General features: G+C 41.7%; 2 protein-coding genes and 1 non-coding gene across 4 annotated transcripts; all 3 read left to right on the top strand.

Annotated features, from left to right (window-relative positions):
• The first annotated feature begins 42388 nt into the window (after nt 1–42388).
• On the top strand, nt 42389–94765 carry Dsp (desmoplakin). 2 transcript variants are annotated; one of them, XM_070024611.1, is made up of 24 exons: nt 42389–42859; nt 57100–57202; nt 60035–60183; nt 60532–60706; nt 66400–66528; nt 67407–67457; nt 68948–69109; nt 71288–71392; nt 72490–72585; nt 73225–73350; nt 73866–74018; nt 74943–75097; nt 76825–76951; nt 77792–77993; nt 79384–79610; nt 80509–80675; nt 81350–81488; nt 82496–82689; nt 84052–84214; nt 85354–85437; nt 85884–85991; nt 86524–86622; nt 87246–89540; nt 90874–94765. In XM_070024611.1, the coding sequence occupies exons 1-24, from the start codon at nt 42660–42662 to the stop codon at nt 94108–94110; spliced, it is 8646 nt and encodes a 2881-aa protein (XP_069880712.1). In that variant the 5' UTR covers nt 42389–42659; the 3' UTR covers nt 94111–94765. The 2 variants fall into 2 exon arrangements, with proteins under 2 accessions (XP_069880712.1, XP_069880713.1); XM_070024612.1 differs by having other exon boundaries at nt 42392–42859; nt 87246–87743.
• A 4348-nt stretch (nt 94766–99113) lies between these two features.
• On the top strand, nt 99114–116825 carry Snrnp48 (small nuclear ribonucleoprotein U11/U12 subunit 48). The gene is made up of 9 exons (XM_070024610.1): nt 99114–99304; nt 103042–103155; nt 103409–103469; nt 104790–104864; nt 110485–110673; nt 111601–111722; nt 112270–112358; nt 113653–113817; nt 116644–116825. Exons 1-9 carry the CDS (start codon nt 99146–99148, stop codon nt 116690–116692), a joined length of 1023 nt encoding a protein of 340 aa, XP_069880711.1. The 5' UTR covers nt 99114–99145; the 3' UTR covers nt 116693–116825.
• Nucleotides 116826–123364: 6539 nt separating this feature from the next.
• Nucleotides 123365–123480, top strand: LOC138828509 (U5 spliceosomal RNA). The gene has a single exon (XR_011372264.1). It is a non-coding gene; the product is annotated as a U5 spliceosomal RNA (small nuclear RNA).
• The last annotated feature ends 20699 nt before the right edge of the window (nt 123481–144179 follow it).

The following is a 144179-nucleotide window of genomic DNA, read 5'->3' as shown; positions in this document are numbered from 1 at the left end:
TATAGGAGACCTGGCTGTGGTAGCACACGCTGGCAGTCCCAGCACTCAGGTGGGCTAGGGCTGGAGGATAGTGGGAGCTGAGAGTTTTGGTTTTGTTGTCTGTTTTAATTTTTTTTTGTTTGTTTTAATTTTTGAGACAGTCTCTTACTATGTAACTCAGGCTGGCCTTGAACTTGCTGTGTAGACCAGATTGACCTCAAAGGGCCTGGAGTGTAAGAGAAGATTAGGCAACATTGCAAGTCCTGTCTCAAGAAAAATATAACAGAAGACTTCTATGGAAAGATGTGTGTAGATTCTATGCAAATACTCTGTGTGTGTATGTCTGTGCGTATGTGTCTGTGTGTTTGTATGTGTGTCTGTGTGTGTGCATGTGTGTATGTGCATGTGTGTGTATGTGTGTGTGTGTGTGTGTGTGTGTGTGTGTGTGTGTGTGTGTGTGTGTGTGTGTGTGTGTGTGTGTACTGTGGCTTGAGTTCCAGACCCAGAACTCTCACTTTCATGTCTGGCTTTGTGCTAGTTTAATTAAAGATAAGAGTCTCTCAGATCTGTCTGCCCAGACTGGCTACAAACTTCAGTCCTCAGATCTCAACTCACTAAGTATCTAGGATTACAGGTGTGAGCCAGCTCTATACCTTTTTTTTTTTTTTTAAGACTAGAGATTCATGGATTTTGGTATCCTAGTAAGTCTTGGGACCACTCTCTATTGGATAACTACATATTACTTTCTCTTGTCCCCTGTCAATAGAAAGAAAGAAGAAGGAAGGAAGGAAAGGAAAGAAAGAAGGAAGGAAGGAAGGAAGGAAGGAAGGAAGGAAGGAAGGAAGGAAGGAAGGAAGGAAGGAAGGGAGGGAGGGAGGGAGGGAGGGAGGAAGGAAGGAAGGAAGGAAGGAAGGAAGGAAGGAAGGAAGGAAGGAAGGAAGGAAGGAGGGAGGGAGAGAGGAAAGGAGGAAGGGAGGAAGGGAGGAAGAGAGAAGGAAGGGAGAAAGGGAGGGAAGGAAGAGAGAGAAAGGGAGAGAGGGAAGGAGGGAAGAGAGAGAAAAGAAAAGAAAAGAAAGAACAAGAAAGAAAGAAAGAAGGAAAGAAACAAAAGAAAGAAAGACTGGGAGATTTAGTCTTTTTGTTATTCAATACACAAGTATCTACCTATGTATTTTGATTCCTGAGTGAGGCACTAGAAACACAAAGTCTAGCAGACAAGAATCTCAGGTCCAACAGAGACCAGCCATGTAAACTTGTGGTAAAGATAACACACTGGAAGTGCTGGGGATGACTGAAACATAGAAAAGTCCTCATATATATATATTCTCCTGGGAAGGTCAGCAAAGCCCTCAAAGGAGGTGACATGTCAGAGTGACAGAAATTGTGACCAGAGACAGCTGGCCTACAGCATCAATGGTCTTAGAGGCTGAGCTAAAAATACCTCCACCAGCACCATCCGTTTATTCTATGTATATTCCTATTCCTGTATAATTGCAGCCAGGTAAATTAGGAAGTATTTTAAATAGACTCAAACAAAAACATCATTAATGTATAATCATATGAGTATGTACAATGTGTGTGTGTGTGTGTGTGTGTGTGTGTGTGTGTGTGTGTGTGTGTGTGAATTTCACCTTCCCTGTGTCTTTTTCTCTGCATCTGTCTATCTATGTACAGGTTGAATATTTCTAATCTAAAAATATTGAAATCTGAGCTGGCTATGGTAGCATAAGGCTGTTATCTTAGCTACTCAGTAGGTGGAGATAGGAGGATAGTGAGTTTGAGACTCTCCTGGGAAAACTTAGCAAGAACCCTCATCTCAGAAATAAAAGGGCTAGAGTCATGGCTTAAGTGGGTGTTGTACTTGACTAGCATGCCGAGGTCTCTGGGTTCAATCCCTAGTACTGAGAGAAAAAGAAAATAAAATAGGAATCTGAAATGTCTCAAAGTCTGAAACTTTTTGCATATTGATACATTGACACAGTGGAAAATTCAGCCCATGATCTCATGTGACTATTATAATACAGGGACACTAAAAATACTTTATAAAATTGTCTTCAGGCAGCCAGGACTCTGTAGCTCCCACCTGTAATCCTAGCCACTCAGAAGGCTGACATCTGAGGATTGTTTTTGAAGCTAGACTGGGCAAGAAAGTCTGTGAGACTCTTATTTCCAATTAACCATCAAAAAGGTGGAACTAGAAATATAGTTGAAGTGGCAGAGCCCTAGTCTTGAGTACAAAAGCTCAGAGACAGAGCCATGGTCCTAGTTCAAGGTCCAAGATGGGCACACACACACACACACACACACACACACACACACACACACACACACACACACACACACACAAAACCCAAAATTGCCTCCAGGCTATGGGTGTGAGATGCATATGAAACACAAATTGATTTCATGTTTAGACCTGGGCCACATTCCCAAGATGTCATTATGTTTGTGCAAATACTCCAAAATCAGAACAAAATCTGGAGCACTTTGGTTAAGGAATATGTACATTTGTATGTATGTGGGGGGGGGGGGGCGGGTTGGAAATCTTTAACTCAGGACCTGGGTGCTGTCCCTGAGCTTTTTTGCTCAAGGCTAGCACTCTACCACTTGAGCTACGCCTCCACTTCTACCTTTTTGGTGGTCAATTGGAGAAAAGAGTCTAATAGACTTTTCTGCCCTGCATGGCTTCAAACCTCAATTCTCATATCTCAACCTTCTGAGAAGGTAGGATTACAGGCATAAGTTATTGCCATTGGACAGTCAACCTATATATATATATATATATATATATATATATATATATATATATATATATACACACATGTATATATGTACATGTATATGTATATATAGGTATATATACATACATGTTGAGAGTGTTGTGTTTGTTTGTAAATCTTCTTTTCCAGGTGAGCAAAAAACTCAGCAGCTTTCTGAGGTACATGGATAATGAGCAGGGTAGAGACGCAAGGCTGCCTTCCTGTTCCTCAGCCTGTATGGCACATCCTGCCTGCCCTTGCTCTCTGAGTGAGGATGGCTTGAGCTATAGTAGTGAAAGGGAGGATGCAGAGAAGGGGTTAGAGAGGAGTCAGATCTTCAGAGGCAGACCTGAGAACACTTGGATGCCAGGTAAAAGGGCAGGAGGAATCTGGAACAAGGCTGGTCTTTCTGGCACAGAAGGCTGGTATAAAGTGGCATTCCCTGAGGTGGAGCACAGAAGGAAGAAGGAACAGATGGAAAGCAACAAGCTCTGGTGTTGCTGTGATACAAGGCAAAAGAGGGGGAGCGGCCCAGACCACGACAGCAAGGCAAAGCACCTGGTTGAGGGTATCCGGAGGGATGCAGAAGAAACAGACTGGGGAGGTATCAGCCAGCTTTTTACCACTGTAACAAATAGGCAAGAGAAATGAACTTTGCAAAGGTTTTGTCTTGGCTCCGTTTTGGAGGTTTCAGTCCGTGATCGATTGGTTCTACTGCTTTGGGCTTCTGGTGAAATCGCACATGAGAATGGAAACAGGGTGAAGAGAAATGCAAAAAGAGCCAAAAAGAGAAAAAAAAAAGGAGGAGCTGGGGTCCTTCAATCCCCTTCAAGAGCCTGGACCCAATGCCTTAAGGACTTCCTAACCAGCCTCGCCTCCTAGTGCCCCACCTCCTTTCAGTGGCACCAGAGGCAAGCTTGCTACCCCTTAACACGTGGGCACTGGGGGCCACCACATACTCTAATTACAGCGAGAAGCATAAAGCTGTGTTTAGAGAACATATGTGGTTAACATGCACCACCCATAGCCTTGAATGGCAGCCAGAGCAAGGTGTTACAGGTGGAGCAGAAATCTCAACTGAGGTTGCTGATGGAAATCTGTCAGGGTTGATATAGGTTGATTTAGAATGCAGAGACTGAAAGTGGGGAGACCAGTTAGAGGATTCTGCAATAATGCCAGGAAGTAGTAATGGCACCTTGGGTTGGTTGGGGACACAGGGGTTGGAAAGAAGAAGATGGTATAAAGAGACTGGACCTGGAGCCAGAAAATAGACTTTGATAATTAGATGCGAGGCTAATGGTCAGGATGCAATCCAAGGCCACCCTGAAAGTTTGGAGTTACAAAAGAACTCAGTTCAGGGGCGGAGAAGGTGGCTCAGTGGTAGAGTGCTTGCCTTGCATGGATGAGGCCCTGGGTTCAATTCCTCAGCACCACATAAGCAGAAAAAGCCAGAAGTGGTGCTGTGGCTCAAGTGGTAGGGTGTGAGCCTTAAGCCTTGTGCCTTGAGCTGAAGGATGTGTTCAGGCCCCACGACTGGCGAAGAAGAAGAAGGAGGAGGAGGAGGAGGAGGAGGAGGAGAAGGGGAAGAGGAGGAGAGGGGGAAGGGGAGGAGGAGGAGGAATTATTCAATTCAATTTGGGTTGAATATAACTGCCATTTATCTAGGCAGTGTAGTCTAGAAGAAAGTTGACAATTTGTATGGAGAAAGGTCAGGACTAAGATTTAGGATAATCTCCTAAAATCACAGCTGAAATCTTGACATGAGGCAGTGCTGAGGCGGGGGAAGGAAGAGAAAGGACCGCAGAAGAGGACACAGCCTTGCACAACAGTCCACTTATGGGTAGGAGGCACCAACGGTGACAGGCAGTATGTGGGCGGACAATGGGGACAGAGGAGAGGTTCACAAGTCAGGAAGAGCAAGCCAGGTCCCAGTGCTCACGCCTATAATCCTAGCTACTCAGGAGGCTGAGATCTGAGGAAAGTCCATAAAACTCTTATCTCCAATTAACCACCATAAATTCAGAAGTGGCGCTGTGGCTCAAGTGGTAGAGCACTCGCCTTGAGCTGAAGAGCTGAGGGACAGCACCCAGGCCCAGAGTTCAAGCCCCATGACCAGCAAACAAAAACCTAAAACAAACAAACAAAAAACCCCAAACCAAGATGACAACAACAACAAAAAACATGAACATTTAGCATGCTGCCTTCTTTAGTATTTTCACCAAAGACATAGCCCTTTCCCTTTACTGCCACTGTGATTTGCCTGGGAGATTTTTTTTTAAGTGTGTGTGTGTGTGTGTGTGTGTGTGTGTGTGTGTGTGTGTGTGTGTGTGTGTGTGAATAATGGGGCTTGAACTCAGAGCATCATGCTCTCTTAGCTTTTTTACTCAAGCTTGTGTTTCTAGTATTTGAACCATATCTCCACTTCTGGCCTTTTTGCTGCTTCATTGGAAATAAGTCTCTCAAATTTGTCTTTCCAAGCTGGCTTCAAGTGTCCATCCTCAGATCTTAGCCTCCTGAGTAGCTAGGATTACAGGTGTGAGCTCCTGGCTTGGTTACTTGCTTTTACACCTATGCTTGGGTTGGACAAGGTGGTGGCCAGTCCAGGGCCTGGTTTTTATGTTCTTTTACCCAGCATGAATGACCTCTTGTCCTGGTCAGACTCGTTGGAAATCATCATGCTATAGATGAGATAACCAGAGATAGGGCCAAGACCTTAAAAGTCTGTTTTAGGAGACAGCGCCTACTATGCAGCTGGAGAGAGCAGTTGTGATGGGTAGGGTAAAGGTGTTCCAGAGAAGGAAGCAGCGTTTGGTTTCAAGAGTTGAATGTGGTGAGCATTGTGGTGGAGGAGGCAGAGGTCGATCACCAGCCTCCAGGGCAGGAGACTGGGCTGGTGACTGCTGACAGACACACCAAGTATGTTGTTGAGCACATTGTCTCAGGCAGGACGGTCCAGACCAAGTGCACGGGGTCACAGAGGAGAACAAATGGATTCAATACTCACTAGACACATTTTTAGACACATTTGACTTATTCCTCCTTTCTCCTTCATCCTGTGCAACATGGATGCTGGCTCTGATCTCATCAGTCTAGGGGATTGGAGTGCCTAGAAGCAGAGACTTCACTGTCCTCCCAGCCTTGCTCCCCTAAACCAGAGCTTTTTGGGGGGAGGGGTGAAAGGAATGTGCTAGAGCTCTCTTGCTTAGCTTGTTAACTGAAGGATGGCTCCCATCACTTGAGCCACAGCTCCACGTCTAACTTTTTGGAGATTAATTAGAGTTGAAATGGATTTTTCTATCCTGGCTGGCTTCAAACCTCAATTCTTAGATCTCAGCCTTCTGAGTAGCTAGGATTACAGGCATGAGCCACAGATGCTAGGCTAAGCCAGAACTTGGAGTTCATCTATCTGAATATTTAAGAAACATCACACTGTGAAGGGAAAAAAACCCAACAGCGCAAACATCAAAGTTTATTTGCTTTGGCCTATCACAAATGTGCAAGTCTAATAATTTAGCATGAATGCTGAATTTTCAGGCAACATGTCTTAGTTTTTTCCCTGAGGTCAACCAACTTATTTTTGGCCTGGGCCTTGAACTTCAGGCTGGGCTTTGAAACTGAGCTTCTTTTGCTCAGGGCACTCTACTATTTGGGCCATAGAGCCATTTCCAACATTTTTTTGAATAGTTTGTTGGAAATAAGAATCTCAAGGACTTTTCTGCCAACCTGTGTTTGAGCCATGATCCTCAGATCTCAGCAGCCTGAGTAGCTAGGATTATAGTGTGAGCCACCAGCTCCTAGCAGAACCAACTTCTTTACTGTTGGTGATATTGAAAATACATGATTTTATCCTTATCTCCCTGATGTGTTCCATATAATACTTGATTCTCTGACTAAACTACATGAAGCAGCTCCTGGATGGATCTGACAGGCGGTCATCTCTGTCCCCTGAGAGTCTATTTTCAGCACATATATTTACCTCTCACTCCCCACAGATATTGCAATAACATCCTCATGATTCTATTTTTGGATAGAATGCTGGGTTGTTTTGTTTTGTTTAGTTTTTTGTTTTTGGTGGTACTGAAGTTTGAACTCAGGGCCTTGTTCTTGCTAGGAAGAAGCCCTACCAACTGGGCTCCATTTCTAGCCCCAGCATGCAAGATCTTGAGCACTAATATGGGATACAAAGAGTTTTGGATTTTAAATTCTGTCACTAATTAATAATATGACCGTGAGTATGTCATCCCCCCCTCTTTGGGCCCTGATTTTCTCATCTATAAATGAAGGTTTGCATAAGATCAACAATGTTATTTAACTTCTTCAGAATCAGCTCCAGGTAGAGTAGGAAAAGGGAAGAAACACTGATTTGGGGTGCTTGTCAATTTCTGTGATGTAAATCCTTCATCTAAATGCCTACTTCAAACTACTGGCTTGAGAGCTGGGCACAAGTGGCTTATATCTATAATCCTAGCTACTTGGGAGGCAAACATCTGAGTATTATGGTTCAAAGCCAGCCCAGGCAGCCAAGTCCCCAAGTCTCTTACCTCCAACTAACCACCCAAAAGCTAGAAGTAGAGCTGTGGCTCAAGTGGTAGAATGCTAGTCTTGAGCAAAAAAAAAATCTCAAAGACAGCACTCCATCCCTGAGTTCAAGTCCTAGGACCAGCATAAAATAAAACAAAAAAACCTATTGGCTTGAACTCAATAGGCTGTCAAATTTCCTGAAAAGTTTAACAATGACTTCTGGTGCCAGGGTAACACCAGATAGGATTCATAACCATACATTATTTCCATCCTAAAGTTCTGTGATAATATATATCTAAAGTCCTCTTCAGGGGAGGGGGGGTCTAAGAAAGAATAATAGAGGAGGTAAATTTGATCAGAGTACATGTTATGCATGTAGAAAAATATCTCAATGAGACTCCTTTGTACAATTACTATACACTAATTTAAAATTCCAATAAAATAAAGTAAAATCTCCTTCAGGGCTATCACACAGCAGTCCTCTGATGCTGACATCAGTGAGTTTTCCAATTGTCTGGCTACACCCAGACCTAATTAACAGCACTGGATTGCTGGCATCAGTGCATTGGCATCCTGGCTTATGTCCAAATGTGGAGTGATCCTCCCTGAACGCAGCGGCTCTGGCCAGCTCCATTGCCTTTGAACTGGGATTGGTTCTGAAGGGATTGTAGCTGTAACTCGGGGAACTTGAGCCTTGAAACTCCAAGAGTCATGGGAGAGCTGCTGGGTCTTCCCTGCTGGTCCGATGGGTGATGACTCATGGCTGTGTCATTTCGGCCCCTGGTTCCCAGGGTGTCTGGAAGGAACAAAGGCCTGAGAGCCCTTAGCAGACTGGGAGGAAAAACAAGGAGGAGGAGAAAGGGCCCCACCTTGGGCAGGGCTCTGCAGCGTTGTAGGCCAGGTGACTCATTCCTCACTGCCTAGGCAGCCACACCTTTTTGCCTGACTTCTGAATGTCAGGTGGAGAGTTTACCTAGACCAAGCGCCCTGGATCAAGTTGAAACAGGTCTCCTGAAAGATCATTCAACTTAAAATTAATGGAATCAGAATGGGCTGATCTCTACTGAAACAGTGGCTTTCTTTCTTTCTTTCTTTCTTTTTTTCTTTCTTTCTTTCTTTCTTTCTTTCTTTCTTTCTTTCTTTCTTTCTTCCTTCCTTCCTTCCTTCTCTTTCTTTCTTTTCTTTTCTTTCTATGTTTGTTTGTTTCTTTCTTTCTCTTCCTTCCTTCCTTCCCTCCCTTCCTCCCACCCTCCCTCCATCCCTCCTTCCTCACTTCCTCCCTCCTTCCTCCCTTCCTCCCTCCCTCCCTCCCTTCCTCCCTCCCTCCCTCACTCCCTTCTTCCCTCCTTCCCTCCTTCCTTCCCTCCTTCCTTCCTTCCTTCCTTCCTTCCTTCCTCCCTTCCTTCCTTCCTCCCTTCCTTCCTTCCTCCCTCCCTTCCTTCCTCCCTTCCTTCCTTCCTTCCTTCCTTCCTTCCTTCCTTCCTTCCTTCCTTCCTTCCTTCCTTCCTTCCTTCCTTCCTTCCTTCTTTTTGAGAGGGGATTCCTAAATGCTTACAAAGACACTGGAAGTATAAAAGAAAGAGAAGAAGCCTCCGTTGCTTACATCCGGAAAGCCAAGGGTTACCAGGGAAAGTGGTGGTTTGATATGATCTATTCCTGCCTTTCTTGCCACCCATCTCACCAACTTGCCAAAGAACCAGTCTGAGAACAGGGAGGATATGGCAGTACCATACAATGATCAGGATCTTCCTATGATATGTGTGTGCGTACGCACATGCATGAGTGTGCACACAAGCATAAAATGCTATTAAGAAGGAAAGGTCTAAGCTCTAGAAGGGGGAAATATGGGATATAACAAAGTTTCAAAATCCGAAGGACACATTTCACACTCATCAGAATGGACATTATCAAATAAATAAATGGGAAAAAACAAGTGTAGGTGAGAATGTGCAGGAATCAGAATCCTTGTACACTATTGATGTTTCGGGGAAGGTAAAATTGTGCAGTCATGATGGAAAATAGTATGGCAGTCTTCAAAAAATTAAACTGAGGTAACACCAGGGGCTCATATCTGTAATCCTAGCTACTCAGAAGACTGAGATCTGAGGATAAAAGTTCAAAACAACTCAGGCTGAAAAGTCCATGAGTCTTTTTTTTTGGGGGGGGGGGTCCGGTCGTGGGGTCTGTACTCTGGGCCTGGGCACTGTCCCTCAGCTCTTCAGCTCAAGGCTAGCGCTCTACCACTTGAGCCACAGCGCCACTTCCGGCTTTTTTCTTTTTGCTTATGTGGTGCTGATGAATCGAACCCAGGGCCTCAGGCATGCAAGGCAAGCGCTCTACCACTGAGCCACCTTCCCAGCCCCATCCATGAGTCTTTTTATCACCAACTTATCACCTAAAAGCCAGAAGTGGAGGCATGATTCAAGTGGTAGGATACCCACTTTGAGCAAAAATAGCCCAAGGATAGCACTCAAACCCTAAATCCAAGGTTCAGCACAGGCACAAAACAAAACAAGACAAAATAAAACAAGCAAAACAAAAAAACCCTAAGTTGAACTACTACATGATCCAACAATTCCACCCATGGGTACATGTCTAAAAGACTTCAAAGCAGGGTCCCAAGAAGGACTCAAATTTGAAGAGATAGAAAGGAGAATAGGGGAAGCCAAGGACACAGGGATGGGGAGTAGAGCATTCGTGTTTAAGTATTAGAGTTTCAATTGGCAAGGTGAGAATTCTTTGGAAGGATGGCAGTATTGGTTTCACAATATTGTGCGTATATTTGATATCACTGGACTGTGCGTTGAAAAAATAATTAGGGCAGCAATTTTATTTAAGACAATGTCTTGATATATATCTCAGGATGGCCCAGAAGTCTCAGTCCTCTTGCCTTAACCTCTCAAATACTGGAATTACAAGGCAGTAACACTATACCCTGTTTAAGATGATAAATTTTATGTTTTGTATATTTCATCACAATTTGAAAAGAATTTACACATGTGTATGCGCACGTATGCAACACACACACACACACACACACACACACACACACACACACACCAAGCAGAAACTTCTGGTAACAAACCAGTTTGGTTTGACGCTCCATGTTTTATACCTTGGCAAGGAATGCGATCTTGGTCAAGTTAACTTGACTAATCTGAGCTGTTTGTCCTGTAAGATATAGTAATGAGATGTACAAGTCATTATGTCCAAAACGAACTTTGCAACTTTGGTGCAGGGCGGGGGGGGGGGGAGTGGGGAGGATTGGGGGGGGGATCGGAAGGGATGGGAAGGGGAAACAAAGGAGGAGGTTACAATGCTTGATAAGAAATGTACTCATTATCTTGCTCATGTAATTGTAACACCTCTGTACAGTATTTTCACAATAAAAATAGATATAGTAATATTAAACACTTCTTAAGACTATTGTAAGGATTTGGATAGCACAGGTAAAGCCCTTGGGACACAGCATTGGACTTTATAGTTGAGGGTCAATAGAAGCTAACTATGGACAGTCTTATCTAATTAGATTCCAAAAATATGGAAAAAAATAAAGCCAGGCCCTAGTGGCTCATACCTGTAATCCTACTCAGGAGGCTGAAATCTGAGGGTTATTGTTTAAAGCCAGCCCAGGCAAGAAAGTCTTACCTCCAATTAATCACCACTCTCCCCCAAAGCTGTGACACAAGTGGTAAAGCTCTAGCTGTGAGCAAAAAAGCTCAGGGATACCACCCAGGCCCTAAGTTCAAGCCCCAGGACTGGCACTCACACACACATATGCGCATTAAAAAAATATATGTGTGTGTGTGTGGATCTAGAAATGCCCTGGGAAGTTCATCTTCAATTAGAGAAGGCTGAGAAACAAGCAGGGAAACAAAGGCAGAAAGTCTTTTATGAGCTCTCAAAGAACTGAAGCATTTGAATATTAGAGAAGAAAGTGAAAGTGAGGTACTGCCATGAGCTTTGCCAAAAACTGGGGATGGCTTGCCCCTCCACTGCTGGGGAGACATGTGGCAAGGTATTTCTAATTGTCACAGATTCTGACAACCAATGCGTCTAGTGAGTATAATTCTGAAAAAGTTCCTTTAATCCATGGAATACTCCTTCAAAACAAAATTATCTTACCCAAAATGTCAATAGCACCAAGGTTAAGAAATCTTCATGAAGAATATCTAGAGAAATTGGAATAAATCTTTTCTTCCTTGAAAGAAGCATGATTTTAAAGGCTATTGAGATGAGATGGTTAGAGAAAAGAGGCCCTAGAGGAAGGAAAATTCTTTATACAAGTTGACTTGTATGTGTATGTGCGTGTGCGTGTGCGTGTGCGTGTGCGTGTGTGTGTGTGTGTGTGTGTGTGTGTGTGTGTGTGTGTGTGCGTGCGTGCGCGCTAGTACTGGGGCTTGAACTCAGGACCTGGGCGCTCTCCCTGAGACTTTTTTTTTTGGTCAGCCGTGGGGCTTGAACTCTGGGCCTGGGCGTTGTCCTTCAGCTCTTCAGCTCAAGGCAAGTACTCTACCACTTGAGCCACAGCACCACTTCTGATTTTCTGGTGGTTTATTGGATTTAAGAGTCTCATGGACATATCTGCCCGGGCTGGCTTTAAACAGCGATCCTCAGATCTCAGCCTCCTGAGTAGCTAGGATTACAGGCGTGAGCCACCAGTGCCCAGCAACCTGAGCTTTTTTGTTCAAGGCTCGCACTCTACCACATGAGCCACAGCTCCACTTGAACCTTGATCCTGAGATCTTGGCCTCCTGACTAGCTAGGATCACAGATCTATATTTGCTTATTATTTTGGAACATCTTCCTTTTTGAAACATTGAGAACTACTTTTAAATAAATAAAGGGGAGGGCATTCCTTTGTAGAATACCAAGATGTCTTTGTTTAGACCTCCCCAGGATTTGTCAGAACTTGTTTCCTATCTTGCTCCACAACCAGGAGGAGTTTGCCCAAACATGCAACCTGTTAAGATTCACAGTGGGTTAGACCTGGGAAACAGCTTTATGAGGTGCAGATTAAAGTGGGAAAAGGGTTTGGCAAAGCTGCACCAAGTGATCTGTACAGAACTATGAAAGAACAGGAGACTTCACTACACCTGAAGCCGGAAACCTCATACCGAGTTCCATTCTTGAGGCTCAAATGGCAAAACAGCCCAAGCATGTCCTGAGCATATCTGCCTGCCTGGTTTTGGGTCCTGTCCTCAGGAGACAAGTGACACTGTGTTCTCTTCCTCAAAATGAAGGGTAACAATAGAATGTCTCTTCTAGGGTTGTGGTTGAATTAAATGAGGTGACAGCTGCCTAGACATTGTAAATGTGCTAGAAGTGTTGGTTATTAACAGTTAGGATATAAAAGTAGTGTGTTTATTTTAAGAGCTGAGATTAAACCCAGGAGTTGGTGTTCACTAAATCAGAGATGTATTATGCCTGTAGCATGGGATAAAGGGTATTTATAAAGCTTAAAGTACAGGACCTATTTACTTTTAAATATAACCATCAATTGCAACTTTGTGATTCAATCTGTAGGTTGTTTTTGTTTGTTTGTTTTGACTGTACTGGGATTTGAACTCAGGGTCTGATACCTGCCCAGCAAACATGTAGGTTATCCTAAAATACTATAAAACACAATTTTCCCTAATCCGGAAATAATAAGCTATCATTATACCATCACTAAAGAATGCTCACCAGGAGGCTGGGAATGTGACTTAGTGGTAGATTATTGCTTGCCTAGTATGCATGAAACCTTGGGTTCAATTCCTCAGTACCACATAAACAGAAAAAGCCAGAAGTGTCACTGTGGCTCAATTGGTAGAGTGCTAGCCTTGAGCAAAAAAAAGAAGCTCAAAGACAGTGCCCAGGCCCTAAGTTCAAGCCCCAGGACTAGCAAAACAAAACAAAACAAGAATGTTCACCAAAGTAGGAAATAGGAATAGAGAAATAAAGAGCCCAAGAAATAGAATTTCCATGCTTGTCTGTGAAAGAAAACTTAAGAACAGGAGTTGTTTATGTGAATTACAGGCGTTTCAAAACATCAGGTGATAAATGAAGCTGAGTAGAATTCTTATGGAAGACAAGGTACACTACAAGGGGTGTAACTCAAGGCTAGAATACTCACCTCGCACATCCAAGGACCTGGATTCATTTCAACACTGCAGAAACAAACACAAAAAAGATGTGAGCCAGACTCTGGTGATTCATACCTGTAATTTTAGCTCTTCAGAGGTTGAGATCTGAAGATCGCAGTTTAAAGCCAGGCTAGGCAGGAAAGTCCATGAGACTCTTAGCTCCAATTAAACCAGGAAAAGCTTAAGAGGCTCAAGTTGTAGAGCTCCAGCCATGTAGGAACAAGCTAAGGGACAGTGCTCAGGCTCTGAGTTCAAGCCCCAGTGCTGACACAATAAAGAACAGAAAGAGATAGCGAGAAATAGAGAGAGAAAGAGAGAGAAGTGATACAATCTAAGAAAGAGTTGCACAATTAGGACAAATCAGTCCAGCGGTAAGATACCAGGCTTATGAAATATTGTGGAGATCTAGAACTCCAATGGAGACCATGGAGTGGTTCCATCTCCCACAGTACACTGGGGCATCTTTAAGGACCTCTATTGCTCAGATTCTGTTGGGACTGGTTAAATCAGGAGACAACAAGGGAGATGGAACCCAGGAACTTCCATTTCTGAAGTCTCTGTATGGTTCCAATGTGCAGCCATGTTGATGTTGATATTGAACACTGTGATGTTGGGATTGGGGATGAAGCTCTATGGTCGAGTTCTTGCTTAGCAGATTCGAAGCCCTAGGTTTTATCTCTGCACTGTGAAAACTAACAACTATGAAAAATTCTAGTCTATTTGAGCTGAAGAGCTCAGGAACAGCACCCAGGTCCAGAGTTCAAGCCCCACAACCAGCAATAAATAAATAAATAAATAATAAAATTCTAGTCTAGAGCAGTGATTCTAAACTTGAAAGACATTAGATTTGACTGCAGGTTTTATTCAAATGCTAATTCTGCTTGTGTGGATTTATCTAGGAGGAGGGAAGGAAGGGTGAGAGGGAGGGAATCAGAGGCTCTAACACCTTAATTCTTTTTTTTTTTTTTGGTCCGGTCGTGGGACCTGAACTCTGGGCCTGGGCGCTGTCCTTCAGCTCTTCAGCTCAAGGCTAGCGCTCTACCACTTGAGCCACAGCGCCACTTCCCGCTTTTTTTTTTTCTGCTTATGTGGTGCTGAGGAATCAAACTCAGGGCCTCATGGATGCAAGGCAAGCGCTCTACCACTGAGCCACCTTCCCAGCCCTAACACCTTAATTCTAAGAAACTCCCAGGGATATGAATTCTATAGTCTTGAGGATCCCTACGGAGCTACAAGCTCATATGTTTTGAAAATGGCTATATAAACAAGCACCTAATAATATTATAAAGTGCTATGGTTATTCTTTGACAGAAAATTCACTTCTTGATGGACATATGCAATAATGACCTACCTTGGCTACATGCTCTGGGAGGAAGACACAGTTGAACTCATTGATTCCAAATCTCCAAGTTGTTTACATTTCAGTTTATAGAGATGGCATTTAAGTTAAGCAGAAAATACTGGCGGGGCTCTAGTGCCTCACACCTATAATTCTAGCTACTCAGAAGACTGGTTCAAAGGCACTCTAGGCAGGAAAGTTCCTGAGACTATCTCCAATTAACCATCTGTGGCTCAAGCCATAGAGCATCAGCCTCGAGCAAAAAAGTTAAGGAAGAGCATGCAGGCTCTGAATTCAAGCACCTGTAAGGGTGTATGGACCACACACACAAAACAATAATAATAGTTATTATTATTATTATTATAAATACAACTTCTTGCTGCTAGGGTTTTTAATGAGGTTTGAGCGTCGAAGAGTGTTGGGTTGGGGAGAATAGAATTGATTAATACTATTATTCTTATTAATTACCTTTGAGTAGTTTTACTAAGGAGTTTAATTAAGTTCAGCGTGACAATTTGTAAGTACAATGCATCTTAGCCAATGTCACTCCTTTCAACATTCTTCCCATCTCTCCCAACCTCACCCATCCCTGCAAGCCTCCTGGTTCCATTTTTCACATATATATGGGAAAGTTTTGCTCCAGAAAAGTACTAAAGGAAAGATATCTATGTGAAGAAAGCAACAGGGAAGGTGGAAATTCAAGCAAGAGGAGGAAGAATTTCAGAAGAGGAAGTTGAACAACAGGGTTTTAGAAAGGACTTGGTAGATGGTTATGCATATCTGAAAGTTTCTGGGGAAAGGCAGCTTTGTTACTGAATGTTAAAAGACCTCATTGCTGAATGTGGAGTTTTATCTGGGAGCTGCCACATGTCCATTTTATTTTATTTTACTTTACATTTTTCTATCTGTCTGTCTATTTAGTTATTTATTTTTTCTGGGGCTTGAACTCATGACCTAGGCTTTCTTACTCAAGGCTAGTGCTCTACTACTTGGCCACAGCTCCACTTCTGAATTTTTGATGGTTAATTGGAGATAAGAGTCTCACAGACTTACCTGCCTGAGCTGTCTTCAAACTTCAATTCTCAGATCTCAGCCTTCTTAGTAGCCAGGATTACAGGTGTGAACCACCAGCTCCAGCATCCATTTTATATACAACAGTGCATTTTATATACCAGGTCTCAGATGAGCCAAGCACATAGAGCTTAGCCAGACTTTCTCCCAAAGGCTCATCCACTTGCATTTTTACCTGACCTTCAATCCAAATAGATTCACCAACATGGAGACCAACTGAATTGTTTCAGTACCTGAGTGTTTGAAACACAATGCTTCTGAATATTTTGTCTTCTTATCTTCTCCATGTACTTCATATTATCAGTCAGCAATGACAACTCAATATTAGGAAGATTTAGGTTCATTTCTATCTCATCAGCATCAGCAACAGGTGAAGAGACCCAGGTTACTTGGGACCTCATCTGCCTCAGACCCCTGTCTGCTTACTAACTTTGCAGAGCCTGACCCAGACTTACAACATCTCTCTATCTGCTTATGCAAGCACAAATGAGCCTCCTGAGCATTCAGACCACAGGACAAACCTGCTCCTCCTCATCTTTGTACCAGCAGATACAGAAATGCCTTTGACAATCATTCCACATGCTGAAAGGAATTACAGGTTCTTTTTATTTTAATCATAATTAATTGTTTAAAAGTAGCATTTTTTAAATTAAAATTTTATAACAAAGCCAGGAGTGGTGGCTAACACCTATAATCCAAGCTATGTGGGAGACTGAGATTTGGTAGATCACAGTTCAAGGCCCAGCTGGGGCAAAAAGTTAGCAAGACCCCACTTCAACCAGCAAGCTGGGTATGGTGGTAAATATCTATAACCCCAGCTGTGAGGCATAGGTAGGAGATGGGGATCACAGGCCAGCCTGGGGGAAAAGTGACCTAAAGCAAAAATAACTAAAGGTCTGACTCATACCTTCAGTTGCCTAGTAAATGCAAGACCTTGAGTTCAAACCCAATACCATTACAAAACAAAGAAAGAAAAAAAATAAAGATAGCTGTACTTGATAGAAAAACTTAGAAAACATAGAAAAGCATCCCCAATACCATTACAAAACAAAGAAAGAAAAAAAATAAAGATAGCTGTACTTGATAGAAAAACTTAGAAAACATAGAAAAGCATCAGGAAGAAAATAAAAAGCATTATAGCTCCACTACTCAAAAATAGGCCCTCTTCATACTTAAATAGATTTCTTCTTATTGTTTGGAGAGGAAATTCAGTTGTTGGACAACTGGGAAATAAATAACCCTGGTGAGTTCATACTGTTGCATACATGGGTTCCTTTATAGTTTTTACATGATGGGATGATGTAGCACACACACACACACACAACTTGGTTATTCTACTTTCTTATGTAACTAAATGGTGCTGAACGGGAAATTCTCTCCTAGTCTTTTAGATATTGAGGAAAACAGCTCTGCTGGAGCTTGAATGCCCACAGCTGGGTCATAGCCTTCGTTATAACCTCAGCGCAGAGTTGGGTAAGGGAAGTATCCTGTGTCTTGAAGATCTTGTGCTGAGATAATTAGTCTCAGTAAAACATGGTTTCATTTGTGGTAAGAATTAGCTAAAGCAGGTCTGTTTGTTGATTGTCTTATCACAGTATTACCTTCTTTCCTTCCTCCCTCTCTTCCTCCCTCCCTCCCTTCTTCCCTCTCTTCTTCCCTTTTTCCCACTCCTCCCTCTGGATTTTCAAGACCAGCTCTACTATATAGCCCAGGCTGGCCGTGAACTTGTGATCTTCTTCCTTCATCCTCTCTATTACACCACCATACCTGGCACTATTGCCATATCCTTGAGAATAAGAATTTCCCTGCATCAGGATGGTAGCCTACCTGTCTAAGAAGTTCACTTGAATTTTTGTAAATAATCAACATATTGTCATAGTGTTTGAGTAATTGACTATAAAACCCACCCCAGGACATTTTCACATGACATATCGGTTATTCTGGAAGCTCACTCCTTCCTCTCACCTGTCTAACCACAGTGCTGCTCATCACACAGTTCTCTGAGTGATATTTACTGAACACAGGCCATTAAGAATGGTGGTCCAGCCAGGCGCTGATGGCTCACGCCTGTAATCCTAGCTACTCAGGAGGCTAAGATCTGAGGATGGTGAGTCAAAGCCAGCCCAGGCAGGAAAGTCCGAGAAATTCTTATCTTCAATAAACCACCAGAAAACTGGAAGTGACACTGTGGCTCAAGTGGTAGAGCACTTGCCTTGAACTGAAGAGCTGAGGGACAGAGCCCAGGTGCAGAGTTCAAGCCCCAGGACCAACAAAAAAAAAAAAAAAAAAAGAAAGAAAGAAAGAAAAAAAGAAAAAGAAAAAAGAATGGTGGTCCAGTTATGCCCCAGTGGCTAACACCTATAATCATAGCTACTCAGGAGGCTGAGATCTGAGGATCATAATTGGGATATGATGATCATAGCTCAAAGCCAGCCTAAGCAGCTTCAGTTTGTGAGACTCTTATCCCCAATTAATCACCAAAACAAAAAGAAAACAACCAAAGCGCACACACACACACACACACACACACACACACACACACACACACACACACACACACACACACACACACACGAAGAAGAGCTCCAGTGATAAGAGTGTATTCATAAGCACAAAAATGCAAGTGTAGTGCCCAGACCCCAAGTTCAAGCCCTAAGACTGTATACACACACACACACACACACACACACACATACACAAATACATACATACATAAAAAAAGAGCTGGCTCAGGAGGTTGAGGTCTGAGGAATGCGGTTCAAAGCCAGCCTGGGCAGGAAAAGCCCATGAGACTCTTATCTCCAATAAACCACTCAGGAACCATTAGAAGTGGTACTGTGGCTCAAGTGGTAGAGTGCTAGCCTTGAGCTAAAGAGCTGAAGGACAGCTTCCAGGTCCAGAGTTCAAGCCCCATGACTGACAAAAGAAAAGAAAAGAAAAGAAAAGAAAAGAATGGCCATCCAAGCCCTTTTGTAGATGATGGGTTTGGGCTTGGAATTGCTGGTATGAGGAGCCTGTTGGTGGTGGTTCTCATTCCTGTTACATTTTAGTCTCCTGGAGAGTGTTGGCAAAGGCTAATGAACTCCAGGCGGTACCAGACCAGGCCAATGAACATTACTGAGGATGCAACTCAGATGTGTAACTTTTGAAAACTTCATGTGAGCAATTCTAATGTACAGCCAGGATCAAGAATCAGGGCCACACAGCAATGAGTCTCATCAATTTGGCTGCAACCAAACCATCAGATGTTTTCAAATGGTTAAACTGTCTGGACCTCACCCCAGGACAGACAAATGGTCAGAATCTCTGGAAAAAGGGTCTGTCACCTATACTTTTCCAGAACTCCACTGGATGATCTGACACACAGCCAATAATGAGAAAACCTAGAGTTGAAGCCATGACTAGCTCTTTGGCCCTACTTGGCTGCAGGATGTGGGAGTTACTTGAAACCATGTCAGAAAAACAGAAGGAGCATGGCTAAGACCTGCAGGCATGTATTAAGTCTTAGCTTTGCCATCTAACATTTGTGGTGCAATTTTAGGTAAGACACATGGCCATACCACAATCCAGTACTTTTTTTTTTAACCACACCTAGTGTTTCTAAGCTTTTCCTTTTCCTTTAATTGCTGTTTTGCTATTTCTGTTTGAGACTGAAAGCTGGATATAATGGTACAAGAGGATCATATCAAATGTGTGAATGTACATGTATATATATATATATATATATATATACACACACACACACACACACACACACACATAAACAGACAAATAAGTAGGGCATTTTGAGATTTTTTTTTTGGTGTGGTCTTGAACTCAAGGCCTCATACTCTCACTTCATTTTTTGCTCAATGTGGCTGGCACTCTAGCACTTGAGCCATACTATATGTACAAATTTGGGGGACAATTATTTTTCACCCTGGTACTAGGGTTCAAGCAGCATCTTGAGCATGCCAGGCAAGAGCTATCCCACTGTTTATGCAATCCTGGGACTTGAACTCAGGGCCTGGGTACTGTCCCTCAGTTTCTTTTTGCTCAAGGTTAGCTCTTTACCACTTAAGTCACAGCGCCACTTCCAGCTTTTTTTGTTTTGTTTTAAAAAAAATAAAAACAAAAACAAAAAAACTCCTGGAAGCTGGGAATGGGGCTTAGTAGTAGAGTGCTTGCCTAGCATGAATGAAGCCCTGGGTTCAGTTCCTCAGTGCCACTTAAACAGAAAAGGCCAGAAATGGTGCTGTGGCTCAAGTGGTAGAGCAAAAGAAGCTCTGGGATGGTGCTCAGGCTCTGAGTTCAAGACCCAGAATTGGCAACAAATAAATAAAAAATAAAAAGACTCTCAGGAAACTATGGTAGAGAGTGAAGGAAGGGGGTGACATTAGATTAATTGCCTGATTTTTGAAATGACTCATCTATATATCATATTAATAATAACGATAAAGTGCTGAAATAAGGATACAGGTTGACCCATCCTAACAATGAGATGTACAAGACAAAGTTGACAAGTTTGGGGCAGGGGAGGGAAGAATGGGAGAGGTGGGGAGGGAAGGGATGATAGGGGAAAAGCAAAGGTGTGGGTAACAATGCTCGATAGGAAATGTACTCGTTACCTTACTCATATAACTGTAACCCCTCTGTGCAGTATCTTTAAAATAAAAATATATATTGAAAATAATAACAAGCTGGGCACCGGTGGCTCACACTTGTAATCCTAGCTACTCAGGAGGCTGAGATCTGAGGATTGCAGTTCAAAGCCAGCCTGGGCAGGAAAGTCTGTGAGACTCTTATCTCCAATGAACCACTAGAAAAACTAGAAGTGGCGCTGTGGCTCAAGTGGTAGAGCACTAGCCTTGAGCTGAAGAGCACAGGGACAGCGCCCAAGCCCAGAGTTCAAGCCCCACAACCGACCAACAACAATAACAACAAAAAATAATAACAATAATTTTTTTAAAGATTCTCAGGTGCTATTATTTTAAAACACTGATAATTTGCCAAGTCTAAAATTTTACTAACTCATGACTTTGTATCAAATGAAGTTATTAGGGAAAATCAGACTCCTACAAACAGTTGGGTAATGGGAGATTCCCACTTCTGTCTGATTGGGGATCTGTTTTTTAATCAATTCAACTGAAAGACAGCAGGGACTGAAGTTAAGCAATATACAATCTACATTGTACATTGAGGTAAATATGAGGTATATGCATGCCTATGGCTCCAAATTGCCATTTGATAGTGGCTCTTGTTATATTGAGAACATATTGTAGCAGACCTGATCATCCCCAGAGATCAGTTGAGTATTGTGTTTGTCAGTGTTCCATCATTGTAACAAAGTACCTGAGATAATCAACTTATACAGACTTAAGTTCACACTTTCAGAGGTTTCAATCCACAGTTACTTGACCCTATTGTTTCAGGGCAAGTGCCTACAAAGTACAGCATGGCTGGAATGCTCACCTCTCATGGGGGTGAGGAGAGGTTTGTTCACTTTCTAGAAGCTAGCAGTCAAGGAGAACAAAAAAGGAAAAGAAAGAAAGAGGAAGGACTAGGGTCACTCCATCCCTTCCAAGCCTCTCCTCACCCAAAGGCCTAACTCCCTCCCACTAGACACCTAAAGGTTCCACCACCTTCCAATAAGTGCTAAAGATTGGAAAGTAATCCTTTAACAAATGGACATTTGGAGAACACTCAAGATGTAACCTACAGCAAGTATAAAGTTAATCCAATAACTATTGAGTCCACTGAGCCATCTCTATTTGATGACCCATGACCTTGGTTAATGGTCACTAATCTGTATTCATTGTTTACCAGCAGATTAATAAGGCCTCCCAGGGAAGGAAATAATTAGGAAAGTATAGCCCAGATGACCATATGACCTGCAGAGAGCGCAGACTTCTATCTGGATGATTGGTGTGGGTTCTGAACTGAGCATAGCCCCATATTTTCTTTAATTATGGAGGACTAATTTCTCACGTCCATGGGAAGTCCCCAACACTTGACTCATGAACAGAAACTCTTTATTGATGAAACTAGAGCCTCTTGTGTGCTAAGTACAGGCGCTACCACAGAGATGCATCCATAGCACTCAGCCTGAGATTTCTGATTGAGAGTGAAGTGCCTGCATTTTCATATTTGTTTCAGAAATGGATAGGTATCCAGTTAACTGACTTTTCATTCACCCAACTGAGTCCTCTTGTGTGCCAGCCTTTGTGTTAGTTATCTGGGGGCTCTATCTTATCCCATTCTCCACCCCTCTGCTTCCTACCATGACAGACTCAAGTACCTGAAACCATGAACTATTTAAAAATAGATCCTTCCTTTTTTTTTTTTTTTTGGTCGGTCCTGGGCCTAAACTCTGGGCCTGGGCACTATCCCTTAGCTCTTCAGCTCAAGGCTAGTGCTCTGCCATTTGACCACAGTGCCACTTTTGGCTATTTCTGCTTATGTGATGCTAAGGAATTGAACCCAGGGCCTCATACATCCAAGGCAAGCACTCTACCACTGAGCTACCTTCCCAGCCCAAAATAGATCCTTCTTACCTTCAGTTATTTCTCACAGGTATTTATCACAAAGGTGGAAAATCTGATTAACATAGAAGATTAAACCTGAGTATGGGATCATTGTGACTATGCCTAATCATTTAGTTCTTAAACCTTCAGAGGTGATTTGTGGTAGAAATTCCCAAGAGTTTGGGGAAGTAGGCTACTGCAGCCCAGAAATGTTGTAAATTCAGGTTAATGCTGATTCTGGTGGGAACTCAATACCAGAATGCCAATAGAAATACACATAATAAAGACTGTGCTCAAGGAATCGAATATGAACAAGGACTCTATTACCAACTAGTCTAGGGGCTATTTGTGTTACATTGTAGCAAAGAATTTTCTACATTTTGTCCATGTCAGGAGGCTTTGTGGAAGAGTGAGTTTAAAGGTGATCTACTAATTAATCTGGTGAAGGAAATTTCAAGGCAAACTTTATAGAGGTAATAGTATAATTATTTCTAGGTGCATTTAGCCAGGCTCTCAGTAAAAATCAGAAGCAAAATGTAGAACAAAAGGACTGTAAAAACTAATAGTTTGGGCCAGGCACCCATGTCTCACACCTGTAATCCTAGCTACTCAGGAGGCTGAGATGTAGTGATGACAGTTCAAAGCCAGCTTAGGCGGAAAGGCCATAAGACTATTTTTGTTTGTTTTTTGGGGGTCAGTCATAGTACCTGAACTCTGGGCCTGGGTGCTGTCCTCAGCTCTTCAGCTCAAGGCTAACACTCTACCAGTTGAGCTACAGCACCACTTTTGGCTTTTACTGGTTATGTGGTGCTGAGGAATTGAACCCAGAGCCTCATGCATGCTAGGCAAACACTCTACCACTGAGCCACCTTCCTAGCCCCTCCATGAGACTCTGATCTCCAATTAACCACCAAAAAAGTGGAAGTGGTGTTGTGGCTCAAGTGGTAGAGCTCTAGCCTTGAGCTGAAGAGCTGTGGGACAGCACCCAGGCCCAGAGTTGAAGCCTCATTACTGAAAAACACAGAAACAAAAACAAAAACAAAAAACTTAGAGTTTGGCCAGAAAAGCTTGTATAAAGTTGAAGCTAAGGAAGTCATGGAGAGATGAGCATTATTAAAAAACCAAACAAAAAACCCAAAAAGCAAAAAGTAGGGCACTGGTGTCTTCAGCCTGTAATCCTGGCTAGTCAGAAGACTGAGATTTGAGGACAGAAGTTTGCAGACAGTCAGGGCAGGAAAGTCTGTGAGACTCTTATCGCCAATGAATTACCAAAAAAGCTGGAAGTGGAGCTGTGGCTCCAGTGGTAGAACACTAGCTTTGAGCCAAAGAAGCTCAGGGATAGCACCCAGGCCTGGACTTCAAGCCCCAGGACTAGCAATACTACTATTACTACTACTACTACTACTACTACTACTACTACTACTACTACTACTAATAATAATATAATAAAAGAAAACAAATATTTTTTAGTGAGCCCATTAGAAAGATACTTTAAGAGCATCTCAGGAATTAGTAAGAACTTAAGACTATAAATGATAAATTTGTTTAAGATTTAGCTTTAGCTTTGCCTGGTTAGTGCTGGTGGCTCATGCCTGTGATCCTAGGTATTTAGGAGGTCCAGATCTGAGGATCACCATTTGAAACCATTCTGGATAGGAATATCCGTGAAACTCTTGAGCCATAGCTCCACTTCCAATTTTTTAGTGACTAAGAGGAGATAACTTTGAGCAAAATTGTTCAGGCACAGCAAACAGTCCCTGAGTTCAAGCCCCAGGACCAGCACAAAGCAAAACCAAAAACAACCCCCCCAAAACAAACAAAAAATAAACTTGCTTTGGAAAGGGAGAACTGTAAGCTGACACAAGGTCACCTACAAAGTTGATTTCTGGGATTCAACTGCCTAGACATTCAGAGAACACAGGGCTAAAACTGATGGCAAATCTTGGTATTATCCATTGCATTGCTGGTTTTCGGGCTTTCAAGAGTAGTAAGAGTTATGGAGGCTTCCACATGGACTTCACAAGAAAGCCTGGGAGGCCAGATGATGTGTGGGCCATCAGGGTCCTGGCAGACACACCTGAATGGTAATGTGTGAAGCTTCAGCTGCAACAGAGACCCCAGGATGTTGGAGATGCCAGGAATGTGGGACCTCTGTCGAGGAAATCAGCAGGCAATGACTGGAGGCAGTCCAAGAAATAGCCTATGTGGGCTGCACACAGCGTACATATGGGTGGGGCTGCCACGTCTGGTGGAGCTCACATCATGGTACTACATGCTGTGGATGCTAGAAGTGGAGCTATAGAATCTAACATTTGCCTTGCTGTGTTTTGGTCTTGCATTTCTCCTATTCTTACTAAGCTCTTTTTTTTCCCTTTGAGAATGGGTCATGGGACTTGAACTCTGGGCCTGGGCACTGTCCTTCAGCTTTTCAGCTCAAGGCTAGTGCTCTACCACTGGAGCTACAGTACCACTTCCACTTTTCTGGTGGTTAATTGGAGATAAGAGTCTCATGGACTTTCCTGCCTGGGCTGGTTTTAAACTGTGATCCTCAGATCTCAGCCTCCTGAATAGCTAGAATTACAGGCATGAGCCACCAGCACCTGGTCTACTTTGTGTCGTTTTTATGTTAGAAGTATGTGACTTGTTTTTTATGTTCCAGGGGCTCACAGCTTATAGTTCATCTTGAGTCTCAGAAGAGACTTTGGCCTTGGATTTTGGACCATGTTGGAACTGTTATGACTTTGGGGACTCTCAGAGATGGAGTAAACACATTTTGTACTATGAGATTGTCATGAGCCCTTGGAAGCTAGAGGTGGAATGTTATGGTTTAAGTGTTTTGATATTTGGAGAAGTTCTGGAATATTTAGGAGGGAACATTAGCTGGAAGAAATAGGTCACGGGGAGTAAATTCTTGAGTGTTGTATCTTCCTTTGGCCCTTCTCTGTATTGCTCTTTGCCTCCTTTTCTGCTATGAAATGAATGGCATCTGCCACAGGCTCCCATGGCCATGCTATTCTGCTTCACCATAGGCCCGGCCTCAACAGAGCCAAGGATGATGGACAGAAACCTCCAAAACTGTGGGCCAAACTAAGTTTTGGCATAATTGACTATACTAAGTGTCATGGGCTCAAGTGGTAAAACACCTACTACCTGAATGCAAGCCCCCACACCGACATACACACACACACACACACACACACACACACACACACACACACACACACAGGTGTGCATGCACACATGCACGCACACACACATAATAATACACGATTAGTATTTTTTCATTAATTTCTGTCAGAGTGCAATTTTATTAGGTACATATTTGCAATTTTTTTGTATGTTTGTGTGTACCAGTTTGGGGGTTTGATCTCAGGGGCTGGGGCCTGCCCCTGAATATTTGCTCAAGGTTAGCACTCTATCACTGGAGCCATACCTCTACTTCAAGTTTTTGTGGTTTATTGGAGATAAAAGTCTCACAGACATTTCTGTCCAGGCTGGCTCTGAACTGCAATCCTCAGATCTGAGCCTCCTGAGTAGCTAGGATTATAGGCATGAGCCACTGGTGGCCAGCTCAGATATGCAATTGTTTTTTTTTTGGGGGGGGGGAGGTCCGGTCGTGGGGCCTGAACTCTGGGCCTGAACACTGTCCCTCAGCTCTTCAGCCCAAGGCTAGTGCTCTACCACTTGAACCACAGCACCACTTCCGTTTTTTTTCTGCTTATGTGGTGCTGAGGAATCGAACCCAGGGCTTCAGGCATGCAAGGCAAGTGCTCTACCATTGAGCCACCTTCCCAGCCCACATCCCACTTTTTCTGTTGAGATAAGGGGGTCTCCTGAAATGTTTACTCAGGATGGCAATAGCCACCCTCCTAATGTCCTCCTGAGTCGCTAAGATTACAGATGTAAGTTTGGCCTAAGGCACACTCTTGATTGTATCCTTTCTTAACTTCCTCTGTCTCATGGTGTTTACAAATCTAATTGAGAATAGGATACGAGTACATACAGTTAAATAACAGGTTAAGAAAATGCAAGGAGAAAACATCCTATATGATTGTTTGCCAAATGCTGTGAACTCAGAGGAAAGGTCAAGGAGAGAAGGAGAAGGAAGGAAGAGGTCAACTTTGTGGCTCTGCTAATTAACACTTATTGACCATGAATAGATAAAGCTGACCCCTTGAACTGCTGCTTTACCATCAATAAAATCAAGCTTTTATTACCTCCCTCATGATGTTATTATGAAGATAATGTATGAAAAAGCATTTTAAATGCTTTCTATTATACCTGCATAAACTAAATGGTAGTTATTACTTATTCTATTGGATTGTGAATCCCTAGATTCACAATTGGATTGTGAACCCCTATTGGATTGTGTTTCCCTAGAATCTAGCATGATGTCTGGTTCATAATAGGTTCTCAAAAAATAAAGTTTGCTGAATGAATGGATGGAAGGATGGAGCTAAAGCTAGGAAGAGCTCATCAATGATTAAAATGATCACCAACACTTTCAGACAATGAGCTTCCCCTCTAACTTTCCCCCCATATATTTGTTGTTGTTGGTGGTGGTGGTTGTGGGGCCTGAACTCTGGGCTGGGAGCTCCCTCAGCTCTTCAGCTCAAGACTAACGCTCTACCACTTGAGCCACAGTGCCACTTCTGGCTTTTTCTGCTTATGTGGTGCTGAGGAATCAAACCTAAGGCCTCATGTATACAAGGCAAGTACTCTACCACTGAGCCACATTCCCAGCCCCGCCCCCTGCCCCCCAATATTAAGGCTTGAATTCGGCCCTTCACCTCTCATTTAATCTTTTTGGTCAAGGCTGCCACTTGACCATTTGAGCCACCATTCCATTTCTGGCTTTTTGCTGGTTAATTGGAAGTAAGAGTTTTATGGACTTTTCTGCCCAAGCTGCCTTTTGAACCTCAATCCTCAGATCTCAGCTTCCTGAATAGCTAGGATTGCAGGAGTGAACTACCAGCACCTGTTTTCCCCTTTAATTAATTGATTAATTAATTAATTAATTATTGTCAGTTGTGGGGTCTGAACTCTGGGTGCTGTCCCTCAGCTCTTCAGCTCAAGGCTAGTGCTCTACCACTTGAGCCACAGCACAATTTCTGGCTTTTTCTGCTTATGTGGTGCTGAGTTATCGAACCCAGGGCCTCATGCATGCCACTGAGCCACCTTCCCAGCTCCATTTTTTTTTTTTTTTGGCCAGTCCTGGGGCTTGAACTCAGGGCCTAAGCACTGTCCCTGAGCCTCTCTGTGCTCAAGCTTAGCACTCTACCACTTGAGCCACAGCTTCACTTGCAGCTTTTTCTGTTCATATTCAACTGTGAGACTTCTGCCTTATATTTAGCTTGCCAAATTGGGGGATGTGGATTTTTTTGGGGGGTGGGGCAGTCATTGGGGAGTGAACTCAAGGTATGGGTGCTGTCTATGAGATTTCTGCATGCGAGCATTCTACCACTTGAGGCACAGCACCACTTCCAGCCTTTTCTGTTTATGTGGTACTAAGGAATCAAACCCAGGGCTTTATGCATGCTTGGCAAGCATTCTACCACTAAGCCACTTTCCCAGCCCAGGATGTATATCTTATCGCTGTCAGGGAGTCAGTGAGGAATTTTGAGGAGAGTGACATAAGGAGACAACTTTTCAGAAGTTTGCTGTAGTGCTGGGCCATGGTGTAGAGTGTGGAAAGAAAGGAAGTGGGCAATTTCATGTGGCCAAGTTCCTGACCAGGGCAACAACAATGGAAACTAGGAGAATTAAAGAGTGGACAAAGGAAGGCAGCCATCTCTAGTATTCTCTGTATTCTATGAGTTCTTCCTGTGGTAATTTGAACATTTACCAGTGTACATGCCCTTGATACACAAGGTAGCATTTATAAAAACCTGTAGGTAAACACTTGGTTGGAAGAATGGATTGAGGAATATTGGAGCATGAATCAGATGTGAATTTTGGGGGATTTGAGGGTCGACCTTCTTTTTGTTTTCCCTTAGAGACTAAGGAAGATAAATAGTAGTGAGAGATAGCATGGGCCACAGGAATAATCTAGAAAATATGGACCAGAGCTCATATGGTTAAACTGTGGGCAGATCCACTTACACAGACAATAGTAAACTTGAGGTACCAGGCACTGGGTTTAACCTGGGCATCAGGGGAACCCTAAAGAAACTCAAAATGCAAACTTGGAATCAGTCCAACAGTAGGATCAAGGTTAGCTGACAGGAGACAGGAAGCAGGCTCCGCCTGCAGTGGAGGTGAGAGAGGCAGGTGAGGGAATGGAGGCCAGAAGTGGCACACCTTTCCCTGCAGGAAGACAATGCCTCCTCTCCCTCTCCCTCCCTCCCCTGCACCTGTTCCTTTCCCTCTACTTCCCATACACATCCCTCTTCTCCCTTCGCTTCTGCTGGGCACTTCCTCTGGACACCTCCCTTTCCCCCTCCACAGTCATTGACCTGGCCACAATGGAGAATGGGCCATGGATCCAGCATTAGCAGGCCACCTGCTTGTGCAACATTTCCCAGGATGGGGGTGGGGGGGCTGTGGGACACTCACATACTAGTGCTTGTGAGTTCAAGCCTCAATTCTTTCTTGGCTTTTCTTCTCATGGCTGGTGCTCTACCACTTGAAGCATAGCTCTGCAAAGTCCATCTCTCTGAAGAGAATTTTCTGTAGATAAAATTACTATCTTTAGGGAAGGGGAGAGAGGAAAGAATGAAGGAAAGAAAGAAGGAAGGACTTCCTTTGCAGCTGAGGCTGTAGCTCAGTGGTGGTACAGGTGCTATTTAAGATCTATCTCCAGCAGCACAGAAGAAAACCTCCCATCCACTAAGGATTTTCCTGTGGCACTACCGAATGCTATAAAGACTGGATCTTCTCTAAAGCTTCATAAATTCTTTATTCAATTAGATAAACCCAAGAAGATTGGAGGAAATTACATGTAGCCATTTCTTTAAAATGTCTACAGAGGGCAAGAAACATGACCCTACACCTAGAATTTTGGCATGAATCAGATTCCACAAACTTTGTCAAACAGGATACAGATGCGTTGTGGAATCTATATGCAAATTGTAGAAGCAAGTAGTCTCAGATTTCTTATACACAGGGGGTTTGGATGCTGTTTTTTGTTTGTTTGTTTGTTTTTCCTTGAGAGTTTAAAACTTCATATACCTAGGACCTAGCCTTGTAGGACCCACAAGAGAAAATCCAGGAGGCACATCTCAGAATGTCTAAAGGAAGATTTGTTTATAAGAGCCAAAATTTAGCCAGGTGCTGGTGGCTCACACCTGTAATACTAGCTACTCAGAAGACTCAGATCTGTGGATCATGGTTCTAAGCCAGTTCGGGAAGGAAAGTCTATAAGACTCTTATCTCCAATAAACTACTCAGAAAAAGCTGGAAGTAGCTCTGTGGCTCAAGTGGTAGAGAGGTAGCCTTGAGTACAGAAAGGCTCAGGGACAGAGCCTAGGCCCTGATTTCAAACTCCAGGACAGAGGAAAAGGAGGAGAAGGAGGAGGAGGAGGAGGAGGGAGCCAAAGTTTGTAAATTAACTGAATGCCTCATTATCAACAGAGTTCAGATTCATTGTAAATAAGTTTTCACAATAAAAGTTATGTTATGAGCATTCTTTTAAGCTTATGTATGTGAGTCAGGAAATCCTAGAGCAGAGGCCATTACTAATTTCTCTCTCATTTTGTCAAAGGGCTCACCCTTCCCTCACTGTTGCTCTGGGATAAGCAAATAAAACAACGAAAACATTGGAACTCATGGCTTTGTTGGTGTTAGACAAGTGCTCTACCACTGAACCACCCTCAGCCTGAATAGAAAGTTACTAAATCAAATTCAAAATCAAAACAAAACAGTCAGGCACCCCTGTAATCCTAGCTACTCAGGAGGCTGAGATCTGAGGGTCATGGTTCAAAGCTAGCCTGGACAAAAACATCTGTGAGACTCTTATCTCCAATTAACCACAAAAAGCTGGAAATGGAGCTATGGCTCAAGTGGTAGAACGCTAGCTTGAGCACAAAAGCTCAGGGACAGCAGCCAAGCCCAGAGTTCAAACACTAGGACAGACAAAACAAACTAACAAAAAAAACCCCAAACTACAGCCACAAACTTGGAAACAGAATGTAAACTACAGCAAAATGCAACAAAATGTATACATCTTAAAATATATAATACAGAATGAGAAAGATAAGTCCAAGAAATTACATGAACCTGAAGCTCCTTTTATAAGAAAATACCAGGAGTTAGAGGCTAAGTCGGCATGCAGGATTGTTTGTTTGCTCAGGTGGGCAGATCTAAGTTACCTATGTTCTGAATAGTAGATTAGTGGCTGTATGTGAATTACTTTACAAGTAAAGTGAGGTACACATGCAGAGACCAATGATGAGTATGTATTGTCAGCCAAGAGATATAGTTAACCCAGTTCTACACATCTGGAGGTGGGGGAGGTTGACCTGTTGCAGGTCTTACAGGCTGCACTCAACCCTTTTTGAGATAGAACTACAGGCTAGGTTGACAGATGTGTCATTAAGTTTATTATCCGAAGCCCAGCAGGATAATCAGTGCTGTGAAGGCAGCCCTCCTTCCCCAGGGGGTTTTCAACCTGTTCCAGACAAGGAAAACAGCAATCAAGACATTGAATATGATTTATGTAGCTATGTTTTTTTCTGATTATAAAGTTAGTGTGACTCAAATTTTAACTATGTTTTCCTCGCATAAAGTTATTGTAAAGACAATAGCTTTGAAAATATTTTAAATGATTAAAGAAGAGCAGCTCATTATCCCCAAATTCAGAGAAAGTCATTTACTTTTTGGTACATTTGATTCTGTGCAGTATGGTTAGATAAAAAAAAACCATGGAGATACCCTTTGCTGTTTATTTAACATAGCAAAATGGTTCAAAGCAGGGCTCTCTTGGAGTGACATAAAAATATCCTTGCAAAGTGTCACATTCATGAATGGACTTACAGTTTTTCTCATAATGATTAACAATATATTGGAAAGGAAAGATCCTGGTGTTAGGGATCTTACTGCATTTTCAAAACCAGGTGTAAAAACTACATTTTCCCCTACAGAATGGTTTACTTTACTTAAAAAACCTATGTTAAAATAAAGAGGAGAGAGAAGGAATGAAAGTATACTCTAACAAGTAAGTCCTTTGTACATCCATATTCTATACATTCTCTATATATTAAAATCACTTTGTAAGATTCCTCTAACATATTTTGATATAAAATTCTTGATATAAATATTTTGAACTTAATATAAAATATAAAAATACTTTTAATATAAAAAGCTAACTTCTGATAACCTCTGTGTGTGAGTGTATATAGATATATAGATATATATATAGATATATATGGCTTAAAAATTGCCTTCTATTCTTTGTTGCTTTGTAAGTCCCTCCCCCATAGTATAACCCCTGCTTTCACTCTATTTTATGTCATTATAATCTGTGGAGGGGAAGGGAAAAATAAATCGTTTAAATAGGGATACAGGTGGACCCATTGCAAAAATGAGATGTACAAGTCGTTATGTCGAAAATGAACTTTACAACTTTGGTGCGGGAGCGGTGGGGGGGGGGGAGGATGGGAAGGGATGGGAAGGGGAAACAAAGGAGGAGGCTACAATGCTTGATAAGAAATGTACTCATTATCTTGCCCATGTAATTGTAACCTCTCTGTACAGTATTTTCACAATAAAAAAAAATTGCCTTTTACAAACTTCACATTTTGCCTTCTTTGCCTGTCTATGTGCCTATGAACACACTCAATTTCTTAACATTTATTTGTAATGATAACCCTGAATTATTTCATATTCCTGGAAGTCCCTCTCATAGAGCCAAGTTCCTCTATTGTTAAAAGGGAAGCTTTAAAATATATTCTTCTGATACTTCACATTTTCTCAGGGGGAAAAGAATATTGAATTTTTACTTTAAGAAGATGAATTCCCGTTTTAAATCATGAGATTATTTTGTTTAGAGATGACAGAAGACATTTCTTTTGCCTCACTGGTGGGAAAAGGCTCTTGATGCTTTGCTATGTTTTACTTGAAGACAAACTGCTTAGCAGCTAAAATTCTGGAGCTGTCAGACAGGTTTATCTAGAATGACAATGAGAGTACCTTTCCACACCCACCTTTGCAAGACAAAACTACCTCACTGCTTTGTTGAAACTGCTGTGGAAATGGACAGTATCTTTTATATTTGATTTGTTCTTATCCCCTGACATCATTGTTTAAATGCTTCAGAATGCAGTTCTGCAAATGCAGAAATCAAGTGCAGTTTAATGTATATTAATTTGTGTGAGAAGAAACAGCCTTTGAGGTCTTCGCTTGATTTTCACAACTTGTTCTTGAATCCAACTCTTGCTGAAGGGAAGCATTGGTTAAAGAAACAGGAATATCCCAGTGCTTTCAGAGCTTTCCAAGTAGGAACAGTCTGGATTCCTAAACGTTTCTGGGAGAAAATCTCTCACCTTGCCATCTGCAACACGAGGATGAGAGCTACGGAAGAGTGCTGAGAAGCCCTTACAAGGAAATGCCTTTGGACCTTAGGGCATACTTGTTTTCCTAAATACCATTTGGTAGTTGTAACTGCTCTCCATTCAGCATTCCTCACTCTCCACCCCCACCCCCACCCCCGACCTCCCCACGTCCCCACCCCCCCACCCCTGCATCCCATCCACATGGGATGCTTTTTTCCATGAGCTGTGGAAAATTCTATAACACAGGTGTATCTTTAAAGAAAAGCTTCAGGATCTACATACACCTTGATACTTTGAGAGCAACAAATAACAAATGCCACTAGAAAATATCACGTGTCTTTTAAAGCAATGATAATAAGATGTTCTAAATGAGGTTGGAGAAAATGGCATGCTAGAGTGATAACCTTGAGTGAAAAAGCCAAGCCAGAGCATAAGGTTCTGAGTTCAAGTCCCAGTACTAGAACAAAACAACTAAGGTTGGCAATCACTCATGATATAATGCTAAACTTAAGAAATGGAATACAAGCCGGGCGCTGGTGGCTCACGCCTGTAATCCTAGCTACTCAGGAGGCTGAGATCTGAGGATCGCGGTTCAAAGCCAGCCCGGGCAGGAGAGACCGTGAGACTCCTATCTCCAATAAAACCACCAGAAAACCAGAAGTGGCGCTGTAGCTCAAGTGGTAGAGCGCTCGCCTTGAGCTGAAGAGCTAAGGGACAACGCCCAGGCCCAGAGTTCAAGCCCCACGACCAAAAAAAAAAAAAAAAAGAAATGGAATACAACATGATATCTAACATCAGGGTACAGAACTCATGGGGGTGGGGGGCAGTACACTCAAAGGTGTGTTATCAGCCCAGTGCCTGGGGCTCATGCCTGTAATCTTAGCTACTCAAGAGGCTAAGATATGGGGATCACAGTTTGAAATCAGCCCAGGAAAAGTTGTAAAATTCTTATCTCCAATTAACCCCCAGAAAACTGGAAGTAGCACTGTGGCTCAAAGTGATAGAGTGTTAGCCTTTAGTGCAAAGTTCAGAGATAGTGCCTAGGCCCTGAGTTCAAGTCCCAAAACAAAACAAAACAACAAAAAAAAAAGAGTATACTATGATTGATTTGTCTGGTAACTATTGATGAAAGTTTATTAGCTTTTCTCCTTGCCTTTGCTAGCATTTCTAAGCATCACAGAAAACATAGACTTTTATAATTAGAAAGAAAAAAAATTCTAGGTTTGGATTTATCCTTCTATGCAAGCCTCTTATGGCTTTACTAAGTGAGCACTTGACTCTAACCTGAGTTTTACTCCTTCCAGTTTAGGCCTTGGCCAATACCACAAATTCCTTCTCTGGGCATGAGTTTTTTATTGTAGAATGAGATGAAGAGTTTGCATCAGCTCCTACCCTGTAACATGTGATCCTGCCAAATCTCTGATACAATTAAGCAAGTAGATAAACAACTAAATGTAGAGCTAGATGGATAAATGATAGAAAGGTAGATAGATGATAGATAGATAGCAGATAGATAGACAGATAGTAGATGTCTCTTGGGTCCCTAGAAAAATCACTTGAAATGGAAGGTGATTTTCTCTATTTATATGCTCACCTTTTTGAGGTAAGCCATGCTCAGAGAGACAAACACACACTTTTTTTGTTGTTGCTGTTTTTTTTTTTCTTCACATGTGGAAGCTAGATCCAAAATACACAAGGACATTATACAGGAGTTATACAGGATTCTAGGCATTCACGGCACAGTGAAGCCAAAGGATGATGCTCTTAGGAGAGGAACACAAAGGTGCAATGCCTATGTGCCTGTAATCATATAAAATAATATTCATTGAAATGAACTATCGGAAATGGAAACAAGAGGTTTTTTTCTTTGTTGCTGTTCTTGCTTTCTTTTCTTTTTGTCCTTTCTTTACTTTTTGGATGTCTTTGGGATGGTAAGAGGGGAACAGAAATGGAGGGAGTGTTTAGTAGTACTTACTAGACACTATGTTAGAATGAATTATAAAAATGAACTTATTATGGGGACAGGAAGGAGAACCTGGGAGAGAGTGAAGGAAGGGGTGACATTGTCTAAAAAGAAACATACTATTTACCTGACTCATGTAACTGTAACCCCTCTGTATATCACTTTATAATAACAATAAAGATTAAATATATAGGTATGTATAGATGCTCACTTTTTGTGTTTTATTAATTACTGACAGTGGGATGTTTTATATTTTATCTCCTTTAGATTAAGATCATTGGGATTAAAAATTTGGTCATTTTCCTTAATCTGTGCTCTTCCATTTCTCTCTGCAACAATGAAACAATATATTGCAATAAATACTTAATGATAATGGGTATGGGAATTTGTTATTGCCTGTGAATGTCTAGGATCTTGAAAGATGGTCATTTTAGAAACTAAATTACCTTCCACTTGCCAGCTAAAGTAAGATAAATCTCAGATCACTTGTGGCTTAGTTTCAGTAGTAAGATTTTTTTTTTTCTTTCTAATTGTGGGGCTTGAACTCTGGGCCTGGGTGCTATTCCTCAGCTCTTTAGCTCAAGGCGAGCACTCTACCACTTGAGCCACAGCACCACTTCCAGTTTTCTGGTGGTTAATTGGAGATAAGAGTCTCACGGACTTTCCTGCCCAGGCTGGCTTTGAACCTCCATCCTCATATCTTGATCTCCTGACTAGCTCAGATTACAGATGTGAGCCACCAGCGGTTGGCTGCAAAATAATTTTTGATGCAGCTTCTGCTATACCAAATCATCATTAAGAGATAAGTTCTTTCATGCCTAATTGGACAGGAATTTTGGCATAATGGAAAGGATGAGAGACCAGACCAGATAGAATTCTATGAGAAAGACATTCAGAATAACTCGGGGAAGCTTCTCATGTCTCTGGATTCAATGTTTTCTCTTTTTAAAATATGAATTTGAGTTTTCCTGGTACTTGGGCTGAAGAAGTGCTTCTGGAGGCAGAGCATCAGAGGGTGTGGTCCAAGAACAGTGGATAGAACAATCCCCACCTAAGCCACCACTAGCCTAGTACTGCTGTGACCAGTTTCTGTGAGTGGATGTCCTTATCAGGTTTCATTTGTGGATACAGTTTGGATATCACTGTTCTAAGGGTTGGGCAAGGGGTACCTGAGTGCAGAGTGGATGTGCAAAGTTGTGGATTCCATGTTATCACAGAAAGGAAGAAAGGAAGGAAGGAAGGAAGGAAGGAAGGAAGGAAGAAAGGAAGGAAGGAAGGAAGGGAGGAAGGGAGGGAAGGATGGAGGAAGGGAGGGAGGGAGGGAGGGAAGGAGGGAGGGAGGGAAGGAGGGAGGGAAGAATCAAAGAAAAAAAGGATGGAAAGAAGAAAGGAAGGAAGGAAGAAAAAAGAAAGAAAGGAAGGAAAGGAAAAGAAAGAAAAGGAAAGGAAATGAAAGCCAAAACTGAAGCAACTGGCATAAAAGTTCCTTAAGGCAATCTTCATTTCTGCAATCCTTTATGTCTTAGGAATGTTCAATTCCTTCAGCAAAGTGGAAGAGGTATTCATGTTTCTTTGTGCAGCTATTAGCACATCCACATGATGGGTGCTATACCTGAGGTTACCAGCAGTACCCTGTGGCTTGACTTTATAATTAGAGAGGTTTGAGCAAAAGTTCTAATTCTTGAACGTGATTCAGATTGAGATTTCCTCATAATCATGATGAGCTTAGAATATTACTTTGACAGTATATTAAGGTTTACTCTTCTAGCTCTTGTGATGTATTTATTGTCTATGTGGGTTGCTCACTAAAATAACTGTAAGTTATTATTTAGCTTGGTGGGTTAGAAGCCATCTGGCCTCAGGTGTTGGTGCCCATGTGTGGTTCAAAACTGTGCTTACAATGTTTGATACCTTAGGGGCTGGGAAGGTGGCTCAGTGGTAGAGCACTTGCCTTGCATGCCTGAGGCCTTGGGTTCGAGTCTTCAGCATCACATAAGCAAAAAGAAAAAAAGCTGAAGTGGCGCTGTGGCTCAAGTGGTAGAGTGCTAGCCTTGAGCTGAAGAGCTGAGGGACAGCGCCCAGGCCCAGAGTTCAGACCCCACGACCGGACCCAAAAAACCCCCAATGTTTGATACTTTGACATTTAGCCTTTCGCTTTGAAAACTTGGGCTGTTACTGAAAAAGAGATTCACACAGGAAAGTATGGAGTAATCTCCAATATGTGTCCTTTACAATAAAAGGAAGGTACACTATTCTCTAAACACAAAGTTTCCACCAGGTGTGGAAGTATATGCTTATAATCCCAGTACTTGGTAGACTGAGTCAGGAGGATCAGGAGTTCCAGGCTAGTAAGCCAAAGCAAGCAAACAATTGACTTTTTCTTTTTTTCTTTTTTTTTTTTTTGGGGGGGGGTCCGGTCATGGGGCCTGAACTCTGGGCCTGGGCGCTGTCCCTCAGCTCTTCAGCTCAAGGCTAGCGCTCTACCACTTGAGCCACAGCGCCACTTCCGGCTTTTTTTTTCTGCTTATGTGGTGCTGAGGAATCGAACCCAGGGCCTCATGCATGCAAGGCAAGCGCTCTACCACTGAGCCATCTTCCCAGCCCACAACTGACTTTAAAACCCACAAAAACTTAGGAAAATTAACTAGGTGTTACCTGTGCAAAAATGAAAATGAACAGCAACGATGAAAATTCTTATCACTAGTGACAGAATATGTATCTGAGATATATATTGGTTTCTTGTATGTATTGGTTGTTTAATCCCTATGAAGTAAACCATCCTTCTCTGGCAGAAACTAACAATAACAACAACAAACTCAACAACTTTACAAACCCAACTGTTTTCCTGTTCGCAAGGACACTTAAATAAAAGAAAATAAAATTTCCATTTCTGAAATAGATTTATCATGATTATTTTGGGGGTCCGGTCGTGGGGCCTGAACTCTGGGCCTGGGCGCTGTCCCTCAGCTCTTCAGCTCAAGGCTAGCGCTCCACCACTTGAGCCACAGCACCACTTCTGGCTTTTTTCTTTTTGCTTATGTGGTGCTGAGGAATTGAACCCAGGGCCTCAGGCATGCAAGGCAAGCACTGTACCACTGAGCCACCTTCCCAGCCCATTTATGATGATTTTTATCAGCATCCTTTCTTCAATAACATCTTTGAATAGTTTCTACAACTGCAGGAAAGAGTGGTCTTGTTTTGATAATATTGAGATCCTAGATTTTATGACTTCTGGAGGATTCTAATTTGTTCCTACAAATGCAAGAAAAAACAAAGCAAAACAAATTTTACCAGTGCCACTGGGTCATACGCGCAATTCTAGCTATCACTTTCCAACAAAGAGATATGAGAGGTCCCATGGGATTTTGAGCAAGCCAATGATTCCCTAATCTCATTGAAATCAAGATAATTCTGTTTTGTTTTTAAAATCTGCGTAGTGTATGATGGATGACTTTTTCCTGACTGCAAGGTCACTTCTAATGTCACCTAAATAACAACTTGCCAGTCAGTGATCTGTCTCTATCAGTACAAGGAGATATCTACAAGTGGCAGGGGAAAAAAATAGCTGACCTTAGTCAGGACAACTAGTGAAAACTTTGCCAGACTTGGGGTTTTGTGTTTTTGAAACATCTAGTTGTAGCTGGTGGCTCATGTCTGTAACCCTAGCTACTATCTCCAATAAACTTCTTAGAAAAAGTCAGAAGTGGTGTCATCGTTCAACTGGTAGAGCACAAAGAGGCTCGGGGACAGTGCATAGGTCTTGATTTCAAGTCCCAGGACCAGAAAAAAAAACACCCCAAAAACTAAATTGTAAGAAACATGCTTCATTTCAACCTCTTTACTGTGTTCCTAAAAATACACCTGCATTATGACATGTCTAATGTTGTAGTTGTCGCAATGCAGATTTTGATATCCTACAGGATAAGAAATATATCTTATTCGCACTGAGTCTAATGAAGCATGACACATATATATGTATATACATGCACATATATGTATATTTGTATGTGTATATGTGTATGCATATATATATATATATGTATTGTTTGTGTGTGTGGTGGTACTAGAGATAAACTCAGGGCCTGAAGCTCGGGTGAAGTGCTCTACCAATTGAACCTCACCTCCACTTCTGGCTTTTTGCTGGTTAATTAGCAATAAGAGTCTCATGGACTTTTTTGCCCAAGCTAGCTTTGAACTTTAGTACTCAGATCTCTACCTTCTAAGTAGCTAGGATTACAGACATGAGACACCAGTGCCCAGTCTTAGTAGTTATTTAATATCTTTTTTTTTTTTTCCAGTTGTGGGTCTTGAACTCTGGGCCTGGGCCCTGTCCCTCAGCTATTAGCTTAAGGCTAGCATTCTACTACTTCAGCCACAGTTCCACTTTGGTTTTCTGGTGTTTTTTATTGGAAATAAGAGTCTCACAGACTTTCCTGCCCGGGCTGACTTTGAACGGCCATCCTCAGATCTCAGCCTCTGAAGTAGCTAGGATTACAGGTGTGAGCCACTGGTGCCCAGCTTAAAATGACTTTTTAAATGAATGTATAGTTGGGCTGGGGTTGTAACTCGTGGCTAGATAGCAGGCTCTGGGATCCATCCCCAGAAAAGAAAAAAAAAAAAGAAAAAAAACCCCTCTGTTTGGGACATATATAAGTAATATAATATGGATAATCCAATTAATATTATAAAGAAATACTTATTCATTTATTAAATATCTCCAAGAGAGACAGGAAGGTTTACTGACTCACTTGTGGATAAAGACAGAAATAATATAGTTAAGATTACGCATCCAGGGCTGGGAAGGTGGCTCAGTGGTAGAGAGCTTGCCTTGCAATGCATGAGGCCCTGGGTTCGATTCCTCAGCACCACATAAGCAGAAAAAGCCGGAAGTGGCGCTGTGACTCAAGTGGTAGAGCGCCTGCCTTGAGCTGAAGAGCTGAGGGACAGTGCCCAGGCCCAGAGTTCAGGCCCCACAACCGGGGGGGGGGGGGGAAAGATTACGCATCCAGCCAAAAGTTTTTGGCTTAATGGGTGGTACCTTAAGCATTATATAGTATAACCACAGCTTTCAAGAATGGTCACCTATTTTATCTCATCTTGTTCTTGCTGTAGAGGTGGAGGGTTGGCAGGGCAAGTATTGTTATTTCTGTTTTCCAAGTAGAGGTTGAACTCCTGCCTAAGTAAACTATAGCACAATGATCAGAACTACAGTCTTCCCATGTTCAACCTGTATCCAAAGAGGAGCCAACCTAGCCCACAATGTTGTGTGCTGTCTGGACTCCTCTTCCTAGCATGTCAACCTACTTATTTCATCCTCTTATCTTTCTATTTCACCTTAGAGAAAGAGACATGACGAGCCTCGTCTTCCCAGAGCTGGCATGTTTGGCTATCAGAAGCCATTCGTGCTCCTGGGAAAACCTGGAGGAGGGCAGGCTGTAATAAGGTAGGCTAGAAAGCCATGGTGGAGGGAGGGTGGGTGACTAATGGGTTGGGCTCTGCATTACTGGAGGAAAAAAAGAGAGAGGAGAGAGACCCTGAATTGTTTAAACAATTGGTGCCAGTACTAGGGATTGAACTCAGGGCCTAAGCACTGTCCCTTAACTTTTTCACTGAAGGCTAGTGCTCTACCACTTGAGCCATAGCTCCAGTTCTAGCTTTTTGGTGGTTAATTGGAGATAATTGGACTTACCTGCCAGGGCTGGCTTTGAACCTCCATCCTCATATGTTGGTCTTCTGAGTAGCTCAGATTACAGGGATGAGACACCAGTGCCTAGCAACTCTTTTTTTTTTTTTTTTTTTTTTTTAGATTTTAAACTTTCATGGTAAAGGTGAGGTACAGAGGAGTTGCAATTACACAAGTCAGGTAATGAGTACATATCCTTTTGGACAGTGTCACTCCCTCCCTCAGAAACTCTATGCCTTACCACTTTTCTCATTTGCAGGGTCTGGTATGAGTGCTTCCATATAGCAGCTTATGATTATTTGCTGAACAAACAAGGCATGTAGAGGGAAAACCCCCAAATCATGTGTGTGTGTGTGTGTGTGTGTGTGTGTGTTATTTACTTACACTTAGAAATGGTCTTTCTCTTCTCCAACCGAAGAATATTATGGGCTGATTTTGGTGAGGCTAATTTCTGGCTTTTGATTTTGTTCCTGAAGAAAACTTGGGTTGTTTAGACATTAGTGTTTGTGCATTCATTTGGACACGTGATTGCATTTACATTTATTGAAAACAAGAGGTACTTGAGGCAGTGATGGAAATTATTGGGGGTGCAAACAGTGGCAAACTTTTATCTCACCAGATTTTAAACTGGTTAGCTCTTGTCAACTGTGGAGCAAAAGAGCAAGAGGTTTTTTGTTGTTTTTTTGTTTTTGTTTTTGTTTTTTCATTGTTGTTGTTAAAGGTTGTGCCTAAGCTTAAAGTATTATTTATTAGGGGTGCAAATATGACACATTTAGAATTTTCACTTCTGTTTCCTTTAGAACAAATAGTTGGATATTATTTCACTGCTTTTTTGTCAGTTTGTACACATTTCAGAAATTGTATAATAAGGAAGTTAGCTAACATTTGTAAAGATGAGAAATAAATTTATTATAAAGATCCTTAAAGGATATTGATTAAGGAATAATTTCAACATTTTCCCAGATGACAGAATCAGCTTTTCTGGATGGTGTATGGGTTGGTATCTCCACTCAGCTGACAGAGTCTTCCGTGTAGTGTAGTTAACACTCAGCTACTACCTGGGCGTGGTTTTGGAGCCAGTTGCTGGAATGTTCTGGTTTGGAATTACTCCTCTGCACCCAGTGGGGAGGTTATCTGTCGGGGCTCTAGGTGGCTCTCAGGCTCGTGTGGCACAAGGGTCCCGGTCACTGACTTGCTGGAAGTGCTCAGAGTTTCAAAAGCGCTTGGATCTGGCCAGACAGTGTCCTGGGGCATGAGCCAGAAAAGCACAGCCAAGGTTCTTTGTACAACACGTGGAAACCGAAGTTTTACTTTTTGCAATTTCCTAATGAAAGCTACCGTCAAAAGGGGGGGGGGGGAGCTTTAAAGTAACATTTTGATATTATCCCACGAAAAGTAACCGTTGTGTTTTCGTCTTTATCTTCATGCGCCAGAGAATATAATTCTTGTGAAGATTTTTCTAGAGGTGGCAGTTCTTTTTTTTTTCTTTTTAAGTTTTTACACATCGGACATTCGCAGGCAATTTCTTGGATTAAAACTCATCAAACAAATCCACCAACCAGGCGTTCTGTCTTCAGTTGGGTTTCTATTCAAAGCTTGCCTGGCACAGTTTCCAGGGCGAGCAAAGATAAGTGTTTTAACAAGTAATTGTCCAATCGAAAGGCCTTTCCATTCCAGTTTATTTTCGCCCCCCCCCCCCGCCCCAGAAGAGAATAAATCCTTTAAAGGGGGGTCCCGGCGCTGCGCTGTGTGTGTTGGGGGTGGGGTGGCGCCGAGTCCAGACCCCGCCCCTCCCCACGGCGCAGGCAGGGCGGGGCCGGCGGCTGGCGGGCGCAGGTGGGGTGGGGCGGCTGGTGCGCGTCGGTGACACGGGACGGGGGGTGGGAGCACGGGGGAGGCGCGGCGGCCGCACCCCGCCCTGGGAAGAAACCGGCCAGGTGTGGCTCCAGCGCCGGGTGCCAACGGGGGAGGAGACTCGAGCCCTCGCCGACCCACACCAACACCCCTCGGAGACCCAGCTCCTCTGCGCCCGCGCCACGCTCAGAGCCACAGCTCTTCTTCCCGCTGCGGCCGCTGCTCCGGGCCGGTCGTCGCCGTCCTCGCGCCCCCCTCCTCCTGCGCTCCTCCCCAGTCCCCTGTCCCCCGTTTCCCCCGTTAACCTTGTCCAAGGCGGCCCCTCCCGGCGTAGGCCTGGGCGCTGAGCGGCTCTCCTGAGTGCCCGGCGACATGAGCTGCAACGGGGGGTCCCACCCGCGGATCAACACGCTGGGCCGCATGACCCGCGCCGAGTCCGGCCCGGACCTGCGCTACGAGGTGACCTGCGGCGGCGGCGGCGGCGGCGGCGGTGGCGGAGGCGGGTGCACCACCACCAGGACCTACTACTCGCGGCGCTGCACCGTCAACGACCAGAACTCGGATGGCTACTGGTGGGTACCCGCGGGGTCCGGCCGCGGGGCGCGCACGGGCTCCCAGCCGGGTCCCAGAGCCTCGGGACAGGGAGGCGACCCGGACGTGCAGGTCTCAACGCGGAGAGCGTGTGTGCCCGGAGTCACCAAAGCATTAACCGACCGCAGGACCCGGGCCGGGCGCAGGACCCGCGGCGCACGGCGCTGACCTCGGTGGGTGTGGGTGGGCGCCGCGCCCGGGGCCGGCCCTGGGAGCCCGACTCGGCCCTCTCTCGCGGGCCTGGGCCAGGTGGCTGGAAAGGGGCGTCACTCCTCCCATCCCCGGCCAGCGGGGTGCCCCGGAAGGGCTCTGGGGACGCACGGGCCGCGCGACTGTCCGCCGCCCCCCGGGGTGACCACAGCGGTGGCTGCTGGCCCGCGGGGGTGAGGTCCCGGCGTTGCCCGCTGTCCTGGAGGGATTCGGGGCTCCGCCCGTCTACACTATGGTCACCCCAGATTCAGGGTCTTCCCCAGGATTACGACCGTAACGACACCTGGGGGTCCTGGGCCAGCCCGGAGTGTTTGTATGGTTGGCTTTGCGAGAAGACCCTTCTCCCGCGAAGACCCCGCCTCGGATCCTTTGGCCCCCACTCCCCCAGGGAAGGCTGCTTCTAGGGGCGGTGGCTAGGCTGGTGACCGGAACTCTGACCAAAGCACCCTCGTTCCCCCCCCATAATACCCACGACCCCCCAGATCATATCCCGACCCCCAGATAAGACCCACCCCTCCCAGTGACCACCAGCCCTGGCCACCTGGCAACACCACGCGTGACTTTCCGATCGTTTCCTTAAACACGGGACAGACGTCCCCAGCGCCTGGGGGGTGTGGGGCGCTGAAGGCCCGGGCGACACGGGCGCGGGGGCTCCCTGGTCTAGAAACGGGGGAAGAGGCTCCTGCCGGAGGCGGCACGGGGTCCGCTTTCCCAGGTCGCAGCAGATTCAGACCCAAGGGTCCCCGGGGTGAGGGGAGGGGGAGGTAAGGGACTAGCTCTCACTCCGTCGCCGGAGTGGACTCACGTCGAGCTTGGGGAAAGAAGCCCCAGCTCCGGGACTTAAGCTCCCCAGCGTTGTGGCCTTCGGCTGGGGAGGAGCCACCTGAACACTTGCGAGAGTTTTGTTTTGCGAGCAGTGTTGAACGCAGAGACTTAGGCGAGTTGCAACGTGTTTTCTTCTTAGATTTATTTATTTACTCCTGGAACATCTTGATCATCTATTTTCTCGTTTCTGTGTACGAGTGTGAGCAAAAAAAAAATTGTCACACTCTTGGATCTTTTTTCTGTACAGAATGTGCCGGGGATTTCCATGGTTTTTTTTTTTTTTTTTTTTTTTTTTTAAAGCTAAGCAATAGGAGTAAAAACTTGGATTTTCACAAAAGTTTGTTTAAAAAAGAAAATTTAAATTGCCAACAATTTAAGTCTGAAGCTTTATTTTTCTATCTCGGTCTTCCAGGATTTAGGAAGTGTATATTCCTTTAAATGTGTGGATTTATCATTTAAATCCAAGTCAGAATATGTGTAATTTCTTTAGTAGTTTTGTGGGGGGGGGGAAGAGAGATTTATTATTAATCTTTTATTTAATATTCTTTTAACTGGTCTGGATTTCTTATCTTTACCTTTGTAATTATTGTTTTTGCAGTGTTGGGTCTTGAACATTCTAGTCAAATGTTCTACCAATGAGCTATGCCCTCCCCCGCATAGTGCTTTTATCTTGACAATAACCAGAGCCTGTTAATGAAATGTGTCATTCCTTTGACTTCTCACACACTTTGTAGAGATTTTTTCTTTTCTTTTCCATTCTTGGAGATTGAACACCGGGTCTGGATGTTGTTCATAAGCTTCCTTTATTCAAGACTAGCACTCTGCCACTTGAGCCACAGCTCCATTTCTGGCTTTTTGGTGGTTAATTTAAGAGAAGAATCTCATGGACTTTGCTACCCTGGCTGGCTTTGAATGGAGATCCTCCAGTCTGAGCCTCCTGAGTAGCTAGCATACAGGCAGGAGCTACCAGCGCCTGGCCTGGCCAGGAGATTTTAATTCATTTATTGGTAGTAAACTTCATAAAGATACAGGTTTATTAAGATTCTTTTTTTTTTAATTAAGATTCTTTACTGAACCATTTAGTACGAGGAGGATCAGTGTTTTCCCATTGTACAGTGTCCCAATGTCCTGTGTTCTGTTTTCCTAGTGTTTATAAGCCTGTCAAGTTTTACATCCCCTTGAGAAGGGAAAGCAGACCCTAGTGAAAAGCTTATCTCACTTGGAGGAAAGAGTTTTTTTTCCCCTTACCTGGGATGTGTCTCAGCCTCAGAGCCAAGCATCAGACTCTGGAGCTTTTGAGTCAGCAAGCAGGCTCTCATTCTTTCCCCCACCCAGGTATTGGAGTCCCCCTCCCATTCCCCCCAAGCCTGTCCTAGCCTGTAGGGGTGTTGCTGAATACAAAATAGCCCATAAATGCTGACTTCTCCATTTTCAAATAATGGCTACTGATGGAACAGGCACCCGGTACCTGTTTTTCTGGTGGCTTACAGTTTTGTACCGAGAGATCTGTTTTCTCAGACTAAGTACTCTTAGAAGTAGGAGGCCTCTGCTCAAGGGTGGAGGGAGCCCTGCCCTCTGCTAAACAGATGACACTGAATTTAAGAAGTCCCTTTCTGGCCAAAAGGCTCTCCCCAAAGAAAAAGTTTTTAAAGATCACAAGGAAACCCCTTTGTCCAATTAACTGTGCCAATAAGAAATTGAAAGCCATTTTTTTTTTCATGGCCCCCAAACCAGTATGAAAATAGCTGGTTGGATTTATACTCATTTCAAGAACTACTCCTTTATTGGCCGAATTAGATTGGTGATTTTTAAAATTTTGTTTTATGTATTCAGCTCTTCCTTTTATATTTATATACTTAGCATCTGAGTATATTCTCCCATGACCTATTTGTCTTGTGTAATTATTTAGGCTAATGAAATCTACAATGACTTTTTAAACTCTTTCTTATGTTCAACTTAACATTTTACTAATGTTTAGTAAGTGTGTGTGCCTAGTATGTAATAGGTATAATTTTGAAAGTTATAAACTTAAGATTTTTATAAGGCATTAGATTAATACTGTTTTCAATGGAAGAAAAACTTTTCTAGACTTGTTCTTAACCAATTACTAATTTGTGACGAAATTTCTCACCTAAGTAACCAAGTTCCACCAATCAAAGATTTTCCACCAATCAAAGCATGGATTTTGTAGAAGGATTTCAAGGCAAGGACATAGTTGTTAAGCCTCAAAAATATTTGGTTATAATGCTAATGCCTATTTTCCTCCAGACCTCATTATTTCAAAAGTAAAACCAGAGTTTGGAAAGTAGATATTGGTAGAGTGCTTGTCTAGTATGTGCCAGTGCCTCAGCATTACAAACCAAACAGACCAATAAAACCTGGTTTCTTAGCATGAGACAAGTAGAATCATTAGTGCTGATTTAGAGCAGGAAGAACTGCTGAGGGTCACTTAGCCTCAATTTGGTCTTCTCTGCGCCATCCTGCCTGACTTTTAGACTGGATAGTCCTGTACTTAAATGACAGTATCTCAAAGTTAGTATTTTCATGCAGCCAGTATTTTCATAGGCATGCATTAGGTATTGACAAGGTGAAAATGAGAATGCTTGAAAGGACTGTAGCTTGGAAACAACACAAGTATGGTGATATAGGAGAGCAGAATTAGGCTCTAGAATACTTGCCGAGCGAGTGCAAGGCTCTAGGTTCCATTGCTAACTTTACAAACCAAACTGAAAAGTCATAGGTTGATTGATGCGAGGGGTATAAGCGACTTCAGGGTCTTCACAGGCTTTATAAAAGAAGTGGTGTTGAATTAGATTTTGGAGTATTTCAGCTCTGATGGGCCATCAGAGAAGATGAGGTGAGAAAAGTTTGGGAGGCCTTTTTGGGCATTCACTATAACTAAGAAAGCACTCAAAAGGAAGGCAAAAGGTAGTTTGGAAGATGATGGAAAAGCACTTGGCCAGTTGGAAGGGAGCACTGGCAGGTTGTCATTGTAGCCAATAAAAGGTGATTCTTTTGAGGGAGCAGGGAAGTAGGGTGGTCATAACTGAGCTGCAGGATGCTCTTCAAAGAACACCACAGCTCTGTGTGGAGTGGTGAAGTGGAAAAAGACTACCTGGAGGAGTAGGAGTAAGGGAGCCCTTGCCCTACTGCAGGAAGAAGGGAACAGAAGTCTGAATGTGGGCCGTGGCCGTGGGAAAGGAGAGTAGGTATAGCCCAGGTGGAGTGATAGCTTCAGCTAACCGCTTGAGGCAAGAGGCCAGGGAGAGTCTTGGGAACACAGGCTCAGAGCTTGGGTGACTCATAGAATGTATGATCTAAATATTTTTCAGAGAAATGATGGCAAAGTAAGATTCAGGTTGGCTTAATATATGGTGAACAACATTTACATGGCTATTAAATGTGGGTAAGGTATATGTTTTATTAAAGATCAGCTCCATGGCTAATAATTGTTCCTATTACCTAGTAGACATCTCTGATATGCAAGGTATGTTTTATGCATCTTGTCTTAAACCTCACAACTAAATCAGTTTGATGATGGGGAATTGAGGTTAAAATTTAGTTAAACAGGGCCTGGGAAAGTGGCTTAGTGATAGAGTGCTTGCCTAGCATGCATGAAGCCCTGGGTTTGATTCCTTAGAACCACATAAGCAGAAAAAGCAGAAAGTGGCAGCTGGAAGTGGTGCTGTGACTCAAGTGTAAAGGGCTAGCCTTGAGCACAGAGAGGCTCAGGGGCAGAGCCCAGGCCCTGAGTTCAAAGCCCAGGGCAGGCAATAAATAAATAAAAATAAATAAATAGTTTGCCCCATGGTTGTACAACTAACAAGTGGTGGAGTTTCAATCCAAGACGACATATGATCCAGGGAAACATCCACCCTTTCTTGTTAGAACTTATCTTTTCCACTTGTAAACTCTTGTCTAGCAAATACAAGGTTTTACTTCTTTTTAATCTGTTGTGATCCTCCTCCGCATTCCTGTGAAATATTAATTTCAGAACCGTTGTTTCTTTCATTAGTACTCTAAGTTTCTATTCCCTTTTAAAGGAAGTGGTTTCCTTCCTTCCTTCCTTTCCCTCCCTCTCTTCCTTCCTTCCTTCCTTCCTTCCTTCCTTCCTTCCTTCCTTCCTTCCTTCCTTTCTTTCTTTCTTTCTTTCTTTCTTTCTTTCTTTCTTTCTTTCTTTCTTTCTTTCTTTCTTTCTTTCTTTCTTTCTTTTTCTTTCTTTCCTCTCTCTTTCTTTCTTTCTTGCTTGCCAATATGATTCTGTACTGAGGATCGCTTGTTGATTTTGTATTCAGCTGTCTAATAGTTATTTAGTGGGACAAAACAGCTTTCAGTGGTAGTAATGCTTTTCTCTAAATATGGGTATGATATCATTGTTGCTCAGGAGACTGAAATGTCTTGGAAGAGAAAATCTGCTGATGCCTGACGCCTGGATGCTGACTTCTTGGGGGAGGGAGTGGGTGGGCGTGGAGTAGAAGAGGGCTTGGGTGTGACTGGGAGAATTCTACCTCGACTCTCAAAGAACCAGTCTTTCCAGATGAGGAGGTTCTAGACGATTCTAGAAGACCTTTCAGTCTGAAGGCTTTAGTGCTGGGAGCACTGGTCGTTCCCAGGCTTTTCTCCATTTCTCTTCTACTAGGTTGATCCCAGTGTCCAGTCTTTTAAAACTAAAAATGGCTTCAGGTAGTTCTGATGGTGAAGTGAAAGCCCTTTGAGACCCAGTGAATTGTGTGGAGTGACCTCCTATGAATGTCCTGTCACCTTGAGCTGGATGGACCCACATCTTTGAAAACACAAGGAAGGCTATCTCTACACTTTATGAAAAAAGACAACTCTTTTAGTGAAAAGGCATAGCAAGCAGATCTAAGGTTTTCCTTGGAAATCACTTTTTTTTAAAATTCAGATTCAACATGCCTCATTTATTTGGCATCTGGGGGAAGATAAAGAGTTGGTTTCTTCGTGTTAACAATTTGGGGGTGCCCAGTAAAATAAATGTAAGTTTTTGAACAGGAAAACGATTCAAAATAGAAACCCTTAGTTTGGTATTGAATTTGTAAGAACCAAACATTCTTAGGATATTCTGTGCATAAAAGAAAAGAAGGCATCTTTTGGTGAATTTTCTCATTCCTCAATAAGCTTTTTTCATGCAATTTAAATATATTATTCTTGTTGAATTGTAGAAACTTTAGATAATCTTAAGAATTCTTAAAAATTGCTCAGTTAATTCTAAATTCATTTTCTTGAATCCCTCTTTGTGTGTGTGTGTGTGTGTGTGTGTGTGTGTGTGTTGTTAGTGGGGCTTGAACTCAGGGATTCATGTTCTTGCTTAGTTGTTTTTGCTCCAGGGTGGCCTCTATCTACCACGTGAGCCATACCTCCACTTCCAGCTTTTTTTTTTTTTTTTTTTTTTTAACTAGTTAATTGGAAATAAGAGTCTGGATTTTTGGAGTTGGCTTTGTATCAGGATCCTCAGATCTCAGCCTTCTAAGTAGCTAAGATTACAGGCAGGAGACACCAGCTATGAATCTCACTTTTTAAAAATATAAATTTATTTTAACTGCTACATGAATGCACTCTTGTTTTTATTTCCTCACCCTTACCCAATTTTCTGCACACATTAAAATTATAGACTGGGGCAAAGACAAAAGCACAAAAGAAAATTCCAGAATTGTGGAATAGTAGCAACCACCAGAGGCAGAGCCCTTTGGAAGTGAGGAGTTCATTCTGTCGTGCCTGCACAACACCACTGTTGGGTGTTCCTACCTACCTCTGATTCAGACATGACAGGCAAGCATTGTGAAGGCTGATCACTCCAGCTTGCTCAGAGGCCCAGGCTCTGTGTTGGAGTTGGAGTAGGGCTCCAACTGTGCCCAAACTCAAAATCTTAATGAAGACAACAGGAAGTGATCAAGTTGCCCCCTTCCCTACACCATTCACAAACATGACAAATAGAGAGCTACCCAGACAGGAAGTGGGACTTTTGTCCGAGTACTGTCTCCCTAGCTCCTCCATGAGGGCAAAGTGAAGGATCTAGAGATCTGTGAGACCCTTTCACTTAGGTCTACAGGAAGAAACCCTTTTCTTTTGCTCACTTGTTGGGATAGGAATGGGGGCAGGAATAGCTGTGCTCCCCAGTTTCTCTTTTCAAATCAGATAAGGACTGATTCTTAAATCAGTCATTTATTTGCCTTTGTTTATTTGCCTTTGTTTTTTCTTCTACTTTAATAAGTCAAATAAACATACGTCAGGTTCATTATGTGTGCAAGGCCTTGTGTTGTTAGGCATGTGTAGGAGTAAAGATGACTAAGGTATGGAACTTTGCTCTCCAGGAGTGTGTAGCCAGGTGTGCAAATAGTGCAGAAATGGGGGCAGGCTGTGACCATATGAGCTACCATGAGGAGGCGTTATTGGTCAGTCATTCCTCCTCCCACATCTGTGATGTCTAGGATGTTCAGTGAATCTTGGAGGTACAATATCTTACGTGAAAAAAATTATTTCTTCTTTTTGCTTAAGATTCCTTAAAGAAACGCAATCAATATAGAATATGTGAAAGAGGTGTTAAAATTATAAAAAGGCATAAAGAAGGAGGTAACAATCCTCGATAGGAAATATACTCATTACTTTCCTCATGTAACTGTAACTCCTCTGTACAGTACCTTTACAATAAAAAGTATATACAAAAAAAAATTGTAAAAAGGCTGGGGATATATCCAGTGGTATAGCACTTAAGTATGTGTAAGGCTCAGGTTCCATCTCCAGCATTGAAAACAAAAATTATAAAGAGCTAAACAAAAAGGCCACGAGCTCACCATTAATGTATTTTACAATTATAATTTACAAAAAACTTTACTGAGCTTTATTTCTAAGCTGAATTCAGTGAACCTGAGTGCAGAGGAATTTGTTTGTTTGAGGAATACATACAAGACTGCATCGATTGAAGTTTTTAAAAAGGAGAATGAGAGAGGCGTGGAAAAAGAAAGGAAGGCAAGTGATAAAGTGTAAAAAAATACAGTTAGCTTGAGTGTCTAATGAGCAGTAAAATTGAGTAATTCTTTAAAAAATAATTTTACTTTGTAATGCTGTATGCTTCTCATGCATATTTGTTTTTTTTTTAAACTACAATATTCTAGCAACTAGTGTTAAACTGATACCTGAAGACCTATTAAGAAAACATTGTTGGGGCTGGGAAGGTGGCTCAGTGGTAGAGCGCTTGCCTTGCATGCCTGAGGCATTCGATTCCTCAGCACCACATAAGCAAAAAGAAAAAAGCCGGAAGTGGCACTGTGGCTCAAGTGGTAGAGCGCTAGCCTTGGGCTGAAGAGCTGAGGGACAGCGTCCAGGCCCAGAGTTCAGGCCCCACGACCGGAGGCCCCCCCCCCAAAAAAAAAAAAGAAAGAAAGAAAACATTGTTTAAACATAGTAAAAAAAAAAAAAAAAAGATATAGTTCTAGGATGCTGTTCAGATTTTCATGTGAACTGTTTGGATTAAAATCCAGAACATGTTTTCCTTATAGCCAATGATCTTTATACAAATGCTTGGAACCATTACTTGTTTAAACAAGTAAATGAACTAAGGGGAAAAAGTTTGCACAGGCAGGTTCTTTGTAGTATGAGTCACTTGTCTTTGTGAGTTTGAAGATAAAACAATTTTAGAAGAATTAAAAAGTTTGTACTGGGGTGTAGCTCGGTGGTAAAGTGCTTGTGGAACATGTGTAAAGAAAATTTTCAGTTAGATCCTTGGCACTATAAAACATATAAACACCAAAGAAAAAATAGATTTTTTGGTCAGTCGTGGGGCTTGAACTCTGGGCCTGGGTGCTGTCCCTCAGCTCTTCAGCTCAAGATGAGTGCTCTAGCGATTGAACTGCAGCACCATTTCCAGTTTTCTGGGTGGTTTATTTAAGAGTTTCATGGCCTTTCCTGCTCAGGCTGGCTTTAAACCACAATCCTCAAATCTCAGCCTCCTGAGTGGCTAGGATTACAGGTGTGAGCCACTGGTGCCTGGCCCAAAGAAAAACTTTTAAGGATGTGTTATTTTTTTCAAAGATTACTATTAATTCTAATTTAGAAGTCAATAATCCTTTTCTTTTTCTAGCTGGAATTTTACATCTGTTTATTGAATATATTTATTTATTCAAAACCACTTACATAACCATTGAACAAGTTTATATTCCCACCAGCAGTGTAGTAACGTTACCTTTAGGTCACATCCCTACCAATATTGGCTATTGTTAATTCCACAATTTGCATTTATTTTGTGGCCAGAGATATTGAACATTTTTCATGCAGCTATTGGCCATTCTTCTTCTGAGAAGTTTCTCTTTGAATCTTTTTTTAAAAATTTTTAATTAAAATTTTTTTATTGTGAAAATACCGTAGAGAGGGGTTACAATTACATGACCTAGGTAATGAGTACATTTCTTATCAAGCATTGTTGCCTCCTACTTTGTTTCCCCTTCCCATCCCTGCCCTCCCATCCCACCCTTCCATTTCCCCCACCCCCGCCAAAGTTGTAAAGTTCGTTTTTCTCCATAGTCCTTTTTACATTTATATTTTTTCCTTTTATTTTTATTAATTTTATTTACTTTTTGTTGGTGTACTGAGGAATTGAACCCAGGGCCTCATGTATGGTAGGCAAGCGCTGTAAGCCACAATCCCTGCTGAGAAATCAATATTCTTTTGTTAGATTTGCCTCAAATAGTTTTCCTTTTTTTCCAAAAAAGTCTATGTTATCATCTATCTTCTATGCCACTGAAATGAGATTTAAAAATGAAAACTTGGCTCGATGTTATGGCTCTTCCTGTAATCCTAGCTGCTATTCAGAGAGCTGAGATCTAAGGATCAAGGTTTAAAGCCAGTTCTGGCAGAAATATCTATGAGATTCTTATATTCAATTACCAACAAAAAGCTGGGAGTGAAGGTGTGGTTCAAGTGGTAGAGCATCAGCCTTGAGTGAAAAAGCTAAGGGACAGCACCCAAATCGAGAGTTCAAGCCCTGTCCTGGTGCACGTGCACACACACACACAGAGGAAATTTGATGCATGTTAATTCAATTTCTAACATGATATTAAATCTCGTACCTCCAACATCCATTTTTAGCAGTATTGAGATTTTCTTTTGAAGCTAGAGATTTTTGAAACACATACCTAAGTCAAATGATACATTTATTTAACTTATTTTGTTCACACATGGTAGTGCTATGTCTGTGCAAGAGGAAACTTATCACTAATTACATGTGTTCCAGGAAGCCAACCCTCAGACTCTCAGACTGAGGGTTTTATACTCCACCCAAAGCATTGGTGATTTATCTGACTTACTTGAGACTGACCAGGTAGATCAAACTTTTCTGCCTGTGCTTTAAGGCTGTCCTTGGTTTAAACACAGCTAGCTCTGAGCAGCTTCTTTTCTAGGCTAAGACAAGCAAACTGAAATGTCAAGGTGGATTTTTTCTCTTCACTGAGCTTCAGTTGGCTAAATCTGCCTTTTGTGGTGGACAGAACCACCAGACAGGCCCCCTGGCTCCCTTTCCCTTTGTTTTCACACTTTAGTCTCAAGTCAGGATGAAAGACAGCATAAGCAGGTCTTACTTAAAAAAGGAAAATTGTGTACAGCAAGCTGTACACATAGTTTCACGTTCTGCGGTTTCAGTTAAAATTCAATTAAATTATTAAATAAAAAGTTCTAGAAATCAGCAGTTCAGAAGTTTCCAATACCTTTCATTACAATATACTGTTATAATTTTGCTATTATCAATGTTAATCCTCTTATTTGGTAATTACAAATTAAACTTTATCATAGGTGTCTATGTATATAGGTGAAAAAAACTGTAGGGTTTAGTACCATGTGGGGTTTCTAGTGTCTACTGGGGGGCCTTAGAATGTATCATCTGTGGGCAAAGAGGAGTTACTGAAATTTGATTAATGAGAATATTGTTTCCTGCATACAAATTACAATACAAGAGATGCTTATGTTCATTCTTTCAGCTCTTTTAGCTTTTCTTTTTCAATCTTTAAAGAAATGAGATTTCTGTGCACCCCTTTCACATACAATTGCTAACCTATAAAGTACAAGGTGTAATACATGAATGCTCAGCCGTAGCAAGGGCATGTTGTGAATGCATGCAAGTCGTTTAATAAAGCACAAAGGAATTTTTAGTATTATGAACAGCATCTGGAATTGCCTGGTTCTGAAAAGTTCAGAGAGGCAAAGAGAAGAGGAGAAAAGGAGAAGAGGAGAAAAGTCTTTTCCTCATAGAGAGGCCAGCTGATATCTAGAAATAGGAAATCAGAAAAAATTCTCTCATGTACACTTTTGATACATTTTTTCACACTTGAACTTGACTTCCTATCTCTGTGTGTTTTACAGTGCTGGAGATAGAACTCAGGGTCTCATGCATGGTAAGCATGCACACTGTCATTGAACTACAATCCCTCCCCACCCCTTAATACATTTTTATTTTGGAATAGTTTAACATTCACAGAAAAGTTAGTACAAAGTTCTTGTATTTATTGTACCCAGTTTTCCTTAACTACCTCTGTCTTAAAGCTCTGTTTATGATAGTTTTTATAGTGGCACACCTTGTTAAATCACTTAGAAACTCTGACTTTACATTCTGCTAAGAGATAACTCTGTCATTTATGTGCTCAGGACTGGCATTCTTTGTTGGGGATCGCTCTTGGACCTAACTTGCTGAACAGAATTTCCAGATATTTCAGATAAAAGGTGCACTCATTTTCTTTCAACACAGGCAACAAACACAATTACGAAAGACTCTCCTAATTCCCTTTCTTGAAAAAATTTATTTTATTTTTTTGTCGGTTGTGCAGCCTGAACTCTGGGCCTGAGCGCCGTCCCTCAGCTCTTCAGCTCAAGGCTAGCACTCTACTACTTGAGCCACAGCTCCACTTCCACTTTTTCTGCTTATGTGGTGCTGAGGAATCGAACCCAGGGTCTCATACATGCAAGGCAAGCACTCTAGCATTGAGCCACCTTCCCAGCCCTCCTAATTTCCTTTTTAAGAATGTGTACAGGGTCTTGCTGTGTTGTCAGTGTGAACTTTTCAACTAGGCTTGAACAATTAGAAGGACCTTCTTAATTTCATACTGTTCTAGGATTAGAAATGAGGTTTCTGTATTTCTTAATAATGTTTCCTTTGTCTTTTGAGTTTCTTACCTAATAGGTACATTTGGGGAAGTGTTCTAAGGTAGTTGGAATTCTGAACAAGTTAGGACAATGGGTGTAGTCTAGCTTATGCCTCAGCAGCCTGAGAAGCATGCCAGATTTCCTGTGTACCTGAGTGGAGGAGAGACTGGTTGTATTCATGGTGGATCAGAGGGGGAGGCCAGTATGGTTCTGATGGGTGGACAGCTCAGGCAGTGCCTGGAGGAGCTGGTATCATCCTTTGGGAGTGGTTCCCAGGGAGGGCTGGGTTCCTCACCCACATTCAGCTTGTACAGGCTTGTTGGGGAGACTTGCTTTGCAGGCAGGGACCCCAAAGAGGTGGCAGGAAAAGAAAGTACTTCCTTATGGTATGAAGATGTGTGGTCAGGCGCTGTGGGAAAAGTTCCCACATTCTTGGGAGCCTACCCATCTGTGTATAACATGGCCATTATTTCTCAAACCTTTTTATTTTTTTCCTTTTTATTGCTGGGAATTGAACCCAGGGCCTTATATATGATAGGCAAATGTTTTATCTCTAAGCTACACCTTCAGCACAAATTTACCTTTATTTTTTATTATTTTTTTTTTTGTAGGGCATGGGGCTTAAAGTTGGGGCCTGGGCACTGTCCCTGAGCTCCTTTGCTCAAGGCCAGTACACCAACACTTTGGGCCACACTACCACTTATGGTTTTCAGGTGATTAATTGGAGGTAATAGTCTTAGGGACTTTCCAGCCCTGGCTGGTTTTGAACCATGAGCCTCAGATCTCAGCCTCCTGACTAGTGTGGATTACAGTTGTGAGCTACCAGCACCCATCATCAAACTTACCTTTTTTAAAGCAATGAAATTCTTTAATACATCTATGGAGCCAGGAGCCCATGGCTCATGCCTGTAATCCTTGCTACTCATAAGACTGAGATCTGAGTATGGAGGTTTCAAGCCAGCTTGGGCAGAAAGTTGGTAAGACTTTTATCTCCAATTACCCAGAAAAAAAAGCTAAAGTTAGAGCTGTGGCTTAAGTTGTAGAGCCTTGAGTGAAAAAGCAAAGGGTTAGTGCTAAGGTCTTGAGTTCAAAGCCTAGTGCTGGTACACACAGTAAATATACACACATACATATGTATATATAAATATGTACTATATATATATATACATATGTACTATATACATACATATGTATATAAATATATACTGTCATCTACACCCTTATGCAATACCACCATTTTTTAAAGTTTCTGCCATGTCTTCCAGCAAAGTGTCACACTTGGGATGCATAGAATGAACTTCACTGTTGAGAAAAGTATTCATTGAAGGAACTTTTAAAGAAAGAAACTTGCTTTTGCATTAAAGATACTGAATTTTCATCACTCTCTTCACACTGTGATTTCTTTTCCATTACTGGTGTTGGCTGAGATCGCAAACAATTCTTTTGTAGAATAAGCTTTTCTCTCTTCTTGTAGACTTGCAAGTGAAATCTCCACACTCCACGTTGGACCTCAGGAGGGCTTCCTTTGTGTTGTTGGGAACATAGCATTGTGTATTGTTGTGGGCTGAAGTGGAAGGCTTGATAAATAGTCTGAAATGGCTTCCTGTCATTACTGGAAATGTGTTTTTGCAACTACAAACAAAAAATAGTTGTAACCAGCTTTATTCGTCTAAGTGGCAACATTTAAAAAAAGTTTTGAAGATTGGAAAATAGTTATACCCTTTTTAAATTCCCTGATGTTAGTAATTGCACTGTGGATTTATAAATAAGTATTGTTATTCTAAGGAAATGTATGCTGAAATGTAACAGGTCATTGTAACTCTGAAATGATTCAGAACAAAGGTACATATACACAAATACACATAACAGAGAGGAGAGAAGGAAACAACACAATGCTAACTTAACAGCTGGGTAATCTGGGTGGAGAGCCTAATGGGAGTATTTTTGTCTTGTTATTACAACTTATATGAAAGTTTCAGATAATTTCACCATTAGATTTTTAAATGCCATTTTATGTCTGATTTCTTTGTGTTTTCCTCCTCAGTCAAACTGGCACCATGTCCAGACATCAGAACCAGAACACCATCCAGGAGCTTCTGCAGAACTGCGCTGACTGCCTGATGCGAGCAGAGCTCATTGTACAGCCGGTAAGCTTTCTTTATTCTGGGTGCTTCTTGCAAAGTTTCATCCATGCTCTAGTAGGTTCCTGGTAGCTTTCAGCTCTCCTGATTGTACATCCTGTTCTCTGACCTCTTTCTTAGACTTACTGTGTTAGAGATGGTCTTTTTTCAGAATTGACTAGAGGGGATATTGTCTTTGTTTTCTGGGATATTTTTCAGAATAGACTAGAGAAGGATACATATTGTAATACAGTACCCCAGTCTGGGTCTATTACAAAGAAAAGAGGTTTATTTTAGCTTATGGTCTAGGATCAAGAGCCACATCGGGTGGTGGTCTTGCTGGCAGCAAAGGCATCAATCGCAGAAGAGACAGGGAATTCACAAGAGGCCTAGCCAAACTGGAGTTTCCTAGCAGACCTTCTCTGAAGGTGACCTATTAGCCTGTGAATCCATTGATCACATGACTAGCTTAACCACCTCTTAAAGGTCCTACATCTTAGTATCTTCATAATAGGGATTAAATGTCAACTACCATTTCACAGGGGACAAGCCAGAGCAGTGTTTAAACCATAGCAGATGTGTATCTTAACTTATTTGTAATGCTGATGTAACCATGAGAACTAGTTTTCAAATAAAGTCTCATGCCATAGACATTTCTATTATAGACTAATGAGACCTTTTTGAAATTGAACAACATTTTTTTGAGAAATGTAGCCTGACATGTCTAGGACTAGATTGGGATGGATTGTCCCTTGCATTGTCCACTTTTGGAAAAGTGACTGTATTGAGAGAACAACTCTACTAGACAAACATAAAACTATGGAAAGTAAGCAAGCATTGTAGAACCTTATGACATATTTTTAAGGAAAAATTTCTTTCATATTTCTTAGGGATCTGAGATAGAACCTATGACCTCGCACATGTGAAGCAAGCACTCTACCACTGAGCTATACTCCTGGCTTTGATTATGATATGTCTTAAGAAATCTAGCTATCTTAAGTCATTAGATTGGGAGTAGAAATCACAGGTTCCAGCTATTTGCTGTGTAAAGTGCCCATTTAAATATGTTGTGGCACTTGGGTTTCATCTGAGTTTGCTAAAAACAGACTAGAGAGTGGAGAAGAATTATTGTATCTTTTCAGCAAAGGAATTGGATTCCAGTCTCTCCAGTGTTGACATTAATATTAGAGTGATGATTAGAATCTGGAATCTGCTAAACTCTCTAAATAGTCTGCATTTGAAGTAGAGTTTAGCTAAACAAATTGATAGGTTCTTCTGTTTGAAGAATAACTTATTGTTCTCATATCTTAGTTTAAATAATGGGTGGATTTTTGTTCCAAGGCCAGCCTTGACTGCATAGAAAGACATATTTTCTCTTTCTCTGTCTCTCTATTTCTTCATTTCTCTGTTTTTGTCTGTTTTTCTCTATCTGCCTGCCTCTCTCTCTCTCATGAAGCTAAATTGGAGGCCATGTTAGCTTAATGTTGAACACAGCTCATCTCTGGACACAATTGAAGTGATTGGATATATGTGCATATTCGAAAGCCAGACATGGCATCATTTTTTTGAAAGCTTATTTCTACTGATATGCATTGAAGTGCAAAACATGTTTGAGTAAAGTATATCCTGATTGCTAACATTTCTGTAAAGAGAATTGAGGTTTATTTGGCTAGAAACCAAATGAAAGCAGTAGATATAAAATTCTGGAATAAACTTCCAAGTGACATGGAAATTTTCTATTTAAAGCAAAGGTGGGCCAAGCTACTAAGGAGGCTGAATCTGAGGATCACTGTTTCCAGCCATCAGGGGCTGGAAAGTCTCTGAGACTCTTTATCTCCAACTAATCACCGAAAAGCTAGAAATGGAGCTGTGGCTTAAGTAATAGAGTTCCAGTCTTGAGAAAAAACCCTTAGGAACAGTGCATAGACCCCAAGGTTAAGAAAAACAAAAGAAAGACAAAAAGAAAAGTAAAAGAAAAAGAAAAAATATAGGCGGGAGGAACATGGTAGAGGCATGGCTCAGGTGATAGAGCATTGGCCAAGCAAGTCTGAAGCCTAGTTCAAACCCTAGTACTGCCAGAAAGAAAGGAAAGAAGTTTTTACTTAATAAGTATAGACTCATAAGAAGCTGCAAAAATAGTTGAGCTTAGTCTGTGTACCCTTCATCCAGCTTCCTCCACTGGTGACATCTTATATAACAGTAATGCGTCATCTAAATTGGAATGTGGTTAGGTCCAATTGATATAGTTCACCAGTCTGAGTCTATCACACTCTTACTCTATTTTTACGTGCAAGGTTGGTGCTCTATCACCTGAGCCAAAATTCTACTTCCTGCTTTTTGCTGATTAATTGGAGATAAGGGTCTCATAGATTATTTTTTTGCCTGTGCTGTCTTTGAACCTTGATTCTCAGATGGCTATGAGCTACTAGCTCACGGCTCAAAAGCCTTCTTTTTAAGAACTGAAAATTTCATTTTCCTGTAAGATGCAGGAAAGTCTCAGTTGGTACGTAAAAGGCTTTATCTGGTTTACTGTTACTGTGCTATGCCACAGTGAAATACCCATTCACTGAGGGCTCAATGCGACTATGAAAGATGGACATTTAGCATACTGAAACAAAGGGAAGCAAATAATCAAGTGAAAACTAGAGACACTCGTAGAATTTAGTTCTTCCTTCTTCCTCTGCTTCCTCATCTCAGATTGTTTCAGTTAGAAATTTTCTACGAGGGAGGAGAAAAGGGAGAAGGGCTTATTATATATTTGTTACATTTACAGTAGAAAGTTTTGGCTTTTTGCTAATAGACAAGAGGCTTTTCTTCCCAGTCTTATGTGTTTTCTTCCCTGCTACTTCTTTCTCTCAGGAACTGAAATATGGAGATGGAATACAGCTAGCTAGAAGTAGAGAACTGGATGAGTGTTTCACACAGGCTAATGACCAGATGGAAATCACTGACAGCTTGATCCGGGAGATGCGACAGATGGGCCAGCCCTGTGACGCTTATCAGAAAAGGTACTACCCACACAACAGAGTGTGGATCGGAGTGGTCTTGTGATGAGTGCTTTACACCCTGTTGCTTAGTCCTGTGATCCGGATCTTTTTCTGGAGGTAGCACACATGCTACGAAGGATAACCCCTTGTCCTGCAAAGGTAGACCATTTCTGTATTGCTGCCTTGGAGCATCTTGTCAGGAATTAATGTCTTGGAGATTGTCAGGTTCCAAATCATGGAGTAAAGAAACGATACCATCAAATAAAACATGTGTAACCTGTACAGTGACCTATGGAAGACCCAGATAAGGGGACATTTGTCCCACACTTGTTTTCCTGCAATGCTAACATTGTTTTCCTTTTCTTTCAGGCTGCTCCAGCTCCAGGAGCAAATGCGAGCTCTTTATAAGGCCATCAGCGTCCCTCGGGTCCGAAGGGCCAGCTCGAAAGGAGGTGGAGGCTACACTTGTCAGAGTGGCTCTGGCTGGGATGAGTTTACCAAGAGACTCACTGGTGAATGTCTGGGGTGGATGAGACAGCAAAGGGTAAGCAACACCATGATGGTTCTGTGACCCTCAAGCCTGCTATACACAGCTATGCAGAGGCTGGTGGGTCAACCCCAGTATTCTGATGATAACTCATGGTGTTCTGGTCCTCCAGTGACAGCAACCACTCGCTATTCTGTGCTAAATGACTTCCACTTGCTGTTCTGTGCTACATGTCTTCTTTGTTCTGCATTAGGGCTTGCCCACCTCATCCATATTGCAGATAGATACTTAGAAAATGAAGAGCCAGACAGCGAAGGCTCACACCTATAATCTTAGCTACCCTGGAAGCAAAGACCAATAGCATTTCTGTCCCAGGCCAGCTGGGACAAAAAAATAAAAGTTTGAAAATCTACTCATCTCAACAGAAAAAAAAAAAAACTGGATGTAGTGGTGTGTGCCTTGTCATTCCAGTTGTGATGGAAAGTATAAGTAGGAGGATTGAGGTCCAGGACAGCTCTCAAGGAGGGGAACAGGGGAGACCCTATTTCAAAACTAAACTCCAAGTGAAAAAAAAAAAGGAAAAACATCATAGGGGTTTATTTAAACTACTAACAAATTGGAGGAGTTAAGAACAAACTGGATATTCTGGTTTGGGCTTCTTAGTTTCTTCCCTTGTAGTTCTGAAGTGTCAGTTGTCTGGTTGTGCAAGTGTCAACGTCACTGGTGTGGGAGTGAAATAAAATAATGGCATAGAAGTCTGTGTTTATCCTTTCTCCAGAACAGGAGTTTCTACAGAGCATTTTCAATGCTAATTATTGTTGTGTTGTTTTATGTAGTGATTATGCCCTGTAATGAGCAGGTGGCAGTAGAAATATGCCATTATCACCTAGATGGGAATTTTATAATGAAAACCTACTACTTACTAATGAACCATCCTCCTTTTGAGAAGGTGGATGTGTTAGAATGATACTTTGTGGACACACGGTTATGTAATGTGGTTTTTGAATGTAAGAGAGGCTGATTAGTTCTAGCTGGATCCAGTTCTAAGATTTCTCAGCCACTTACATTTTCATTTGTTTTTGGAGATCAGGTTTTATTATGTTGCTCAGGATAGTTTCAAACTTATGGGCTTAAAGTGATCATCCCAAATCAGTCTCCACAGGCAAGCAAAGTTTTGAGTATTTTTTCTTTTATTTATATTTATTTGCATATTTTAGCTATTCAGTGGGGCTTTTATTGTAACATTTTCATGAATGTTTACAATGTATTGCAACTAACCAATCTCATTCCTCTAACCCTGTCCTTTACCCCCCGCCCTGCTTCCTAATACAATTTCACCCCACTTTCATTTTGTTTTGTTTCCATATAGGTTGACAATCTATTTTGACCAAATTCATCCTATTTCCCCCTTGTTAGCCCATCTCACTCTCGCTAGTACCCAACCCCAAGTAGAAACTGCTTCATTTTCTCCTCCCTTCAACCTCGTATCAATCAACAGCTTTCATTGAAATTCTTCATGTTATTTTCATATATAGTTGTAGTGTATCTCAAAACAATTGACCCTGTATGTTTTTTCTTTTCCTTTGAATATTTTCTCTCTAAATAGTACTTTTGCCACTAAGCATTCATTTATTTATTCAGCTAACCTTTTATTCTATTTAGTTTTATATTTTTAGTTTTTTTAAAAAAGAATTTACTATACTGTTGTTGTAGAGGTGATATACAGAGAGGTTACATTTACGTGCATCAGGTAATGAGTACATTTCCTTCTGTATAGTGTCATCTGTTCCCTCGTTCTCTCTTTTTTTTTTAAAGACAGTTCTGATATATACCTTAGGTTAGCTTTAAAGTTAGGATTCTCCTGCTTCAGCCTTCCCACCATTTATTTCGAAAGACTAAACTATTATAGAAAATGGGGTGCATAGAGGATAAAAGGCAGTGACATTTCAGAAATTAAATATAAACTGACTTAGATTCCCTTGAAATCTTTGAATACACATTTCTTGAGGACACACACACACACATATACAAATATACATACATATACATATGTATGTATCATTCCAGGAACTGATGGTTCAAAAATTGTGTAAAAATAAAACTGGATGCCAGTGGCTCACACCTATAATCCTAGCTGCACTGGAGGCTGAGACTGAGCATTGAAATTTGAAGACAACCCAGGCAGAAAAGTCCTTGAGAGGGGCTGGGAAGGTGGCTCAGTGGTAGAGCACTTGCCTTGCATGGCTGAGGCCCTGGGTTTGATTCCTCAGCACCACATAAGCAAAAAGAAAAAAGCCGGAAGTGACGCTGTGGCTCAAGTGGTAGAGCGCTAGCCTTGAGCTGAAGTGCTGAGGGACAGCACCCAGGCCCAGAGTTCAGGCTCCACGACTGGACCCCCCCCCCCCACCAAAAAAAAAAAAAAAGAAAAGTCCTTGAGATTTGATCTCCAAAATGCCCATAAAAAAACAGGGCTAAAGGTATGGCTCAAATAGTAGAGCACCAGCTGAGCAAGCATGAAGCTCTGGGTTCAAACCCCAGTATTTGTATATCTATATACATGTGTATATATACATAAATAATATGCATATAAATAAATACATTTTTCCTGAAGATGACTGCTATGAGAAACAAGATATGTGTCAAATCCTCAAGGAGCTATAGTGAAGTCTTGCTTAAGAGCAGAAAAGAGGATGGTGCTCTGGTCCTATGAAAGGAAGACTTGAGATGACGAGCTTGATCTGTACCTTACAGATCCTTGATGGCAGGCAAACCAACCTTTGAGCCAAAGTAATCATGAAACATCATATCCCTTGATGTTTCCTAAGACAGTATGATAGCTATATAAAATGACAACTCATAGTTTGTCATTTTCTCTATTCATGTTGGGTGTAGCTTTGTAAAGAATACTTTGGAGAGGTGGGTGTGGTGGTGGCTACTTGTAATCCTAGCACTCAGGAAGCTGAAGCAGGAGAATTTTGACTTACACCAACCTGGACTACATAGCATACTATTGTCTGAAAGGGGTTGGGGATGTTGTCTTAGCACTTAGGGAGCAGAGACAGGAGGATCATGAGTTTGAGACCAGACAGGCTAACAAAATTAGAACTGTGGTTGTAGTCTAGTGGTAGTGCCTAGGTTCAGTCCCTACCCAGCAGCACTACCATCCTCTAAACGAGAATTCCATCAACAACAAAATTTCCACCATTCTTAGACAAGACTTTTTGTTGTTGTTGTTCATTGTTTTATTTTTTGTTTTGTGCTTTCTCTGGGACTTGAAGTCAGAGCCTGGGCACTGTCCTTGAACACCTTCTGCTCAAGGGTTGTACTGTTACCACCGCTTGAGACACAGCTCCACTTCCTGCTTTTTTTTGACAGTTTAATGGAGATAAGAGTTTCACAGACTTTCCTGCCTGGGCTGGCTTTGAACCATGAACATCTATCTCAGCCTCCTAAGTAGCTAGGGGTACAGATGTGAGCCACCAGTGCTCAGCTAAGGTTCAGTGTTTCTTAATTTCAGAAAATGACCTTACCACGTAGACTAAGTTTTAGATCATTGTTTTCTAACAGAGACCCACTGGTGACCAATCCTTTCATGATATCAGGCAGGTATCTCTCATGGTTTCTAACAAACTAAAAGCTGTTGGGTTACTGCTCTTGGATTTCCCTGAAATTCTTTTTTTCCCTCCTCTTCTTCCATACATAGTTAGCATTCTTTATTTGATCCTAGGAGACCCAGTGAAGCCACTGCTGATAAGCACACCCTAGTCAGAGAAGTACAATCTGTAGGCAGGCGCACACATCTCCCATGCCAGGTTTTTGTTTTATATCCCTGATTTGTGATTCTGCTGATGGATGAGACAGATAGCATACACCTGGCTGGTAATAGGCAGCTTGAATTGGAGCCAGTCATCTCACTAACTTCCGTGTGCATGAACCTGCTGTTTCTGTTTTAAAGCTGGAGCAGTTGCAGGAGACAAGGGTCAAAGTCCTTAGTAACCTTCAGTTATCTGAGTCTGAAAGAGCTCCCCTTTCTGAAGCCCTGCCAAGTGTACTAGAACATGGATATGGCTTAGAACAATTGCTTTCTGTTCTTGCTGCCATCCAGGCTGGAATGTTTGCCCTTGGCCTGTCTTACAGATGGTAAAAGGTGATTTGGAAATTTACACATGCTCATACAAAAGGAGGATGATATAATCAACTTATTCCACAATGAAACTTGTGGGAAAGTATGTTTGATTTTTATGTAACTTTTTTTTGTGGTGCTGGTACTGGGACTTGAACTCAGGGTCCTGTGCTGTTGCATTGGCTTTTTCACTCCAGGTTGATGCCCTATCACTTAAGCCACACTATCACTTCTGTTTTGTTTGTTTGTTTTTGTTGGTTAATTGGAGATGGAGTCTCTTGGGCTTTTCTGCCTGGGCTGGCTTTAAACTGAGATCCTCCGATCTCATTCTCCTGAGTAGCTGGAATTATAGGCATGAGCTGCCAGTATACAGGTATGCAGCAATCTTCTTTTTTAATTAAATTTTTATTGTTATAGTTATTATAAAGGTGATGTATAGAGGGGGTCACAGCTAGAAATGTCAGGTAGAGAGTACATTTCTTTTTGGAAAATGTCGCTCCTGCCTTTGCTCTCTCCCAGTTTTTCCCTCCCATCCTTACCTACAGTGCATTATTTTTCAAAGCCTTGGGTTTGATCTCCAGTAATAAAAATAATAATAATTGAAAGAAACAGTGACACGAACTTTGAGGATAGCTCTTTAGCTTAGGAAGCAATGCACAAATGTGTCTCATGAGTGATTTTTTTAAATGCACATTTAAAAATGATTGAATTGCCAGGCACAGGTAGCTCATGCCTGTAATTTTAGCTACTTCAGGAGGCTGAGATCTGAGGATTGAGTTCGAAACTAACTAGCTTGGATAGGAAAGCCCTTGGAACGCTTATCTACATTAATAACAACAACAAAATCCAGAAGTGGAACTGTGACTCAGTGGTAGAGAGCCAGCCTTGAGTGGAAAAGGAACAGCACCCAGGCCCCAAATTCAAGCTCCAGTAGCAGTATGCATGCACACACACACACACACACACACACACACACACAGCGGATTGAATAAAGCATTATCTACTGGTATTTTATAATCATATATATATGTTAAATCTGTTCAGACACATACTTGCATGCATACGTGTAGAATTTTTCTCTTTAAGAAGGCATAATCTAGGTTCTAAGGAGTTTACTTTTTTTTTTTTTCTGGCTATACTGAATTCAGAGTTTGGAGCCGGCTAAGCAGGTATTCATTCTATCTACTGCTTGAGCTATGCTCTCTAGCTCCCAAAGAACTCGTTTCTGTATTCCTTTCTCAGCCCATTTTCAAATGAGGCATGTTGAAGAATTTATTTGATCCTTCTTCCATTAGCTTTTTGAGACTCTTAAACTTAAAAAAAATTAGCTTCTAACATACTTTATATTTACATTTTTAGTTTAGTATGATTTTGTTTCCCTTAAAAAAATTAAGTGTTTTTTAGGTGATGGCTTACAATATTACCCAGTATGCTCTCAGATTCCTGCGTTCACATGATCTTCTCATTTCAGCCTCCCAAATAGCTGGTTGTCCATCTTTAGTTTTATCTGAAGCAGAGCTATTTATGTCCCCTGGTATTTTGATGCCTGTTGCTGTAGAGAAATGAGCCAGTTATAGACAAGTGACAATGAAAGGCACATCTCTTTCTCTTTGTCTTCCAAACATAGGCGGAGATGGATATGGTTGCATGGGGTGTGGACCTGGCCTCCGTGGAGCAGCATATCAACAGCCACAGGAGCATTCACAATGCCATTGGAGACTACCGCTGGCAGCTGGACAAAATTAAAGCTGACTTGGTACCTTTTCAGCTTCATACCATAGAATTGTGCAATTACTCTATCATCTGGAATAGTAGGCTCTTAATTTCTCTCCCAAGAAATTGGAAGTTTTAAAAAATTCCATTTTATATAGGGGAAGTACAATCAGATATTGGTTCCTGGTAGAGTTGTTGAACTAAAGTTTAGGGGCAAGTGGGCACTCCTATGATGTAGTTTCTAAGTATTCGGTGAGGGGTATGTTATAAGGGAGTCCCTTTCTGCAGAGAACAGAACATCACTTCCAGTAAAGAAACTTTGACTATCATGTAGTTTATGTTATTGGTGAATCCTTTTCTAAGTGGTTATTAAGACATTTCTACTGAAGGAAATCCCGTCTCATCCAGACACTTGTCTTGGTTGATATTAAGTTAACTTTGGAGCTGAGTCAAGAAAGACACTATATTGTCAGTCTGATGAGAAGTGATTTCCCCCATCTTACCCCCACACCCAGAGATCTCTCTGAATGTTGGCATCACATTCAGTGAGATCAAAGCTGTTCATCCTTACTTATATGGCTCTTTTTTTGGCCTTAATTTTGTCCACTTTGCCTGGTCAACAGTTTCCCTCATTTCTCAAAGATCTAGAGCATCTTAAATTGTATTTTTAAACTTTAACAAAGTTTGTAACAAGCAGCTCTTGAAGTGACAGTGATAGGTCTTAATTTAACTTTGTGTAGGACAGTGAAGGATTGCTTCAGACCACCTTGGGAAAAGGACCCTGTGGGTTAAGTCTTTGTAGAGCAAAGAGAGGGGTCTGAGGCCTGTACCTTACAAAAAATGAAGGTGTAGGAGAGATGCTCTTTTCATGCAAATCCACAAAGGGAATTCAATAATTACCTTGTTTGTCTCGTCTTCTAGCGTGAGAAATCTGCAATCTACCAGTTGGAGGAGGAATACGAAAACCTGCTGGTAAGTCTACTTCTTCTGATGTTTGTGTGTAGTCTCTGTTTTCGATTCAGATTAGGTTCCCTAAATACGTAATACCTCCTGAAGACAGGGTACCTGCTGATGTCACAATCCAAATCCCAGAAAGACTCTTCCCTCTGTGCCATGGATTGTAATTTCATCACTACTGCCAATTTTCCTTTAGAAATCAATTTTAATCCTAGTCACTCAGGAGACTGAGATCTGAGGTCTGAGGATTGCCTGTGCAGGAAAATCTGTGAGACTTTCATTTCCAATTAACCACCAGAAAGTTAGAAATACAGCTATGTCTCAAGTGGTAGAGCAATAGCCTTGAGCAAAAGCAGCTCAGGGACAGTGCCCAGCTCCCGAAGTCCCAGGACCAAGAAAAAAAAAAAGAGAAAAAAGTCAATTGTAAAGAGTCAGTCGATTTTCTTTTTTTATGTTTACATCTTTATTATTAAAAATAAAACCTAAAAAACCTAAAAAGGGACACATTTTCCTATAAAGTGTTTTTTCCTTTTCTCTTTTTTCCTTTTACAGTGCACACATGAGTGTGTGTGTTTGTGTGTGTGTGTGTGTGTGTGTATGTGTGTTTGTGTGTGTAGTGTATATTAGGGGTTATACTGTGGGTCTTGAGCTCTTGCTTGGCTTTTTCTGCTCAAATCTGGCATTCTACCACTTGAGCCATACCTCCACTCCTGACTTTTTGCTGGTTACTTGTAGATAAGAGTCTTAAGGTTGGAAATGAACTTTACAACTTGGGGGCGGGGGAGGATTTGAGGGGTTGGAGGAAAAGGATAGTAGGAGAAAAACAAAGAAGGGGGTAACAATGCTCAACAAGAAATGTATTTATAACCTTACTGTAACCCTGCTGTACAGCATCTTTATAAGAAAATAAAATTTAAAAAAAGAGTCTTAAGGACTTTTCTGCCCATGCTGGCTTCATACTTCAATTCTCAGACTCTTGACTAGCTGGGATTATTGGCAAGAGCTCCTAGTATCCAGCTATTTGTGCCTCATTTTTACCTTTTCAACATTTCCTTGTTGGCAGCATTGCTTTGTAAATAATAACTGATGTACGTTAAAATTTTGGTAAGGAAAGGAGAGAGTAGAAAATGTTTCATTCACTTTTATTGTCTAAAACTATTAGCCCCAAATAGCATTATCTGAGGCCAGAACCTTTGGGGAGCAGGGATGTAGCTCAGTGGTAGAGTACTTGCCTAGTTGGAGGGAGGCCATGGATTCTATCCCTAGCATCACATTAAAAAAGAGACCCTCTGGGATAAGACTATTTGAATTGAAAATTACAGTCATCAAATTGGGTGGGTCCTTTCCCATACCAGGTGGCCAGTGGACGCCCCAGCTAGGTTTCGGCTATTCCCAGGGTAGTTTGGGTAGAGGAAGTCCTCACCTAGGTTTACCAATGAAGTCTGCAGAGAACTCTCTCCCCTGGTATGCCGATTGTCTAATTGTCTTTTGAACTTGCCCTGCAGAAATTATCCTTTGAGAGGATGGACCATCTGCGTCAGCTACAGAGCATCATCCAGGCCACATCTCGCGAGATCATGTGGATCAATGACTGCGAGGAGGAAGAGCTGCTGTATGATTGGAGTGACAAGAATACCAACATTGCTCAGAAACAGGAGGCCTTCTCTGTAAGCTGTTCCAGTTGTTGTAGGCATTTGCTGCCGGTCTTGGGGACAAAATCCTTGGGGGTTTTGAGGGTGGGAGATATGAGTGGCCTTTTAATAATTTAACTGGCCACTTGTAATTCAGTCTGGGGAAAAAAAAAACATTCCTTTCTCAGAGCTGGCTAGTACATGTAAAGGACAGACACATTTTTCCCCTCTCCTTCTCCCTCTTCTTCTCCTTCTCCCTCTCCCTCTCCCTCTCCCTCTTCCTCTCCCTCTCCCTCTCCCTCTTCCTCTCCCTCTCCCTCTCCTCTCCCTCTCCCTTCCCTCCCTCTCTCCCTCTCCTTCTCCCTCTCTCCCTCTCCTTCTCCCTCCCTCTCTCTCTCTCTCTCTCTCTCTCTCTCTCTCTCTCTCTCTCTCTCTCTCTCTCTCTCTCTCGTTGGTCAAGGGGCTTGAACTCTGGGCCTGAGTGCTGTCCCTCAGCTCTTTAGCCCAAGGCTAGGGCTCTATCACTTGAGCCACAGTGCCACTTCTGGTTTTCTGGTGGTTTATTGGAGATGAGAGTTTCATGGCCTTTCCTACTTGGGCTGACTTTGAACAGCAATCTTCAGATCTCAGCCTCCTTTGTAACTAGGATTACAGATATGAGCCACCAGCGCCTGGCTATCTCTTCTCTTTTTTAAATGCTGGTACTGGGGCTTGAACTTAGGGCCTTGTGCACTCTTGCTTGGCTTTTTAGCTCAAGACTATCACTCTACCACTTGAGCCACCTTTCTACTTCCCTTACCTCTCTTTTTTTAAAAAGAGGGTCTCTCTCTCTCTGTTGCCCAGGCTAACCTCCAATTTCTGCACTTAAGTGAACCTTCTGCCTCAATGTCTTGAGTATCTGGGATTAAAAACACACATCATGGGCTGGGAAGGTGGCTCAGTGGTAGAGTGCTTGCCTTGTATGCATGAGGCCCTGGGTTCAATTCCTCAGCACCACATAAGCAGGAAAAAAAAAGCCGGAAGTGGCGCTGTGGCTCAAGTGGTAGAGCGCTAGCCTTGAGGTGAAGAGCTGAGGGACAGCGCCCAGGCCCAGAGTTCAGGCCCACGACCTGGCCCCCCCCCAAAAAAAAAAAAACCCACCACCACCAACAAAAACACACATCATTGCACTGGGCTAAATAACTTTTTTTTCCCCAAGTACATTGTTAAATATCCCAGAAGAATGATTCTTTAGGTAGTGTGAGATTAATTTACTCAGGTAACCTAGAGTAGAGTAGAACTGTAGAATGGTAGATGAAAACATGGAATTAGGAATCAGAACAAGATGAACATCTATAATTCAAAAATTATAGGCTCATGCCTATAATCCTAGCTTTTCAGGAGGTCATCTGAGGATCTTGGTTCAAAGACAGTCTGGGCAAGACAGTTTGTGTGACTCTTTATCTCCAATTAACCACCAGAAAAAGGCAAAAAGAAAAAGAGAAGTTGGAAGTGGAGCTGTGCTCAAGTGGTAGAGTGCTAGCCCTGAGCAAAAGCCTCAAAGATAGCACCCAGATCCTGAGTTCAAGCCCAGGACTGGCGCGTGTGCATGCACGTGCGTGCGCGTGCGCACACACACACACATACACAAATCTGACATTTAATGTACTCTAAAATCTGGAACTTCACGAGTGCTGACATGATACCCTATGTGGAAAATTCCACACTCGACCTCATGTGACAGGTGGCATTTAAACACACAGGTGTCCCATAAATACTTTACAAAATTACCTTCAGGCTATGTGTAGAAGAAACATAAATGTCATGTTTAAACTGGGGCTCATCCCCAAGATATCTCATCATGTATATTCAAATGTTCTAAAATATGAAAACAAAAATATCCCAAATCTGAAACAGTCCTGGTCCTAGCATTTTCAGTAAGGTATGTTCACTGAGCCAGCTCTCATACTTTGCATGAACTGTCTTGGACTGGCCATGTTATTGATCTGTGGGCAGATGTCCTGTCTGATCCCAAATATGCTTTCCAGCCTTAAAAATGCTGTGACTCTTCACCCTGGTACTACTAAACAAATACATTATATTAAATATGCTATGACAAATAAAACATGAGTCTTTGATGTTGTTCATTTCTAAAATGCAATGTTTTCTCCAAATAATGTGGCCAAAACCTAATGGGGACATGCTCTCAAGGGATTTTTTTTCTTTCTTTTTAAGATTCGTATGAGTCAACTTGAAGCCAAAGAAAAAGAGCTCAACAAGCTGAAACAAGAAAGTGACCAACTTGTTCTCAATCAGCATCCAGCTTCAGACAAAATTGAGGTAAGTGTCATGGAATGTTTAATTTTTTTTTTAGGAGTTGGGAAATTTTCATAAAGTAAGGCTTTTTTAGATGAATGGCTTCTCCATTTTAAACTGTGCAAGCTTATTTTCTAGTTTGGGGTCAACAGCCTAGGTTGGGAATTGATATCCTTTTTTTTTTTTTTTTTTGGTAAAAACCAGATAAAAGTATTTTATACTACTGGGCCTTATTGGTCTCTTTCAGAAAGGGAAAGCTCCCATTGTGTGACAGAAGCACCCAGAGACACATGAATGATTGAATTGTATTCCAGTAAAACTTTATTTACAAATAATAGTAGTGGGCCCAATGTGGCTCTTAGGAATCAGTTTGCTGACTTCTGTGGATTCTACTCTAGGCTGGCATTAGGTAATAGCATTGGTATGGCCATATTGCTTCTTTTTTTTTGTGCCTGTGCTAGGGCTTGACCTCAGGGCTAGAATGCTCTCTCCCTTATCTTTTTCCCTTCAAGGCTGGCCCTACCACTTGATCCACAGTTCACTTCCAGCTTTTTACCAGTTAATTGGAGATAGAGTCTCACAGACTTTTCTGTGCAGGCTAGTTTTTAACCTCAATCCTCAGCTCTTAGCCTCTTTCATAGCTATAGCTAGGATTACAGGCATGAGCTACCAGCACCCGGCCCATATTTTTTCTTAAGTGGAAATATCCGTGTGAGTTGGTAAGAGTCACTGTCATAAGCTCCAACAGCCTTCTTTCTGTGTGGATGCCTCATACATACCCATAATCTTATACATGTGTAGAAACAAATGTGGCAAAAGGACCCTTAACCCAATGCTGTCCCAGTGGGGACTCTGTTGATTGGTCTGCATTGGTCTGCATTTTGACCAATGGTCCTCATGGTTGCTATTGTAAAAACTAGAGACTTTAGTTTCTCCCACCTTATAACTTCTCCTTGGGGAAATTCTATTTTTACTCTTAGACAAAATATTTCTCTACTTTGAATCAGCTTAAAGGCATTTCATGATGGCTTCTATCAGGCACACAGGTCTATCCCTGAACACACTGGGATAGACCTTTGTATACTGAGTGGGAATGGGCAGCTGACACTTTCTTGTTTCAGGCATACATGGACACTCTGCAGACACAGTGGAGCTGGATTCTGCAGATCACCAAGTGCATTGATGTTCATCTCAAAGAAAATGCCACCTACTTTCAGGTTTGCATACCTGTTGTATAGATCTTACTTATTGGTTTTTATTTTGAGGAACTTAGATTTGTAAACTGGTCCCAGTCAGTAACTCAGTCTCCTGCTTCCACATACAAAAATACTTTGTGCTCTCAAGTTTTCCTTTAATCATGTAATCCAAGATAGGCACGATAGTCCTTGAAGCAGAACTTCTAAATGCTTGAGTTAGTTAACTTCCTGTCACCAGAGCAAAATACCCTGAGATAATTAACTTATAAAGAAAGAAAGGTCCTTTTGAGCTACAGCTTTGGTGGTTCTAGTCCATGATTGCTGCGCCATTACTTTAGGCTTGTGATGAGGTGGCACATTATGGTAGAAGCATTGGACAGGAAAGATCCATTTAATTTTTACCAGCCAGGGAACAAAGGGAAGAAGAAGAAGGGACCGAGGTTCTGTAATCCCCTTTGAGGGTCCTCTCCCAATGATCTAATAAAGGTCTCCCCTAAGGCCTATACTCCCAATGGTTTCACCACCTCCCAGCAGTACCACTTGGAAACCCTACCTTCTACACATGAGCTTTGGGAACACATTCATGATCCAAAGTATGATAATGATTTTGGTTATTAAATGACTTCTTATTGACATGGGATTGTGTTCATCTCCTAACAGTTTTTTGAAGAGGCTCATTCTACTGAAGCCTATCTGAAGGGCCTTCAGGACTCCATCAGGAAGAAGTACCCCTGTGACAAGAACATGCCCTTGCAGCACCTGCTGGAGCAGATCAAGGAGCTGGAGGTACTTACTACCTACTCCCAGACCTCAGCAGCCACCCCTAGGGGAAGATTAACTCATCTCCACACACAGCCATTGGTGTCACTGTATGGTACATACTTAGGATCCAAGTCAACATTTCTTTTCATCCTCCAATAGTTTTCTTTAAAACAAAATTCTTTGCACAACCAACAACTGTTGATAAGGACCTCTGCTTCAGTATCTGGATAACTTGCTGAAAATAAAAAATGTAAGAATACCAATAGCTTGAAAAAAAATAAACTTAATGTTTTATCCACATGGCTTTCCACACAAACATATTCTTTCCCTCAGACTTAATTCAACGCCACATAGCTTCTAGAGGCTTATCATGGAAAGTTCTCATATTCCCTGCTGAGGAATTTGTGGCTTATTACATTCAGCTACTGCAAGGACAATGTATTTCATTTGTAACATCCTCTGATGTGCATCATTGTCCTTTGAAGGGTTCTGAAATCCACAGGGAATTTGTGTTAATCAGATTTGATTTGCAATTGTAGAAAGAACGGGAGAAAATCCTTGAGTATAAGCGGCAGGTACAGAACTTGGTAAACAAGTCCAAGAAGATTGTGCAGCTGAAACCAAGGAACCCAGACTACAGGAGCAATAAACCCATCATTCTCAGGGCTCTCTGTGACTACAAACAGGATCAGGTGTGTACTTGATTATTCAGATGCATGCATATCAAAGTTGTCCTCTTTACACGAAAGTCTAAAGAAGTGGTTTAAGAACATTTTAATTTCTTACTGTAGTGATCAATATGAAGTAAATATAAATGCAGATTGAAATGTGTAAACAATAATGCTTCTTGTATCAGTTTACAAAGTCATAGTTATATATTGAAAAGTGTGTGTGTGTGTGTGTGTGTGTGTGTGTGTGTGTGTGTGTGAGTGTGATGCTGGGGATTCCTATCCTCTATCTAGGCAAGTGCTCTGTCATTGAGCTATATTCCAAGCCTCTAAGTAGCCATTTTAAGAAGCTATATAGATGCTGGGCTTAATTTATGAACAAAACTGTTTATAGATACTGGAGTTTTATTTATTTATTTTCTGGAGACTAGTACTAGAATATTTCCATTTTGTTCTAAAATTTTCAGAGGAAGTGATACAGTGATTCTCCCTCCCCATAATCAAAGTCTAATATATAAAACACGAATTTCCAGAAATAGATGCATGATAGGGTGAGGTTTTGCTTTCCAAAAGGATTTCCTTCTGTCCAGGTGGATCCCCCCAGGCTACTTTCAAAAAGTCATTTTCTCTAATTGGCTTACAGCATAGCTGACTTTATAGACACACCCTGTAGGTTCCAGTGTATTATTTAAAACATCAGTATTATTTAGCATCCGCTGGAGGTGTGACTCAGTAGTAGAGTGCCACTAGCAAGTGCAAGGCCTCAAGTTCAAACTGCAATATCACAAAAAAATCCATATTATGAGTTTTTATAGTGATTAGCTTCATCTAAGGGAGAAAAATAAGAACTTTACCAGCTTGCATGCTTTCTTCTTTGTTTCTTTGAGAAAAAAGATAAACATGTCCACTTAGAAATAAAGCCAAATCATGGAGCTGTTTACCTTGTAGAAAATTGTGCACAAAGGGGATGAGTGTATTCTGAAGGACAACAATGAGCGCAGCAAGTGGTATGTGACAGGACCTGGAGGCGTGGACATGCTTGTTCCTTCCGTGGGACTCCTCATTCCTCCTCCCAACCCACTGGCCGTGGACCTCTCTTGCAAGTAAGTTGTGGACAGTCCTAAAAGCTGTGGCCCTAATGCAAATGAGGGAAAGGAGGGTGGGTTAGTCAGACAAGAAATTTAAACGAACACTTCCTTACTATAATCACTTTCCATAGAGAACCTTTCTGAAGGTCAGGTTTACTTTGGCACTTTAATTTTGAAAACAGTGTGATTATGTTTAGAAGATCATAATCAGCCAGCCAAGTGTCTGTGGCTCATGACTGTAATCCTAGCTGCTTAGTAGGCTGAGATTGGACGATTCTAGTTCAAAGCCAGCCCAGGCAGACAAATCCAAGAGACTCTTTTATCTCGTTAACCAGCAAAAGTCAGAAGTTGATATGTAGCTCAAGTAGCAGAGTGCCAGCCTTGAGTAAAAACCAAGTAAGGGCAGAAGCCTCTGAGTTCAAGCCCCAGTACTGGCACAATAAAAGTAATAAAGAAAGAAAAAAAATAACACGTTGCCATGTAGGAGGTTAGAGTGAATAGAACTTGGGGCTGGGAAGGTGGCTCAATGGTAGAGTGCTTGCCTTGCATGCATGAGGCCCTAGGTTTGATTCTTCAGCACCACATAAGCAGAAAAAGCCGGAAATGGGGCTGAGGCTCAAGTGGTAGAGCTCAAGTCGACAGCTGAAGAGCTGAGGGACAGCACCCAGGCCCAGAGTTCAGGCCCCCAAAAAACTTATCATGCACTTGGAGTTTCTTCCTTCTTAGCAAGTTGGTCATTTTACACATAGCTATAAATTTAAGTTGCCTTCAATACCATTATTAGTTCATTGATAGGGAGAACATTCTTTTTTTTAATAGATTTTTAAAAAATTGCTTAGTATGGAAACACAGAGTAGCGAGAGAGATGTGATGAGTTCTTCTGTCCCCATAATCAGACTTTCAGTGTTGTAGACACATAATTCATCTCCCCTGCTGCATTAGACATTTGTCAATAAAAATGTTGCTGTAGGGCTGGGAAGGTGGCTCAGTGGTAGAGTGCTTGCTTTGCATGCTTGAGGCCCTGGGTTCGATTCCTCAGCACCACATAAGCAGAAAAAAAAGCCGGAAGTGGCGCTGTGGCTCAAATGGTAGAGTGCTAGCCTTGAGCTGAAGAACTGAGGGACAGTGCCCAGGCCCAGAGTTCAGGCCCCACGACTGGACCCCCCCCAAAAAATAAATGTTGCTATATCCTGGCACTGGAGGCTCATGCCTGTAATCCTAGCTACTCAAGAGGCTGAGATTTGAGTATCACTGTTAGAAGCCAGCCTGGGCAAGAAAGTCTGTGAGACTCTTTATCTCCAGTTAACTATTGGGGAGAAAAAGCCAGAGGAGGGGCTTCCCAAATGGTAGAGTGTTAGCCTTGGGCAAAAGAAGCTCAAGCACAATGCCCAGGCCCTGAGTTTAAGTCCCAGGATACTCTCTCTCTCTCTCTCTCTCTCTCTCTCTCTCTCTCTCTCTCTCTCTCTCACACACACACACACACACACAATTGTTGCTGATAAACAACACATCAATAACAAAAATAATACTGCATGTCTTAAGCAAAATGATTTGAATAATCTATACTAGTGCAGATAAGATGCTGGCTGTATTTTTGGAGAACAGATTAGTACCAATATTGAAAGTCTGGAAAATTATACACAGACCTTTTACTTCATAAGGGATCATTTTAGGTTTTTGTGAAGTTGCGTAGAGAAGTATAAAAGTCTGACTCCAGACTGCTTTCCCTTTGTGCATCCCAGGATTGAGCAATACTATGAAGCCATCTTGGCTCTGTGGAACCAGCTCTACATCAACATGAAGAGTCTGGTGTCTTGGCACTATTGCATGATCGACATTGAGAAAATCAGGGCCATGACTATTGCCAAGGTATGTTGTGAGGAGCGCGTCTGCTTGGAGGGCTTGCTGTGCTGCTGATGGGAAGACCTCATCAGATACTGGGTCTTTGCCATCTTATCAAATGAGACCACTCAGCCTTCCACATAGTTATGATCTGTCTAATAGAACAAGAGGGGGGTAGGAGTGTAGCCCCAATGGTAGAGCACTAAATTAGAATGTGGAAGGGCCTGGATTTGATCCCTAGCCCTGTAAAAAAAACAGGAAGTGGAATTGGCATATGGTTGGCTGGGAGACAAACAGAAACATTAAATGAAGTGAACTGACAAGCCAGAAGTACTTGTGGAAAAAAAGCAAAGTGGGCCTACAATGTTCTGGCGCCTAGTCTTCTTTGAGATCATGAAAAATTAGGTATTAAGTGATTCCCTGGATACTATAGGCAAAGGCTGATGGAATTCTTGGAAGAATACTGAAAGTATTAGTTACTCTAGATCAGATGTGATCTGAAGAATCCTAGGTGGTTAAAGGGATGGTGACAAAAAAAGTCAAATGAAGAGAGGTGTACAGAATGAGTATCTTTGGGGGTTTCTCCTAAGCCTGTCTTCTTTGTAGCCAAAGCTTTGCTGTGCTCTACTCTATACTTAGGACTTCTGACTAAATAATTTTGTTTAAAGAAAAAGTATTCTGTAGGGTAAACAAAAAAAAGACAGTCCACTGCTGTGGTTTGTAGGAACAGTAATGGAACTCTAAAAGACTTTTCAATACAGTCCGATGACAAGATTTGCCTCAAGCTCCATCTAGTGGAGGCATTTTTCAGTGGGGATGCTCAGAAAGGGCAAAATCACTTCTTAACTTTCTCTGCCTGACTTCTAGCTGAAAACGATGCGGCAGGAGGATTACATGAAGACCATAGCTGACCTTGAGCTTCATTACCAAGAATTCATCAGAAACAGCCAAGGCTCTGAGATGTTTGGAGATGACGACAAGCGGAAGATGCAGTCTCAGTTCACCGATGCTCAGAAGCATTACCAGACCCTGGTCATCCAGCTCCCCGGCCACCCCCAGCACCAGACAGGTCAGCTACATGGATGATTTGGAAAAGAGAGCCATTTGTATAAAACTAGCTTTAGAACATTTCTTCAAACATTGTATCACAGTCATGTTTTATATTGTTATAACAAAAAGCCTGAAATGGGGTAATTAGTAAAGCAAAGAGGTTTGTTTGGTTCACAGTTATGGTGCCTGGAAAGTGCACCATAACTCAGAGATCTGAGTGCAACACAATTCAGTGTAGAAGCATAAAGGGGAAAACAGCACATAGTCAGCCAAATACGTGAAGTATCTCATTTTAGAGATAATCACTCACTCTCCTGAGAACCAACCTAGTCTCAAGGGACTTAATCCAGCTTGTGCCGGTGGCTCATGCCTGTTTTCCTAGCTACTTAGGAGACTGAGATCTGAGAATTGAGTGAGGATAAAAGCTAGCCCACGTATGAAAGTCTTTGAGACTCCTATCTCCAATTAACTACCCAAAAGCTGTTAGTAGAGCTATGGCTCAAGTAGTAGAGCACTAGCCTTGAGCAAAAAGGCTGAAGGATAGTGCCCAGGCCCTGAGTTCAAACCCAGGACCAACACATACATACATACACACAGACATAGACACAGATGCAGAGACAACCTTTTCTCAAAAAATGGCCATTTTTGCTGGCTAAGAATATTCTCATAATCTCAAAAAGTGCCCCATAATCTCATCAACTTTCCTGAGGTTCCACCTCTTAGAGGCTTTAACTTAGAGACCAGTTCCAACACATGAAGGTGGTAGGGAAGCCTTCTCCATACCATAGCATATCTTTAAGCTGGTTGAGAACCTCGGCAATTGCTTGTGAATCATTCTGTATGCTCTGTTGGAAAAGAAAGCAAGCTCTTTCATTAGCTATCTGGCGTGTGTGTGTGTGTGTGTGTGTGTGTGTGTGTGTGTGTGTGTGTGTGTGTGTGTGTGTGTGTGTGTGTGTGTGTGTGTGTGTGTGTGTGTGTGTGTGTGTGTGGTGTGTTCCAGTACTCAGGGCCTTGTGTGTGTGTGTGTGTGTGGTGTGCTCCAGTACTCAGGGCCTTGTGTGTGTGTGTGTGTGTGTGTGTGTGTGTGTGTGTGTGTGTGTGTGTGGTGTGCTCAAGTACTCAGGGCCTTGTGTGTGTGTGTGTGTGTGTGTGTGTGTGTATGTATGTGGTGTGCTCCAGTACTCAGGGCCTTGCACTCTTGTATGGCTTTTGCTCTCTTGGCTAGCACTCTACCCTTCGGGCCACATGTCCATGTCTGATAGGTTGAAAAAATCATCCATACACCAAATTTCTAGAATTAGATCTAATGAAACAGGCATACCTGTATGCAGAATGTAGGTTTGTGTGAGGTCTAGCACCCTGTGAGCTAGGAATTCCTGACATTTGTGGTCTTAAACTCATTTTTACAGTAACCAAGACAGAAATCACACATGTTGGTACCTGCCAAGATGTCAATCATAATAAAGTCATTGAGACCAATAGAGAAAATGACAAGCAAGAAACATGGTTGCTGATGGAGCTCCAGAAGATTCGCAGGCAGATGGAGCATTGTGAGGGTCGGATGTCTCTCAGAAACCTCCTGCTGACAGACCAAGCCTCTACACACCACATCACAGTGAAAATAAATGAGCTCAAGGTAGGTACACACAAATCCTTGGCCTGAATTCACATTTACTTTTAGACTCATCTGCAAATGAAAACAAAAATAAGACCAAGACCTCCGTTTGCATGTTGACTGGCAAGTATATTGGTTTGTTTTTTGTTGCTACAGTAGGGACAAAGGACAATTGTGATCCTAAGAATCACCCAGCAGAGTATTGGTCACCAATAGCATTCAACCTTAAAAGGAATTCTTCTAATTGCAACTGTACGAACGAACCTGGAGGACATTATGCTATGTGACGTAGACCAGATGATCTCATGATCTCATGATCTGCATGATCTCATTTGTGTGGAATCTAAGAGTCCAACTCACAGAAATAGAAAGAACAGTGATTTCCAAGATGCAGCCTGGGAGGAAATGGAGAGCTGTAGGTCAGAGGGTAAAACAAAGTTATGTAGGCTAAGTCTAAACACCTAGTGTATAGCAGAAAAGTAGTAGATTATATTATTGTGTCTCTTGAAAATTTGCAAAGAGCTAGATTTAGGTCCTATTAACACACACACATGCACAAAAGTAAGCATGGAAGGTTGGTGTTTCACATATGTATATCAAAACAGCATCTTGTACACCTTAAATACATATGATAAAAACCAGTTTTAGCCAGTGACTCGCACTTGTAAACTGAGTTATTCAGGAGGCTAAGATTTGAGGATCATGGGTCAGAATCATCCTGGGCAAACAAATCTGTGATACTCTTATCTCCAGTTAACCAGCAAAAAAACATGGAGATGTGGCTCAAAGGGTAGAGTGCTAGCCAAGAAGGCAAAAGCCATACAAGAGTACAAGGCCCTGAGTACTGGTGCACACACCACGTACACACACAATTAAAGGCCAGATAGCTAATGAAAGAGCTTGCTTTCTTTTCCAACAGAGCATACAGAATGATTCACAAGCAATTGCTGAGGTTCTCAACCAGCTTAAAGATATGCTTGCTAACTTCAGAGGTTCCGAAAAATACTGCTACCTACAGAATGAGGTGTTTGGACTGTTTCAGAAGCTGGAAAATATCAATGGTGTTTCAGATGGCTACTTAAATAGGTAAACACAGCTAAAGTAATCAAAGATTTTGCTTTCCTGGGGGCTGGGAAGGTGGCGCAGTGGTAGAGCGCTTGCCTTGCATGCTCGAGGCTCTGGGTTCGATTCCTCAGCACCACATAAGCAAAAAGAAAAAAGCCGGAAGTGGCGCTGTGGCTCAAGTGGTAGAGCACTAGCCTTGAGCTGAAGAGCTGAGGGACAGCGCCCAGGCCCAGAGTTCAGTCCCCACGACCAGACCAAAAAAAAAAAAAAGATTTTGCTTTCCTAATGCTCCAGTCTTGACAGGCTTCTGTGCCAGTTCTGCTCTGCTCATTGAACCTTGCGTCATACTGTGCTGATTTCCCCAGAGAATTGCTTCTATGGTTTAGAAAGAACATCCTCCGCCAAGGATGTTAATTCCACTATTCTGAAATCTTAGAACTGTTTTTATGTAGCTTAGACCTCAGGTATACTGTAGGACCAGAATTTGAATTTCTTTAGGGAATATAGAAGGGTAGTCTGAATGAAGAGGACAGGGGCGGTGGGGTGGGGGGCGGGGACTGTTTTCATAGACTGTAGAATAGGCAAAATAAATTTCATCTGCTTTAGCATAGTTCTTGTTTATGAATAGTGCCAAGAGACAAATGGTCACAATCTACAGCATCTCAAGTTTTATCTGCCTTTCATGCTCTTCCCAGCTTGTGCTCAGTAAGAGCCCTTCTCCAGGCTATTCTCCAAACAGAAGACATGTTAAAGGTCTATGAAGCCAGGCTTACTGAAGAGGAAACTGTCTGCCTGGACCTGGATAAAGTAGAGGCTTACCGCTGTGGACTGAAGGTAACTCCATTGGTTGGAACAATGGCCATGTGTACAGGAAGTACAAAACCTTATCAAGCTGTTATGAGTGGATTTCTTTTTCTTTTTCTTGGCTGTTGTTTACTTATTTTTCCAAAGACATTTGTTTTCTTAGAACAGTTCTAGATTCACAGGAAAATTGGCGAGATGTTTCAAGGTCCAAATATACTGCACCTTGTTTCTCCTATCATTAACACCTAACATTTGTGTGGTATGTTTAATAGGATTAATAAGTCCACATTATTTTATTAGTGTGAGCTAACTGGTGCTTTATTCATATTTCTCCTCAGTTTCATTAGTTTTGAGGATTACTGACTTTCATTGGCCACACATAGTTGATGTTAGTCTTGTCTTTCTACTTCCTGTCTCCTGAACAATATGGAAGTTAACTGGGGTGGAGGGTTATTTTGCGGGGGTGTGGAGTTGAGCTGATTTCGTCCTTAAGGGACTTCTCAGAGCCTCTTATAGGTTAAGAGACTTTATAATTACTCAGGAATGGAATGTAGCAGTTAGCACATCTCAGCCTAGTACATATGTTGGATCCTTCTATAATGAAGTAGCACAGAGAATTATGTCACTGGAACAAATAATGGAAAATTGCAATTCAGTACATATATTTTTCTGGGTTGACAATAATAAAAGATACGCATATTCTGAATATTTTAAAGCCTTTCATGGATTGTTTTGTTTTTTTTTTTGAAGTGCTGGAGATTGAACCCAGGGCCTATGCTACTGAGCATGTGCTCTATCACTGAATCATATTTCCAGTCCCCCCTCAATTAAAAAAATTAGTGACTTGGGTTTAATTGAGCCTTTGTAAAGCAAAGCCTTGAGGTTGATCCTTAGGGCACAAGCACATGGGTGTGTGCATGCGTACATGCATGTGCGTGTGTGCACACACACACACAAAGCAGTGACTTGTACTGTAGCATATAGTGGAAGGAAGGACTAATCTGTGTATGCTTATGTTTTCCTTTTGGCTCTTACAGAAAATAAAAAATGACTTAAACTTGAAGAAATCGCTGCTGGCCACCATGAAGACAGAGCTACAGAAAGCCCAGCAGATCCATTCACAGTCTTCTCAGCAGTATCCGCTCTATGATCTAGACCTGGGAAAATTCAATGAGAAAGTCATACAGCTGTCAGATCGCTGGCAGAAAATAGATAAACAGATAGACTTCAGGTGTGTGCCAACTTCCTTACCCATTCTTATCCCATCTGGTGGATCGAGGATCATGAAATGTCACTTTGTCAAGGGGCTATACAAAAAATACTGACTTAGATTATGTAGAAGTTAAGCCTAGCAGATGCTTGTTTCAAGCTTGCCTACAGACTGTGTTGGGAAGAACACAGAATGGGAGCTCTCCAGGATGTTTAGAAACACAGAAGACACTTCACAAGCAATTTTGTGCCCTATAAACTTTTATTATGACTTATTATTAGGAAGTAGGAGCTGCTCTGAGTGTTGTCCAAAAATGTATGAAAACTGCATCTTAGAAGAAATCTTTACATAAAATAAGGCTCTTTTAAAGATAAAATCTTTATGGAAATACTAGTTACACACTATACAATTCATTCACATAAAGTATACAGTGAAGTGAATTTTATGTATATATGTATTTACTTATTGCTGAGCTGGAACCCAGAGCCTCTCCCATGCTAGCCAGGCCCTCCATCAGTCACACCCCAGTCCTATCTGACGTGAAATTTGAACATTTTCATCATCCCCAAAGAAACCCCCATGCCCTGCAGTTACCGCTTCCTTCCCCCCTTACTCCCCAGCCCTAGGCAGTCACCAATCTACTTTGTGTCTCTTGAGAGTTGCCTATTTGAGATATTTCATGTAAATATTATTTCAAATAAATACACTATGGCATTTTAATAATGGTTCATTTTATATATTATAGTACTCCCAGAGTTCATGCTGTTGAAACATATTTCAGCTCTTTTTTTGTAAATCTTTTTTTAACTTAAATTTTAATTGTTCTTATAAAGGTGATATACAGAGGGGTTACAGTTATGTAAGTCAACTAAAGAATATATTTCTTTTTGGACAGTGTCACCCCGTCTTTCGCTCTATAGATTTTCCCTCTCATCCCCACCCACAAGTTGTATTTTCAATATAATGTCTAGTGAGTACCACTGCTGCATTTGTCCACCCTTTGTCTTCCATTTCTGTGCCCCCCTTACTCTCCCCAAAATAGAAAAATGAACAAACAAGACAAAAGAAAACAAAAACAACAAAGAAAAAAAACTCCTGTTTCATTTCCTGGAATGCATTATTTATTTGTTTATTTTTCCATCTCTTTTTAATGAGTGGATAGTATTCTGTTGCTTAGCTATAACAAATTTTACTAATCCTTTCATCAGTTAGTGGATATTTGGGAAAAAATGATGCTATGATTGTTGATGGGTAAGTTAAGGTATAGGCACACGTTTTCAGTTCTCATTGGTATATACCAAGTAGAAATTCTGGGTGATTCAATATGTTACATATTTTAGAAACTAATAACAATGCTTAATAGTTATATTGCTTTTTCCTCAGATTATGGGACCTGGAGAAACAGATTAAGCAACTGAGGAATTATCGTGATAATTATCAGAGTTTCTGTAAGTGGCTGTATGATGCCAAGCGCCGCCAGGATTCCTTAGAGTCCATGAAGTTTGGAGACTCCAATACAGTCATGCGGTTTTTGAATGAGCAGAAGGTATAAGTCAACTTGTCCTTCTATAACTGTCTTGAGATTAATTGTGCATATACTGCATTTCCTTTGGTTTTTATTGTAGTTACTTGGTTCTAAATGATGTGTATTTCATATTATGCAATACCTTGCAAATGCTTAAAGTATACCTAGAGGAAAAGAGTCTCTGGTATTTAGGAAGGTATGCTATAAATATCCTAGTGCTGTATTAAAGGCTCACTTTTGTAATCCTAGCTACTCAGATACTGAGAGCTGAAGACCAAGGTTTGAAGCCATCCTGGGAAGAAAAAAATCTGTGAGACAAATTATCTTTAAATAACCAGCAACAAGCTGAGAATGGAACTGTGATTCAAGTGATAAGAGTGTTAACCTTGAGCTAAAAACCCAAGTGAAAGCACAAGACCCTGAATTTAAGCCCTAGTACTGGTACCAAAAAAAGAAAATAATGTAATTATGAAAATAGAAACAATGTAGTATGCTGTTCATATTATACTAAAGTATCATTTTGTTTTGTTTTGTGCTGGTTCTGTGGCTTGAACTTAGGGTCTGGGTCCTATCCCTGAGCTGTTTTGCTCAAGGCTAGCACTTTACCTCTTGAGCCATAGCTCCATGTCTTGCTTTTTGGTGTTTAATTGGAGATAAAAAGTCTCATGGAATTTCCTGTGTTGGTTGGCTTCAAACCATAATCCTCAGATTTTAGCCTCTTGAGTAACTAGGATTATAGGCATGAACCACTGGTGCCTGGCTCTGTATCAAAATATCTTTATAAATTGAGATGATAAGGGCACATGCATGTATCCTACCACTTGGGAGACAAGCGGACTGAAAATATGGGGCCAGCCTGGGCTATATACAAGATCCTAGTTCAAAATAATAATAAAAATAAAGTAAAATAAAAGTTGAGGTGAGATGACCAGAAGAACAGCAGTGATTTGAAAATAGCCCCTTAATGGTAGTAATGAATCAGAGAGTCTCTTCTCTTGCTAAATGACAGAATAGATGTTCTTCTCCTAAGCTGTAACTGAAAATACAAGGACAGTACATGTAGTAGTAAACCAAAGAAGGAAAAATAACCATCGTAAAGGAGTAGCATGACATTAAAAGATAGTTGCATAACATTTGTAAATATTTTCTCCTTTATATAGAACTTGCACAATGAAATATCTGGCAAACGAGACAAATCAGAAGAAGTACAAAAAATTGCTGAACTTTGTGCAAATTCAATTAAGGTATGTTGGTTTCATTGATTGTTGGTGTTTCAAGCCAAGCACCAGTAGTTCATACCTGAAATCCTAGCTACTTGGGAGGTGAAGATCAGGAAGACTATAGTTCAAGACCAGCCTAGACAAATCTAGGTCATGTAGCTGGGTATAAAGGTATGTATATTTTTTTATCTCAGCTAGCAGGGAGGCCAGGGAGGCCAGCTGTGGGCAAAAATACAAGACCATTCCTCAAAAATAACTAAAACAAAAAAGGGATGGTACGTAGCTGAAGTGATAGAGATCAGAGATAGAACACTGACCAAATATACACAAGACCCTGGGTTTGAACCCCAATAAACACACACACACACACACACACACACACACACACACACACACACACTCACACACACACACACAGAGCTATATACACCACATACACACTTTTTTTTTTTAACTTTTTTTTCCTGCAGGATTATGAACTCCAGTTGGCATCCTACACTTCAGGACTAGAAACTCTGCTGAACATACCTATCAAGAGAACCATGGTTCAGTCCCCATCTGGCGTGATCCTGCAAGAGGTATATATGTCATTTCATAACTCTTAGCATCTGCCCTTCTGCCTTTCTATTCCCTGTTTCCTGTCTTACTCGCTATTACCTTGAATTCATCCCTGGTACAGACAGTCCACTTGTAAAGTTTAAGAGCAGGCAGGTTAGGCTACCTCCAGCTTAACATACTCAAACATAGTACATTTAAAGAAATGTTCAGTAAAATCGGAGTGTGCTATTTGAGCCTTTGTAGAAATTGGACTTAAATTTCTGGCTACGGAGAGGGAGAAGTGGAAGTCATATAGTAGATTTCTGAAAGACAATTTCTCGCCAAAGATAATTGGAGAGTCACCCATCAGGGTGTTTAAGGGAAAAATCATGGGGTGACAAGGGTAGGATGCACATTTTGGGGGCCTTTGTTTGCGGGACTTGTGGGTTTTTGGAACTGAGAATTTTCCCTTTGCATAATGTCAGCTCATTATTTTAAAAAACAAAATTGGTTAACTTGCACAGAACTTTTTAAAATGAAATATGCACCTGTTTTCTTCTCCTTTTCTCAAAGGCTGCAGACATTCATGCTCGGTACATAGAGCTACTTACAAGGTCTGGAGATTATTATAGATTCTTAAGTGAGATGCTGAAGAGTCTGGAGGATCTAAAGGTAATTGTTTTCTTGGAGTTCTTCATTACAAGATGGATTTAGAAAATCACAGATCTAAACATTTCTTCTAAACATTCCACCTAATACACTGTGCTTGTGAGTTTGGAATTACTTCTATGTTCTAGTATTAATATGGACTTAGGAAATACTTGCAAAATTGTAGCCACTTTACCACAACTCAGTAGTTTCATTTGGTGTTTGGTAAAGGAATTGGCTTTATTTCTTTGTAAACTTTTGGATAAGCACGCCCTGAGCTAGTTGGATATAAATATTTCATGCCAAGTACTAATTTGTTCTTCCTTTTTAATACTGGAATTGATTTTTATATGGAAACTTACCTTGTACCTTGAAATAAAATGAACAGCATGTTAGAAATTATAAACTTTTGATCCTAAAAGAAATTACCTCATTGTGTGTGTGTGTGTGTGTGTGTGTGTGTGTGTGTGTGTGTGAGAGAGAGAGAGAGAGAGAGAGAGAGAGAGAGAGAGAGAGAGAGAGAGAGAGAGAGAGAGAGAGAGAGAGAGAGAGAGAGAGAGAGTTGTTTGGAAAGAGGAAAGTGCTGTTTCTTTCTTGTGATGTAAGGTGCTTTTCTTTTAACATAGTTTCTGATTTCATATCCACAGCTAAAAAATACCAAGATTGAAGTTTTGGAAGAGGAACTCAGACTGGCCCGAGATGCCAACTCAGAAAATTGTAATAAGAACAAATTCTTGGATCAGAACCTGCAGAAATACCAGGCAGAGTGTTCCCAGTTCAAAGCAAAGCTTGTGAGCTTGGAGGAACTGAAGAGACAAGCTGAGCTGGACGGAAAGTCAGCAAAACAAAATCTAGACAAGTGCTATGCCCAAATAAAAGAGCTCAATGAGAAAATCACCCGACTGACGTATGAGATTGAAGATGAAAAGCGAAGAAGAAAGACTGTAGAGGACAGATTTGACCAGCAAAAGAATGATTATGACCAGCTGCAGAAAGCAAGGCAGTGTGAAAAGGAGAACCTTGGCTGGCAGAAATTAGAGTCTGAGAAAGCCATCAAGGAGAAGGAGTACGAGATAGAAAGGTTGAGGGTTCTGCTGCAGGAAGAAGGTGCCCGGAAGAGAGAATATGAAAATGAGCTGGCAAAGGTAAGAAACCACTATAATGAGGAGATGAGTAATTTAAGGAACAAGTATGAAACAGAAATTAACATTACGAAGACCACCATCAAGGAGATATCTATGCAGAAAGAGGATGATTCCAAAAATCTTAGAAACCAGCTTGATAGACTCTCAAGGGAGAACCGAGATCTGAAAGATGAGATTGTCAGGCTCAATGACAGCATCCTGCAGGCCACTGAGCAGCGAAGGCGGGCTGAAGAAAATGCTCTTCAGCAAAAAGCCTGTGGCTCTGAGATCATGCAGAAGAAGCAACATCTAGAGATTGAACTGAAGCAGGTCATCCAGCAGCGCTCAGAGGACAATGCAAGACATAAGCAGTCTCTGGAAGAAGCTGCTAAGACTATTCAGGACAAAAATAAAGAAATCGAAAGGCTCAAAGCTGAGTTTCAGGAGGAGGCCAAACGCCGTTGGGAATACGAAAATGAACTGAGTAAGGTAAGAAACAGTTACGATGAGGAGATCATTAGCTTAAAAAACCAATTTGAGACTGAGATCAACATCACCAAGACCACCATCCACCAGCTCACCATGCAAAAGGAAGAAGATACCAGTGGCTACCGAGCTCAGATAGACAATCTCACCAGAGAAAACAGGAATTTAGCTGAAGAGATTAAGAGGCTAAAAAGCACCTTAGCTCAGACCACTGAGAATCTAAGAAGAGTTGAAGAAAATGTCCAACAGCAAAAGGCCACTGGCTCGGAGGTGATTCAGAGGAAACAGCAATTGGAGATTGAACTGAGACAGGTAACTCAGATGCGGACCGAAGAGAGCATGAGATACAAGCAATCCCTTGATGATGCTGCCAAGACAATCCAGGATAAGAATAAGGAGATAGAAAGGCTAAAGCAACTGGTAGAAAAAGAAACTAATGAACGGAAGTGCCTGGAAGATGAAAATGCGAAATTACAAAGGGTCCAGTATGACCTGCAGAAAGCCAACAGTAATGCAACTGAGACTATAAGTAAGCTGAAAGTTCAGGAGCAGGAACTGACTCGCCTGAGGATAGACTATGAAAGGGTCTCCCAGGAGAGGACTGTGAAGGATCAGGACATCACACGCTTCCAGAGCTCTCTGAAGGAACTGCAGTTGCAGAAGCAGAAAGTGGAGGAGGAGCTGAATCGGCTGAAGAGGACAGCCTGCGAAGACTCTTCCAAGAGGAAGAAGCTAGAGGATGAACTGGAAGGCATGAGGAGGTCTTTGAAAGAGCAAGCCATCAAAATCACCAATCTGACCCAGCAGCTGGAGCAGGCGTCCATTGTTAAGAAAAGGAGTGAGGACGATCTCCGGCAGCAGAGGGATGTGCTGGATGGACATGTGAGGGATAAGCAGAGGACCCAGGAGGAGCTGAGGATACTCTCCTCAGAAGTGGAGGCCTTGAGGCGACAGCTGGTCCAGGAGCAAGAAAATGTGAAGCAGGCTCACTTGAGGAATGAACACTTCCAAAAGGCCATAGAAGATAAGAGCAGAAGTCTTAATGAAAGCAAGATAGAAATCGAGAGGCTGCAGTCTCTTACAGAAAACCTGACAAAGGAGCACTTGATGTTGGAGGAAGAACTACGAAATCTGAGACTGGAATATGATGACCTGCGAAGGGGCCGCAGTGAAGCAGATAGTGATAAGAACGCCACCATCTCTGAATTAAGAACCCAACTGCAGATCAGCAACAACCGTACCCTGGAACTGCAGGGGCTGATTAATGATTTACAGAGAGAGAGGGAAAATTTGAGACAGGAAATTGAGAAATTCCAAAAGCAGGCTTTAGAGGTATTCACAAATATTTGATCACAGCTTCACTGTTTTCTCAGTTGACCCTGTTACCATCTGATCTGGAAAGTCTAATTTTCCTTTTTGTTGCTCAACTACTTCCTGTCATAAACCTAGAAAAATGCTTTTTGTCATTTCAGTGCTCTTTGCCCTTTTTTCCTGTCACTGCATGAAATGTCAGTTTGTGTGGAACCTGTTTGGCCTCGCTTGTAAGAACTTTAGCATGTGTGTAACATTTCAGATCGCTTCATCTGAATGTTCCTTGCTCAGAGTGGAAGAAATTAGCTACCTAGTTTCTTCAAGATAGTTTTGGCTAGGGATATAGTTTTGTGGTAGAGTGTCCTTAGCGTGCATGAGGTACTGAGTTTAATCTCTAGCACCAAAAAATTGAAGTAACCAAATGAAGTAGCAAGTAGTTTTTATTGGGTGATCTAGGATGTATGTGTGTGCATGTGCACATGTACGCCAGTACCACTACTAGGGGTTTGAACTCAGAGCCTTGAGCTTTTGCTTGGCTTTTTCACTCAAGGCTAGAGCTCTACCACTTAAGTTATATCTCCACTTCCAGCTTTTTGCTGGTTCATTGAAAATAAGAGTCTTAGACTTTCCTGCCCTAAGTTGGCTTTGAATTGCAGTCTTCAGATCTCAGCCTTGTGAGTAGCTAGGATTACAGGTGTGAGCCACTGTCCATCCCTCTAAGATGTACATTTCAAATTTGGATTTTCCTCAAGGGAGAGCCATAAGCATTTCTCTATAAAATTTTTTAAATCACCATTTCTGTCTTGCATAGATGATTTTCTGCATGCATTATCCTGTTCTTTCTGATCATGATCCTAATACTTTTTCTGACCTTTCTTCTTTTAACCCATAATTTAAAAACTAACTTCTTGTAACTTCTAATACATTTGATCTCCGTAGACAATATTTGTGTGGGGCTGGGAAGGTACCTGTATATATCTCCCTATTTGTATTCTTTTATTAAACATGTCACTATGGCTGTGACAGTTGAGATGGAGCTATAGTAGGGATGATACCTTAGAAGAAAACCTGTAGTTTTCAAACCACAATTATTGTTTAAAAATAAGACAAGTCTACAGCTTCTCTTAGTTCCTTTTTTGGGAAACCCAGAACACAGTAAGTATGAAGCCATGTATCACAGTGGTAACATATATTTACATAATTTTTTGATGAATTTATAAGATAGCAAGCCAACTGTTCAGGGAAGGCACAGAAAGGAAAACCAAGTAAACAACTTTAAATGAAGTTACATTATGATACTATTATAAGATCATAACATTGTTTTTTTTCCCATTTCTTTCTTCTTAAATTCTAGGCATCTAATAGGATCCAGGAATCCAAGAGTCAGTGTACTCAGGTGGTTCAGGAGAGAGAGAGTCTTCTGGTAAAAATCAAAGTCCTAGAGCAAGACAAGGCCAGGCTGCAGCGGCTGGAGGATGAGCTGAATCGTGCAAAGGCCACCCTGGAAGCAGAAAGCAGGGTGAAACAGCGCCTGGAGTGTGAAAAACAGCAGATCCAGAATGACCTGAACCAGTGGAAAACTCAGTATTCTCGAAAGGAGGAGGCAATTAGGAAGATAGAGTCAGAAAGAGAAAAGAGTGAGAGAGAGAAGAACAGCCTGAGGAGTGAGATTGAAAGACTCCAAGCAGAGATCAAGAGGATTGAGGAGAGATGCAGAAGAAAGCTGGAGGATTCCAGCAGGGAGACACAGTCACAGCTGGAAAATGAGCGCTGCCGACTTCAGAGGGAGATCGATAAGCTCAGACAGCGCCCCTACGGGTCCCATCGGGAGACCCAGACTGAATATGAATGGACTGTTGACTCCTCCAAGCTGGTGTTTGATGGACTAAGGAAGAAAGTGACCGCGATGCAACTCTATGAGTGCCAGCTGATTGACAAGACAACTTTGGACAAACTATTGAAGGGGAAGAAGTCAGTAGAAGAAGTGGCTTCTGAAATCCAGCCTTTCCTGCGTGGTGCAGGCGCTATTGCTGGTGCTTCTGCTTCTCCCAAGGAAAAATACTCTTTGGTAGAGGCCAAGAGGAAGAAATTCATCACCCCAGAATCTACAGTCATGCTTCTGGAGGCCCAGGCAGCTACAGGTGGTATCATTGATCCCCATCGGAATGAGAAACTCACCGTTGACAATGCCATAGCTCGGGATCTCATTGACTTTGATGACCGCCAGCAAATCTATACAGCAGAAAAAGCAATCACTGGTTTCGATGATCCCTTTTCAGGCAAGACAGTGTCTGTTTCGGAAGCTATCAAGAAAAATTTGATTGACAGAGAAACTGGCATGCGCCTGCTGGAAGCCCAGCTTGCTTCAGGTGGTGTAGTAGACCCTGTGAATAGTGTCTTCTTGCCAAAAGATGTCGCCTTGGCTCGTGGGCTGATTGACAGAGATTTGTATCGTTCCCTGAATGATCCTCGAGATAGTCAGAAGAACTTTGTGGATCCAGTCACCAAAAAGAAGGTCAGTTACATACAGCTGAGGGAACGGTGCAGAATTGAACCCCACACAGGTCTGCTCTTGCTGTCAGTGCAGAAGAGAAGCATGTCCTTCCAGGGAATCAGACAACCTGTGACCGTTACTGAGCTGGTCAATTCCGGTATACTGAGACCATCCACTGTAAATGAACTGGAATCAGGTCAGATTTCTTACGATGAGGTGGGAGAGAGAATTAAGGACTTCCTCCAGGGTTCAAGCTGTATAGCAGGCATATACAATGAGACCACAAAACAGAAGCTTGGCATTTATGAGGCCATGAAAATTGGCTTAGTTCGACCTGGTACTGCTCTGGAATTGCTAGAAGCCCAGGCAGCTACTGGTTTTATAGTGGATCCTGTTAGCAACTTGAGGTTACCTGTGGAGGAAGCCTATAAAAGAGGCCTGGTAGGCATTGAGTTTAAAGAGAAGCTCCTGTCTGCAGAACGAGCTGTCACTGGTTATAATGATCCTGAAACTGGAAACATCATTTCTTTGTTCCAAGCTATGAACAAGGAGCTTATTGAAAAGGGTCATGGCATTCGCTTACTGGAAGCTCAGATTGCCACTGGTGGAATCATTGACCCAAAGGAGAGCCATCGTTTACCTGTTGACATGGCCTATAAGAGGGGCTATTTTAATGAAGAGCTCAGTGAGATTCTCTCAGATCCAAGTGATGATACTAAAGGATTTTTTGATCCCAACACTGAAGAAAATCTTACCTATCTGCAACTAAAAGAAAGATGTATTAAAGATGAGGAGACTGGCCTGTGTCTTCTGCCTCTGAAGGAAAAGAAGAAACAAGTGCAGACATCACAAAAGAATACCCTCAGGAAGCGAAGAGTGGTCATAGTTGATCCAGAAACCAATAAGGAGATGTCTGTTCAGGAGGCCTACAAGAAAGGACTTATTGATTATGAGACCTTTAGAGAACTGTGTGAGCAGGAGTGTGAATGGGAAGAAATAACCATCACAGGGTCAGATGGGTCTACCAGGGTGGTCCTGGTAGATAGGAAGACAGGCAGTCAATACGATATTCAAGATGCTATTGACAAGGGCCTTGTTGATAGGAAATTCTTTGATCAGTACCGATCAGGCAGCCTTAGCCTCACTCAGTTTGCTGACATGATCTCCTTGAAAAATGGTGTGGGCAATAGTAGTGGCATGAGCAGTAGTGTCAACGATGATGTTTTTAGCAGCTCCCGACATGAATCAGTAAGTAAAATTTCCACCATCTCCAGTGTCCGGAATCTAACCATCAGGAGCAGCTCTCTTTCTGATCCCCTGGAGGAATCAAGCCCCATTGCAGCCATCTTTGACACTGAAAACCTGGAGAAAATCTCAATCACAGAAGGTATAGAGAGGGGCATTGTTGATAGCATCACTGGTCAGAGGCTTCTGGAAGCTCAGGCCTGCACAGGTGGCATCATTCATCCTACCACTGGGCAGAAGCTATCACTTCAGGATGCAGTCTCCCAGGGTCTCATTGACCAAGATATGGCCACAAGGCTGAAGCCTGCTCAGAAAGCCTTCATTGGATTTGAAGGTGTGAAGGGAAAGAAGAAAATGTCAGCAGCAGAGGCAGTGAAAGAAAAATGGCTTCCCTATGAGGCAGGCCAGCGCTTCCTGGAATTCCAGTTCCTCACTGGGGGCCTTGTCGACCCAGAGGTGCATGGGAGGATAAGTACCGAAGAAGCCATCAGAAAGGGGTTCATTGACGGCCGAGCAGCTCAGAGATTGCAAGACATCAGCAGCTATGCCAAAATCCTGACCTGCCCCAAAACCAAATTAAAAATATCCTACAAGGATGCAATGAATCGCTCCATGGTGGAAGATATCACTGGTTTGCGCCTTCTGGAAGCAGCATCTGTGTCCTCCAAGGGCTTACCTAGCCCATATAATATGTCTTCAGCCCCAGGCTCCCGCTCAGGGTCCCGCTCTGGGTCTCGTTCAGGCTCTCGCTCTGGTTCCCGAAGTGGGTCCCGAAGAGGAAGCTTTGATGCTACAGGGAATTCTTCCTACTCATATACCTACTCCTTTAGCACTAGCTCTATTGGGCACTAGTAGTCAGTGGGAAATTTTTGCTATACCTTGGATTCATCTGTTTCTACTTTATTAAATAACAACAACAAAAAAGAAAACCTGGTGCCTGCAGTATAATGATAGAACTTTATAGGCTTTAAACAAACCCATGGGTGCAATGAGTAGGGAAGGCAGTTCTGGCTTTTTTTCTTTCAGTTCATTTAGCTAGTGCAGCACACCTGGTAGTGTAGATGAAGTGCTAATCTCTTGTAAGAATAGCACACATTGAATTTAGAATTCTTCTATTTTAGCTTTTTGATCAGTTCTTGAATCCCTTCTTGGCCAACATTTCTATTCTTGGAGACAATAAATTGATCTTTGATATTTTAGTCAACATGCTGTTTCTCATCTAAATATTTACATTTTCTGTATTAGGTGAAAAATTGCACCCCCTCTCCTCACCCCCAACCCAAACCCCATGTACTTGGGCTTTAGTTTAAGAACATAGATTGTATAACCTGAATACTCTTTAATGTACTTGTTTGGTTTGGTTTTAATTTGCTCATGATAGCAGCAGTCTTTGCTTTTCTTTGGTCAAAGTTTTCTGTTTATTTTGCTTGTCATTTTCTATGTACTTACAAAAAAAGGTGTCTTTATGAAGTTTACTGTTCTAGCAATAAACTTTTGGACTTTGGAAGTTTTGTGCTTTGATTTAATAATGTTCATACATACATAGGCATTTAGCATCTTTTTATCACAAATAGGTCTAAATCCATTTATTTACTTAAAGTCTAATAAGAAATACCATTAAAATATTTTATATTATTTTTCCCCATACAGAGGGTTAAATTCAGTGCCCTGAGGTCTTATTCCACTTTTTTGTTCATGGCTGGCACTCCACTCTACCAATTGAGCTGTACCTGCACTTCTTCTTCTTCTTCTTCTTTTTTGCTAGTCATCCATCTGGAGATATTCTTATGGGTTTATCTGCTTGGGTTGGCTCTGAACTGAGATTCTTAAGATTTCAGCCTCCCGAATAGTTAGGATTAAATGCATGAGCCACCAATGCCTGGCTTAGTTTGGAATTCTTGCTAGAAGTTTGTTCCCTGAAGTTAGCTCTTTGAACTAACGTAGTTTAGAAAGAATCCTATGAAAACAGGGTATTTGAGATGTCACAACCCTGTTCTGGTTTGTGGGACACATGCTCCAAAAAGCACTGGCAAAAATCACCATTATAGGCTGGGAAGGTGGCTCAGTGGTAGAGTGCTTGTCTTGCATGCATGAGGCTCTGGGTTTGATTCCTCAGCACCACATATGCAGAAAAAGCCAGAAGTGGTGCTGTGGCTCAAGTGGTAGAGCGTTAGCCTTGAGCTGAAGAGCTGAGGGACAGTGCCCAGGCCCCAAGTTCAGGCTCCATGACTGACAGAAAACCCCCACACCGTTATAATATTGAAAAATCATGAAGTGACTAAAAACAGGCAGTGTTTCATTTTTGTCCACCAAGAGGAGAGAACTGTCCTTGAGTTTATGACAATGATTACTCCAAAAGAGTTCCTGGTGCTTTGTTGAAAGATAATAAATAATAAGCTTACACCTTTGAATCAAAGAGAAAGTAATAAAATGCTTCCAAATTAATTTATCACCAAATTCACTTTAATAAATACTGTTGCTTTTTTGTGCTGTGGAAAATACTCAAGTAAAATCACTTAGACAATTACTTTGGTTCATGCTTTCAGAGGTTTCAGCCTGTAAACCTTGGCCTAGTTTCTGACACAACGGTGAAGCCATTGTTCCAGCAGGAGCAAGAGGCAGAGGCTACATATTGCATGGCTGGCAGGAAGGAGAGGCAAGGAGGAAGAGGAAGTGGGAGAGCAGTATAGAGATGAGGGTAAGAGAAGATAAAGGCCCCAAAGCCACAACACAGTGACCTATTTCTTCCACTAGTTCCCACTTTCTAAAGTTTCCAGAACTTCCCAATATAGCAACATCAATGAAGGATCATGCCCTCCACAGTGAGCTTAGGGGGAGACATTTCATGTACAAACCATAGCACCTATGTCTGGTATTGGGCTCAGTACTTTATTCACTAGAATTATAATACTTTATAAGGTATTTGCAGTATGAGTGGGGATGAGACATATAAAACAATCAGTGGGACAACTTCTATATGTCAGCAATGTATGTGCTGGACACTGGCAATAAGAAAACAATTAAGATTAGATATTATGTGAGCTACCCAAAGCTTTTTTTTCCCTCCCTAATCTCAAGGTTTGAATTCAGGACCTGGTCATTGTCCCTTAGCATTTTTTGTTGTTTGGTCAGTCATGGGGCTTGAATTCTGGGCCTGAGCACTGTCCCTCAGCTCTTCAGCTCAAGGCCAAGTACTCTACCACTTGAGCCACAGTGCCACTTTTGGTTTTCTGGTGGTTTATTAGAGATAAGAGTCACACGACTTTTCCTGCCCAGACTGGCTTTGAACTTCAATCCTCAGATCTCAGCCTCCTGAGGAGCTAAGATTATAGGTGTGAGCCACCGGGGCCCAGCTCCCCTTAGCTTGTTTTTTTGCTCAGGGCTGGCCCTCTGCTACTTGAGCCACAGCTCCACATCCATCTTTCTGAGGGTTAATTGGATATAAGGGTCTCAAAGAATTTTCCTGCTGAGGCTGGGTTCAAACTACAATTCTCAGATCTCAGTCTCCTGAATAGCTAGGATTTTACTGGTATAAGCCACCCATGTCTGACCTAATAGTTTTCGTGTTTTTTTTAAAGGTGTTCACAAATTTTTTCTTCATAGTTCCTTCATGAGAGTAAACAAAGTGCAAAGGGAAGCACACATTAGACAATCAAGCTTGATATTCTGGCAATTTAAACTAGATGTAAAGACAAAAAGATTAAGACCCGATTCCAGGTCTTAAGAGCAGTCTATCAAAGCAAAGCACCCAATGACTACAGGGGAGATGTCAATGGCACACGGTGGTAGTTTGATGTGGATTCCCTTGAGTATTAATAAGAATTGTGGTAATGGAGTACATAATACTAAATTTTAAAACCTTTATTTGTCATACTTCTTGATTCCACAGTAAACGACAAAATGCTCACTAATAAATTTAGAAGATGTAATACTGTGTGAGAACCATCATTGATAATTTGTAATACCAGATTTGGTGAAGAGTTGTGTAAAATAGTTGAGGGTCTCAGATATGTCAAAATATGGCCAGAGACCACTTGCCAGTTACCAAGCTGGTCATTGGCTGAGATCTGAGGCAGCTGGGCAGGAAAGCCAAAGAGATTCTTATCGCCAATTATCCAGCAGAAAACTGGAATTGGCACTGTGGCTCAAAGTGGTAGAGTGCTATCCTTGAGTAAAAGAGCTCAGGGACAGTGCCCAGGTTCTGAGTTCAAGCCCCAGGACAGACAAATATACATATATGTGTATATATGATATTATATATGAGAAATTACTTCCTTTACCAAGGGATTACATTTAGCACTGTTTACAGGATCTAATATATATATATATCTAATATATATATATGTCTATGGGATATATAATAAAAGATACACATTTTCTGTGTGGTGTTCTTGAAAAATATACCTAAGCTAATCAATGAGAGAGAAAACTGACAAATCCAGAATGAAGAATTTTATAGAAAACTGGACTAGACTCATTACAAAAATCATTGACAAAGAGGATGATAGGGGAGACTGTTGTAGATTAGCGACAGTAACCAATTATATGGGTCATAGGGTAAAACATGTTTGAAAGGAATTTAGGGGACAAAGGGAAATTTCAACTATATATTAGATGATTTTATGAATTTTGTCATCTAGATTTGTAACCTAGGATAATGTGCTGAAGTCAAGCATACTATTATTATATTATTGTGAAGATTCTGCAATTTACCTTCAAGAAATTTAGCAAAATAAATGTGAGGCTGTGTGTAGAGAAATTTAAATGTGGCGAAATGTTAACAGTGCTCTGGAGGATGGCCATACATTTTCTGTGCTCTTTAAACGTTTTGTGGGTGGTTTTTTTCCCCTGAAACTATAATTTCTTTTTTTTGGGGGGGAGAGGGGGGTCCAGTCGTGGGGCCTGAACTCTGGTCCTGGGCACTGTCCCTCAACTCTTCAGCTCAAGGCTAGCACTCTACCATTTGAGCCACAGCGCCACTTCCGGCTTTTTACTTTTTGCTTATGTAGTGCTGAGGAACCGAACCCAGGGTCTCATGCATGCAAGGCAAGCACTCTACCACTGAGCCACCTTCCCAGCCCCTGAAACTATAATTTCTCTGTGTGTGTATGTGTATCTAAGTGTCACTCTACCACTGAGCCACCTTCCCAGCCCCTGAAACTATAATTTCTCTGTGTGTGTATGTGTATCTAAGTGTGTGTGCGCGCACCAGTACTGAGGCTTTAAATCAGGTGCAAGGTGCTCATGAATGGACTTTTCTGCCCAGGCTGGCTTTGAAACTGGATTCTCATATATCAGTCTCCTGAGTAGCTAGATTTACAAATAGGAATAGTCCAGTAGCTTTCCCTCCCCCCCCCTAAAAAAACAAAACAAGTGCAGTGTCGGTGGCTCACACCTGTAATCCTAGCTACTCAGGAGACTGAGATCAGAGGCTCAGGGTTTGAAGGCAGCCCTGGCAGAAAACTCCCATGAGACTATTATCTCCAATAAACTTCTCAAAAAGGCTGGACGTGGCACTGGGGCCCAAGCGTTAGAGCTGGCCTGGAGCACAAACACTGCTCAGGGACAGCGCCCAAGGCCTGGAGTTCAAGACCCGGGACCCGCAAAACAAAAACAAAAGACAGTTGAAGAAGGTGGGGAATGTCATTCAAGAAGGGCCAGGGACAAAGACATCCATCTACCCAGGCGAGGAGACAAGGCAGGAAAGGCACCAGACAGGAAGTGTCAGAAAGACAACAACGCCAGCTCCCCGCAGCGCTCTTCCCAGGCTCTCGCTGGTAGGCTGTTGAAGTCACGTGGCTCCGAGGCCCCGCCCACACCTCCCAGAAGCTCCCGCGCTCGCCGCGTACAGTTCGCCTCCTTCCCGGGTTGTGAAGGGGCCGCGGCCATGGAGGACGAGCCACCTCCGATTGAAGAGCGGCGGCGGCTGCAGGTAGAGTTGAGCGAGTTCGTGGAGAAGTGTTGCCGGACGCTGGAGGAGGCGACGACGTCCCTGGGCTGGAGCCTGGATCAACTGGACCCCGGGGAAGAGGAGGCGGCGGCGGAGGTGAGGGCGCGGCGGCCGGGCCTCTCCGGGGACTTGGGGCCCGCGGTTTTTCCTGAGGCGGCGCCCCACCTGCGGACCCACGTCGGGCGGCAGGGTCGAAGAGGGACGCCGGGGGGCCGGGCGGCCGGACGTCTCGGGGTTCTGGGCCGAGGCGCACCAGGTCCACCCGGGTGCGGCCTCCTTGGGCCCCGGTGACGCGGGTGCGGCCTCCTTGGGGTGCTCGGGTTTGGGGAGAGGGAAGAGCCGCGCGTGTGGGGAGAACCCCCCCCCTCCCTCCTGCCGTTAATACAGAGGATGAGGGGGCCTGGGCGATGGGCTCTGCCATCTGGCAGCAGATTCGGTGTCAGGAGAGCTGTGAAGCCTTCTGTACCTTAAAGTCTGGTGCTTTTGACTTGGACATTAGTGATCCTGGGGTTCTTAAAGGATGTCCCTAATAGGTAGTTATTATCGCTATAGTTAACGATTTTACCTGGACTGCAGAACTGCTTTCTTTAAAAAAAAAAAATGTAGGCTGGGCGCTGGTGGCTCACACGTGTAATACTTGCTACTCAGGAGGCAGAGATAGGTAGATCGAGGTTCGAAGCCAGCCCGGGCAGGAAAGCCCGTGAGACTCTTTAAGTAAACTACAAGAAAAAAAAAAAAGCTTCAAGTGGAGCTGTGGCTCAAGTAGTAGAACACTAGCCTTGAGCAAAAGAAGCAAGGGACAGGGCCCAGAGTTCAAGCCCCAGGACCGGCAAAAAAAAAAAAAAAAAAAAAGTAGTAAAGTGTATTCCAGGGAGAGATCCCTTGTTTCTGTTTGTGATGGAGTGGGATGAATGGGAAAAATTCAACGTAGAGTAATTTTAAGGTTTTTGGTGTTTTTTTTTTTTTTTCTGGAGAAGCTGTAATGATCTCTGCCAGATTTAAGTCAAATGTCTGAATCCTGAGTGGTGTTTAAAGTGTATTCGATATTTATATAAGCCATTCACTATTGTTAAAACCGCAGTGGGATTTTTTCTTTTCCCCTAGTAGGTCATGGGGCCTGGCTTTTGCCATCAGGACCGGCAACAGGTCAGATCTTTTTTTTTTTTTTCTTTTTTTTTTTTAAATTTTATTTTATTTTATTTGAGAACATACTGTACAGAGGGGCTACAATTACGTGGGCAGGATAATGCATACATTTCTTACCAAGCATTGCAGCCTCCTCCTTTGTTTACCCTTCACCTCCCTTCCCAGCCTCCCCCCTCCCCCCACCCAATTATACCCCCCTCCCCCCCCCCACTGACATTGTAAAGTTGGTTTTGACATGACATTTTGTACTTCTCATTGTTGCAACAGGTCTACCTGAATCCTTAAACGACTTGTTTGTCCCCATCTCCTCCACATGTTATACTGACATCAAATATAGTGAAAGCGGGGGGGGGGGGGGGGGGGGGGGGGGGGGGGGGTTTACACTGTGGGGGAGGGACATACAAAGCAACAAAGAAATAATCTTATAAATGCGTTAGAAACACATGCATGAAAGAAACGAAAACATTAAAATACATATTTAAGGGTTCATTTTCCTAACATCACATTATCTGACCTTTTCCGCTTGACTCATACCTATACTAGATATTGCAAATAAGGGAAACCATGGGACCTATGCTTCTTTGGGCCTGGCTTACTTCACTTAATAAAATTTTTTTCAAAAACAGGTCAGATCTTAAAGAGTCTTGTTAGCTGTATTAGAAAATCTAAATGGATTGATTTATGATTGTAGGTTTGAGCTCAGGGCCTTGTGCTTTTTTTTTTTTTTTTTGTCGGTCGTGGGGCTTGAACTCTGGGCCTGGGCGCTGTCCCTCACTCAGATCTTCAGCTCAAGGCGAGCGCTCTACCACTTGAGCTACAGTGCCACTTCCGGTTTTCTGGTGGTTTATTGGAGATAGGAGTCTCACGGTCTCTCCTGCCCGGGCTGGCTTTGAACTGCGATCCTCAGATCTCAGCCTCCTGAGTAGCTAGGATTACAGGCGTGAGCCACCAGCGCCTTGTGCTTTTTATGCAGGCACTCTACCACTTGAGCCATGCTGGTAGCCCTTTTTGGTTTATTTTTCAAGTCAAGTCTTGCCTTTTCCTGCTGGCCTGGGCTACAGATGTTGCCTATCCCTCTTGAATGATTAGTTGGGATAACATATGAATCTCTGTGCCCAGCTTGTTTTATTGAGATGGTGGTGCCTTGCTAACTTTTTGCCTGGAGTGGTTGTGAACCATAAGTTTCCTAAGCTTTGCCTCTTCAGTAGCTGGGATTACATATGTGAGGCATGTTGCTTCACATATTAGTGGGGCAGGGGATTGTTCTGGTACTGGGGCTTGCTCTTGGGTCTGGATGCTTTCCTTTAGCCTTTTCTGCGTAAGGTTGGTGCCCTACCAAACCACAGTTCCACTTCTGGCTTTTTGCTACTTAACTGGGGAATTATATGCCTGTACAGGCTGGTTTCTAACATCAAGCTTCAGATCTCAGCCTGCCCAGTGAAAAAGAAAAAAATTAAAAAAAAGAATTAGTTTAAGCCAAGGCATATCAAAATCCGACTTGCATTTTAATAAAATAACTGCTTAAATTTATTGAATACCAATTCAGTGTACCAATCTCTGTTCAAATTACTTTATGTGTATATACATCTCCACAATAGCTTTGTGAAAGAATACATTCTAATGTTTACATTTTGAAGATGATGAAACAGGCCAAAAAAGGCACATTTCCTTGTCAAGTTTTGCCTAGCGGGAATTCAAAGTAGCAGCATTATGGAGAATAGAGTTGAGTACAGTAAGATGAAGCATCAATGGGGAGTAGTTAGGAGATGGTAGTGTAATCCAAGAGAGAAGGTATATCCTGAACTGCGGGGTGGCAGTGAAAATAGAGCTCACTTTGGAGGATTTCAGAGAGTATTTTAGGAGAATTGACAGGCCTACGTAAATGAGTAGATGAGTGATGGTGAAAGAGGCAGTTTCTTGCCTACGCAGGTAGAACTTTTCACTGAAATGGGAAGATTCAAAAGAAACACATTTGGGTATTAGGAGCCCATGAATATATTGAATTTAGTTTTGTTCATGTTGAATTTTTAATGATTTTCTAATGGTCTAGGTTTTGGGAGTCGTCACTGTGTAGTTAGAATTGAAGCTGTAACCTTCTTCATAAGCACTTACTGATAGTGACAAGAGAATGTTAGACTTCTCTGAAATACCTGTATTTAAAGGGGACAAGCTGAAAAAGAGATCTTCAGAGGAACCAACTAGAAAGATCTAAACAGGTAGAAATAATATGGAAAGTATATCAGGAAGACAGAAATGGACAAGTGGATCATGAAACTTTCAAAAGTTCAAATCTCTCCACCTCTTGCACTTAATCTTCTCCCGACCAGGGCTTGAACTCAGATCGCTTTCTCACCTTGCTGGCTTACGCCTAGAGCTCTACTATTTGAACCACACCTATAGCCAAGAGTTTAAATATTATAAGGGCTTTGATATATTCTTTGACTTTCGCATAAAGAAGGTTGCTGGTGACCTACTAACTGATATCAGTGAAGTAATGGTGACAATGGATGAGACATAGCTATGGGTGAGGTGCATGACAGTGAGTGTAATCAAATTTTTCACAAAGTTAGGCTTCGAAGGAGGCAAAGGCTTTAGAGGGATGTGGGATTGAGGGAGATATTTTGTAATAATTTTAAAATTAATTTTAAAATATTCTTTTCTCCCCTGTTTCTCTTTAATTTTTATAGGATCAAGTTGTGATATGCCCTTATGATTCCAATCATCAAATGCCTAAGTCATCTTTAGCAAAGCACATGAAATCTTGTAAATTGAGGAAACTGGGCTATACAAAAGAAGAAGAGGTACAATTTATTACACATGTCACATAATTCATGTGTTATTAAGCTCACAATATTTGCAAGATGTATTGTGTTCTTTTCTGACATAAAATAGTAATCCTTGTCGGGTAGATTGGCACTTGCCTAATTTCACATACTTAGTATGATAAATATTTAAATGGCACTGTCATTATTAATTTATATTGAATCTTAAGCTAATCAATTATTCAATTATCTAATCCTCAAGAAAACTAAGGATTTTTTTTTTATGATTTAGGATGAAATGTATAATCCTGATTTTTTCTATGAGAATGTGAAGGTGCCTTCCATTACTTTGAGTAAGTATTATGTTATTAGATCATAACTTTAAAATTAATTTTAGTATTAATTATCAAAAGAATGGATTCTAGCCTGTGGCTCATATCTGTAATCTTAGCTTCTCATGAGACTGAAACTTGGAGGATAGAAGTTCAAAGGCACTCTGGATAGATGAGTCTGCAGATTCCATCTCCAATAGACCAGCAAAAATGACAATCTGGAGGTGTGAGTCAAGTGGCAGAGTGTTGCTGAATGAGAGATCTAGGTCCTTGGTTCAAGCCCTAGTAATGGCAAAAAGAAAAAAGATTTTATAAGCATGCTTACGATTAAGAGAGTTAGATCTTGAGAATGTAGAGTTAATGTACAGTAAAACTAATTCTTATAATCTGAATTTAGGGGCTAGACTTAGATTAATAGGTAGTGAAACCCTGAAAAATTTTGTACAGTGGAGCAGATACCTTCCTTCTTAGTTGTAACAAAAATTTGAGCCGGGCTCCAGTGGCTCATGCATATAATCCTCATGACCAACAACAACAAAAAACAACTGAGCACACAGCATAGATTTACAATAAAAATGAGAATGGGATATTTTTCAGGTATTCACTGCATGTGATTTAAGTCTTGAACTCTAGACACAAAATGCCCAGGTTCGACTCCTGGGTCAGTAATGTGTGATTTTCAGCAAGCTAGTTACAACTGTTTGTTGCCTAAATACCTTACTTTTGGATCAGTCATGGGGCTTGAACTCTGGCCTGGGAGCTGTCCCTGAGCTCTTTAGCTCAAGGTGAGTGGTCTACCATTTGAGCCACAGCTCCACTTCTGGTTTTCTGGTGGTTAATGGGAGAAAAGAGTCTCATGAGCTTACCTGGCTAGGCTGGCTTTAAACCATGATCCTTAGATCTCAGCCTCCTGAGTAGCTAAGATTACAGGTGTGAGCCACTGGCGGCCAACTTGTTGCTTAAATACTTTTATAAAATGAAAATGGTGATAATAGCTTTTAAGATTAAGTGATTTATCTAATATACTTAGAATAGTGCCTGATGCTTAGCTGTGTTCCAAGACATGTTACCTCTTCCTAGTTGCTCTCATTTGTAGCTGCTATTCCTACATGCCTAATTATTGTGTTTTCTAAACTGCTTGAAATCTGGTCACCTAGGTGCTAGAGAAATTGGAAAGAATCCTGTTATTTAGATTATATTGGCATATTGATTACATGGATGTTTTCTCTCAAGATTCTGGAAAGTTTGTAAATGTGCCCAAAGGCCTTGGATTGGAAACCAGTTAATTATTTAATTTTGGACACTATGTTTCATAATATAATTGTGAATTTTTTTTGGCAGATAAGGATTCACAATTTGAGATAATTAAACATGCTAGGACCACAGCTGGAAAAGATGGTGATTGTTACAATCAAAGTAAGTGATCTCATAGTTTGAGCTAATGGATGAGTCAAATTATTTTTCTCCTACAAACATGTTGCTAATTTCCTTTAAGGAAAACCATGGGAAATGGTTAAGAAAAAGTTAAGTTTTATATTTAACATTAGGCTACTTGGCTTTGCTTCAGATACATTGGTTAGATATTTCCTGCCCAGACATACCATGGTCTTAGACATTTAACAGTAGGTTCCATGGTTTGTAATTACTAACTGATGAGATTGCCTAATAGGCAATTTGCCATTGACTGAGATTCTTTCACTTTTTTGTTTTTAATTTTTCCGTGTCAGTTCTGTCCTTTAGCTTTTTTGCTTAAGGCTAGTGCTCTACTTACCCTTTGAGCCACAGTTCCACTTCCAGCTTTTTTGGTAGTTATTTGGAGAAGAGCCTCAGATTTTCTTGCCCAGGCTGGCTTTGAATTTTGACTCTCTGATCTCAGCCTCCTGAGTAGTACAATTATAGTCATGAGCCACTGGAGCCTGGCTAAGGTGAGGTTCCTACCCTCAAAGTTCCTCTCAAGAATGTTAAAATGTAAAAGAAAAGAAAAGAGGTTTAAGTTAAAAAGATTAGTTGGCATAGTTGTCTTCGATATCACTTAGCATAATTTTTAATTTTGGGGGGGTTTGACCCTTTTGTGATAATGAATGCCACGGGTATCTTCCACTGAAAGGGATACATGGTGTTTAGAGGAGTTTTGGATCGTTCGGTGTTCAGCTTTGGAGTTTCTTCCTGAGACTTACATAGAGACTAGCTTAAAATTTTGAAAACTGGCAGTGTGGCTCAACTATATTAAGCACAAGGCCCTATGTCACAAAAAAAGGTAAGCAAGTTAGTAGTTTAGAATTTTGGTCCTAGGTATAATATGTAGCCAAAGCATGACTGATTCCTTTTAGAAAGATTTCTGAGTTTTTTGGTTGAGCCTTCTGTAGGTAGCTTTCTCTGGACAGCTTTCCTTTTTTTTTGGGGGGGGGGGGGGTCCGGTCGTGGGGCCTGAATTCTGGGCCTGGGCGCTATCCCTCAGCTCTTCAGCTCAAGGCTAGCGCTCTACCACTTGAGCCACAGAGCCACTTCTGGCTTTTTTCTTTTTTCTTATGTGGTGCTGAGGAATCAAACCTAGGGCCTCTGGCATGCAAGGCAAGCACTCTACCACTGAGCCACCTTCCCAGCCCCTGGACAGCTTTCCTTTTTCTCTTTGCTCTCATCAGGATGTAATAACAGTTCTTTTTCTCTCCTGTTGAAGTTAGTCTCTTTTTTCTGGTTCTGGGGATTGAACCCAGAGCCTTATACATCAAAGAATTACTCTGAATTCAGCTCTTTTGATAGATAAGAGGAGCTGGAGTTTAGTGGTAAAGTACCTACCAAGCAAGCATGAGGCCCTGAATTCAGACTTTGGAGTGTGAATTAAGATAACATTGCTAAGAAAAACTATTGCTATTTGATTTGTAACCCTTGTTTTGAAACTTTTTCATATCCTTTGTAGAGTGCTTCCAATTTTACAACAGGAATTCTTCTTAGGGCTTACTTATGCCATAGATGTTCTTAAACCTTTAGCTTTGGGACAAGAATATCTGAAAATATCTTCTTATTAATTTGTTTTGAAAGGAGAATGAAAATTTTTGTATTTACCTACGTAATTAATCATTTGTTTTGTACATACTGAAATTTTCTTAATGAGGTTGTGTGTGTTTATTGTATTGGTTGTATCAAGTCCAAACTCAGCATACAGAATTCTGAATCTATTAGCCTTTGTTCAAGTTTCAGTGGTTTTCTCTACCCTTTAGCTTCACACACAGTAACCGAGATTCCAACTTACATTGTCAACAGTTACCTCTGTACTTAGAGGTTTGTCAGTTTTCTTAAACATTGAATATTCAGGTAGCCATACTTTAATTTCATGAAGTGTTTTTGAGCCTGGCCATGATTTAAAGACCAGTGTACTATAATTTATAGAATTTCAAAGAAAGTGAAGAGAATGGCTTTCTAAAACCATTTCTAAAACAATCTGCTATTCATTCTACTGTAAGACTTAAAAGAAAGTTATTTTACACCTTTAATTTTAATGTTACGGAATTGTTTCTGTATGAATTCTTCATAAAATTCTGGATTTGTAAATTGTGGCATTTCCTTTTACTAAATAATGTTTAATACCATATGTCATGTGTTTGAGATTCCCTGTGATGATGGCAGAAGTGATTTACAAGGAATAAGAATTAGGAGTTTTATTTTGGGGTAATGAGAAGCCTTGGAGATGGTTGGTGATGACAGTTGTGTAGCAGTGTGAACATACTTATTGCTTCTGAATTGTATGCTTAAAAATGATTAAAAGGGTATAGCCTGGCCTAGTGCTGGTGCCTCACACCTGTAATTCTAGCTACTCAGGAGGCTGAGATCTGAGGATTGTTTTTGAAGTGAATGGGGCAGGAATATTCTTGAGACTCTTATCTCCAGTTAATGACATAAAAAGCAGAAGTGGAGCTGTGGCTTAAGTGGTAGAGCAAAAGTTGCTCAGGGACAGCACCCAAGGCCAGAGTTCAAGCCCCAGGACTGGCAAAAAAAAAAAAAAAAAAAGTGTGTGTATGTGGTGGGAGTGGTAGCCAGGTACCAGCAAGTGGCTTATATAATCCTAGCTACTCAGGTAGCTGAGATCTTAGGATGGTGGTCTGAAGCTAGCCCCTGTCAGGAAAAGTCGGAGAGACTTTCTTTTTTGGTCAGTCGTGGGGCTTGAATTCAAGGCCTGGACACTGTCCACTGTCCCTTAGCTTTTCTGCTCAACACTAGCACTCTGCTACTTTGAGCCACAGCTCTACTTCCAGTTTTTTGGTGGTTCATTGAAGATAAGTCTCTCATGAACTTTCCTGCCCCTGGCTTTGAACCATATTCCTCAGATCTCAGCCTTCTGAGTAGTTAGGATTATAGGCATGAGCCAATGGTCCCCAGCTCAGGGACTCTTACATCCAATAAACTATTCAGTCAGACTCTGAGACACTCCAATAAAGCATTCAGACAAAGCTGGTTCTGTTGCTCAAGTGTTAGAGTGCCAGCCTTGAGCAGAAGAAACTTAAGAACAGCACCAGGGCCAGAGCTCATGCTCCCCCCCCCAAAAAAAAAAAAAAAAAGATTAAAAGGGTAGGATGCTGAGATTTGAGGATCACTGTCTGAAGCCAGCATAGGCAAGAAAGCCCATAAGACTTCTTTCTTCCAATTAACCACCCAAAAGCTGGAAGTGGAACTGTGGCTCAAGTAGTAGAGGACTAGCCTTGAGTGAAAAAGCTAAAGGACAACATTCAGGCCTTGAGTTCAATCAAGCCCCAGAACTGGTGGGGAAAAAAAAAGGAGTGCAGAGGATGAACTATATGTTTTTATATTTTACTACCATTTTTAAATACCAAAAGAGGGGGCACAATTATAGCACAAAAACTATATAAGAAACTTGCATTTTGAAAATTCACATTTTATGTAAATGTAAGCTTATTTAAAAGTATGTTTTTGTCAGAATATCTGTATTCTGAAAGATTTGAATGCAGTTTGTTGCTTAACTTTTCCTGTACTTTTTCTTTTTCAGTAATTGGGGTGAGTATAAGAGGAATTAGGAACCTGAATATACTCCTTATTTAAAGATATGCAGTATCCTTTTTGCAAATATCCTTTTAAAAGTATCATTCATACTTTTCAATCTTAATAGCTGTCAAAATATTACAGTCTGGATTTGGAATTTTTGTTGAATTTTAAGACGTTTAAGTATTGATCTTTACCATAATGAAATTCAAGATGAGTAAATCAAAGAAAATGCCAAAATATTTTAAGGAAATTATATTTCTTTGTGAAAGATTACCAACATAGGTTTATGAGGAGCTTGTTTATAATACATGGTTTTCTAAGTTTTGTCTTTTCCCATATTTTTATAGCCTATATTCAAAAGAAATTAGTTTTTTCAGAGCTAATTTTATATTATAAAATTAAATGTTTTAACAGCTGGCTACCTAAAAGGACTTTTGATAATACTTTCCAGTATTAAAGTAGAACTGACTGACTCAGAGGGAACCTTTCTTACTAACTCCAAACTCCTTGTCTAGTGAAAGTAGCTGTGTATCATTATCTATAGTTGCTAGACAGTCCCAGATCCAGTGTAGCTTTCTTTAATTTGTGGACTAATGTAAAGTCCCTCCCTTCCTTCCTTCCTTCCTTCCTTCCTTCCTTCCTTCCTTCCTTCCTTCCTTCCTTCCTTCCTTCCTTCCTTCCTTCCTTCCTTCCTTCCGTCCTTCCTTCCTCTTGCTCTCTTGTTATAACTCAGTTCATAGTATGTCTTACTCCTTTGCCTTTGTCCTCAGAAGTTAAGGAGATTAGACTTGATCTAATAGAAGTAACTATTTAGAGATTTGATCTTTGTACATTGTTTTTTGAGCCAGAGTTAATACTTTAGGATAATCTAGCAAACATTAGAAAAATACCTTTAGTAATTTATGTCCTTTGTTTGCATTAGAAAGGTTGTTTTAAGTTACTTTATTCATAATTATAGAAATTTTATTTCTTTGAGAACATATGAATCTCAAAGCAAAAATTTTCTTCAGTGCTTTATAAATACATCATATTAAGGTATTGAATTTACTTTTTTCATTGACAAGCAGATTTTAGAAAGTCCTATAAACTATCAAAGAGCACTACTGTTACAACTTTTCAGCTACTTTTGTTAGGCCAGTAAGCTTTCTCTTCAGGGAGTTAGAATGAGTTTAATTTCACTTAATATGTGTTTCTCTGGTGTAAGGAAGTATTTGCTCTTTCTCTTCTCCCTTTCTCTTCCATCCCTTTCCCTTCTCTCCCTTTCTTTCATCCCTCCTTCCTTCCCTTCCCTTCTTCCCATCCTCTTTCCTTTTTTTCTTTCCTCGTTGACCTCAACCCACTGAATAGCTCAGGCTGGACTTGAACTATCTTTTCATGTCAGCCTCTTTCAAGTACAGGAATTATAGGTGTATGCCAACACACCTGGCATACACCAAGTCATTGGACAAGAAGGTTGTATTTTCAGTATTGAATATATATTAATGTCTCAAAAAGACACTTTTTACAAATGTTTGTATTGCCATAGTTTTTTTTAAAATAACTAATGTGTATTATTGAAAACATTTTTCTTCCACTTTTATGAGGAAAACTATATACATGGGAAGTAATATGCATTTTTGTAGTATGGATAATCTTAAAAATTACCCAAAGGACTTTCTTAACTGGGTGCTGTGGTGTACACCTCTAGTGCCAGCTATCTGGGAGGCAGAGGCAAGAGATACCTTGAGCCAACTCAAGGCAAAGTAGTAAAATCTCATAACAGAAAAGGTTTTCTTACGACCATTTTTTTTCTTAATGATTATTATAACTGCTTGTCTTCATGGGATCTATCTTAACAGTGTTAAATGGTACATACTTTCTGTGGGTATAACATTCAGGATAGTCATTGTTCATCAGTTATTACATAGGTTGATGCTTTGTATATTTAGAGATTACTGTGTAGAAACAGTAGGTGTTGTTACATCACATGCATAAAGTAGTAGATTTTAAGTCTATAGTGCTTCATATATTATTTATTATTGTGGCTTTATTTTTACCTTAGGAATGTATTCTTCATTGCCTGTTGAAGTTCCTCTGAATCACAAACGGTTTGTTTGTGATCTAACTCAAGCTGATCGTCTTGCCCTGTATGATTTTGTTGTTGAAGAGACAAAGAAAAAGCGCTCTGATTCCCATATCATTGAAAATGACAGTGATCTCTTTGTTGATTTGGCTGCCAAAGTCAATCAAGGTTTGAGATAAATATTATTTGTTTCTTATTGTTATATCCTGTGTGTTCTTAAAATGATTTTGTTATACTGCCACTCTGAGTTGGGGAAAAATATTTGTATCATTTGAAATTGTCATATTAAGGTGGTGGTGGTAGTTGTGGTGTGTGGGTGTGTATGTGTGTGTGTGTGGGTGTGCGCGTAGTGTGTGTGCTGTGGGGCTTAAACTCAGGGCCTTGAGGTGCTGCACTGTCTGTGAGCTTTTTCCTCAAGGCTAGCACTCTACCAATTTGAGCCACAGTGCCACTTCCAGTGTTATACTGGTTAATTGGAGATAAGAGTCTCAAAGACTTTCCTGCCCCAGCTGTCTTTGAATTGCGATCCTCAGATCTCAGCCTCCTAAGTAACTAAGGATTACAGGTGTGAGCCACCAGTTTCCTGCTACTCAGACTTATATCTTCTTTCTGTCAGAATAATGCTATTTACTTGTTCTTACTTTAGTCTGTGTATCTAGATACTCTTATGCTCAATTAATGGTTAGAAATAGGAGATGATGTAAAACACGGGTGTGTGTGTATGTGTGTGTGTAGACTGTTTTGCATATTATCTTGAAACATTGAAATATAGGGTGATTGTGATGCTTGTTATTCCTGGTAGTTCTTGAAAATTTCAAAGTTCCTAAGGATATGATAAAGCTGGTTATCAGTGGCTCATGCCTGTAATCCTACTTACTGAGGTAGCTGAGATCTGAAGATGGTTCAAAGGCAACCCAGGAAGGAAAGTCCATGAGACTCTTATCTCCAATTAAGTACCAAAAAGCTGGAAGTGGTGCTGTGGCTCAAAGTGTTAGAGCATTAGCCTTGAGCATAAAAGCTCAGACAGAGTGCCTAGGCCCTGAGGTCAAGCCCCAGACACAAAAATCCTAAGGATATAATTGTGTTTTTCATTAGATAATAGCCGAAAGAGTCCAAAGTCATACCTTGAAATCCTGGCAGAAGTGAGAGATTACAAAAGAAGACGCCAGTCCTATAGAGCTAAGAATGTTCACATAACCAAGAAATCATACACCGAGGTAAGTTTTACATTGTCTTGGAGACTAAGATTGAGAACAAAAATTCCTTGTAGATAATTTTCTGATCTATTTTATGGATTTCTTCAACTCCTGGGAGGTTTTGTGAAGAAAAGTGTGTCTTGGATGGTTATAACCTAATCTGAACCTGATTGCCATGGCACTTTTAGACTCACTTTTACTACGCAAAGGCTTTTAGACTACCAGCCTTATATAGAGAAAGGGGGCTCAGACTTAAAAGTCAATTTTTGAGCTATATTATGCATGATGAAAGTATTAAGTTTTCAGTAGACCTTGGCTCAAGGTATTCTGTTTAAATTTTGGCGGTACTAGGGTTTAAACTCAAGGGAGGTACTTTGCCACCTGAACCATACCTCCAGCTTTTTAGCTCTATTTTGAAATAAGATCTTGCTTATTCTTTAAAGTGCATACATGTCATAGTCTGTTAGGACATGGCTTTTAGTAAATTTTTGGTTATTAGCACTGATTGCTTTATAGTAATTAATTTCCAAACAACTTCATTTGACATGTGGTGCGTATTTCTCCTAAGGTGATTCGAGATGTGATAAATGTGCACATGGAAGAACTCAGTAACCATTGGCGAGAAGAGCAGGAGAAAGCAGAGGATTATGTTGAGAAGTATGACAGTGTCTTAGCTGGCCTCAAACTCTTAATCCTCCTGCCTCTACCCCTGAAGTGCTTGGATGACTGATGTCTGAAAATACTATCTTTTTAAATATATTGCTTAAAGTTGTTAATCTTAACATTTCCAAGACCCATGTACTATACTGTGATATTGTCATCAGTGCTCAGCATCGTTATACTTTAAAAAGACTGAATTAATTATACTTAAGAAGGACTAAAGGAAGGACAAAGAGTGTTTCTTCCCTTCTCCCATCTCAGATTGTAAGCTCTTGTTACTAGAGTAAGGAAGAAATGGAAAGTTAGTGCAGCACTCATGTCTTTTCAGAGATGGAAGCAGGATGATGAGGATAGGAGGCTAAGAATTCTTACATTCTTACTAGCTTTACTGAGTAGAATCAGTGTCTTTAACTTATTTGTTGTGCTTTTACCCCATTAGTGCTCTAACCAGATAAGATACTTATTTGTAGCCCAATTAATAATATACTGTGACTGCTTTTAAAGCTGAAATAGCCCCAGCTAGAAATGATGGAGAATATTTGCAGTCCAAGAAGATCCTCTTCAATTACTCCAATTTCCTAACTTCTTATAGTTATATAAATTATTAGTTATTAGTTATTATTTGTGTGTGAGTCTGAGTGTGTGAGCATGAGCATGTGCACATGCATATGTGGTAGTATGTATTGGGGATTAAATTTAGGGCCCCATGCTCTTGCTTAGCTTTTTTGCTAAGATTGGAGCTCTGCCACTTGAACTATACCATCATTTCCACTTTTTTTTTTTGCAGTTTTTTTGGAGGTAAGAGTCTTCTAAACTTTTCTGTCTGGGTTTGCTTTGAACCTTGATTCTCAGATCTCAGCCTCCTAAGTAGCTAGTATTAGGTTTGAGCCACCAGTACTCAGCCATTTCTGTAATTTCGACTTAGTAATTTATTTAAAATTTTCTCTCATGAATTCAAATAAAACCAAAATAAACTTACTCCTTAGAAACTTTTTTAAAGGAATTATACAAAAATTCTTCTATGACCTTGCTAGTCTTCTAATTTTTTTTTTAAAGGAATTACACAAAAGTTATTCTATGACCTTGCTAGTTTTATGGAAGAGACATGGAGCATTAAGTGAAGTATATTACAGGAAGGAGCTATATTTTTTAAACCTCCCTCATGAAGTATAAAGTTATTTGGACCCTGTTAACTGTTTGTATGATACAGAATGTTTTGTTAGGTTGCTGTCTGTGTGTAGCAGGGATTGGTGGTGAAATAGAATGACTAACATTCCTCTCTGTGTTTCAGGAACGAAGAGAGGCGGTCAGCCTCAATAGATTCTCGACAGTCTGGTGGAAGCTACTTTGACACAGAGAGTTCACGATATAGAAGGGATCGGAGTAGGAGTCCACATAAACGGAAAAGAAATAAGGATAGGGACAAAAACTCTGAATCAAGAAGGAGGAAAGAGAGGTAAGTCTAACCCTATTCACCCAACATTGAATTGCTTACTTTTGAAAAGCAGACCAGAACAGGGATACAGGTGGACCCATTGCAACAATGAGATGTACAAGTTGTTATGTTGAAAAACGAACTTTACAACTTTGGGGGGGTGGAGGGGGGAGGACTTGTTGGGGGGGCGGGGAGGATGGGAAGGGATGGGAAGGGGAAACACCGGAGGAGACTACAATGCTTGATAAGAAATGTACTCATTATCTTGCCCATGTAATTGTAACCCCTCTGTACAGTATGTTCACAATTAAAAAAAAAAAAGCAGACCAGTTTTCCTTTCACATTGTGAAAGTAAAGAAAGAGGAGACTCATAGTTCAGTTCAGATATTCTCTATGTGTACATTAAGATGTGGGTTACCCTTTCCTGTCACTTACTTGCTTCTTAGCCAACACACAAGAAAGTTTTGTCTGGCTAGAACAATAATTGTCTTAAAAAGATGCATACATTCTTTGTTCTGCTCTTTACCTCATATCCTCCTTAAAAAAAAAAAAACTTTATGTTCTTGCTGATTCCTCAGTTGAAGTATATTTAGTGTCAGAAAGAAATCCAAACTTCAATTCCAGTCATTTTTGCCCTTATTATTAACTTACTAGCATAATTTTTATGATACTTGAAAAATATAAGTTAATACAAAATGCTAAATTTAAATCAGTTGAGATCTATTCCTGTGTGCCAGCTGCTTACTTGGCTTCTGCCTGGATCTCATGTTCGTTCATCAACTAAACATCTTTTTCTCAGTACCCTTTCTCCCTATTATTCTAGTTAGTGAGATGATCTTCCTCTGTCTGCCTCCTTACTTATCATCTGGTCTGGTCCATTTCTAGCTTCCTGTCAATTCCTGAAGACATCTTACGTTCTTCCTCCTATTGGTTCCTGTCATTGTCTGTCTGGAACATGTGGTAGTTTCCCTACTTGTTCTTCATGTCTCTCCCATGTGAATCCATCCCTTCTGTCTACCAGAGTAATTTTTGTGTGTGTATATCAGTCCTGGGGCTTGAACACTGTCCCTGAGCTGCTTTTGCTCAAAGCTAGTGCTCTACCACTTGAGTCAGAGCTCTACTTCCAACTCTTCTGGGGTAGTTTATTGGAGATAAGAGTCTCATGAACTTTTCCTGTCTCAGCTGGCTTCAAACTGCACTCCTTAGATCTCAGCTTCCTGAGTAGGTAGCTAAAATTACAGGTAGGAGCGTCCAGTTCCCACTTGCCAGAGTAAAATTTTAAAAGCTCATTTTTGATGAATTTGCTGGGAATATAGCTCAGAGGTAGAGCCTCAGATTTGATTCTCCTGCACCATCACAAAAAGGAAAAAAAAAGTAATCATTGGCAACATTCACTGTCTTCAGAATGGTTCCCAGTATTTCTAAGATTAGAGATGCTACGTATTTTGCTGACTCCATGAAGGTAGAATTACTTAGAGACCCACATCTATGACTACATCTCCATCTATGCTTTTGTACACATTTTATTTTTTCTCCTTTTTTTTTTTTTAAGCCTGCTGGGGGAATTCTTATCCTTTAAAACAAGCTGAGTCATCAGGCTCTGGTAGCTTATGCTTGGAATTCTAGCTTCCTAAATTTTGGGAGGCTGAAATCAAGGGTTGCCTTGATTAAAACTCTGTTCCTCCAAAATAATTAACAACAACTAAACAAACTTTAGAGGGAGAATGGAAGCTAAACCCAGATCTGTCATTTCCGGAAGCGTTTTATACTCACTTGAGCAAAGATTCCTCTTTTTCCTTCTGTAATCATGCCACCTTATGCCTGTTATTGAATTTCATAGTCATTATTTTCTCTTCTAGACTAAGCTCCTTTGAAGGCAGAGTGCCTGTCATACTGTTTTATATGCATGGCACCTGTCAAATAATAGGCTTCCATATTAAGATATCCTATCTTTTCAGGGCCACTGTTAATGAAGAATTAGTAAAGCTTTGCCTAGTTGTTTGGTTTTTGCTCATCATACTACCATCCAGAATCCCTTCTGATTCATATGATATAATTATACATATATAAGTTAGTTCCTGCTAATCTTCAGAACTTGTTGCTTTCACTTGAAACTTCTTACTGCTTCTTCTATCTGTTCAGTCTCCATAGAATAAGTACATTTGAAGTCCTCAAAAACTAAATGAAATAAATTTCCTTTAGACAAGATAAATGAAGTATTAGCAGGAAATAATTCTTAATAGTATGAACTAAATTTTTGATATTCACCCTTAGGTGGAATGAGTTGAGATAGGAGGCAGAGTAAAAAAAAAAGTCAATTCTTTAATTCTTCATGTGACTCTAAAATTCTATTTGAAATGACTCTTAGGTTCTATCATGTACATTCAAAGTTAATGTTAACGCAGAACTCCAGAACATGCATTTATTTTGCTCATGCCTATTTTAGTTTTGTTCTTAGTTTATAATTGATTTTCCTTATTTTGTCTTAAATTACCTAGCTGTACACTGGTAGCTCACACCTGAAATCTTATCTATTCTGCAGGCTGAGATCTGAGGATTTAGTTCAAAGGCAGCCAGCCTAGGCAGGAAAGTTCTGGAGACTCTTCTCTCTAATTAACTAGCAAAGAGTCAGATTGAGCACAAAAGCTCAGGGACAGTGCCCGGTTCTAAATTCAAGCTCCACTACTGCAAAAAAAGAAACAAGACAAAACCAAGTTACCATTCAGTTCTTAATTTCTTATAGCTCCTGCCTAATAAAAGTACATTACTATTGAATATTATTTCAAAGCTCAGATATTTTAATGCCCATTATTTATAATATGTTCTAAAATACTTCTTTTATTTCAGGGATGGAGAAAGACATCATAGCCATAAAAGAAGAAAGCAAAAAACCTAAATGAAATGCTTATGTATGCATTATGTTTATGTCATGATAGTTCAGTAAGCTGATACTTTAATTGTAATTGCTTGTGTAAATTGAATGTGTTTATGATCTATAGAGTGCTTATCATTTTTCAATAAATATGCTTCATACCATGAGTTTGCAATTATGTATTTTGTGTGTTTCAGTATTGGGGGCTTAAACTCAAGTCTTTAATGCCTTTGCTCAGGTTTCTTCTTCACAGCTGTTGTTCTACCATACTCCCATACTTCTTTTGGGATTTGTCTGCTCAGACTGGTTCTGAACTGTGGTCCTCAGATCTCAACCTTCTGAGTAGGTGTGAGCCACAGTTGTATGCCCAGTCACAGGCCTTATATAACAACTTCATATTACTAGTATCCTAATAGATGGTTTTGTTTTTGTTTTGTTTGTTTTGTTTTTGGTCAGTCATGGGGCTTGAACTCACAACCTGGGTGCTATCCCTGAGGTCTTTTGCTCAAGGCTAGTATTCTACCACTTTGAGCCCCAGCTCTACTTCTAGTGTTCTGGTGGTTATTGGAAATGAATCTCATGGACTTTGCTTCCCTGGCTGGCTTTGAACCACCATCTCAGCTCCTAAGTAGCTAGGATTTCAGGTGTGGGCCACCAGCACCCAGCTGGTTTGCATTTTATTAGTGATTTGTTCATCCTTTTTGGTCATTTATGTACCATAAAAGTACTTTGTTGGCAGTTGTGGAGCTTGAACTCTGGGCCTGGGCAAGGCTAGCACTCTGCCACTTGAGCCACAGCGCCACTTCCAGTTTTCTGGTGGTTAATTGGAGATAAGAGTCTCACAGACTTTTCTGTACGGGCTGGCTTTGAACCGTGATCCTCAGATCTCAGCCTCCTGAGTAGCTAGGATTATCGGCGTGAGCCACCAGTGCCTGGCAAAATTATTTGTAAGTTATATTTAGCTGGGCATGGTGGTACACATCTACAATCCCAGCCACTTGGGAGGCAGAAGCAGGAGGATTGTAAATTTGAGGCCAGCCCAGGAAAAGTTAGTGAGGCTCTATCTCAAAAACAGGCTCATGTCTGTACTCCTCCCCACTCAGGAGTTTGAGATCCAAAGGATCTTGGTTTGGAGCCAGTCTAAGCAGAAAAGTCCATGAGACTAAATTTCCAAAATACCTCAATAAAAAGCTGGGCTGAGGGTATGCTTGGAAGTGGTTTAGCATAGAGTAAATGAGAGGCTCATGAGTTCACATCCCAGTATAAGTAAAAAAACAGCAAAATACATATGAAAGGATTGGGGCACAGATCAAGCGTAAGAGCTTGTCTAGTGTGTATGAGGTCCTGAATTTAACCCATAGTACTGAGAGGGTGTCATTATTTAAAATGCTATTTATATAACACTATATAAATTACATAATCTGTCTTAAGGGGAATAGCCTAAGTCTGTATTAATGTGGATTTGAAAAGCATAATGTGAAGGGAAACTAGCAAGTTGTAGAAGGATAAAAATAGCTTAGATCTATGTATGAAACAACCGTTTCCTATGGTTGTAAGGGCAGACCTTCAGTGTCACTGGTGTATGGTTCCAAGAAGACCACTGCATGCAAAGCTTTTACCTTGCTTTTGGGTCACTGTTCACATCAAGTGAGCTTCATGATGAATATATGGGAATTTATATGTGTGTGTGTGTGTGTGTTTTGTCCCAGACTGAGACTCAAATTCAGTATCTGATGTTCGTTCATTGGCTGACACTCTACCACTTAAGCCACACCTCCAGCCCCTATTTTTTTTTCTGCCAGTCCTGGGGTTTGAATCAGGGCCTGAGCTCTGTTGCTGGGCTTTTGCTCAAGGGTAGCACTCTAACACTTGAGCCCTACAGTACCACTTACGGCTTTTTCTGAGTAGTTTATTGGTAATAGGAGTTTCACGGACTTTCCTGCCTAGGTTGGCTTCATATCACATTCCTCAGACCTTAGTCTCCTCAGTAGGCTTATAAGCATGAGCCACCAGCTCCTGGCTTGCAATTCTTTTTTTTTTTTTTTAATTGTGAAAATACTGTACAGAGGGGTTACAATTACATGGGCAAGATAGTGAGTACATTTCTTATCAAGCATTGTAGCCTCCTCCTTTGTTTACCCTTCCCATCCCTTCCCATCCTCCCCTCCCCCAAGTTGTAAAGTTCGTTTTTGACATGACAACTTGTACTTCTCATTGTTGCAACAGGTCCACCTGTATCCTTATTTAAACGACTTGTTTTTCCCCTTCCCCTCCACAAATTATACCGACATCAAATTCACTGAAAGCATGGGTTATACTGTGGGGGAGGGACATACAAAGCAACAAAGAAATAATCTTATAAATGCCTTAGAAACAAATGCATGAAAGAAAAAAAAAACATTTAAAATACGTATCTTAGGGTTCATTTTCCTAACATCACCTTACCTGGCCTTTTCTGCTTGACTCATACATATACTAGATATTTGCAATTCAATTTTTAAGAAGCCTTTTTGATCATGCTTGGTTAAAACCATGTGTAATAAATTTACAAGTAAGGTGGGTATTAAACTCAGGGCCTCCCACTTTCTAGGCAGCTACTTTGCCACTGGATCATGCCTCTAGCCCTCTTTTGTGTTGCTTATTGTTGAAGTAGGTTTTTGCTTTATGTCAGTGCTAGCCTGAACTGCAGTCTTGTGCTTTCTGGTGTACTGGGACATGTGCTGAAGATAGTAATTAGAGGTAAGTTCCTGGAGAATGTTAAGTTGTAAATCAGCCAGGTGTTGATGCACACATCTATACGCTATAATCAGTTTTTGGGCAGAGGTGGGAGGTTTGCAAGTCTGAGGCCAGCCTAGGCTACTCTGTCTCAAAAAAGAGGAAGAAGGGAGAGAGGAAGAGGGAAAAAAATGGAATTAACTGGGAAAAGCTACTTATTCACTCCTGACCTCCTCTACCAAACCCCACCTCCAATCATCTGGAGCATGAGGAGATAAGGTTATATTTTAGACCACCATCACAAAGCAGTGCTTAAGGTGAATTTCAGTAGGGGAGCCATTTGTAAACCAAGGGAAAATCAGAAAGCTCGAATATTTAGACTGGCATTGGGTGATGAACATATTGGCCAAGTGGCTGTTAAGAGCCCAGCATGCTGATTATATTAACTAACTGAACTCATTGCCAGATTTTTAATAGACCAGTAATCTCCAATTATTTGCCATTTTCAAATCAGCTGACTTAAATTTAATACCTAAACTTGCCTTTAGTCCTTGAGTTTAGTAACAGAAGGCAGGAGGCAGTTCTATTCACCATGCTAAATGGAGAAAAACCCTAGGGAATCCTGACTCCTGACTCTCACATCTCCATACTAATGTAGGGATCTGGGATGAAGTTGGTTAAGTACTCTATGAAGCTTAGTTTCCCACAGTCAAGGAACTTTTAGTAACCCACTTTGCCTGGGCTCCAAGCCATGATTCTCAGTCTAGAATAAGAAAGGTAATTAAGGGATCTTTCAAAAGTATACTACTGTTTGCAGACATGACTACAAAACACTACTGAGTAAGAATTTCTCACATATGGGAAGCAAGAGCCTTGGTCAGTGGTGTAGTAGAGGTCCTCCCCTCTTGGTAACCTGGAGCAAATTCCCAATTTACGTGCTTCTCATTTTTCCATAGATTGAGAATAACTATGAAAAGGTTTCAATTATCTTGAATATGATTTACACAGTGTCTGACATGCTAAGTGCTAAAAATCTCTGCCATTATTACCATTTATAACAGGTGTGAACTTTTTTCTACTCTGAACCTTTTTTTTCTACTCTGGATTCTATTGGTTTTGTTTGGAGACCAACCTGGATGCCTCTTACTGTGCTTACAGTAGTATTCCCACACTAGTATTGGCATGTACTCCATATATCACTTAAGAGTCTAAAATGGATATATGATAGATTTTTTTTTTTTTTTTTTTTTTTTTTTTTTGCCAGTCCTGGGGCTTAGACTCAGGGCCTGGGCATGGTCCCTGAGCTGCTTTTGCCCAAGGCTAGCACTCTACCACTTGAGCCACAGTACCGCTTCTGGCTTTTTCTGTTTATGTGGTACTGAGGAATCAAACCCAGGGCTTCATGCATGCTAGGCAAGCACTCTACCACTAAGCTGCATTCCCAGCCCAATAAGAGTGTTTTGCATTGCCGGCTTCTAGGCCATATGTACAGCTGGAGTGGGACATAAAGTGGCATCTAAGGCTTGAGGATACATGGTGGCTTTCCTTTAGTGAGTGTTCCTATTATAAGGTGTGCACTTTGGGGTGCTTCTAGAGCAGGTTACCTGGGAACAGTCTGAGGCTGAGTTTGGATGTAGGAAGTTCACCAGGGAGTGCTCTCAGGACCAGGAGCTGTGGGATGGGGCAGGACTGGCCAGGGGAAAGAATTGCACTACATATATGGTCATGGCAAAGGCCTTAGCCTTAACAGGAGTTAAGGCTTCTGCCACTGGGATGGTCCTTCAGAGTTGTCCCCAGCAGGGAAAAATGGAGAGCAACCTTTATGTTCCCACCTCCACACTCAATACTCCATTCTTCCTCCAACATCCCAAAGGGGCTGCAACCTTGGGTGGTGTCATCCTTTGAGCACAATTAAGTTGGAGGGCCATCTCAGGTGGGAGTTGTCTACAGTTAGACTCTTGGCAGCTCTGTGTGTGTGTGTGTGTGTTGGGGAGCATCCATGCTCTCTCTCTCTCTCTGTCTCCATCTCTGATCTCTGTCTCTGTTTCTGTTTCTCTCTGCCTCTCTCTGTGTCTGTCTCTTTCTACCTTTATTTTTCCCTTCATCCCCTTATGTCTCCATGTTCCCATCACCAACAGATTTTTAGATCTTTTTTTTTTTCAGTACTGTTGATGGAACCCAGGACCTTATATATAATCTTATTACCAAGCTCTATCACTGATTCCCTCCCCCCCCCCAATATTGATTGATGCCAGAATCCTGTAATCTTCCATTCTCAGTCTCCTGAGTATCTGGGACTACCCCAGCAGCTGCATGCCACCTTGCCTGGCCTTCCTTGCTCTCTTGAAGTAATATACACTATGAGTCATTAAAATGATTATTGGAAGCAAGAAGGAAAATCTTTCAGAAAATTTCTGAAACTTACAGGGCTTAGTATAATAGTAGGAAGGAACAATGAACTCAGAAGGCTGAGATCTGAGGACCAGAGTTTGAAGTCAGCTTGAGTGGACAAATCAAAGAGAAGTGGAGGTTTGGCTCAAGTGGTTGAACAGAAAAGCTGAATGAGGTTGAGTCTCTGGGTTCAAGCCTCAGTACCAGCACAAAAATAAGTAAAATAATTTAAAAATAAATACAAAAGCAATGTATAAGAAAAAGAATCACAATGACTGCTCTGAGAGCCGTAAAAGGCAGCTGTCTTACTTGAACATAACGTTCTTTTGCTTGTTTATCTAGGAATTTCACTGTCTCAGCGACTTTGCAAGCCAATAACTTCAAAAAACAGGTGTGTTATTGCTGGATTGAGAATAGAGGGAGACCAAAGCCACCCAGGAGAAAAGAAACTAGTTGTCCCTTCCTTTTTGTTTCTTTACTCAGCTAACAAGGAAGATAGATGCCGTTTTCATGTGCTTCTTTTACTCAAGCTGGGGACTTACTAGATGACAGACATAGAACCAGTTTTTTGTGGGGTGAGTGAGGTAGGTGGACTACTCTCCTAGCTTGCTTTCCTGAGCTGTAGCAGTTGGAAGATAAAAAATATCTTTTCTGGTTCCATTGCACCAAGAGGTTAGGAAGAGATGCTGAGGCACCCAGGAGAAGGAAGTGGGGCTGCCTACCTCTACTGCTGTTCACTAGTGAGCTCTAGTCTGGTTTTTGGTGGCAGCCTGAACAGATGCTGGCAGGATGAGGGATATGTACTCTTCTGGAGCTTCCACTTCTCAGGGAAATTTCCTGACATTCTTTGAGCCACAGTGACAGTGGCCTTGTCATTTAAGTTGTGTGGCCCTGAATTCTATATCACTCAGCCACTTCTTGATTCCCATATACCTGGTTGTGCCAGATGTGGCCACTTGCTTGGCAGGCCACCACTGGTGGTATTGCTCTGGGAGTTATTTTGGAAAGCTCAGCCTAGAGGCCAGGCCTTATCCTTTCAACAATAACATGTATCTTCTTTTTTTTTTTTTTTGTCCGGTCGTGGGGCCTGAACTCTGGGCCTGGGCGCTGTCCCTCAGCTCTTCAGCTCAAGGCTAGTGCTCTACCACTTGAGCCACAGCGCCACTTCCGGCTTTTTTCTTTTTGCTTATGTGATGCTGGGAATCGAACCCAGGGCCTCAGACATGCAAGGCAAGCGCTCTACCACTGAGCCACCTTCCCAGCCCCAACAATAACATGTATCTTCTGATTGACCTGTTCCACTCCAGGTACTGCAGCTTCCCTTGATTGAGTGCTTCCTCCTCATAAGAGGGAGACTTGGGTGACAATGTTGAAAGGGGAGACCTCAACCAAGATGCATTATATTCATAAACTGCTTTGTTAAATGGCAGCTCCTTTGCACAACTACTTAAAGGTAATAAAATAAAAAAAATTAGAGGGTGATTTCTTCTGTTGGCAACTTAAAAGTAGCTAGTGCAGAACTGCAAATGACCTTTGCAGACAACCTATGGAGTAGACCTGATTTTTACAGCAGCAGAAATCAAGCTCTGAATACTCTGCTTTCTCTTCAGATCGTATAAATCTTTCGCCTTTTACTAAAGATTTCCATGGAGAGAAACAACTCTGAGTCATATCTCAATTTTTTGAGGTTTTGTTTCACCAAGACCATAGAAAAAACTTTTTTTAAAAAAAAAGGGCTGGGAAGGTGGCTCAGTGGTAAAGTGCTTGCCTTGCATGCATGAGGTCCTGGGTTTGATTCCTCAGCACCACATAAGCAGAAAAGGCTGGAAGTGGCGCTATGGTTCAGGTGGTAGGACACTGGAGAATTTCATCTCATCCATTCCATGCCATGTCCCCCTTTATTCCCCATTCCATTCATTTACTTATAGTAGCCATGTATAAATAGCTTCCATCTTCTGTGGTTCCAGGGTAGTCTCCAAAAGTTCGTGTTAGAAATTTAATCTCAAAATTAATATTTTATTGTGATTTGGAGATGGAGCCTTTAGGGAGGTAATTAGTATTAAATGAAGTAGGAAGGACTGATCCCTTATGATGGTCTTAGTGACTTTTTCAAAAGAATAAGAAAGATGTGGGCTTGCGTGCTTGGTCTGGCTTGCCACAGGTTGCTCTCTGCCATGTTATGATGCAGCTGGAATGCCTTTATCAGATTCCATTGCCATGCTTTAAAACTCCCAACCTCTAGAACTATGTGCCAGATGAACAACTTCTCATTGCTGAGGACCACACCCAGAATCTCACACATGCTAAGTGCTCTACCACTGTGCGGTATCACCAGCCAACTTCTGTTCCTTACATTTATCCAGTCTCAGGTACTATAGTACCAGGAAATTAATTTAATTAATAATTTATTAAAGAAGAAGAAAGATAAGATTTTTTTAAATTTAATTTAATTTTATTTGTGAACATACTGTACAGAGGAGTTACAATTACATGGGCAGGGTAATGTGTACATTTCTTACCAAGCATTGCAGCCTCCTCCTTTGTTTACCCTTCACATCCCTTCCCAGCCTCCCCCCTCCCCCCCAATCCCAATCCTCCTTCCCCCCCTTCCCACCCCCACCCCCCCGCACCAACGTTGTAAAGCTCGTTTTGGACATGACAACTTGTACTTCTCATTGTTGCAACAGATCCACCTGTATCCTTAAACAACTGGTTTTTCCCCATCTCCTCCACAAGTTATACTGACATCAAATATAGTGAAAGCAGGGGTTATACTGTGGGGGAGGGACATACAAAGCAACAAAGAGATAATCTTATAAATGCGTTAGAAACACATGCATGAAAGAAAGAAACATTAAAATACACATCTAAGGGTTCATTTTCCTGACATCACATTATCTGACCTTTTCCGCTTGACTCATACATATACTAGATATTACAAATAAGGGAAACCATGGGATCTATGTTTCTTTGGGCCTGGCTTACTTCACTTAATATAATTTTTTCCAAGTTTTTCCATTTCCTAACAAATGGGGCAATGTCATTCTTTCTGATGGAGGCATAGAATTCCATTGTGTATATATACCACATTTTCTTGATCCATTCATCTACTGAGGGGCATCTGGGTTGGTTCCATATCTTAGCTATGGTAAATAATGCTGCAATAAACATAGTTGTGCTGGTAGCTTTAGTGTGGTCTTGTTTGTAAACATTTGGGTAAATGCCCAAAAGTGGGATTGCTGGGTCATAGGGGAGTTCTATGTGAAGTCTTTTGAGGAACCTCCATACTGCTTTCCAAAGTGGTTGAACAAGTTTACATTCCCACCAACAATGAAGTAAGGTTCCTTTCTGTCCACATCCCCTCCAGCATCTGTTGTTGTTAGAGTTCTTGATTTTTGCCGTTTTAACTGGAGTGAGGTGATATCTCAATGTTGTTTTGATTTGCATTTCTTTTATGGCTAGGGATGTTGAACATTTCTTCATGTGTCTATTGGCCATCCTTCTTTCTTCTTCAGAGAAGTTTCTCTTTAAGTCTTTCGCCAACTTATTTATTGGGCAGTTGTTTCTTTGAGGATTTGTTGTTGGGGGGTTTAATTTTTTGAGTTCCAAGTATATTTTAGATATGAGACCCTTGTCCGTTGTATGGCTAGTGAAGATCTTCTCCCAATCCGTGGGCTTTCTATTGATCTTGCTAGCTATGTCATTTGCCCTGCAGAAGCTCTGCAACTTTATGCAATCCCATTTGTCCAACCTTTCTTTGATTTGTTGTATTTCCGGGTCTCTATTCAGAAAATTTCGGCCTGAGCCAAGGAGACCTAGGGTTTCTCCTATTCCATCCTGTAATGTTTTCAGAGTGTCTGCTTTGAGTTCAAGGTCTTTGATCCATTTGGAGTTGATTCTGGTGCAGGGTGATCTAGCTTAAGTTTTCTACATGTAGTTAATCAATTTTGCCAGCACCATTTACTGAAGAGGTTGTCTTTCTTCCATTCTATTGTTTTAGCTCCCTAGATAAGATTTTTTTTGAGAAAACTATTTGTTTAGAGATCAGGTAGATGTGCAAAACTTGTCCATAAAAAATTATTTTACTTATTTTTTATAGAGGAAGTCATGTATAACAAGCAGAGTATTTTTATTGGTGAAAGTCCTCAATGACTAAATACAGTATTTTTGTCTTTTAAAAACACATTATGGGTCTGGGAAGGTGGCTCAGTGGTAGAGTGCTTGCCTAGCATGCATGAGGTCCTGGGTTCGATTCCTCAGCAGCACATAAGCAGAAAAAGCCAGAAGTGGTGCTGTGTCTCAAGTGGTAGAGTGCTAGCCTTCAGCTGAAGAGCTGAGGGACAGCGCCCAGAGGTCAGGCCCCATAACACACACACACACACACACACACACACACACACACACACACACATACACACACACACACACACACACACACACACACACACACACACACACACACACACACACACACACACACACACACGCTATGGATGGGTCCTAGTTGCTCACACCTGTAATCCTAGTTACTCAGGAGGCTGAGACCTGAGGATTGTGGTTCAAAGCCAACTTGGGCAAGAAAGTCCATGATACTCTTTTTTTTTTTTTAGTCCATGATACTCTTATCTACAAAAATCTAGAAATAGGGCGGTGGTTCAAAAGCCCAAGTAAAATGCCCAGGCCCTGAGTTCAAGCCCCACATATCAGAGAGGCCATGTGCCATATGTCTCTGTGCTCTTGGTATAACCGCTCAAAATGATTTGCTCTTGTTCCATCCATTTCCTTGCGAATGACATTATTTTGTCCTTTCTAATGGCTGCATAATATTCCACTAGTATAATATTGGCTTTTGATCTGTTGAATTTTATTGTTTTAAGGAATGTTCCTTGTATTTCTATTATTTTCTCCAGAGCTTTTAATGCAAATGGGTGTTGTATTTTATCAAAAGTCTTTTCCACATCAGTGGAGATAATCCTGTGGTTCTTGACCTTGAATCTGTTGTTGTGATGCATTACATTAATTTATTTACATATGTTAAACCACCCCTGCATCTTAGGGATGAAGCCTACTTGATCATAATCTATGATTTTTTTGATATAATCTATAATCATAATCTATGATTTTGTTGGCTAAAATTTTATTGAGGAGCTTTGCATCTGTGTTCATCAAAGAGATTGGTCTGTAGTTCTCTTTTTTGTTGGATCTTTGCCTGGCTTGGGAATGAGTGTGATATTGGCTTCATAGAATGAGTTTGAGATTTCTCCCTCTCCTCCTATTTCACAGAAGAGCTTGAGGAGTTTGGGTATTAGTTCCTCCCTAAAGGTCTTATAGAATTCTGTAGTGAATCTATCTGGTCCTGGAATTTCCCTTATTAAAAGTCTTCTGATTGCTTCCTCTATCTCATTGTAAGTTATTGGCTTATTTAATTGGTTTATTTATTCTTGGTTCAGTTTGGGCACTTTGTATTTCTCTAAAAGTTCATTCATTTCTGCTAGCTTTTCCTTCCTTAGTGAGTAGAGATTCTGGAAATAGTTATGATTGTTTGGATGTCTTGGATGTTTGTTGTAATTTTTCCTGTGCCATCCCTGATCTTATTGATTTGGGTTTCCTCTCTTCTTTTTCAGTTAATCTTGCCAGAGGTCTGTCAATTTTATTCTTTAAAAAAAAACCCAGGGGGGAGGGGGGAGGCTGGGAAGGGATGTGAAGGGTAAACCAAAGGAGGAGGGTGCAATGCTTGCTAAGAAATGTACGCATTATCCTGCCCATGTAATTGTAACCCCTCTGTACAGTATGTTCACAAATAAAATAAAAATTAAAAAAAACCAGGTTTTTGCTTTATTAATTTTATTTATAGTTTTCTTAGTCTATCTTGTTAATTTCATCTCTTTGTGTGTGTGTGTGTGGGGGTCCGGTTGTGGGGCCTGAACTCTGGGCCTAGGCTCTGTCTCTCAGCTGTTCAGCTCAAGGCTAGTGCTCTACCACTTGAGCCACAGTGCCACTTCTGGCTTTTGTCTTTTTGCTTATGTGGTGCTGAGGTATCGAACCCAGGGCCTCAGGCATACAAGGCAAGCACTCTACCACTGAGCCACCTTCCCAACCCCTAATTTCAGCTCTTATTTTGGTTATCTCGCTCTGTCTAGTAACTTTTGGTTTAATTTTTTCTTGTGTTTCTAGCAGTTTTAGTTGCATCATGAGATTATTTACTTGGTCTGTCTTTTCTTTTTTCTTTTTGTCTTTATTTTCTTAATGTGTGCACTGAGAGCAATAAATTTGCCCCACAGGACTGCTTTTGACGTATCCCACAGATTTCTTTGTGATGTTTATTGATTTCATTGAATTGTAGGAACGTTTTAATTTGTTCTTTAATTTCTTCTGTGACCCAGGTGTTGCTCAGAAGTGTGCTGTTCAATCTGCATGTATTTGAGCAATTTCTACAGTATGATCTGTTATGGAGAACTAGCTTGATTCCACTATGTTCAGACAGAATACAAAAGATGATGTCGACCCTCTTGTATTTGCTTAAATTATTTGTATGAACTATGATATGTTCTATTTTGGAGAAAGCTCCATGGCTGCTGAGAAGAATGTGTACTGGGTTGTAGTTGCATAGAAAACTCTGTAAATGTCAATTAAGTCCATTTGACATAGGTATCTAATTTGGAGGCTTCTTTGCCAATCCTCTGGTTGGTAGACCTGTCCTTTGGTGAGAATGGAGTGTTAAAGTCTCCTCATATTATTGTATTTGGATCTATTTTTTCCTGTAAATCTGGAGTATTTTCTTAACAGTATTTGGGTGCTCCAGTGTTTGGGGAGCATAAATTGATAATGGTGGTGTCCTCCTCTTGGATTTTTTCCCCTGTATTAATATATAGTGTCTGTCTTTGTCTTTTTTTTTAAATTTTTTTATTGTAAAGATACTATACAGAGGGTTACAGTTACATGAGTGAGGTAATGAGTACACTTCCTCTTGAACATTGTTACCCCCCTACCATCCCCTCCCTCCCTCCCTTCCCCAAGGTTCTTTTTTTTTTTTTTTGATTGTAATTAAGTGATTACTTAATTTCCGGTAATTCACAGTATTGTGGAATAATGATGCTCGTTTAAAGTCACAAGTTCATTCTAACTTTCCTGGAGCAAATTGTCTATCACAGTCTGTAATATATAACGGTGCTCACATGTTATATACCATATATGTGATCAGCAGCATGGGGATATTTGGTAGTGGTTCAACCAGATGAGTGGGAGTTCTTTGTTTCTTAAGTCCTGTTAGTTTTGTCATATCACCTAACATTTTGGATTTATCATCCACTTATCAGGGAGACCATGTACTGTTTGTCTCTTCGTTCTTGGCTTACCTCGCTCAACATGATTCCTTCTAGCTCCATCCATTTCCCTGCAAATGCCATTATTTTGTCATTTCTAATGGCTGCATAATATTCCATTGTGTATAGATACCACAATTTTTGGATCCATTCCTCTGTGGTGGGGCATCTAGGTTGTTTCCATATCCTAGCTATTGCGAACAGTGCTGCAATAAACATGGAGGTGCACGTGTCCTTGTATATTGGTTCCTGTTGTTCAGGGTAGATGCCTAGAAGTGGTATGACTGGGTCGTAAGGGAGGTCAATCTTTAGCTTTCTAAGGACCCTCCAGACTGCTTTCCAAAGTGGTTGTATGAGTGTACATTCCCACCAGCAGTGTAATAGCGTTCCTCATTCTCCACATCCCCTCCAGCATTTGTCGTTGGCTGATTTGTGGATGTGGGACATTCTGACTGGGGTAAGGTGGTATCTCAGGGTTGTCTTTATTTGCATTTCCTTCACCACCAGGGATGATGAACATTTCCTCATGTGTTTCTTTGCCATTTTTATTTCTTCATTTGAGAAGTCCCTCTTTAGTTCCCTTGCCCATTTAGTAATTGGTTTGTTAGGTTTGGGAGGGATTAGTTTCTTGAGTTCCCTGTATATACAGGATGTTAACCCCTTGTCTGATATATTGCTGGTAAATATTTTTTCCCAGTTAGTTGGTTGTCTTTCTAGCTTGGTTGCGATAGCTTTATCTGTGCAGAAGCTTTTTATTTTAAGGTATTCCCATTTGTCGAGTCTCTCTCCAACTTGTTGTGACCCTGGGACTCTGTTCAGGAAGTTCCTTCCTGTGCCTATTAGTTCAAGTGTCTCTCCTACTCTGTCCTGCAGTAGTTTCAGAGATTCAGGTTTAATGTTAAGGTCTTTAATCCATTTTGAGTTGATGTTGGTGCATGGTGATAGGCTGGGGTCCACTTTTAGTTTTCTGCATGTGGCTGCCCAGTTTTCCCAGCACCAGCGGTTGAAGAGGCTGTGTTTCTTCCATTGTATGTCTTTGGCTCCTTTGTCTAATATCAGCTGGCTGTAGGCCTGTGGATTTATTTCTGGATCTTCTATTCTGTTCCATTGGTCTTCGGGTCTGTTTTTGTGCCAGTACCATGCTGTCTTTGTTATTATAGCTCTGTAGTAGAGTTTGAAGTTCGGCATGGATAGCCCTCCCATATTGTCTTTATCCCCTAGAATTGTTTTGGCTATTCTAGGTCTTTTGTTGTTCCATATGAATTTTTGGACTGTTTTCTGTATTTCAGTGTTGTACGTCATTGGGATTTTAATAGGAATTGCGTTGAATTTGTATATTAGTTTTGGAAGTATTACCATCTTTACTATATTAAGTCGGCCTATCCAAGAGCATGGGAGGTCTTTCCATTTCCTAGTGTCTTCTGCAATTTCTTTCTTTAACTTTTTATAGTTCTCATTAAATAGTTCTTTTACATCTTTGGTTAGGTTAATTCCTAAATATTTTATTTTTCGGGAGGTTATTGTGAATGGGGTTGTTCCCTTTATTTCCCTCTCTTCCTGTACATTATCAGTGTATAGGAAGGCAACTGATTTTTGTGGGTTTATTTTGTATCCTGCTATTTTGCCGAAGTGATTTATGATTTCTAAGAGTTTGGGGATGGAGTTTTTGGGATCGTGGAGGTATAGTATCATGTCGTCTGCAAAAAGGGATAGCTTAACTTCTTCTTTCCCTATGCGGATCCCTTTAATGTCTTTTTCTTGCCTTATTGCCCTGGCTAAGGGTTCTAGGACTATATTGAAGAGGAGTGGAGACAGTGGGCATCCTTGCCTTGTTCCTGATTTTAGGAGAATTGGTTGTAGCTTTTCCCCATTAAGTATAATATTGGCTATTGGTCTGTCATAAATGGCTTTTATTGTTTTTAGAAATGTTCCTTCTATTCCTATTTTCTCCAGAGCTTTTAGCATGAATGAATGTTGAATTTTGTCAAAGGCCTTTTCTGCATCTGTGGCGATAATCATGTGATTCTTGACCTTGGCTCTGTTGATATGTTGGATTACATTTATTGACTTACGTATGTTAAACCATCCCTGTGTCTCTGGGATGAAGCCTACCTGGTCATAGTGAATTATTTTTTTTATGTGTTTCTGGATTCTGTTAGCTAGAATCTTGTTAAGGATCTTTGCATCTGTGTTCATCCAGGAGATTGGCCTGTAATTCTCCTTTTTGGTTGGGTCTTTGCCTGGTTTGGGGATGAGTGTGATATTGGCTTCGTAGAATGAGTTTGGGATAGCTCCCTCCTTCTCTGTTTCTCTGAAGAGCTTGAGGAGTATGGGTATTAGTTATTGTTTAAAGGTCTTATAGAATTCTGCTGTGAATCCATCTGGTCCTGGGCTTTTTTTTGTTGGAAGACTTTTGATAGCTTCCTGTATCTCATTATAGGATATTGGCTTATTTAATTGGTTAACTTCTTCTTTGCTCAGTTTGGGCAACTTGTATTTCTCTAAAAATGCATCCATTTCTGCCCGATTTTCTTCCTTTAGAGAGTATAGCTTTTGAAAGTAGTCTGTTAGAATTGTTTGGATATCTTGGGTACGTGTTGTGATGTTTCCCATGGCATCCCTAATCCTATTAATATGGGTTTCCTCTCTTCTTTTTTTAATTAATCTAGCCAATGGGCCATCAATTTTGTTTATTTTTTCAAAGAACCAGTTTTTTGTTTGGTTTATTTTGGTTATGGTTTTCTGATTTTCTAATTGGTTAATCTCTGCTTTTAATTTGGTTATCTGGCTTCGTCTAGTAGCTTTAGGTCCCATTTTTTCTTGTTTTTCTAGCTGTTTTAATTGCAACATGAGATTATTTACTTGGTCTGTCTCCATTCTCTTGATGTGGGCACTGAGGGCAATAAATTTGCCCCTCAGGACTGCTTTTGCTGTGTCCCACAAGTTTCTTTGTGAGGTGTTTTCATTTTCATTGAGTTGTAGGAAATGCTTTATTTCTTCTCTGATCTCTTCTGTTATCCAGGCATTGTTAAGGAGTGTGCTGTTCAATTTCCATGTATTAGAGAAATTTCTGTGGTATGCTTTGTTATTGAGAGCTAGCTTGATTCCACTGTGGTCAGATAGGATACAGGGGATTATGTCGATCCCTTTGTATTTGCTTAAGTTCCTTGCATGAACTATGATATGGTCTATTTTGGAGAAAGTTCCGTGAGCTGCTGAGAAGAATGTGTACTGTGTTGTTTTAGGGTGAAATACTCGGTAGATGTCAGTTAATTCCGCTTGAAGTATGGCCTCTCTTAATTCGGTAGCTTCTTTGCCAATCCTCTGGTTGGTAGACCTGTCCTTTGGTGAGAGTGGTGTGTTAAAGTCTCCTAGTATTATCGTATTGGGATCTATTTTATTCTGTAAGTTTGAGAGCATTTGTTTGACATATCTGGGTGCACCAATATTTGGGGCATATAAGTTGATGATGGTTATATCCTCCTCTTGGATTGTTCCCTTTATTAATATGTAGTGTCTGTCCTTGTCTTTCTGTACTGATTTTAATGAAAAGTTTATTTTGTCAGATATCAGGATAGCTACACCTGCTTTCTTACTGGGGGCGTTTGATTGGTAGATCCTTTTCCACTCCTTCACTCTGAGTTTGTTTGTATGTTTGGCTGAGAGGTGGGTCTCCTGAAGGCAACAGATGGATGGGTCTTGTTTTCTGATCCAGTCCTCAGTTCGTTTTCTTTTAATTGGCGAATTCAGCCCATTTATATTAAGAGAAAGTATAGAGAGATGCATTGTTGTCCCTGCCATTCCATTTTCCTAAGTTTTTCTTCTTTCCTTTCCTCCTGTGCTTGCTCAGTTAGACTTTGAGTAACGCCTGTTTGGGGCAGGCCCCAGTTCCTGGTTGCTTTCTTCAGGTTGTGTCCCCCCTCTTAGAATTCTTTGTAATGCTGGCTTAATGTTTATGTATTCATTTAGTTTTTCTTTGCTATTAAAAGTTTTCAGTTCTCCATCGAATGTGAATGCTAGCTTTGCCGGGTAGATCAGTCTGGGTTGGCAGTTATTGGCTCTCAGGGCTCGTATGGTGCTTTCCCAGGCTTTTCTTGCATTCATTGTTTGTGTGGAGAGATCTGCAGTAATTCTTATTTTTTTCCCGTTGTAGTATAGCTCCTTCTTCATTTTTGCTGCATGCAGGATTGTTTCCTTATTATTCAGATCTATGATTTTTACTATAATGTGTCTAGAAGTGTTTCTCCTGGGGTCTTGCTTGTTGGGTGTTCGATAAGCTTTTGTGATGTAGTTAAGATGGTCGTTTTTGAGGTGGGGAAAATTTTCCTTGATTATATTGTTAAATAGGTGTTGCATTCCCTTGCTCTGGAATTCCTCACCTTCGTCCACTCCAATTATGCGAAGGTTAAATTTTTTAGCATTATCTGCTTGCTCTTGAATATCCCTTTGGTTTAATTTGAGTGATTTTTCCATATCTGTCACTTTTTGGTCCAGTTGGTGTATTCTGTCTTCTGTATCTGATACTCTACCTTCCATTTCATTCATTCTGTTGACAGTGGCTTCTATTGTGGTTTGCATGGAGGAAATGGATCCCTTTATGGATTCAATGTTGGTTCTCAGAGTACTGATCTCACCTCTCAATGAGGTATGCATTACCTCTAATTTGGCGTTTATCTCACTTCTTACTGAGGTTTGTGCAGCTTCTATTTTTGCATGCATCTCTTGTTTGATACCCTGTATCTCTTTGGATAGTTCATCCTTGTGCTCTTTCAATTTCTGATCAATTTCTCGCTTTATTTCTTGAGTCATTGCCTCCAGCAACCCTTGGATGTAGCTTTTGTCTTCCATTCCTGCTTTGCTCCCACTGGGGCTCTCCCCTGCGTGGCTGCTGGCTTTTGAGGTGAGCTTGCTGTCCTGGGTGGTGGTAAACCTTGTGATTTTTCTCTGTGATTTTCGCATGGAGGTTCAGGAGACTGCTCTTCAATTTTGTTTTGGTGTGTCTGTCTTTGCTTGGTTGCTGATTCTGTATTGGTAGAGAGAGTCTGTGCCTGATCTGGGTTCTGTTGGGAGCCTATTTCCAGCTGCTATTCTGACTTACTTAGGATTCTCAGCTCTTTGCTGTAGATTGCTGGCAGTTCCCACCTTTGGAAGGGTTGAGCAGCCTAGACTGCTTGTGTTTGCTCCTACAGGTGCTCTTGTGAAGAACAGATGCTCTGGATGCACTCTCCCAAATACTGGAGTCTGCTATGGGCTCCTGATGTGTTTTTGTTTGTTTGTTTTGGGCTGGTTGTGGGCTTGAACTCTAGGTTTGGGTGCTGTCCCTCAGCTTTTCAGCTCAAGGCTGGCACCCTACCATTTGAGCCACAGCACTACTTCTGACCCTTTTTGCTTTTGTGATGCTGAGGAATCAGATCCAGGGCCTCATACATCCAAGACTATCACTCTATTGCTGAGCCGCCTTAACAGTCTGAGCTCCTGCTTACTATCAGGTGCTGGCAGCCTGTGTTGCCCAATTCCCAGTCTAGGGTACATGGGTGGAGTTTTGGTGGGGTTTGGGCTTCTCTTGTCCTGGGCCTCCAGGTCTTTTGTTGTCACAGGCATGCTTCCCGGGGGAGTGTTGTTTCCTGGTTTTCTCCCCTCTGTTGAGGCGTATGCTCAGCTTTTTACTTCAATTGGGAGGAGTTGGTTGTGTTGTTCAGGCGCCGGATCCCCGGGCCTGGTTCCGGCCCCAGCCTGGAGCGCGCTTGTTAGGCCTGTGATGATGTGTATACCACCTAGGTTATGCAGCCTGGAGCGCACTCGTTAGGCCTGTGCTGATGTGTATACCACCTAGGTTATACAGCCTGGGGGACACAGTTCAAATTTCTTCTACTGTTGGTAGTCTTGACCCAGGGGCGCTGTTCCTGGCTTGGGCATTTAAGCTCCCTTCCAGGGGTGCTCTTGCTCTAGCCTGGCCAGCTGAGTGTGCTCCACGGGCTGGTGGAGCTCTCAAACAGTTCCCAGTTTTAGTGGGTCCTGTGGTCCGGGTGTTGGGGTAGGGAGTCTAGGTCAGGGTCTGGGGATTCCCTCCAGCTCTGGTCTCCCTTGAGGGATACACTTCCCCTGTGGGGTACTCACCCTGGAGCTGGTTGTTTCTGTGTGGTGTAGGTTGTCAGTTGTTGTTGCAATCCGGGCTGGGTTGGGCGGTGGTGGCTCTGTGTGATTCTTTTCTGTCTCTGCCTCTGTCGAAGCTGTCGGGTCAAAAGTATCCACGTTCAGGCAGCTTCTTCTCGGTACCTCTGGGGCCCAAGTGGCCCAGCCAGGTCGCTGCGATCGCGATCGGGCGGGCGGGTGGTCTGCCGACAGGTCCCTTTGTCGCGCTGCTGGTGCCAAGCAGCTTTGGTGGGATGGAGCCTCTCTGCTCGGGTGGAGAGTGAGGGGGGGGGGTGCGATCCTCGTGGAGACTCCCGGCTGGTAGGTTTCTCTGTTCCTGGCGATCCGCTGTTCTGCAAACCAGTACCTGGTGATCTGAAAGCGGCCCCCTGTGTCTCTGCTGTGTCTCTGGGGCTCCCGCAGCCCCCGGCCGGCGGCTTGTCGCACTGCCGCGCGGCCAGTAAAGGTTGGGGGAGGAGTCTTCGCTTTTCTCTGTTCTGAAATTCTTCTTTTCCTCTCTTTCTTTTTTTGTTATTCTCCGCCTCTGGTTTTTCTCTGAGTGTTTGTCTTTTTGTTGTTGTCGGTCTCTTGGGGAGATTAAGTGTTGGAACTCGAACTCTCTTTTTGGTTGGAGAGAGCTGTGGCGTTTCCCTACTGCTCCATCACCATCTTGGTCCCCCCTCTCTGTCTTTGTCTTTTTGTATTGATTTTCGCTAAAAGTTAATTTTATCAGATATCACGATGGCAACTTCTGCCTTCTTGTTGGGAGCATTTGCATGGTAGATCTTCCTCCATCCCTTCACTTGGAGTTTGTTTTTATCTTAGGCTGTGAGATGGGTCTCTTGAAGACAACAAATGGATGAATCTTGTTTTCTGATTCAATCTCCAGTTCTTTTTCTTGATTGGTGAATTGAGTCTACTAATATGTATGGTTATTATAGAGGGATGCATTGTGTTTCCTGTCATTTTCCTGCTTTCCTAAGTTTTTCTTCTTTCCTTTCCTCCTTTGCCTTCTTAGTTGTTCTTCTAGTGATATTTGTTTGATGTGGATCCCTGATCATGATTGTCATCTTCAGATTTTAATGCCTTCTTATATTCTTTGTAGTGCTGATTTATTATTTATGAATTTATTTAGTTTTTCTTTACTATTGAAAATTTTGGATTTTCTGTTGAATGTGAATGCTAGCTTCTCTGGATACACCTGTCTGGGTTGGCAGTTATTGGTTCTTAGGCCTCAGATGCTACTTTCCCAGGCTTTCCTTGCATTCAGTGTCTGTGTGAAGAGTTCTGCAATGATTCTGATATTTTTCCATTGTAGTATAGCTCCTTCTTTGCTTTTGCCACATGCAAGATTATTTATTGTTTAGAACTAGTGTTTTTACTATGATGTATCTAGAAGTGTTCCTCCTGAGATCCTGTTTGCTAGGTATTCTGTATGCTTCTGTTAAGTAGGTGAGATTCTCTCTTTTAAAATTGGGGGAATGTTCAGCAATAATTTTATTGAATAAGTGTTGCATCCCTCTATTCTAGTATTCCTTTTCTGTTGACCCCAACTATATGAACGTTAAATTTCTTGGCAATGTCTGTTTGCTGTTGGACTTCCTTTGACATATTTTGATTGTTTTTCCCAAATCTGTGACTTTTTTTTTTCAGTTTAAGTTGTTAGAGAAGCTGCTCAGAACCCACAGGTTGGGCTCCTTCTGCTGCTGCCTGCCTGGGGTTCCCGACTTCAGCCAGGGACCGGCAGTGGAGATCCACTTGAACTCCTGCCGGGGAGACCTAGGTGGGCCTCACTGGAGGCTGTTTGCAGTTCCCAATTTCAGCCAGGTACCCTCAGTTTAAGTTGTTAGGGCACCCACCTGGAACACACAGATGGAGTTCCTTCTCCAGCTGCCCACCTGCGGTTCCTGATTTCAGCCAGGTACCCATGGTTTAAGTTGTTAGAGCAACCACCCGGAACACACAGGTGGGACTCCTTCCACCTCCAGCTGCTGGAGCCTGCCCAACACTCCTGACTTTAGCCAGGGTCCCTCAGCTCAGTAGCAGTAAAACTCCCATCTGGGGGGCCCCAGGTTGGGCTGGTTTTGCAGGAACCTGCTCAAGGTTCCAGACTTCAGCTAGGAAGCCTTGGTGTAGGCTGTTAGAGCACCCACCCAGAATACACAGGTGGGGCTGGTGGAGCTTGCTCACCCAGTTCCTGACTTCAATGGAGGACCAGCCATGACCTGGTAGGCTGGATCCGGTTATGGGACCTGAACTCTGGGCCTGGGCTCTGTCCCTCAGCTCTTCAGCTCAAGGCTAGCGCTCTACCACTTGAGCCACAGCGCCACTTCCGACTATTTTTTCTGCATATGTGGTGCTGAGGAATTGAACCCAGGGCCTCATGCATGCAAGGCAAGTGCTCTACCACTGAGCCACCTTCCCAGCCCATGCCAGATCATCCTGAAACTGGGCAAAACTCTTATGGTTCAAGTCCCCTGACCTCCAATCATGTGGTAGCTCTCTAGAGGGTCAGGATAGATCCCTAGTCTCAAATGGCCCAGCCTGGATGTGTGCCTCAGGAGGTTCTGCAGAGTGGCCATGGAGATGGGGTTTTTATAGAAACTGAGCTGGGAGCACTGGATCAGATCAGGCAAGATGACAGAGAGCCTGTCATCAGTGATGTCATAGTACTCCAGGGCCAGGGACTCCAGGGTGCTGGCCACTGGCTCCAGCAGGGTTCACGGGGGCTCTGGACTGAAGATGTCCTGGATCAAATTCCTCAGACACAGGTGCTTGAGCTACCTGGTGCAGGGACCCTGACAGAATTCAAAGGTTGGCTTCTACATCTTAATTTCATTCAGAGACAAGGTCTTCAAAGGTATTAGGCTCCTGATAGTGGGCAGGTTTCCATCAAAGAAGAAGACATCCTGTACATGAAGCTCCTGTACATGCTGCAGCTGCCCCAGCTCAACCCAAAATTGGTGTGCATACAAGTAATTGTAATGGATATTGTAATGAACATACCAAAAATTGGTGCATTTGAAGATGGGAAGGTTCTAAATGTGCCGCATGTAAAAACCCAATTTGACCAACATTCCAGGAGTGTAGATTAGAGTCCAGCCTCACCACAAGTAGTCTCGTTGATTTTGTATAAGGAGCTCTGGAGAATCTGAAGCTTCCTTGAGCACAGCTGGACTCATTCTTTCCTCTCCCTGGCCCACTGGAGCAAGTAGGCTTGCAGATCATCCTGGGCGTCAATTCTGATCGTCAGGTCAATAGCAATCAACAAAGGCTGCTCTTCAGTCATCCCTGAACAGGGACTTGATGTGGATCTGTCAGCGAGAACATCTGGAGAAGAAATTCGGGCAATGGAGGAGTACCCCTGTGTCCAGATTTCTGGGTGCTCATTCCACAAATCGAGCACTTTTAACTTCCACTGACTGGGGTGTTCCTTATAGGCAACTAGCAGACTGAGCCCATCCAGGACAGCCTTGAAGGTTTCCAGGTCTGGTGACTTGGCCAGGTCCTCCAGGACCGACCCTCCCTTCCTTCCTTCCTTCCTTCCTTCCTTCCTTCCTTCCTTCCTTCCTTCCTTCCTTCCTTCCTTCCTTCCTTCCTTCCTTCCTGGGAGAACCCGAAAATCCAAGTTCTGAGACTCCAAAATAATTGGGAGTTTTAAGGCTTCCTTCCAATGAACTCTCAGAACACAGAGTTTACTGGAAATGTCAATCAGTCCTGGCTTAAGGGCAATTCAGATTTCTGTCCTGGGTGTGGGCTGTCTCCCCTAAACTGTGTGGAAGCATGGGGGTAGAGTCAGGTTTATGCAAATTTTCAGTTGTTTATCCCTTAGCTCTACTTCCCAAGATGAGGAAGTCATCTACGACTTGTATACCAAATATTGTCACATGTTGAAGTTTATGCCCTACTTTCTGCACATAGTTCCCTATACAAAAATGTATCCTTGGAATCTGAAGCTTTCAGGAGGGACAGGTCCCCTTGTAACTCAAGGATGGAAGGAAGAAGTCAATCTCTCCACCCTCCCCTAGCTAGAGCTCTCCATTGTTTTATTCTAAGGAAGGAGATCCTGTTATTCTCTTTTCAGCACTGTATATATAGCAGTGACAGTGTGGTGCATTTGGATGTTTACACTAGAGAGTTGAACAAGAGCTCACAGCCCCCAGCAAGGCAGGTATTATTTAAAATCCATATGTGTGATGCCCTGGTTGGATACTTGGTATCAGGGTGGATGCTGGGTGGCAGGAGCAGGTCCATGAGGGAAGACAACCTATTGCCAAGAATGCACAAAGAAGATTGTTCTCAGGATGCTGTGCCGATTCCAATGTTGTCATTCACTCATTTACTTGTAGTCATTTATGTCCAATAAACATTGAGGGTGTCTAATCTTCATAGCATAACAGATTTCTAGCTCACTCCCGTGGTGATCTAAAGGAAAGGGACACCGTTCCCACAATCACCAGCATCCCCTCTCCAAATCTCATTCTCTACTCCCCTTGGCCTTAAAGTTCCCCTTGAATGGAACAGCAAAGGCTAACAAGCAATTACATCCAGAAACATTGGTGAAACACTGCAGTCAGTGACATCGCCCAGAGCACTGACTTTCAGGAAAGATTCTGGAGGGCTCCAGCTGATGGTGAAGAGCTAAGATGTGGAGTTGGAAGGTGGTGTGGGGAGAAAGTGGAGGCTAAGCCCTGGATCCCTGAGAATAGCATGAGTGGACAAGCTATTTTTTATTTTTTTATATTAATATATTTTATTGTAAAGATGCTGTACAGAGGGTGTTATAGTTACATGAGTAAGGTAATGAGTACATTTCCTATCAAGCATTGTTAGCACCTCCTTTGTTTTTCCCTGATTATCCCTTCCATCCCCAACTACTCCCTCCCCCCCTCCCCCCCTACCCTGATGTCCTCCCACCCCGCACCTGAAGTTGTAAAGTTTGTTTTCAACATAGTGTCTGTGCATCTCATTGTCACAATGTGTCAACCTGTATCCCAATTTAAGCATTTTGTTTTCCCTTCCTCTCCCCAAATTAGAAAAATGTATATGTAAGATGCAGGGCATCAGAATCAAATAGAGTGAAACAGGGGTTATACCATTGGGAAAGAACATACAAAAGAAACCAATAATCACACAGTATATTGTAAGTACATTGAAAAACCATAGCAAGAAGAAAAAATCACTTGTGTCCCTATTTTGGGGTTCATTTTGCTTAACATCATCTTATATGGTCGTATATATAGCTTTTGACATTTTCTACTTGTCCTAGACATATACTAGTTATTGCAAATAAGGGAAACCATGGGACCTATGTTTCTTTGGGCCTGGCTTAGTTCACTTAATATAATTTTTCCCAAGTCTTTCCATTTCCTAACAAATGGGGCAATGTTGTTCTTTCTGATGGAGGCCTAGAATTCCAGTGTGTGTGTGTGTGTGTGTGTGTGTGTGTGTGTGTGTGTGTGTGTGTGTGTGTGTGTGTGTGTGTGTGTGTGTGTGTGTGTACATACCACATTTTCTTGATCCATTCATCTACTGAGGGGCATCTGGGTTGGTTCCATATCTTAGGTATGGTAAATAATGCTGCAATAAACATAGTTGTGCTGTTAGCTTTAGTATGGTCTTTTTTTGTGATCATTTGGGTAAATTCAGCCTGCCAGTTCTATAGCCTCATGCCCGATGGTTCTGGGTGGTCACAGAGGAGGGCGTTCTGGCCTTTCTGCTCTTCCTGTGTAGTCAGGAGCCTTTCCTGGGATCTCTTCTCAGCATCAAAAATGAAAGCTGGGAAAGAAATGCATTCTCCAGGGGACATAAACTCCAACGTTTAGTATGGGTGGATGAGCCAGGGAGACTGGTCCTGTGCTTTTTAGTTCAATGGTAGCTGTGGAACCTCAGAAGTTTTGGGGCATTTTTGGGATATATCTGCCCTGTGCACACACCATCAGGAATCTGGAGTCAATTCAGCCTGGAAAGATCTACAACACCATCTTGTTTTTCTTAATGGTTGTAAGCAAACCTCTAAATTGTGGGGTAATCCCTTGCTCTCTAGAATGTACTGTATCACTCAATTGAAAATAAAAAGAATGGAAACACAGGGGTAGAGAGAGATCATTTTGGGGCACCAGAGACTGAGAGTATTGCATATGGCTAGAATGCTAGCTACTCAGCAAGTCTGAGATCTGGGGATCCCAGTTCAAAGCCAGCCTGGGAAGGAAAGTCCTTGAGAGACTCATCTCAAGTGAACTTCCAAAAGAGCTAGAAGTAGCTCAAATAGTAATATTTGGCCTTGAGCACAAAAGCTCAAGGCCGCACCTAGGTGCCAGACCTGGCGCAAGTGCACACACAAATAAACCCATGACCAAGGTAAAACAGACATTGGTCACTTTCTGTGGAAAAGGTATACTGGAAAAATGCCAGATTAAATACCTAATGATATCCCATTCAAGCCAGGAGAACTCTTTTTACTTCTCCAACATATTTGAGAATGGGAATGCTCAGTAGTTAAAGCTGTAGTCCTTGAGATTTGATTCAATGTGCCTTTGAAATGCAAATCACTATTCCTTTGCACTTGTAGAAGAAATATTCACTTTGTGCCCAACCAGACACATACACAAAAACTTATCCAAAACAAAAAGGGAGAAAAGAATACTCACACCTGGTTCCAATGAGATCTGATCTCAGAAGCCAGCCAGGCATGAAAGTATGTGACAGTATTATCTCCAACAAACTCCTCAGGACACATTCTAGTACTCCTAGAATCCTAGAGCCTCATAAAGTCTGATATCAGATAGTCTCAGTTTAAACACAAACTGGGCCAAAAATAGGTGAGAGTTTCTAGGATCCCATAATTAGTGTTGTGGCTCAAGTGATACAGCACGAGTGTTGATAAAAATCAGTTCTGATACAGCCCCAAGGTGCTGAGTTCAAGTCCTGTTTCAGTACAAAATTTAAAAGAAGGAGGAAAAGAAGGAAGAAAGGTAGGCAGGAATGAAAGGAGGGAGGGCTGGTGAGAGGGAAGAAGGAAGGAGAGAGCCCCCACCACCATCCTGCCCATCCCACAAGTCACCCCAACATAGCCCAGTGGCAACTGGCAATCTACAGTGCACAGATATAGAGATCTGCCACACCACCACTGGACAGCCCTTAACCAGTTACAGGATAAATGTTTACCCCACGAGGGTCATGCCACCCCATCCCACTATGGGAGACCAGAGCTAGCAGTAACCCCCCAGAGCTTGAAGCAAACACCTCCCCCTCCCGTAGGGGTGACTAGACCCACTGAATGTGGGAAGTGTGAAAGCATCCAAGCAACCCTTGGAATACACCCCACCTGCCAGGTCGAAGCCCGTCCTTCATTGAAGCTGGGAACTGAGCATGGCACCATCAGCGGCCCCACCTGTGTGTTCTGGGTGGCAGCTCTAACAATTTACATCGAGGCTCCCTGACTGAAGTCTGGAACCTTGGAGCAGGTCCCAGTGACTTGAGCCTAACCTGTGTCTTCCCAGGTGGGCATTGTGTAAGTGGAAATGTGCTGTGGGTCCCTGGCTGAAGTCGGGAGCATTGGGCAGGCTCCAGCAGCTGGAGGTGGAAGGAGTCCTACCTGTGTGGTCGGGTAGGTGCTCTAACAACTTAAACTGATGGTACCTGGCTGACGTTGGGAACCACAATCAGCCACCAGTGAGGCCCACCTAGGTCCCCTAGGTTGGGAGTTCAAGTGGAGCTGCACTGTCGGTCCCTGGCTGAAGTCGGGAACGGCTGGTAGGCAGGTGGCAGCAGAAGGAGTCCAACCTGGGGGTTCTGGGCAGGTGCTCTAACTACTTAAATGAAAGGTACCAGGTGAAGTCAGGAACCACGAGCAGGCTCCAACAGCGGGTGGCGGAATGAGCCCTGCCTGGGTCCCCTGGGTGAGAGACTAAGTGGAGCTGCGCTGCCAGTCCCTATCTGAAGTCAGGAACTAGGCTTAAGGGCTCCAACAGCCAGTGGAAGAAGGAGCCCCACCTGTGTGTTGCAGGTGGGTGCTGAGCCAGGCACCAACCCCACACCAAGCAAAGGCAGCCACTTACTGACCAAGAGTTCAGGATTCGACTCGGATCATCCCTGAATCCTCATGCGAAAATCACAGCGAAAAATTACAAGATTCATGAACAGGCAAGACAACCAACCATCCCCAAAGGTCAGCAGCCACCCAAGGAAGAACTCCAGTGAAAACAAAAAAGAAATGGAAGACAAATGTTACATCCAAGAGTTGATAGAGGCAATGACTCAAGAATTAAAGTGAGAAATGGATCAGAAATTTAGAGAACAAAGAAATGAATTATCAAATGAGATCCAGGACTTCAAACAAGAGATGCACTCAAAACTAGATGCATTACACACCTCACTAAAATATGAAATCAATACTTTGAAAACCAACATAGAAATTATAAATGGTTCAACTTCCTCCACGAAAACCACAATGGAAGCCATAGTTAATAGAGTGAATGAAATGAAAAATAGAATATCAGATACTGAGGACAAAATGCAGCAACTGGAAAAAAAGTCACAGATTTGGAAAAAACAAAATATGTCAAAGGGATGTCCAAGAACAAGCAGACAATGCCAAGAAATTTAACTTTCATATAATTGGGGTCAACGAAGGTAAAGAATACTAGAATAGAGGGATGCAATACTTATTCAATAAAATTATTGCTGAACATTTCCCCAATTTTTAAAGAGAGAATCTCACCTACATAAGAGAAGCATATAGAATACCTAGCAAACAGGATCTCAGGAGGAACACTTGTAGACACATCATAGTAAAAACGCCAGTTCTAAACAATAAAGAAAGGATCCTGCATGCGGCAAAAGCAAAGGAGCTATACTACAATGGGCAAAATCAGAATCACTGCAGATCTCTCCACACAGACACTGAATGCAAGGAAAGCCTGGGAAAGTACCATCCAAGGCCTAAGAAC

The sequence above is a fragment of the Dipodomys merriami genome, unplaced genomic scaffold, assembly GCF_024711535.1.
Source record: "Dipodomys merriami isolate MVZ:Mamm:240054 unplaced genomic scaffold, mDipMer1.0.p SCAF_16, whole genome shotgun sequence".
Classification (NCBI taxonomy): domain Eukaryota; kingdom Metazoa; phylum Chordata; class Mammalia; order Rodentia; family Heteromyidae; genus Dipodomys; species Dipodomys merriami.
This window is presented reverse-complemented; position numbering and strand designations above follow the sequence as displayed.

What these genes read in the sequence shown, in the direction of transcription:
- Snrnp48 (XM_070024610.1), top strand. Translation starts at nt 99,146, where the DNA reads ATGGAGGACGAGCCACCTCCGATTGAAGAGCGGCGGCGGCTGCAGGTA. An exon ending in GGCTGCCAAAGTCAATCAAG is followed by an intron (nt 110,674 to 111,600) that starts GTTTGAGATAAA and finishes GTTTTTCATTAG; the next exon opens with ATAATAGCCGAAAGAGTCCA. An exon ending in GCAGAGGATTATGTTGAGAA is followed by an intron (nt 112,359 to 113,652) that starts GTATGACAGTGT and finishes TCTGTGTTTCAG; the next exon opens with GAACGAAGAGAGGCGGTCAG.
- Dsp (XM_070024611.1), top strand. Translation starts at nt 42,660, where the DNA reads ATGAGCTGCAACGGGGGGTCCCACCCGCGGATCAACACGCTGGGCCGC. An exon ending in AGCAGATCAAGGAGCTGGAG is followed by an intron (nt 73,351 to 73,865) that starts GTACTTACTACC and finishes TTGCAATTGTAG; the next exon opens with AAAGAACGGGAGAAAATCCT. An exon ending in AGAGTCTGGAGGATCTAAAG is followed by an intron (nt 86,623 to 87,245) that starts GTAATTGTTTTC and finishes TCATATCCACAG; the next exon opens with CTAAAAAATACCAAGATTGA.